The 141,953-nt window shown below is 39.3% G+C and overlaps 13 protein-coding genes, 2 long non-coding RNA genes and 1 other non-coding gene across 17 annotated transcripts in view; 6 read left to right on the forward strand and 10 right to left on the reverse strand.

Moving 5' to 3' along the window:
- Positions 1-5,761: 5,761 nt before the first annotated feature.
- LOC133983704 (zinc fingers and homeoboxes protein 1-like) lies at positions 5,762-10,546 on the reverse strand. Its single transcript, XM_062422874.1, has 7 exons — positions 10,339-10,546; positions 9,716-10,179; positions 9,223-9,426; positions 8,761-8,976; positions 8,111-8,275; positions 6,630-7,862; positions 5,762-6,108 (listed from the first exon to the last, which is right to left on the reverse strand). The coding sequence occupies exons 1-7, from the start codon at positions 10,544-10,546 to the stop codon at positions 5,824-5,826; spliced, it is 2,775 nt and encodes a 924-aa protein (XP_062278858.1). The 3' UTR covers positions 5,762-5,823.
- Positions 10,547-14,432: 3,886 nt separating this feature from the next.
- Positions 14,433-32,598, reverse strand: LOC133983543 (ATPase family AAA domain-containing protein 2-like). Its single transcript, XM_062422656.1, has 29 exons — positions 32,295-32,598; positions 30,789-30,943; positions 30,475-30,530; positions 30,142-30,331; positions 29,874-29,955; positions 29,662-29,743; positions 28,044-28,229; positions 27,362-27,482; positions 25,739-25,840; positions 25,090-25,198; positions 24,884-24,999; positions 24,538-24,712; positions 24,185-24,273; positions 23,432-23,591; positions 23,126-23,216; positions 21,023-21,200; positions 20,775-20,911; positions 20,437-20,560; positions 19,797-19,983; positions 18,973-19,158; positions 18,758-18,893; positions 17,899-18,095; positions 17,416-17,575; positions 17,097-17,219; positions 16,517-16,690; positions 15,620-16,429; positions 15,211-15,344; positions 14,946-15,074; positions 14,433-14,621 (listed from the first exon to the last, which is right to left on the reverse strand). Exons 1-29 carry the CDS (start codon positions 32,490-32,492, stop codon positions 14,589-14,591), a joined length of 4,620 nt encoding a protein of 1,539 aa, XP_062278640.1. The 5' UTR covers positions 32,493-32,598; the 3' UTR covers positions 14,433-14,588.
- Positions 19,497-19,631, reverse strand: LOC133984153 (small nucleolar RNA SNORA5). Its single transcript, XR_009925403.1, has one exon. It is a non-coding gene; the product is annotated as a small nucleolar RNA SNORA5 (small nucleolar RNA).
- Positions 25,135-27,483, forward strand: LOC133983544 (uncharacterized). Its single transcript, XR_009925376.1, has 3 exons — positions 25,135-25,253; positions 25,720-25,842; positions 27,349-27,483. It is a non-coding gene; the product is annotated as an uncharacterized LOC133983544 (long non-coding RNA).
- Positions 32,599-33,468: 870 nt separating the features above from the next.
- On the reverse strand, positions 33,469-38,527 carry psma2a (proteasome 20S subunit alpha 2a). Its single transcript, XM_062422651.1, has 8 exons — positions 38,469-38,527; positions 37,861-37,937; positions 37,060-37,192; positions 35,501-35,623; positions 35,335-35,416; positions 35,139-35,212; positions 34,583-34,640; positions 33,469-34,473 (listed from the first exon to the last, which is right to left on the reverse strand). Exons 1-8 carry the CDS (start codon positions 38,507-38,509, stop codon positions 34,357-34,359), a joined length of 705 nt encoding a protein of 234 aa, XP_062278635.1. The 5' UTR covers positions 38,510-38,527; the 3' UTR covers positions 33,469-34,356.
- A 1,006-nt stretch (positions 38,528-39,533) lies between these two features.
- On the forward strand, positions 39,534-42,343 carry mrpl32 (mitochondrial ribosomal protein L32). The gene is made up of 3 exons (XM_062422672.1): positions 39,534-39,698; positions 39,974-40,164; positions 41,618-42,343. Exons 1-3 carry the CDS (start codon positions 39,596-39,598, stop codon positions 41,867-41,869), a joined length of 546 nt encoding a protein of 181 aa, XP_062278656.1. The 5' UTR covers positions 39,534-39,595; the 3' UTR covers positions 41,870-42,343.
- A 2,423-nt stretch (positions 42,344-44,766) lies between these two features.
- zmp:0000000930 (telethonin) lies at positions 44,767-45,596 on the forward strand. Its single transcript, XM_062423331.1, has 2 exons — positions 44,767-44,900; positions 45,107-45,596. The coding sequence occupies exons 1-2, from the start codon at positions 44,767-44,769 to the stop codon at positions 45,474-45,476; spliced, it is 504 nt and encodes a 167-aa protein (XP_062279315.1). The 3' UTR covers positions 45,477-45,596.
- Positions 45,597-46,272: 676 nt separating this feature from the next.
- Positions 46,273-50,450, reverse strand: LOC133983496 (coiled-coil domain-containing protein 127-like). 2 transcript variants are annotated; one of them, XM_062422589.1, is made up of 4 exons: positions 50,349-50,450; positions 49,762-49,902; positions 47,907-48,151; positions 46,273-47,789 (listed from the first exon to the last, which is right to left on the reverse strand). In XM_062422589.1, the coding sequence occupies exons 2-4, from the start codon at positions 49,889-49,891 to the stop codon at positions 47,337-47,339; spliced, it is 828 nt and encodes a 275-aa protein (XP_062278573.1). In that variant the 5' UTR covers positions 49,892-49,902; positions 50,349-50,450; the 3' UTR covers positions 46,273-47,336. The 2 variants fall into 2 exon arrangements, with proteins under 2 accessions (XP_062278573.1, XP_062278574.1); XM_062422590.1 differs by having other exon boundaries at positions 49,762-49,899; positions 50,349-50,384.
- Positions 50,451-50,680: 230 nt separating this feature from the next.
- Positions 50,681-59,337, forward strand: sdha (succinate dehydrogenase complex, subunit A, flavoprotein (Fp)). The gene is made up of 15 exons (XM_062422519.1): positions 50,681-50,756; positions 51,606-51,686; positions 51,945-52,106; positions 52,282-52,425; positions 52,759-52,923; positions 53,056-53,204; positions 53,345-53,469; positions 55,016-55,184; positions 55,326-55,521; positions 55,639-55,810; positions 56,878-56,996; positions 57,126-57,237; positions 57,342-57,472; positions 57,727-57,840; positions 57,956-59,337. The coding sequence occupies exons 1-15, from the start codon at positions 50,694-50,696 to the stop codon at positions 58,040-58,042; spliced, it is 1,989 nt and encodes a 662-aa protein (XP_062278503.1). The 5' UTR covers positions 50,681-50,693; the 3' UTR covers positions 58,043-59,337.
- Positions 59,338-62,067: 2,730 nt separating this feature from the next.
- LOC133983202 (proline-rich transmembrane protein 1-like) lies at positions 62,068-79,297 on the reverse strand. The gene is made up of 3 exons (XM_062422195.1): positions 79,013-79,297; positions 77,897-78,124; positions 62,068-63,319 (listed from the first exon to the last, which is right to left on the reverse strand). The coding sequence occupies exons 1-3, from the start codon at positions 79,139-79,141 to the stop codon at positions 63,170-63,172; spliced, it is 507 nt and encodes a 168-aa protein (XP_062278179.1). The 5' UTR covers positions 79,142-79,297; the 3' UTR covers positions 62,068-63,169.
- Positions 79,298-83,688: 4,391 nt separating this feature from the next.
- On the reverse strand, positions 83,689-96,255 carry LOC133983503 (phospholemman-like). The gene is made up of 8 exons (XM_062422597.1): positions 96,119-96,255; positions 88,219-88,274; positions 87,313-87,345; positions 86,960-86,983; positions 86,724-86,798; positions 86,559-86,595; positions 86,343-86,386; positions 83,689-84,432 (listed from the first exon to the last, which is right to left on the reverse strand). Exons 2-8 carry the CDS (start codon positions 88,250-88,252, stop codon positions 84,413-84,415), a joined length of 267 nt encoding a protein of 88 aa, XP_062278581.1. The 5' UTR covers positions 88,253-88,274; positions 96,119-96,255; the 3' UTR covers positions 83,689-84,412.
- A 15,391-nt stretch (positions 96,256-111,646) lies between these two features.
- On the forward strand, positions 111,647-114,924 carry cd22 (cd22 molecule). Its single transcript, XM_062422683.1, has 7 exons — positions 111,647-111,765; positions 112,582-112,923; positions 113,029-113,250; positions 113,822-114,115; positions 114,496-114,577; positions 114,693-114,726; positions 114,810-114,924. The coding sequence occupies exons 1-7, from the start codon at positions 111,675-111,677 to the stop codon at positions 114,891-114,893; spliced, it is 1,149 nt and encodes a 382-aa protein (XP_062278667.1). The 5' UTR covers positions 111,647-111,674; the 3' UTR covers positions 114,894-114,924.
- A 2,264-nt stretch (positions 114,925-117,188) lies between these two features.
- Positions 117,189-122,138, reverse strand: LOC133983559 (sialoadhesin-like). The gene is made up of 8 exons (XM_062422681.1): positions 122,040-122,138; positions 121,388-121,530; positions 121,108-121,202; positions 120,786-120,991; positions 118,861-119,124; positions 118,348-118,656; positions 117,622-117,790; positions 117,189-117,297 (listed from the first exon to the last, which is right to left on the reverse strand). The coding sequence occupies exons 1-8, from the start codon at positions 122,098-122,100 to the stop codon at positions 117,234-117,236; spliced, it is 1,311 nt and encodes a 436-aa protein (XP_062278665.1). The 5' UTR covers positions 122,101-122,138; the 3' UTR covers positions 117,189-117,233.
- Positions 122,139-122,615: 477 nt separating this feature from the next.
- On the forward strand, positions 122,616-137,770 carry hpn (hepsin). Its single transcript, XM_062422921.1, has 13 exons — positions 122,616-123,031; positions 124,295-124,439; positions 131,545-131,652; positions 131,891-131,932; positions 132,344-132,473; positions 132,558-132,677; positions 132,871-132,911; positions 133,178-133,343; positions 133,635-133,825; positions 134,790-134,885; positions 135,117-135,259; positions 135,493-135,657; positions 135,831-137,770. Exons 2-13 carry the CDS (start codon positions 124,403-124,405, stop codon positions 135,873-135,875), a joined length of 1,284 nt encoding a protein of 427 aa, XP_062278905.1. The 5' UTR covers positions 122,616-123,031; positions 124,295-124,402; the 3' UTR covers positions 135,876-137,770.
- A 72-nt stretch (positions 137,771-137,842) lies between these two features.
- On the reverse strand, positions 137,843-141,482 carry LOC133983362 (carcinoembryonic antigen-related cell adhesion molecule 5-like). The gene is made up of 8 exons (XM_062422428.1): positions 141,470-141,482; positions 140,990-141,268; positions 139,972-140,280; positions 139,695-139,779; positions 139,149-139,179; positions 138,669-138,839; positions 138,459-138,568; positions 137,843-138,297 (listed from the first exon to the last, which is right to left on the reverse strand). Exons 1-8 carry the CDS (start codon positions 141,480-141,482, stop codon positions 138,237-138,239), a joined length of 1,059 nt encoding a protein of 352 aa, XP_062278412.1. The 3' UTR covers positions 137,843-138,236.
- Positions 141,483-141,525: 43 nt separating this feature from the next.
- The window catches only part of LOC133983747 (uncharacterized), a 1,293-nt gene continuing 865 nt past the window's right edge, over positions 141,526-141,953 (reverse strand). Inside the window, exon 3 of the long non-coding RNA XR_009925383.1 lies at positions 141,526-141,953. This exon is cut by the window's right edge and continues 506 nt beyond it. This is a non-coding gene — a long non-coding RNA (uncharacterized LOC133983747).

Here is a 141,953-nt window from a genome sequence, read left to right on the forward strand (position 1 = left end):
TATGAAAATACACTGATCCAAAGTGACGTCATCTCCCCTGGTTGCTGCACAAAGTCCAGCAGTTCTTTCAATAGATAAAGCACTTCTAGACTAATATTTGCATCAGTAAACATAGTCTATTGCAATATATTATGCCATGTATGTTTCAACTACAAAGATGAGCTATTTACCAGTGTATGAATATTACTGCACATGCAAATATATTTGAATTTCTGCAACATCTTCTTCATCAAGAGGAACTTGTGAGCAGGAAAATTTTGTTTCGTATCTTATTGTGTTGAATTCCACTCTGCATCTGCATTCAGTCCAGACTGGTCCAGACATCATTTATGTTTTTTAAAAAAACACTCGTCATGCTGCTCGCAAGTGCACATCTTGTGACCAAAATTTATTGGGTTTTGTCGTCAAACAAGTATAAAATATAAATCTTTTCTAAATCAAGCTAGAAATCAAGCCAGAGCCTCAACAACAGCTGGGATTTAAATTAACATTGCACAAATTGTCTGCCTCAAAGCTGGTAGCTACAAGCTGACGACTGCCGTTGCCACGAAAGGAATTCTTCCGTAGACACAGTATAACACCGATTTCAACTGTTTTGTTGTATTGTCTCCAGCTTACGAACAGTCCAACCTCTAGTAAGTCAGTTTCATTCACCAGGCGTACCAGCTGATAGTGGATTTTTACAGGGCTGAGATCACAGCTTATTTGAAAAAAACAAACAAACAAACAAACAAACAAACCTGGGACTAAGAGACAGAAACTGTCTTCCACAGAGGGCTGTAAAGGCAGACACCCAGAGTAAAACCACTCAGACAGTTCAGTTTGCAGGTTGAAAGTCAGGGATGACATTTTTACGATGACACAGTAAATATTTGTTGGAGTTTTGAAATGATCGTTTCATCCTTCTCAACTTCATATCTTCAACACTGAACCTCTTATTTAAGGTAGAGTCACAACTGGATTGTGTCAGTCTTACCACAGTGTCTACGTCTAGGGACCCAACTGTAATGTAATGCAAGAGCTGAGAGATCACTGTCGTCATTCATTGGAACATGTCTGGTAATGTCAATTGTATTAAAGCAGGAACACAGAGAAAGCTGTTCACTTTACAGTCAAAAGCAAAGCACGCCCATAAGAAGCAACAACCTTGGGTTAAAACTAAAAGGATTAGATCAGAAAAACTGGAAAGTGAAAAATTCCACTGTAAATAAAATCACATTGATATATTACAATTCTGACATGGTGTATTTTTTTGCCCAAAAAAGCTGGCTGCTGTATAGTGAAAACATTTGAATTTCTGACTGCTGTAAGAAACATTCAACCACTACCTGTCTAAATACAGAGAACAAGTGAGGACTATAGCAGAAGTATAGCGAAGGATACAGATATGACATACAGTATGTGTAATTATAGGACAGCAGGTAAACTACTCGGGTCACAATGTTAGCGCTTAGCTCTACTGCACAACATTAACTGGGATACATGAAGAGTGTTGGACATAAATTCACAACTCATGGAGCAGACATGGCACTTCAGTGGACCTGGGAAACTATTTACGTCAAGGATGATTATTTAAAACAGAATGGCATTTTTATTCTCTTCATTCACCTAATATGGAGCCAATATTAACTGAAAAGGTGGATACATTATCTCACATTGACCATAAAATCATTAAAGGGGGTGATCCAGCGATTTAGCATTACACTTCCATTAGGAACGTTAAAATGTGTGCTGCAGAGGTCGAGACATCCTGACTTTTGGTTTGTAGTGTGGGTCAAGCTCCAAAAACACTGGATCCTACATTTCCCATAATGCAACTGACTATTATCTTTCATTGGACTCCCCCTATCTTCTAAACATCCACATCACATCTTGTTTCTAATACAGACTCATGGTTACAAATCTGATTAAAAATTCTTAAAATTAATCTGAGATGACCCTGATGACATCATCAGGGGCCACAGAAGGCAATAAATAACTGTTTTCACAGGCTGAATCGTACTTCTCATGATGAATTAACTGAACTTTGTGTAGTATCCCTTTAAACAACTAAAACTGCTGCTCATAAGGTTTTAAATAATGTGTCAATGACATTTCATGTATTTTTCCAAAGCAAATTTGATGTTGAGCCTCAAATATAGACACATTATTAGCAAGGAAGAATATTTCTAAGGTTGTAGCAGGCATTTAATTTTTGCTTTACCTTCAATGAAGTGCACGTCTTTTCTATAGAGTCCTGATTTTATATATTTTACAACCACACACTGGCTGAATTCTAAAACTGATTCTATTTCAAAAACACTACTCTATAGTACATATTGTATGAGTCTGTGTTGTCAAGAAGCAATCCACTGATGTTTGGACACAGTTGTAAAGACACAGTTTTCATAGATAGAAACATATAAAACCATTCAAAACAGACTGACTATAGTAAAGAAAGAGCACACTGTAAAAGGCTGTGGGCTGGATACTTGGGGGCAGGATTAAGCCTAACCTGGGAACTAAAACAAGCTTATTAGGGACAGCCACTTTGTGGCATGTGCTGAAATAAACACATGAAACACCTCAAACCAAATGGTTACAAAGAGGTTCAAAGCAGCTGCCGCAGAATGAGTGCAGTTGGTAGTGATAATAAAGTTCAGAGTAAAGCACTCCGACTAAAATGTCACTCAAAATGGAACTAGCTAAGTTACCCTCTCCAGGGTAAAGGTGACAAAGCTTAAATAAATGAGTCCATGATTTGGACAAGTTTGAAAAACTTTAACATAACAATACAGGTCCATGGTTGCAGTCACCTTGGTTCTGACTACTGACTGGAACTATCAAAGCTACACCAAGAAAACTTGTTTAGCCCAGATTAGGAATCTTGTATACCAACCCACATATTGTATGTACAAAATGAGCAGTTGTTCGTCTTGGTTATTGCATGCAGTATTAGACAAAAGGTAGACCTTAATATCTTTGAATTTGTTATTTTTCATGGCCAGGCACATGTCACGTTACAACTAAATGTGTAAAGATTTCAGCTCTCCTTCAGTTGCTATAAACTAGCTTGCTTAGTTAGCTTACACCTAGCAGACAATATTACTTTTGAAGATGGTACAGAAACAGTTTTTTTGGGTATCTAAAGGTGCCGACATGTAATGTGACAAGTGCCTGGTGATAAAATGCAATAAAATTCAAAACACCAAGGTATTCATTTGAGGACTTAGAACAGAAGTTTGAAATGTCAGCTTCAGTAACTAGGTATCTTTTAGCATCAGCGGAAAGCAGAGCTTCAGTCATGCATCACAACTTGGTTTGAACAACCTTCTTTAAGAATCACCCAACAGTATGTGATTTCCAAAGTGTTCACATATACTCTCTCGTCTTAATCTGTCCAAAATTGGCGAAATTCAGTTTAAACAAGCATACAAGCCGTGGAGGCACATAGGTTTATCTGCAAAGCTTCATCAAAGTCTCTCCCCCATTATTGGGGAAATGTAGTTGAGACAGTTTTGTCCTTGCCATCTTAATGCAGTAAAGCGTTAAGAGAACAGTAAGAAAGAGGAACGTCATTTGGTAGACTTCCCACCACAGACGGAAAGCTGTGCTGTTTCTTCAGGCATCACAACAATTCCTTCAACGACAGAAAGCTAAACATCCCAAGACTGTCTGAACGCATGTAGTTTCAGGCTTTTGAAGATGTCCTTATAGCTCGGTCCGTTTTGAGACAGAGAAACCGACAGGACACAGAAGCATGTCTTGGGAAGTGCACATCATTAGTCTAGGCATTCATTTTACATCAGTGGACTGGAGGAAGGGGAAGGGTCAAACAGGGTCATGTAGAAGCAGAGAAGAAGATATGGGAGACAATTCCCACAATTTTAAGCAACAATACAAAACATAACGCATGCACATTTTCAAAAGGACCATAGATTAAAAAAAGGGGCTCAAATTGTGCAATTTAGCAAAAGAAAGCGGTGGGTGATTGTTCTGATTTTTTTTCAAGCCATATAAACTTCCAACTCTTGAACAAGACATTATTAGAAAAATGGATTAACTGGTAAGATTCCTCCTCTTGCAAACACACTAAGGACTTTAAAAAAAGGCAAAATACTGGTTCAGTTTGTAGTCATATAAAACAGATTTGGTCTCTCAGAGCCACTTCAGGGTATAATAAGAGATTAAGGTGCCTAATCAGGAGTTAGTCCACCATGTAGTGGACAAAGTGCATTTTTAAAAAAAAGTTTAGTTCAGGTGCTTCTAGATTTTTATCTTCAGTGCAGACTGGAGTTAAATCATTCAAATATTTGAAATACTGTTAAACAGTGTTTCTTAAAGTATGGGTCAGGACCCAAAATTATTCACAGGCCTCAGTTTTTACATGAACAGTTAGGTTCCACTGAGCCTGAAGGCAAGGTGTTGGTGATTTGGTAATGAACTTGTGAATTGATTTGCTCTAAATTGATATTGGAGCTGCAGCTGGTGCTTACAGTAGCATTTACATGGTTTGGGGAAAACTCTTAAGTTGCTTCCCCCATAAATAAATTCATCCATTCAACTCATCAGAGGCCAACCGAGAGCACATTCTAAGCGAAACACTGCAGCGAAATACTGTATTTCTTTCTGCTATTATTTCAGAGGACTGAGGTCTGCCTCACAGTGGCCATTGTTCAGTTTGCAAACGGTGCCTCTGCCTCAGATTGTAGCTCACTGCTCAGGAAACAACACATTCAACTTTGGCACAATAGTCTGAAACTGTCTAAACATACAAAACCTCCTTTAAAAGGGTTTTAATAGCACAGGATGTGTTCTATCAAAAAGATGTGAACTTGGTTTTATAAAACATTAATTTCAGTGCATATTTAACACTGTGGATTTTTTCCATCAGTTCTTTTTGTGGGCGTTTCATTTGTAGGCTATAAAGGGAAGACTTGAATAGACATCCTGTGTTGTTTAAAAGTATCACATTGGCATTCATTCTGCATTAAGGTACTTTGTCTTATATCACAGTTTATCTCAGAGATAAAAAAAAAAAAAAAAACAACTTTCAATGTCATTATGCATCCATGTCAGCTAGAAAAACCTATTAGGTGAATGTGGCTTTCAACCACTGTGATGATCTTCACAGGAGCTAGAAAAAGCAGTTCCACAATAGATGTATGCTAGATGTGGACAAAACCGTTGTTCAGCAGTGACATCTTTGCTGTGATCACTTTTTCAGTTTGGGAGTGGGGATGAATCTTTTGTAAGATTGAGGATCTGCATCGAATTTAGGCCTTTGCTCACAACGACATACATAACAAACACTTCAACAATGCAGCATCAGTCTGTGGGAAAAATGAGTGCAAATTTAACAGGAGGCTTATTGGACATGTAAACTCTCCAATTCCTCCAAAAGCACCCCCCCCCCCCCCCTAACAACAGTCAGCATCCATTCATTGCTTCTAAAGAAGGATGTATGCATATGTGTGGATGCGGATTGCACTTCATGGTATTCCATTTGAACTTTTTTATGTTTGATGTGTAATTTATGATTGGCAGGTTTTGCTAAATACTCCCTCTTTACCATGATTCTCTCTCAAATATTATCCCTTAAAACTGTCAGTTAGGTAAGTGTTTAGAAAGGGAGCTGAAGCTAATAAATCGTCTGTTATTCTCATTTAGGCATGATTTAGAAACATTACAAAATAAAGTGAATTAATGTTACGAATGACTACAAATGCAAATCAGTGGCAACGAAGACTCGGTTCAGCTAACTGTTACATCTCTTCCAGCATTAATCATGACAGTATTTCTCGTGTAACATTCTGTAACGACGCGCCGTGCTTTCCACATCTGCTAGTCTTCAGATACCGACAAGGACTTCCTGACGCTGCGTGACGGCTCCCAAACCTCACTGTCGTCCGTATCATCGCCCTCATTCTCCTCATCTTCTTCGTCATCTTCCTCATCTCCCATCCCAGTGCCGGTCTGCTCCTCGGTGGCCGTCGACGCCTCTCCCTGCGTCTCCACTCTCTCCTCCTCCCCTCCCTCCTCTGCATCCGTCCTTTCTATAGCCGGCTCCAGGAAGGGATCTGACCCCATCTCTAAGCGTCGCTGGACCTCGGCAAACCACTCCCTCACCTTATTCAAGAGAGGAGGGAGACACTTTAACTACGTGTCCACAACAGGGCTGCAGCTACACCAAGGTCATGTCTATTTTAATACTTCAGGGTTTTAACGGCATGAAGATGAGTTCACATTCTACAATTACACACACATATATGTTTAATGGCTTTAAAAGTTTTCTTCGCTGTTATTACATACCTGACAGTGTAGAGATGACCTTTACACAACATTTAGACTATAATGCAGGGAGATGAATGAATGGTTTAACGTGGAAAACTGTGTGGAAGTAAGCGTAAGAAAGCAATCTTAAGCATAAATTAAACTTAAAATCAAGCGTAACTTTTATGGGAGGCTTAGAGACATGAACTGCAATGTCTCTAGTTTGTATGTCTTCTATAGATTAACTGCACAAATCAAATGTTCCTGTGTGTGTGTTAGTTTAGTTTTATTTATACATCCAAGTCACTTCACAGAGAGCTTCAGTGGTCATGATTAGTATTAAACTTAAAAGTTAACAATGAAAATAACTCCATTACCTGTTCATAGCTCATGTTGGTCTTGGTGACGAGCTCATCCAGGTCCTGCTCATTTAGAAAACGGTGCTTCAGGTAGTACTCCTTCAGGATTTCCCTCCCAGTCTTGAATTTCTTCGACGGTGGAGATTTGTCTACATCTGCGGAGGAGGAGGCAGACCTTCTTGGCTGCTTCCGGGTTCGGGAGCGTCCCCAACCACGGTTGCGACCCCGTCTTTTTCGACCGCCGCCGCTTGCCATCTTATTGCCTCCTCCACCGTTTGGCCCCTCTACGTTACCGCTTTGGTACTGGAAGAACCATTTCAGGTTACCGTTTTTCCAAGAGTACCGAGAGTCCCCGAACCAGCTGACAATGTAGGACCGAGTGAGGCCGCTCTCCTCTGCCAGCTGGTCGTAGTCCTCTGGCGTGGGCCACTGGGTCCGCACGAAGGCACTTTTCAGAATATGAAGCTGCTCGGGAGACTTTTTACTCTTATCTTTCAAGTCTCTGTTTGTGCTGCTGGTGGTGGGCAGCTGCTTACTGCGGCCGCCGGGAGGAGTTTGACTGCCTTTGCGAGAAGAGGAAGCAGAAGGAGAAGGAGAGGCGACTCCTCCTTTCCCCCCACCTTCTCCTGCTTTTCCTCTGTCTGTCTCCATCTTTCCTCCTTCAGAAGAATCTGGGGAGGAGTTGCTGAAAGATGGCATTTTGCGTCTCTCTGTGAACCAGGCATCGATCTCCCTCCGCGTCAGTTTAGTCTCCGTCCTCAGGCGGCTAAGTTCTTCATCCGATGGGGTGCTGCTCTTCTCAAAACTCTGCTCCAGCACCACCAGCTGCTCTGGCGTCTTCTCCTTAAACTTCTGCAGAGTGAAGTCTGGGAATGGATTCCATGTTTTAGGCCGTGTCTCCTTCTCCTTCACGGGAGGCGTGCGGGGAGGATGGGGCGATGTGGGGGTCTCGTCGCTTGAGTCTATGACAATGGTGGTGGTAGCAGTGCTGCTACAGCTGCCGCTTCCTCTGCCCCCTCCGTCATGGAAAACGATGACATGGCTGTTTTTGGAGTTGCGCTGGTTGTACCTGGTGTCACTGAACCATTTCTTGATTTCTCCCTTTGTCAGGTTGGTGAGCTTCATCAAACGGGCGATCTCTGCATCACTGACAAAGTGGTTTTTAAGGTAGCTGGCTTTCAGCTCTGCCAGCTGCTCTTTGGACTTCTTAGGCCGCATACTGAATGTGTCAGCACTCAGGGCTGAGTTCTCCTTAAAGCGAGAAGGGCAGAGTTATACATTAAACATGCGTTTTTACAGTGCCAGTACCAAATACCTGTTAGGAAGAAGACAACATGGCTAGAGATGTGATGTGAGAAACTTTTCTGTTTGAATGTGCAGAGAGAGAGAGAAACACTGTATTCTACCTTTGTTCACTAACTGAACTCAAGATATCCTTATCCTGCTTCACAACATCAAACAGTACTCTGTCTGAAAGGCATCAATGAGTTTTTTCCCACCTGTGGGGAAAGGGAGGGAGGCTGGACAGTGGTAGCCCGTTTGAGCTCACTGTTTGTCGGGGTGGGCTGGCAGGAAACTCTGCTGGAGCTCTGGGACTGGCTGGGCAGCCCTGCCACTGTCAGGGTGATGGGACTGGTCACTGGAAGGTTCCCCCCTGGGCCAACCTAGAAACAATAGTGTAGATCAGACACATACCTAGCCAGAGTTATATCCTCCATATGAATAATCCCAGTCAAAAGTTTCGACACACTTTCCCATTCACTTAATTGAGAAAGTGTATGCAAACTTTGGACTGGTACTGTATGTATCTATTATGGCTTCACTGACATTAATGCCTCTTTAAACTGATTCAACACAGTTGAGGCAAGGTGGCAGACATAGTGCAAGCAGGAGAAGTCAAAATGATGTCAATGTCCAATCATTAAAAAGGTTAAATACAATCATAGTCAATCAAACTGTTTCAGTCAAATCAAGTGTATTAAATAAAAGTCAAATTCCATTCAAGCTGACTTCAGTTATTAATCAAACCAGGGCAGGCAATCCTACTTGATATAATGTTGAAGTCAACCAGTTTTACGTTGAATGGGTTCAAAAGGGAAAGTCAAAGCCAATCCTTGCCAAATATAACACATGTTCCTTCCTTACCTACCTGTGTGAACACCAGGCCGGGCTGGCCCACTATCTGGCAGGTCTGAAGAATGGACTGCAGGCCATTGGCAGCTGCTGACAGTTGGTGAGCAGGTATGACAGTGATGGTTTGAGGCACTGTGTGCACTGTGCCATTGAACTGTTTTCTCCTGGCCTCCTCCACCTCTTCTGGAGTCCAGCTGACGCCATGCTTCAGCCGCTGGGCAGAGAACCATACCTGGGCATAGACCACAAACATTTGTCGGTATCTTTTACACAATTGGCGAAAAGTCATTATTAAGTACACCTCAGACTTAGATTCTAAAATAAGATTGAAGACTTTTTACCCAATAGAATATACAGAGTAAGGAGCTTCTACTTGTAGCTTTTTGAGATATTTTATAACAAGCAGAGAGACAGAGGTGACACCACAACATCCTCTGTTATCTGTAATCGACAACTACTTCAGCCCACTTTCATCTACCTTGATCTGCTCCTCTGTAAACTGTGTCTGTGCTGCCAGGCTGCTGATCTCGGCCATTGACGGGTAGGGAAACTTCTTGTACATGCTGCCCAGCAGGGGGTTGGTGTCCATCGCTGCGCTGTAAGACGGGATGCTGCTGAGAGGAATGAGCAGCTGGGGCTGAGCTGCTGCAGCAGTCTGCTGGGCCTGGAATGCAGAGAGCACCTGGAATAAAGGAGGAGATGAAGAGAGATTAGAAAGATTGCTAATTCATACATTGTGGCAAAGACTCCATCTGGCAAACTGCTGTCCTGCTCAAGTGTCCCAGAACAAGACAGTGAATATCTATCAGCTGTGGGGCTGCTCTTGTGTGGCTCAATCTCTGATGAGGAAGTTTCACCTTACGGTCACCCATTGTTATAGCCTACTTTTTCACAAATAGGTAAATGTAATATTTTCACACCCAATGTCTTGCAAAGATTTTTTACTAAACTGTATGATCAAGCCTCTATACCTGTGCCAGGCCAGCAGGAAGAACTGTGGGGTTTAAAATGGACGACTTCCTCTGCTGCTCCAACTGCTGGCCGACCAGCAAGCCGCCTCCTCCGAGCTTCATGGAGTCGTGAAGCAGCATCTCCACAGGCGTCATCGGCCCCAGAGGGGCTTCAATGGGCTCCTGCTCTCCTCCCACCTCTCCCTCGCCACCTCCTCCAAAACCTTCTGCCGCCTCATCCGCTGATTTCAGGGACACAGCGATTCTCTTGGGCTCAGATTTGGTCTTCATCCTCATGATGGGGGTCTTGCTGAGTGAGATGGCGCCGACAGTTGAGGGGTCTGCTCCTCCCTCCTCGGGCGTATCACACTGCTGGTCCTGCGTCAACTGGTCACTACTCGGATCGTCAGGAGGGTTTGTAGCGCTGCGTTTCAGTGAGGGAGCGAGGACTTCACTGTCTTCTACAGTGGACACACTGGGCTCATCTATAATAATAATACAACATTCATTGTGACACATATTTCCAATTTCTTTCAGGTTAATTGACATTTACAGTAAAAATTTTTACAAGTTGATGTTTATTTCATGCTTGTCGGGTGTGATCGTCATCTACAAATGAGAGAATGATCCAGAAAGATTCTTACCCGTGTCTGGTGGGGTGGGGACAACCACCACCGCCTGATCCAGCTCTTCTGCAGTCGGGCCTTCCTCTGCTCCCTCCTTCACTTTCCCCTCCTCCCCCTCTGCCTCTTCCTCCTTTGTCCTCTCTATTTTCTCCTCCACCTCCTCCTGCTCCACCACGTCAGACGGCAGCACCATACAAGGTGTAGTTGACTTCCGGCGGCTCGACATCCTCACCCAAACGCTGGTAACTTCTACTCAAGGTAAAAGAAGATCTGTGACAGAAGTATCGAGGCTCACATGTCTTAGGTGGTTGTGCTTACATTACAGAGTCCTTGAATCAGGATTTTCTGGTGGAAGAAACAGAACAAAAAGAGTCAATTGTACAAAAATATTTTATTCTTAAATATACTTCTTTCATAGATATATACATTTAATGAAAATTAAAGTTAGTTGCAGTCCTGCTTATAACTGTGATATAGAACGACAACACTATACAGTGTGCATTCATCTAAATAACATATTGCATCTTGTATTTCACAATTTAACGTGTCATGTGTAAAGCCTGGCGTTCATATAGCTAAACAAACACACACTGCAGAGATAACACAAGACTGGATTACATGAAGTGCTCAGGGGGAGGATATATAATTACATACTTCAGTATGATGACTAACAGAATGAATCATGTAGGTCTCTAAACCGATTTAATAAACCGTACGAGATTTGTAATCATAACAAAAATCAGTGATAAATGTAATTTAACACTGTGCTGGGCAATATTACAAGATATATGACAAGGATTCTTCCCCCCAACTTGATTATGTTCAGCACATAATATGGCAAAGGAATGCAAAATGACATTAATATTAAAGGTCAAAGCAAGTAATCTGAAGTTGAAACCTTCGATTCTGGGAATTTGATAATTTTACCGACTAAATGGTTGGTCAGTCAATTAATCTATAAAAAAAAAACTGCTATTAGTTGCATCCCTAGATTTACAAAAGTTTTTAAAAATCATGAGAAAATGAAAATTCATATTAAGACTAAAATAACAAATATTGAATTGAAAACCTCCATTAATGCATGTCTTTAGAGATGTAATGATTAGTTGATTGACACAGCTAATTTAACAATTAAATAATCGTTAAAGTAGTAAGTTTAACATTAGCTGGTCAAGGATGTAAAATGTTGGTATGTGTTGCTTTTCTTGCTCTTGCATTACTGTAAATTACATTTTTGGGGGTTTGGAATGTTGGCTGGACAAAATAAGTCATTTAAGGACGTCACCAGGATGTTGTGATGGGTGTTCACCATTTTCTGATTTACTGACCAAATGTAAATTAATCATTGATAATGACAATAATTGTTTGTTGCAGCCTCACATGTCTTAATCCCCTCTTATCAACCATGCACTTGAGTGTATCAGAGGGTAACTCCACATGGAGACATTGGCAGGTCAGGCTGAATAACCAACTGTGCAAAGAAGCCAAAAGCCCCGGACACTCTGAGGTAGGCCCCAGGCTCACTGTGTGTTAACTGGTTTAAACTAATTAGATTGTGGGAATTTGGGAGGGTGCACTACTAAAATATCAACTGACATAATTAGGCCCTTGATGTCCATGCCCCTGTCTTGTTAAGGGGTCTTGTCTCAAAATCTAGTTTTCAGACATTCATTATCTTAGTTGATACTATGCATACATAATGCTTGTCCCTGAATATATCCCTGTTTAATCAAACAGCAGAGCTGAAGGCCCAGGTACAGTTCCAGCGCAGGAAAACTGCACATAATGAAAAAATGAATGAATGGGGAGGTTAGTAGAGGCCCAGCAGGTTCATCCAGCATTGTTAGTGTAATAGCACCAACATCATTTAATCATCATAATATAATTTGTTTTCTTTACACCTTGAGTGAACATATTAAATGTCTGCTAAAAGCAAATATTTGATTTTAATTTGCATTTGTGTCTTAATGATAATCAGTGACGGTCATTGTTTAACTTGATGGCTAACTGCTTTGTTTTACATTTACTGTGACATGGGTACTACAGCACAATGTGCAAAATATCCACTTGTATGACATTGTAATATGTGTAGGTTCAACTTGTCGTTACTGCTAGTTAAACCTGTTAACAATAACACAGACAGTTTACAGTAGTATGCTATGCTGCACTGCCATCATGAGATCATTAACAGTAAGCAACTCAATCACTTGGAGGCGTGAGCTAGCTACGGTGATTTAGTATTATTATAATTATTATTATCATTACCATCCAAGTATCGTTAAAGCCATAAATTAACACATTTAAGGACATCTAATAGAGCTCTACAGCGTCTAGCATGTGTATAAGCTGGGGCCAACTAGCCAGTGTTAGCCGGGCCGGTCATTACTATTGATCATGTCTGGCGGTAAACTTACTGGAAGTACAGAAATGTGACTGTGCTGCTACCAGGCTGTCGAGACGAGACGAGACGAGGCGAGGAGTAATTTCCTGCCTCTGGTAGTATCTGTCGAGGTCTCTCCTTCTCCCCCGGCTAAACCATTCAGCCCCAACCCGAGCAGCGTTTACGTTATTGGGGCTTACGGGTTTCCTAAAAGAGCCCCGCAGCGGAGGCAGACAGACGGACAGACCGGTCTAACGGCTCCGGCTCCCGGCTGCAGATGCTGAAAACACCGGACACCTCTCTCTCTCCTCTTCTGGAAACAGGTTATTTCATGCCCCGGTCACGTCTCTTAAAAAAGGCTACCTGAACAAAAGCAGAGCAGTCACATTGATAACCTGTCCGGTGCAGTTTTAGTTTGCTGACCTATTTCTCAGATATTTTTAACGGTTTTTTTTTTTTTTTTTTTTTTTAATAATAATGATCAAACAGCGTCATCATTCTATGTGATACGTCCTGACGTCATTCCTCGGCGACTCTTGCTGTGTGCGCTCTAAATATTTATTTTTTAGGAAATTGAAGCAAAAAAGTAGACTATTTTCCCAGAATATGTAACTATGGTTGTGATAGAAATGTTTTTACAGCATCTAGGAAGAAGTATGGGGTGTCATTTGACGCGAAGAAGGCCGTAGACTCAGCGTTTTCCCGAGCAGGCTGTGTGCCAAAGTGTCCTTACATGACCTGTGAGGGCAGCTTGAAGCTACTTGAGGACAACTTTGACTGTGAACTCTCCCCGCATCATTACACCCGCTGTTCGCGCTTTTCTGTTCATCATATCAACCATTTCTACGTTCTTTTGTTTAACCAGGCAACACTGCACTGCCGTATTATTCATCATAGCTGTGTTAAAATTAATTTTAGCAATTGGAGCCAGCCTAAAGATCCCCTTCAGACATGCTTCAAGATGTGTATAAAATACATTATATATATATTTTGTTGAAATCCCCCAAATTCTCTTTCTTTCTCACTATAAATTCAAAAATCTACAAAAATATTCAGAAATTCTCCTGCTGGATACAAGATGTCTTAGTGTTTGTGCAGTGGAGGCTTCCATTTTCCACATCACACCAAATTGAATATTGGACCAAGATCAGCTTCTGAACTACTTGTGATGTCTCAAATTTGCCCTTTAAAATCTGATTTTCAGTGAGCAGATACTAGTGAAAACTAGTAGTCAATCTCCACACATCATTCTGCACAGTGAAGCATTTTTGAGTAGAAGGGGACTTTAAATATTTTGTAAATGCTTGGCAATTTGACAGCAATTTGATCCAGTTACATCTGCTTCACAACTTCTAATACAGTAGATATATATCAGAATAACTTATTAACTGGGTGTAATCTACCAACATTTATTTCACATTGTACTATATGTAGAGGACAATCTGAAAATCATTCATAAGGCAGGGTCAAATGTTAATTTTTAGACTTTCATCAGTGAGGTTTTGTCTGCCCAGACTTCTGACAAGCAACGTTTCAATTATAGACACTTTTTTTTAAAGCCAAGCACAATATTGACAAAATACTGGAAGAGCAATAACACAAAGAAACAGTGGACAGGTGAGTCAGGATTGGCTAAAATTCATAGCAAAACTGTAGTGTAGTGTAGTCTAGTAGTGTTCATCTTGAGCACACAAAAAGGTACACTGAACCATTTCAGAGAGAAAAACATGTTTTATTTAAATATAGACAAAAGAGGTAATACAAAGAGTTCATGCACAAAAAGATGTGCCTGTGGATTTCTACCAAAATATAACTAATGTTTTTATATTTACACAGCTGTAAGGATGACGGGCACATTTATTTAATAAACGTTGTTCCTGTTGAAAAGTCAACAGAAATCTTCAATCTCTTGTTCCAATTCCTGATTAAATGAAAAGATGAAAAAAATGACAATAGATTAGGAACATTAAAGTACTTTAGGCCAAAAAAACCCTTCCATGTTATTAATATTAAATAGAAATGTAACCAATACTGAATACTGAACATTGTAAGAATAAAAAAGGGGAAAACTAGAATACTGCAAATATTTTTAAACATCACAGCAGAAAAAGCACAGGTGTAATTATGAACCATCATTCAGGTCATTAGTTATACCTGTGCTTTTCCTGCTATGAACAAGTCAAATGTCTGCATTGAAAAAGTTCCTCCAGTTCACATCCGCTCTACAAATCAGTACAATACTAACCTGTATTAGTGCAGTTTTGTTGTAGTCTCGTCTGTGTCTGTAGATGCTCTGGCAGAGCAGAGCGTAGAGTTTCTCCAGCTTGAAGACTTCATAGCCATCAGTCTTGGCCACAACTCTCTCCAACAGCTCCTAGAGAAGCAAGAAAAAAAAGACAAATATTAAAAGGAAGATTACAATGCTGTTAGCTGTCAATCTTTATACTACAATCTGAAGAAAAAAACCCCAAAAGTACAGGACGAAAGAAGAAGAGCATAAAATTCCACACCTTTAATTTGTTTCTGTCCACCACCAGAGGAGGAGGCTCCTGGTCCAGGATATGCAGAGCCTTCCCCACATCCATCATCTGCTGCTGCAGCACAGCGTTCTTTAGAGCCCGAGTCATTCGCCTCCCGCTGCGCTCTGAGACACAAAACACATATAAGCAGACATAAGATATTCATCCCACTATAATAAATTAGTAACAATAGGGATTTAATGATTGATGTATTTACTTGGATATTTTCTCTACATTTTTAGACAAATACAAGCCACCAGGACCCAAAATTAGCAGCAACCACCAGCCAAATGCTGTAAAATTAAACAAGTGGCTGGTGGGCAAAAAAGTTGATTTTGAAACTTGCAAGCCACTCATAAAATCCTATATCCCTGAGTGTAAGACAGTGTTAACATCCAACCTGAGGCTGTGCCACTGTCATCTCTGACAGCTGCAGAGGGGTCTGTGGTAGAAGTTACTGATGCGTCCAGCTCCATTGGTTCAGCCTCACTGTTGCGCTCGGCCTTTTCTACTATCGCCACATCACTCTTCTGCTCGGCCTTTTCTACTGTCGCCACATCACTCTTCTGCTCTGCCTTTTCTACTGTTGCAGCCTCGCAGTCCATGTCATCCTCCTGTATTACAGTTCGACGTTTTTCAGCCTCAGTTTCTGTCCGCTTCTCACTGTGAGTTTCATCACAGTCCTCTGTGCTGGACTGTCCATTGTTTCCTGCTTCAGTCTCAGTGCGGCTGTCCTCATTAGTGTTCACTGCAGTCATTTCACTGCTCTCGTCTCCCCCCTCTCTCTGCTTTTTGTTTTCTCCTGACTCATCTGTGACAGCTTTGTCCGCCTTTTCTTTTTCGTTCTGTCCCTGCTCGTCACCTTCTGGTTTTTCGTTTGCACACACAGTAACCTCATCTTCATTAACTCGACTCCTCTTCTCCTTACGCCCCTCCTGGCTGACCTGCTCCTTTGCAGAGGACCCAAAACTACCTTCTTGAGCTGCTGCAGGCACTGACTCTAGATCAACTACCTCCTCCCCTCCATTTCCCTCATCATACTCTGCCGCTCCTCCCTTCTCAACCTCCTCCTCATCATCATCCCCATCTTCCTCTTCCTCATCAGAGTCTAACTGTGCATCATCTCTGGATACGTGAGGAGAGGAGGAAGACTTCCTCTTTGCATAGATGCCAGAAGACCAGCGACTCTTCCGACGTTTCTTCTTCTGGGCTGGAGGGACAGAAAGATATAAACATTTGTTTGGTGTAATTGTTGAACCTTAATTATAAGTTTTTTGTTATCTACAGGACTTTTTACCTAAGGTTTTAGGTGTTGTAACAGTTGAGGCAGTTGTAATGGGAGTGAATGCAGTGCTGGCACCGGCTGGCTCGCTTTGTGGGGTCATGTCATTAAGCTTGACCTCTGCACGAGGATTGGGCTGTTTAGGAAGAACATGGTAGTAGGTGGGAGCAAATTGTGCAGTGGAGCAACCTGTGGTGGTGGAAAAAAAACACAAAGAAATGCTTTATGAAACAGCTTCATTCACCTAAACAAACCATGAATCTTCTGAAACTAGTGGCCTGATTTAAACAATAGATGCAATTGTGCAGTTTCTATATTAGTTTGAGTGACATACAAAAGGCAAATATGGTAGTATCAAATTAAAAACATGAGCTTGGTAAAGTATTTCAAAATAGTTTTCGAACTAAATAAGTCACTGAGTGAAGTCAGCCCTCACGAACTCAAATTATCTTACCTGGTTGATATTTGAAAACTGAACACAGAATGTCAGTGATAAAATGAATTATCCCAAAGGCAAGACCAAAGTTAATCATGTGACGTTTTCCTCTTAAGTAACACACATACACACACACACACACACACACACAGCATTCACCTCTCCCGCTGCGTGACACTTTGATCTCTTCACAAATCTTCTCAAAATTCTCATCCAGTTCTTCTGTAATGATGGCGTGGACAGTGTCCTTCAGTGAACATGCCCTGTGGCGGATCTGGCGGTCTAGAAGAAACACAAACACACACAAGCAAAATAAGCATTTCTTTCATCATTCTTTAATCAGACCAAATCTAATTAAAAATAAATAAATTGTTAAACAGTTAAACAATCTAATTAGTTATTGTATGTAATAAACTATATTCTCCATGAGCGTGGTGAGTGTGTGTGTGTGTGTGTGTGTGTGTGTGTGTGTGTGTACCTGATGGGTCCCTGTCTGGGTTGTATTCGAGGGCATTCTGCCAGATAAGATCCACATCTTGAAGGAACTCCTTGACTGTCCCGTACTTATGAAGGTCGATATTAGTGATAACTGTTGACAGGTCCATGGGCTTCTTGATCACCTCAGCGTAATCTGGAACCTAAAATATGTGACAAATAGGCTGCTGTGAGTACTGCTGTAAAGGGAAAATGACCAAACTGGATTTTAATGGATAAAATCAAGTCATTTATTAGACTTTTTTTTTGTTCTTAAATCTGTATTTGTAGGATTTTAAAATCTCTTGACCTTGGCGCCCCCCAGTGTGAGTTTAATAGAAGACACTGTGGCACACTTAAACAGAAACTTACTTGCTTGCTTGATGGAGGACAACAAACATTTTATTCTCTGCTTGGCTGACAGTGAGTTAGCTTTCTATGAGGCATTGCGAGATTAGGAGAGAACCGAATATAATAAAACAGCTACCTCCTCTAGATCCACAGGCTTTGTGAAAGCCTTGAAGCGTTTATCTTGGGACAGGCGGTTGGTGACATCACGCAAGAAGAGGCGGAGCTCCCTGAGGGTGTTCTCCTCCTGCTCCACCAATCGTTGGACCTCCTCTTCTGTTAGCTGACGTGGGGGAGGTGGAGGGGCGACGGGGAGCACCTCTAACGCATGGAGCACTGAGGAGAGAGAAGAGTTAACAGAAGCACTCGATCCTCACGCACATACTTTACACACACTACTTACTACATGTGTGTTTATTCAGTACATTTATAAGTGCACACACACATCTGATGACTTTATTAGACTATGAATCCAATTTAAGAACCACAGCATTCACCTCTACTGCTGCGTAAAGTCCATTTTGGTCATAAATGAGGATGTTCTCGCTGTCTACTCGCACTGAGAATTTGACATGATGCACTGAAAATAAAGTGCTAAGTCATTAAGGTTACATTGACTTTCATTGCGGAGACATCTTTCCCCCATTTTCTGTATTTAACCTCCAACATCCTGCACCTGAAACGTCCTGTATCATGCACTATTTAATTTTTTTGTTCTTCTACAAAAGTGTCTAAAAAACACATAATCTTACTTTTTTTGTTCAAGTAACCCCATCTTCATAATTTCCCTCTTCCCACAGCCAGTTTCAGGAACATTTTCCAGGCATTTTAATAACAGTCAGATTAACCACACCAAGTGCTGGCTGTGCTGTGGCTAATGGGTGTTATCACATGACGCATCACCACTACCCTCCTCTGTTGCCAAGCCATGCTGGTGTCATGTGACACACAAGATCATTTATCAACATTTATCAAGTATACACACACTTATTTCTCACCAGCTTTCTTTTTAGAGGCAGGGGCCTTGGTAGCCTGGTTAAGGATCAGGTCATCAAAAAAGTTTCTTCTTTCCCTGCTGGTGGGGACGGGGACGTGGAAAACCTCCCCATACTCCACCCGAAACAATTCCTGAACCTGTGGCGAGAAAAGGTGAGAGGTGAGGGAAGGGCGTTCTTGCAGATGAGTGTGTGACTCCACTTCTATATTTCCATACCTCCATACTGAGTTGGGCGTATTGTAGATTGCAGGTAGCCAGAAGCAGTATGGGAGCGAAGGCAGGGATGGAGCTGAGCAGGCTGAGGAAGGTCGCTCTTAAAGCTGGACCCACTGTTTCCCACCACTGTCCGATGTGAGGGATGTACAGGATACTGGGAGAGGTTCGCTTGGCTTCAACAAAAATCTGCAGAGCATGTGACATGGAAATATCACCTTATGATATCGGTATTTACAAATAATAAAGATATTTACATAAATCTACAGACAGTAGTAGAATAATACATTAATAAACATAAGATGGTACAGACTGAAAGACATCATGTAGATTTCAGGATCAGTTTAATTGTTGCAGTTCCATTTGCTGGCGACAGCTTCTTAAAATTGAGGATTTGTTTGCTTTTTTGTATTTCATCATCATCATGAATTAAATGCCTTAGGGTTGTTTAACTGCTGGTAAAAAAGAGCTCTGGTAACACTGATGCTCATTCACATCTGCTATTATCACAGCTTTTCCATAATAGCATGTGTCTGTAGTACATATTTATCCCCAGTACCCATGGCAGAGGGGCGTGGGGCCCATGAACTACATTCTCTGTAGCAGCCACTTGGGCCAGTGAGGTCCACTGAGAAGGACACACTGAATTTGACAAGGCTGCAAGAACCAAAAATCCAGCATTTTGAATCTAAATTAGTTGTAATTTTATGGATCTTGGGTGTACAAAATGTAAATACTGGTTTAGATTGCACCCCACTCAAATCTAATGAATTGCTCTATGTTACTACTATATCTTATTCTATTTAACGCAGAGATATTTTGTTTACCTGAGCACAGGTCTCTTCTGGTGCAGTTGCACTGGCTCCAAACAGCACGGCCATGTCCAGTGTGTACACAGTGAATTTCTCCAGAGCGTGGAGGACTGCAGGAGCCAGATGAGAGCTCTGACCTGAACCTGGTCGACCCTCTAAAAGCATCCTGGGACGGTAGGAAGTTGGCTGGCTCAACATGCTTCTACATATGAAGGGATGGCATAGAGGTGGGTGAGGTTGGTTGGGGAGTTCAGATTCATTTTCACTGAACTGAACTCGAGGGCTAATTAAGTTGCCCAAATGATCTTCAAAAGGATCTGGGTCACTGAGATAATTAACGCTTGCAGAACTTAAGATAAATGAAAAAAAGGAGGTGAAGTAAGAACAGTAAAAGGTCTAGAACTACACAGGTTTCCATATAAGACTAGTCTTTCCTCATGTAGCTCTGCCACTACCTTAAGATTTTTCAAATTAATTTAATATTTACTTCCTCTTAGCTGTTTCTTACATCTTACACATTTAAAAAATAGTAAGAAAACAGTAATGCAAAAAAGGACTTGATCTAGAAATTATGTATAATGATACTTAACAAAAACCTGAAAGAGTAAATAAACATATTATACAAAATGTCCTTCCTGTGTTATCTCTAACGCACCTGTTGAGGTTCAGGAGGCCTTTAGCAGAAGGTGTTTTGAGTTGAGAGTGAGACGTCTGTCCGCTGGAGCAGTCCTCGTCTTCACTGAACATCAGATCATCTTCAGACAAACCACAGGGTTGATCTGAAAATACACACACACACATCAGTGACTCCTGATGTCTAACTGAAGCACCAAAAAAGGTTGTCAAATGACCAATTTAAGGTGTGATATAGTTTGTAATTTATTATGGAGATAGCGGCCAATGAATTTGTTAAATTAAATGAAAGAGTGCATGAACATGAACACCAGATGAAGTCGAAACTGGAGAAAAAAAAAAGATGAAGCAGGACTGTACCTTGTTCTTTCTTCCTCTTTAAGCCCTGCTCAGCGTGCGGAAACACTCTGCTCACTGTGTCCAGGAGGTTCTGCAGGGCGGCGCTCAGCAAAGGACGGATGGCAGGTATCAGGGCCTTGGCTGGTGACACTACAGCCCTGTCAATCACAAGAATTGAATTTATTCAACAGCCACATGCAAGAAACTGGTCCTGGGAGTGTAAGAATAGCAACACTCAAAAAATAAATAATAAGTTATCTTGGACATACCTCTGGGCAGCGGGAACCATCTTGGACATGGCAGACATAAAGTCTTTGTTTGTGATGGCGATAGAGTTGACATCAAGCACAAGCTTCTGAGATGAGGAGTAGATTTGTGGGTAGCGCCGCCGTAATGCACACAGGGCTGCTTCTGAACACACTGCCTTAATGTCTGCTCCGCAATAACCTACCGAGTAAAGACAAACAGCCTGTTGGTAATGGCACTAAGGGCCTGATTTACTAAGATCCCAAATAGTGGGTACTAAATTGCGTGCACAGTGCAATAGATTGCGCGTCTCGTTCGCGTGCGTTTTGCGGGTGATCTACTAAGAATCACTACGTAAATGAAAACAGGTGCAACAGGGTGGAGACAGCAGTATTTAAATGAGGGTTTTGCGTGTCTTTATGGAGAGATTGGACGAGCAGAAAGAAATGTGATCAGGTTCTAGTGGAAGAGGTTAACAAATATATTGAGTTATAACAAAAACAAATATTACCAGATAAACCGACATATGGGAGAGTATTTGTGACAATGTCAATGCTGTTAGTAAAACCAAAAATATTCCAAATTATTAACACGGGTGGAAAAACTCCGTCCTGTGCGTATTCTGTCATTGTGCCTTCCGTCTCCTCCTCTCCACAGTGACTAAAGTCACCTGTGCTTCAAAAGGTTTTATTTATAGACGCAGTTTGGTTCAGAAAAAATACCTTTAAGTTTGGTAAATCACAATGCCTGTGCTAAATAACATATTTGCATTTTTCTCCTCCCTGTATTTTGCACACTGGGGTTGAAACGCCCCACATCACATATTCATTATGACAAACGTACTAAATGGACAGCGCATACTATCTTGCACAGTTGAAAGACGCAAACCTCAGTGCGCTGCGTTAGTACATCAGCTTGCACATTTTTTGCGGGTGGTGTCAAGTTTGCAAACGTTTTTACACACGCAAACCTTTAGTAAATCAGGCCCTTAGACTATTAGCAAACTTTAGTTTTAAGTGTACAAAGCTTTGTGCAGTGTTTCCTAAAGAATTTCACTGAGTGGAGCTGCAGAAGATCCTTTTGAGTAGGGTTACACATCATTTCTGGTAGAGGTTACTTCATGGTAACATGTGGTACGTTACTGCAAAATAAAAATGTCTTCCTTATGTGTTATTATACAATCCGGCTGTTAAGTCTGACGTCACGCATGACGAAAATTCTATTTCCGGGTCCAAAGGCATCGATTAGTAATCAACAACAATGGCAGAACCCGTGAACCTTTTTACGATCACCTCTTATTGTAGTGACATGTCTGTGAGAGTGAAAAAGGGACTGAATTCGTATAATTCCAATAGAGTACAGGGTGTAACTGTTCTTCCTGATGGTTTAATTAAGGGCACTGTCCAGGCATCAATGAAAAAGAAAGTGTACAAAGTTGAGGTGAGTTAGCGGTTAGTTTGCACGTTCAATCAATCAATCTTTATTTATATAGCGCCAAATCACAACAAAGTCATCTCAAGGCACTTAACATATAGAGTAGGTCTAGACCATACCATAGACTGTATATAAAAGGACCATACTCTTCAGGTTTAACTTTAACCGTTTAAAACACGCTGTTCTGCCAACAGGACAGGTCGGAAGTTGTGAGGTAGCGAAAGTTCTTCTGAATGTTTTAAACACCAACCCTTAAACATATATATTAATGCCATACATTGTTAGAAAGCTTATATTGCCCTGATTCATTCAAGACCACTCACGAATTATATGGTTGCTCACAGCCGTAATAGTATAAGCGGCTAGCCACTCAGCTAAAGTAAGAACAGATAGATAGATTGACAGCAGTTTGAGGATGGATTTTTTAAAGTGCAGATACGCGTTGAGAATCAGGCAGTCGCAAAAACGACAACTTGATGTCGTTTTTTGATTCAGATCTGTTGAGACAACACGGGACACAACACTGTGGCATACTGCACAAACGGAGCCGCTCTGGGGATTGGACCCGGAAATAGAATTTTCGTCATGCGTGACGTCGTGACTTAACAGCCGGATATAGACAACTGTAACCTAATGCAAGGAGAAGCTTAACAACAACCTCAGATGTGTATTTTGTGTATATGCAAACGTACCAACACATTTATCTGCCAGTTCCTCCAGAAAAGTGTCAGTAGGTGGAGGATCCCACTGTCTGGTGTGGATCTTCAGAATATCCTTCCTCGCCTGCCATAAAAAAAGGGAGATCCCAGCATTTCAATTTCAGGTTTAATACTTGACAGGGTAAAAAGAATATTAATAACAGTGATAATATAATAATGAAATATGTAACACTATAAAAAGTCCAGTAGAAAGGTGATATCACCAATATTAAAGTACATTTCACATGATTCAAGAGACAGAATAAATAAAAGCATGGCCATCCCTCTATAGTATCTCACCTCTCTATCAGGCAGGCCGAAGAGGAACTCTCTGTCGAAGCGTCCTGGTCGTCTGAGAGCTGGATCGATGGAGTCCAGTCTGTTCGTGGCTCCGATCACTACGACCTCTCCTCTGCTGTCTAATCCATCCATGAGAGCCAGGAGGGTCGACACAATGGAGCTAGAGACAGAAACCCCCTCTGATTTAAGTTTTGTCACTCACTGTAACTGCAACACACTGAGCAAAAAGTTCCATTCAGGGTGGAGTAGTGACTTTTAGGAATTTGTGAAGCTGCAGCTACATGCTTTGTTTTGTTTTTTTGTAGTTGTTTCAAATCCCTGCCGGTGCACAACATTAAGCATGACTTACATGTGCAGTTGTTCTATTCAGTAATTGTGGAGGTTATGTCATTTTGATGCATGCACTTAATTGGGATTGTTGCAATATGATGTATATGTAATATATATAATATGTATAATGTTAAATACTGACATAATGATCAAGATGCATTTCATTTTATTACAAATGGTTTTTTTTAAACGCAATTTTGAAACATAAATATCGTTCCGTTCAGTCATCTCCGCATAGCAGGCAGTACACACACACACACACACACACACACACACACACACACACACACACACACACACACACACACACACACACACACACACACACACACACACACACACACACACACACACACACACACACACACACACACACACACACACAGAGAGAGCGAGAGAGTTGAGAAGAGGAGTGCTGCTCACCTGTGGATCTGGTCCTGTCGGCTGGACCTGACTGGAGCCAAACCATCAATCTCATCAAAGAAGATGATGGATGGACGCATCTGGTATGCCTTTAAGGGAATTCAATTCAGATTCAATTAGTTACAATTTACATTATTTTCAGACCTCTTACAGAAAAAATATACAGGCAGTAACTTGATTTATTCTGTTAATAACATTAATGTGTCCAAATATAGCGTGTTGGTTTGAAAGTATCTGCTTTCTGAAAAAATCTCTAACTGGATTCAATTGAGAAGATCCAAATCACCACAAACTAGAGGGAGGGAAAAAGCATCCTTAAAAGCATGTTGTACACGGATGAGGACTTTGGTTACCTGGTCAAACAGTAGGCGCAGCTGTCTCTCAGATTCTCCCACCCACTTACTGAGGCAATCAGCTCCTTTCCTCATAAAGAACGACACCTTCCTTTCACCCTGGCTGCACTCGTTGGCCAGCGCTCTGGCTACCAGGGTTTTCCCCGTGCCTGGAGGACCGTAAAATAGACAGCCCCTAAAAACCGAGACAAATACAGATAAGATACAGATGTTAGCGCATATAAAAGTACACTTAAATTAAATATTGAGCCACAGAACTTAAAATAAATGGAAAACTATAACTGGTGCCATTTTTCATCTGCAAAGTATCAACGCTTGCTCTTGTTCACAAACACACATAGCTTACCTGGGTGGCTGTATCTTGAACCTCTCAAAGACTTCTGGGTAGAGCAAAGGGAAGACCACCATCTCCTTCAGCGATGAGATGTGTCTGCTCAAACCTCCAATGCTGTCAAAGCGCACCTGAGGTCACAAAGAGGGTTATTTCAGATTATTTTCTCATTATTTGATCTGTCCAGCTGATTCAACTTTGTCTGTGTCCCTGCAGCTTACTGTCTTGTCTATCTGCATGGGGTCCACATCTGCCAGGCTGGCTCCGATCTTCATCCTGTCCTTATGGATTCCCAGGAGGTCTTCTTTCACAAGGTTCATCGGCAGACATCTGCACGAGACACATGGAACACATGAGCATCGCTTCTCACATTCATTATATCGAGGTAATATATAGAGTAAATTGTATGAAACATTAAGATACTGATCCCATTGATCTATCTGTAGAAAATGTAGAAAACTGTTGATAAAATGAGATGATGGATAGTGGAAATATGTAAAATGTGATCACTGAGGAACTCAAGAGGTCACATCAGTAATTAGGTGTAATTTATTTGTTATTATATTATATTATTATCTTTAAGGTGTGTGTATATATATATATATATATATATATATATATATATATATATATATATATATATATATTTTAAAAGCTTCAAGTGTTTTATTCACCCACACCTACAATGCAGTAATTGAGATATAAACTAATAAAATGTAAAGCATTTTGGGTGAAAGTTTACTGTCACAACGATTCTTTTGATCTATTGGATTATTACGTAATATCTTCTATTTAATCATCTGTTGCCAACATTTGTGTTCAGAACGCAGCTTTACTTGTGTTTCTGACAGCTGCTGCAGATGTTCTCACCTGTTGACTGACCGGCTCCTGTTCTTACTTCTCCGCCTCTGGAATTTCTCATCGTCTGACGAGGAGGACGTGGAGTCGCTACTGTGGATGGCGTGTCTCCGTCTGTTATAGCGAAAGATGCAAAAGCAGCTGTTAACTCTGATCTGTTGGTGGTGAGTGTATCATGAACTGATGTCACTCTCTGCAACAAAACAGGAGTCAATGCTTGTAAGTGAAGACACACGCCATCATTACTCACTGATTAGAATGTGTCAGTTTTTCATGAATACAAACACATTCTTGAAACAACAGTAATGATGCATGGATTTAGAAGGAAGATGGTATTTGATTATGCGTTATATGCAACAATAACACATCCAACCACTTCAAACAACACCATCACCATTCATGACACTTGATTGACAGACGACCTGAACAACACAGGAAGTGTGCTTGATTTACAGAATTGACTTTAAATGTTCAGTTTGACAAGTTAATCTTTTTAAATGTGAGGGACGCTTCCAATTAGATTAGAGATGCACCGATCTGACTTTTTCAGTCCTGATAACAATACCTGGTCTTTGGGGTATTAACCAATATCAATTATTGATCCGATACCAGTGTTTAATTAATAAGCTGTATGTTTCACTATGTGGAATAGACTGGGATCATTCCTTTATGCGTAAGACCACATCAGGCCTGACTTTAACATTGCTTTCCTAACTTTGCAAAACTTACTGAATTGTTGTTTAATAAAATATATAAAATACCCAATCCAGCTGTTTGAGTCAGTATTGGGGACTGATGTCAGTATCGGTGCATCTCCCAATTAGATGCACGTTAAAAATAAATAAATAAAAACTCAAAAAGGAAGATATCAACTAACACAAAATGATGAGAAGATGGTGTCCAGTCAAAAATAGAAGTATGGGAATTCAGTGTTAGTGATATTTGCTGTATGATGATTCGAAGAAAATCAATAAATCACATCAAAATCAAGATTGTCCCCTTTTTTTACTTTTGAAAGGCTGCCAATTCCACATTGTCAGATTGCAATCATTTCAATCTTACCGTATGTACTAACTGAAAGCCTTCTCATTTAACCATTTAGACACATGTATATGTTGATTGTATAAAAAGTGACAAAGTTCCGATGTTGTCTCACCGTCTCAATACTTGAACCACAGTACCACTCCACCACAACCACGGTGTTAGCAGAGACAGACAGTATCCCAAAAAAACAAACAAACTACAGACTAATAAACAACAAAGATAAGTAGTTCAGGTTCTTACCTCTCAGAACTACTCCTGAGGGTGGGAGGAAGAGAATCAGAAAAAAAAGAGGGACAAAAGGGAGTTTTGGGATGGATTTAACATGCAATGATGATTCTAATGCCTATTAAAGACAGCACTATGACACCAGGACAGAACAAAGAAATAACAACTTTAATGTAATGCTTTTTTGGCCCCGTCTGTGTGAGTGTTTGATATATGAGTGAGTGTAAAAGCTGTCAGGTTTGACTGCTTAAATATTTTGTTTTCTTGCAGAATAAACTTTGATGAAATTAACTGTGCGAGTCGCACTTCAAGATAATCAGTACAATGTGTCCTATAAAAAGTTAGTGGCTGAGTTGTCATACTAACAGGCTGGTTCTTCTCCTGTTGTAGGGGCTCCTTGGGGCCGTGGAGCTGAATCTGAACCTGCGTCTGGTAGGAGATGAGTGGTCCTTGAAGTACATGCTGCGCTTCCTGGGCTCTCTGGGTTCTGACAAAAAGTTTGATGCAAAATGTCAAATTCAGTGGAAAGCTAGCAGATATTCAGGTGAATGTCTTGACGCTTATTAAGTATGTAACAGCTGCTAAATGCTCACATTGCAAAATATTCAACTCTATAATGTCTATAAGAGGAAAGAGGAAAAACTAAGTTGTAAATCTCTTTTTTGTATCTCTCATTTAAAAGATCTTTGCAGCAGGTACTATTGTTTGCTGATCTGGTCAGATGCTAACTGCCTACTGTGTGTAATGACAATAAAGTTGAATCTATCTACCTAATGATCAACAGGTCTTTTCACAGCAGGTTTAGTTATAGCAGGAAAAGCACAGCTGTTACTAATAACATTAATGATGGCTGACTTCTATTCCAGTGTTCCATGACAGCATGAACAATACCCGGACCAGAAATTCAGCCATCATTCATTTTATTATTCACACTTGTGTTCTTGCTACTGTAAGATGTCAAAAATGCCCCTCCCCCCTGTAAAAAAAAAAAAAAAAAAAAAAAAAAAAGTCTATTGTTTCACTGATGGAGCTGAACAAGAAGCAGTACCGTCCTGTGGGGCCTGGTAGCGAACCACAGTCTTTCGCTGTCTGAAGTCATAACGCCTCTGGTTTTCCTCTTCCTCATCCTCGCCATCTTCATCGTCATCATCTTCTTCCTCCTCTTCCTCCTCCTCCTCCTCCTCATCATCTTCTCTATCTTCCTCCTCCTCTTCATCGTGATCTTCATCCCCTGCTGTGAATAATAAAAACAAAAGATTCTTTTTTAAAAATAAGAAAGAGATATTAAGGTATGAACTACGTACAAAGATTAAGCTAAAAGTTTGTACACGTTGAGGTCTTGGCAGTTGTGTAGAGAAACTACCAACACTTACACCACTCAACACAGGATCATATCATTGCTATTAAATAAAAATGACAATTTTAAAATATTATTCATAATATCATGCTGCTTAGACTGCAATTTTTAAAACTAAATGAGAACAATTCTGCTTTTAATGATTTGATAGAAGTTAGGATGAATAACACAAACTTGGTGCCTTGAGAAGTATGAAGGTCAGCATGATTTCTCTCTAGCAGTGAATGGAGCTACACCAACATGCCTTAAAGGGACCCCCAGGGACCTCATTTTCTCATCTTTTTATGTCTAAGTGACTAATGGGAACAATAGTTTTTGAAACAGGTCCAGTATTGAGTGAGAGCAATTTAGTCACCAGCTGTGAAAGGGGGTTTCAGTGTAATCTTGTTTGAGTTACTGCGAAATATCAGCTAAATATTCAGCCATGACAGAGTTGGAGAGAGGAGTGCAGGAAGGAGTTTGTTTTGTTGGACTACAGAAAGCATAGTTTGGTTTTATCTAAAAGATAAAGAAGAAGTATATGCCTGTCCTTGAGTGAGAATTGGTTAGCCAAAACAATAAATAGACTGGATCAAGCAAAAGAAAGTAAAGAAAAACATTTGATTTCTCTGTATGGTCCTTTCCACAATGTTGTCAGACACATATAATAATCTGAGCCTGTCAGTGGCAAAAACAAACACCCCCAGTGTTTCCCATACATAGACCAATATGTGGCGTAGCGCCACAGAATCAACACTGAGCGCCACGAATTGATTCCGGCCAGAGTTTTTCTAAACGCAATTTTGAAACATAAATATCGTTCTGTTCATTCATCTCCGCATAGCACTCTTTCTCCCTGACACACACACACACACACACACACACACACACACACACACACACACACACACACACACACACACACACACACACACACACACACACACAGAGAGAGAGGCGCGCATACTTGCCAGTGGGGGTACACTTATAAAAGACCCGCACTCGCCCGACGTTTTCAACCAGCCTGTACGGCCCTGCACCACACATTGCTACCTGGTCTGTGGGAAACACTGACCCCTAAGTATTACATTGCAGCCTGTTTAGCAGCTGCTGGCTGAAATGCTATTGCTCAATACTTGATCAGTTTCAAATACTGTTGTCCCCATTAATCACACAAAATGCTGCGGAAATGGGGTCCAGAATAAAAAATACACAAGATTGCTTTCAATATTCCCCACAATAACCATCCCCATGGAGACAAATAAAGTATATTTTGATCTCGAACCCAAACTGTGTACCTGAAGTGTTCTTTAATTCTAAACTATCTCACCTTGGTTCTCCTCCTGTGTGTCTTTACTCTCCACGTTTGTCCTCAGAGACCTTTTCATTCTGCCTCTGGTGTACACTCCCAGCTGCTCACAGACAACAAGTTAAATTCTGATTAACATTATGATTACAGAGGTTCATAACATGTTGTGCAGTAAACAAAATCCCCTCCGTTGCATAATGCCATGTTTGAATGAAAAAAGTGTGGATTATTACCTCTTCTTCAGTGTCTCTGCTCCTCAGTCTGCGTCTCATCTTCTGCATGTCGTCCATCTTCTGGAGAACAGCTTCAGCAGTGCTAAGGGAGGAGGAAGACTTTATTGGATTTTTTATCAATGTTCATCACTGAGATCACTCATTAGCTTGGCGTATGTGAACTGGGTACTACTTTCAGTGATACATCATCTTAAAAAAAAAAAAAAAAAAAAACAGACAAAAGAAGGAAGGAGACAAAAGAAACTGGAGTGAATGTTACTGAACTCACTTGGTGATGAGGCGGTCGTAGAGCACGGACTGATTTCGGGAATCAAGTTTGTATCTGGTGATTCGGGAACTACGTCGCACAGAGCGATCCTCCTCCTCCTCTTCTTCTTCTTCTTCTTCCACTTCCCGGCTCTGCAGGTTAAAACGGCTCCTCTTTGGAGTGGAGGACCCCTCAACTTCATCTGGAACATCTTGAACACAGACAGAAACACTTTTTGTGAGCCTGTTAGTCTTACGGGCCCTACTGAATACTCACTTCTATTCAACTTGCTCCACGTGCTGTGTAATTTAAGAGTGCAAGTGCTCTATGGAAAGACACTGTAGAATACTGTACCTGCTTGCTTCTTGCTGCTGGATGCGTTCCCCTCTCTCTGTAGCCTGGATGATTTCCTGAAAAGAGAGAGGATGAATAAAATAAAAAAATTTGATGCAAGTAGCGACTTACAGAAAAAACATGTGTGCCTTTATTTGAGCACCTTCTTGTGTAACAGCCATTGATCCTTTTATGTGGTTGACCAGTTTTGTACTTGTAATACCTAACCTGAAAAGCTCACTACTACTAAAAAACACTCCTACCATGACCTTTTGGAGAGTGGTTGTTAAACATATAGCTAATAATCAAACAGTTATTAACTGTGTCCATATTACCTGGTGCAGCAGCCTCCAGCCTTGTCTTCATTCGAAGGGCTGCTGGTCTTCGGATCCATGTCCGCAAAGGAGACCTCCAGTTTAACTCTTTGTCCTCTGGTCCTCGGGGTGTGATGGAGACCACTTCCCTCCTCCTGCTTCATATCAGCATGTCCCTGGCATGGTCACATTATGAGTTTATCATTTACAGTATAAAGAGCAGGAGTTCAATAGTGTCTACTATAATGAATAAATATAAATACGTGGATTACACATTTAAAATACATCAATGTCTTTTCGTATCGGTGACAAACTGGTGAGACAGGTCTGCTGGGTAGCAGTCACTGTCCCATGACTGGAGTGACTGGAAGCTAAAGGGCCTCTCCTCACTGCGGCAAATGTGCTAATATCTGACTTTTGAATCACTAACACACTATCTGCCCCATGGGTGCTGCTGCTGCTGATCACTGCCTCTGCACTCGATCTGATAAAGGTTCTTGTTATCTGTGTCTGAGGGAGTGTGTTGTTTTTAGAATAAGAATAATGTCCTAAAACTTGGGCAATTAGTTTATTCTCAGTACATCATGCAACTATTAGTTCATGACCCATAAAACTGAATATTAATTTCAAGCGTGCACATACTCATATTAGATAAAGCAGATGTGTATAGAACAGTCAGAGGTTTGTACAGTTTAGAAAAATAGTGACTGTAAAACATTAGGTTACAGTCTATTAAGCCCATTTTTTTTCCAAGCTGAATGACTTAATCAAAGAATGCATTCATGAATGAAATCATTTCCCTCCCTCCAATAAAATCCCCACAATTTACAGCAGTGGTTCTCAAACTTTTTCAAATCAAGGACCTCTAAACTGACAAATTAGAATACAGAAGACCCCAATTTGATAAGATTTTCCCACATCTGATAAGATGTGTGTGTTTTATTACAGAAAGTGAACGAAACCCATGACCAGAATAGTCACACATCCTGTCATTGTGATACTTATGGATGAAATTATACTGAAAACAAATGATTCCCCTATTTTTTGCTGGAGACCCTATGAAACCCCCTCGAGGACCTCCAGGAGTCCCCGGACCTCACTTTGAGAACCACTGACTTACAAGCACACCAAAACACACCACCTTAGACATTTATAATCATTTAAGTTAGAATAAGGCCATTTTTAATGAACTCGATCTAGTACTAACGTTATTATAATAGGACCATAACACACAACAAAACTGAACAAAACAATAATATTAAGAGGATTTGTTTATTTTAAGCTGGCGAGGTCAGAAGTGGGCGTTATATATGACAAGAAAAAAAAATATGTCAAAGAAAGACACGAGTTAAGTGAAATGTTATGGGACTTTGAGTGATGATTACTAATCTGTCAGTCAGTGACAAGCTGACAGGGTAGCTAGGGTAGTTAGCTTAGCACGCTAGCAAAAATATGACAGAAAAGTTTGCGTTTATCCACCAAAACAAGTGGAGATAGAAGACCGGCTGTCTGTATGTGCACGCTTACATTCATCGCATTGTTTTCCGGGCTGCTGAAGCTTTCATCCAGCGGCCGGGAGGAACGGGTCACCCGGGCGGACTTTTTCTGTGAGGCGGGAAGCAGCGACAGAAACTCCGAGCTTGTGTCCAACTCCATCGACCTCCGCTTCGGAGTTGTAGCCACCGACTCGGCTCCGACACCGCCACTGTTGCGTAGCATCACCATTTTGACTCCAAACCGAACTTATACAACCATGAACGACGGATAATAAGCCGATATCCCGCCTTTAAAAAGTGTCCCAGCGTTCACAGTGACGCCAACATAGCACAGATAACGGCGAATGTCCTCCAGCCTACAAACACAGCCTCCTCTAAACTGATTTCTGGCGCCACAAACGTCATCACAGGTCGTGACGTATCTATCGAGGTGCTGCCGCGCAAGAAAATAGACCCGGCGATATCCTTGTTTAACTTTGTTTTATCCAACTAATGATCATTTTCAGACTTCCAAGAGAAAAATTGTTAGGCGTTCAGTGAAACACTGTCCACAAAGAAAATAACGATGGATGAAATCGCCACGATTTATAGCTGATCATATTTATTCACTTTGGAAACATGTTTTTGGGTTAATTTAATATAACAGAAATTTGTGTTTATAGCTCTATTTGATTTATCTTTCTTACTATTTTGACCAATTATTGTTACAAATCCAATTTCTTAAGCAAAAAGCCCAAATTATCAGAGATGACTGTCCATATCAGACAACAATACACTTCTTCAATGTCTGAATGTACACACAAAAAAGCTCTTTAAAAATGACCACTGTAAACTTTACAACTAATTTAACTTTTTTTTTTTATTGCACCCTTTAGTCCTCCTGATGTAATGTATTGAAGTTATAGTTACATACACATGGTGCTGTAAACTTGTTTTTAAATACGCCTGTTTAAAATATAGATCCACCTGCAATATTATAAATGTTTCTAAACCATAATAGTAATATAGTCAGATGTAGATGGCCAGTGTTGAGTATTCACTTAATACGTTTGTCATTAGTCGTAACATGGGCGTAGGGATACATGTAAATGTTGGAAAGGTGTTCCGGTTGATGTACACAGACCATGACGTAGCAGCTGACAGCATGTTGACATTTTACATGTTTGTACATCAACTTTGAGAATCACTCACACACACACAACATGAACTCAGCATCTTTTTTTATTTGAATAACTGACAGATACCAGAAGAGAAAGTACAAACTCTAGAATTGTTTCTAGTCTGAAAAAAAAAGTACATTTTGAAAAACTGCTGTACAAGCAACCAGATTCTATGAGTAAAATCTCAAGCTTTCTATTGGATCCTCTTTTTTCTGCCCTCTTTTTCTTTATACTCCTTTCTAGTGTGTTTGCGGAGTGCCGGTGACGTGCAGTCAGGAGCTTTGAGGGGAAACAAGTTTGGGGATGAACACCCACACAAGGATGTCTGGCCTGTAACTACAGTTATTTATTTTGGCTTCTTTGTGTAACCACAGGCCATTCGTCACACTTAGCAATAGCTACAAGTGATCCAAGTTTAATGCACAAAGCACTGGTGCTCGATTTGAAGAACTGCATTGCCACTGGAACAGCAATGAGAAATAAGAAAACTGAAGGATTCAACAAAAGAATTGAGATTTCACTCATCAGAGCCCACATTTACTTTTCATATGCACAGTAGCCAACTGCCACATTTCACAGTACAGACATGTTTTTAACAACAAAGCCAATTAGTTGCTACTTCCTGATGGGAGTCAAGTGAATGCATTTGTGAGTGGCAGCCACATTAGTTGCACACACACAAAGGCCTTCAGTGAATATGCACACATGTCTAAGCATGTTAGCTCACATGAATAATTGTGGTTCTAAGTGAAGTTATGGGTGTACTCTCATGTTCTCAGGGCAGAAACTCTGCAGCCATAACACAATATGGTCATGGAATGATTTTGTGGTATATAAAAAGATGTGTCATGTAACTGTTGGCTACTGCACTGTCACGTTTCCGTTCTGAAAAGTGGCCAAAGAGCCCTCCCCACATCACCACGCAGGGTGTGTTCACGCAATGGCTGCCAGATAGTCTTTCACCTCGGCCGGGGTGAGTCTTTTGAAGCCAGCCTCATTGCAGATCCCCACCTCAATGTTCTCCTCTGTCATCTGACCCTCGAAACTCTCCTGAAACACAAAGATGGGGGAGTGTGAATGACTGATAAAAATGAGAGATGCTGCAACACTGAACAAAGACTCTAATGCTTCAGGGTTTTTTTAATAACAAACAATATACCTTCAGTGTCAAGATGGCTGTGTGGATGGCATCCTCCAATTCTAGATCGTTGTTATACCTGGAGAATGAAAACAAAGAGGGCAGATACCAATTTTAAAAAGCTTAAAAAGCACACTCTTAAAGTTTATTTGTAGATCAAACTGAAGCTTGAATTGTATCTGAACCGACATCACATTAGTTTATGGTTTTCTTTTGTTGTTATCAGTAATATAAACTATTTGTATTCTTTCAGATTTTTCTCAAAAAGGCCTGACAATGCTAAAAATGCCTCAAACTGAACCACAAGTATGAATCTATTATATCTCTAAATTATACCACAGCAAACTGTCTTTTCACACCTGTATTTATCACCTTTGATCATTGAGATAGCCACAGTAAACATGCAGAGCCTTTGCTCTCTTAGATTAATGTAACTGAACTGTAATATATACAATAACATACAGCAAGTACAAAGCTCAGCCCATTGATAAACATTCACATATAAACATCACATTTGCTGCACGTACCATTTTATCTATACATTACAATTAAAATATCTTTTGCTTTAAGCTTGTACCTTTTTTCAAGGAATGTTTTTCCATTTACGTAGTTCTTTCCCATGGCTGTTGCTTTCCACGCAAAATATGCACCCTGTCAATCAGCAACAGAAGAGAAAAAGTAAGCAACAAGTTACACTTCTGTCATACACACTATTATAAATAATGGAATATGTGTCAAATGAAATCAGATATAATATGAACATCAGAACATACAGAAGGGTCTGACTGGAACAAGTAGGGGTGGTCTTCATCCCATCCAGCTATCAGCAATGACACCCCGAATGGACGCACTCCACTGGAGGAGAAACAACACAGCTGAATAAATCTGGCGATATGACTATGAGCAGTGTGCGTTTTATTGTCTGTTTTTTATACTCACCCGGACTGTGTGTACTCCTGCATTACAGAGGCCACTCTCTGGACGAGCTGGCCTGTGGGGATCGGCTCCTGGTAAACCAGAAAGTACTGCTGAGCCAACTTCCTGGCTCGTCGGACCAGAACCCTGCGAGGACATGACTCATTAATTTTCTGTGTATGTGAGAATCAGTGGTCATACAAACTGTGTGGACTTTACACAACATGGGATACAACTAGGCATGGGCTGGTTACCGGTTTCAAGGTATACCACGGTATGAAAAAGTCACGGTTTCAAAACCACTAAAATTTTCCGTCATACCGCTCCTGCGGTATGAGCAGGGTTTTTTTTTAATGTGACGTCTCATCAGAGAGAAAGTGGAGGTCCCTCAGGTCGTGTGCAGCTGCAGCGTAAAGTACCCCTCCCCCAGCCCACCTCCGGTTGCTGTTACAAGCAGGTAGCTCTGCAGGCTGTATGATGGCTGAAGGAGGCGAGCCCCACGAACTTCCCCCCCATCTAAACGGACCAAGTCGGCTGTATGGGAATACTTCGGCTACCGTAAAAAGACAGAAGACCACGGCTTGGAGGAAGAAGGTTGTTTTATTTCACTAAAAAGAATTCATTTATGTTGTGACTTGAGTTGCAGGTTCAGCCTCAGTTAAAGGACTGCACTTATTTTTTTTATTTAGAAAGAATTTTTTTTTTTTTAAATTTAAATACATATTTACTCATGTTCCATCATGTTCTATATATTGTTTAAAAATAAAAGACTGTTCAATGGAAAAGTTTTCTTTTTTTGTTTTTAAATACAGACATTTCAAAATAACACATTTTAGAGCTGTAATCATAATACCGTTAAACTGTGATATTTTGGCATACGGTTATCATACCGTCAGAATCTCATACCGGCCCATGCCTAGATACAACTCATTAATACAGAGTGTGCACAAGAGAGGAGGCCAGAACGTAACTGCAACACTTGTAGATACAAATACCACCTGAGGAAAACACTTTCCACCAAAGTATGTGTTTTCAATATTAATATTGAGGGGGGGGGGGGTTTCAGCAGGTGAAATTTTAAACTTTGGAGCACCAGAAGCCATTGACTGAAAGGCAGGTAATTAATCTAAAAACTTTATTATACTTTATATACACTTTGGAAAATGGTTGACAGTAACTTAAAATTTGTGCTGGGCAATATATATCGATATCATATCAATATTGTGATATGAGACTAGATGAAAGAATTTGGATATTATAATAATGTGAGACAGCATAAATGTTGTGTTTCCTGGTTCTAAAGGTTGCATTAGAGTAAAATGATGTCATTTTCTGAATTTAGCAGATTGTTGTAGCTGTTCTATTATTTGCCTTTACCCACTTATTCTTTATATCCACAATACTGATGATTATTTATCACAAATCTCATTGTGTAAATATTTTGTGAGCGCACCAATAGTCATCCCAGTACAGCTGTGCAAATGAGGCTTGGAATATCTTGTATCAAGTGGCCGCAGATACAGACTACAGTCCATCGTCACCTGCTGCTTCTGACACTTCTTTCAAACACAAGGAAAACCCACCTGTAGTCCGGCCCCATGCCGCTGTACACCATGCCTATGTGTTTAGTGATGGGCTCCACTTTGTGAACGCTCTGCTCATCATACAGAATGGACTTCTGTTTCTTCTCTGTCGCCAGGACAACGCCATTTGAAGCTGAAAATTAAAAGAGAGCGTCACTGTTAGTGATTTCACAAATTCTAACTCATTTTCATTCATTTTCTCAAATCAGCTTCACCTCCGCTTTGTCAACCACAGCATTTACAGATGCTGGAGAGTGCTTTGATTGCTACATCAGGGTCTGTTAGCTCAACCCATTTATTTTACATTTCTGCAGATGGAGAGGTAAATCTTGAATTACTTTTTTACGCTTTATCACATTTACCTAACCAATTCTAGTTCTCTTTTTGTTAAGATTAAACTCTCCTAGTGTGGCACTCCTGCCTCATGCTTGGTCAACCATGGTATCTACAGATGCTGGTGAGTGCTTAGATTAATGTGCTACCATCTATTACCTCAACTCACTGATTTTATTTTATTTTATTCTACCTTTCTGCACACAACAAACTTTTAAACAAATTTAGTTCACCACTTTCGCTCTCCTTTTGTTAAGGTTAGAACCTGTCAACTGTGCACCAATTTAACCTACAGTCTAATGCCCTCTGCATTGCACACTCAGGAGAGATTACTTTGGAGAATGGAGGTAATACACTAGAAACAGTTCTACTTCCAATGTGATTTGACTTTTCTCGAAAATGGTGCAATAACCCTAAAAGAAACGCTCACAGCTCACTTTTGGTCCTAATATGAATTTGACTCCTTACCTTTGATGCCGACTGAAGGAGCTCCAGCCGCTACAGCTGCCAGGGCATATTCAATCTGGACCAGTTTACCTGAGGGGCTACAGAGACAAATACATGATGTTGCATTATTATAATGCTGCCATACTGGGGATAAATACACCATCACATTATGCACATATAATAATTACTGGAGTTGCAAGACCAAATTGATCGTGTAATAACAATGAAAAAAGACGAAACTGAAAGCAAAAGCTAAAACAACTGACTCATCTGAGCTAGCTAACTTTACGTCTCGAGATATTTAGCGAGTAAAACTGACCAGTTTCGGTCTGTTCAACAAAAGGCTCATAACTTCGATCATTACTGAAGTTTTCTTTATCAGTGATAACAACAGCATTGAATTACTGCATGGTTTCATTTAAAACATGTTAGCCAGCGTGCTAACCGTTTAGCCGATTCATTATCCGGCAATGACAGTGCATCGACTACAACGGCTCCAAAAACCTTACTTTTAAGAGTAAATAGAAAATCGTTCATTCGCTTTATCAAGCTGCTGTTCAAAAATAACCACTATAGCCAGCAAGCATGGATGCCTGTTTCAATTTTATAGCTTTTATGACAAAATTTACCTAAATGTGGTGAGGGAGAAACTGTAGCCTCGTTCCGCCATCTTGTTCTTCTTCTTCGACTGTGTGTTGATTGGCGGCTCGAGAATCTATTTGAAAGTGAACACCGCCACCTGGAAACCTGCGAGGGAACTACACCCTGCTGTCATTAATACATCCATGGTGTGAAGTAGCCTACTGAAACCGACAGACAGAGACTGAAATAAACCAATAAAAGGTTAAACATTTATCTGATTTATCTTTTCTGTGTCTTAAAACAACATCACGCATATTTCAAGGTAAACTTGCTTTATGAAATAATTATAATTTGGATTAAGGAAAGACTCTATTAATAATTATTATTCAGCATCATCAATACATTAGTATGCCAGACTTTAGTAATGTTGTGATACGATGAAAGAGAAAAAGGGAGATATCATAAATTGTTGCTCTCTTTTTATATATTTAATATCATTTTTAAAATGAAAAAATCTAAGTGATTTGTTTGACATTTGTTCTTTCTCTACTAACAGTCTTTTTTTTTTTAAAGAACATCCTTAAGCATAATTTAAGATGATTAAAATTGGAAATGATTATGTTCCAGTTGAATTTGACAAGCACAGTCAAGCAAGATCACATATGGTGATAATAAAGAACCAATAAAAGATGATAACTGGAGGCAAAGGCTATAGTTTCTATAGTTATACATAATTTCTATACTTTATAGATAACTCCCATAGTTAGACATAGTTTCTATAGCTATATATAGTATAGATTGAAATCGAGATAGATAGTTACAGATTTCTATAGAACTATAGAAACTATTCATAACTTTATAGATAGTTTACTTTATATATATGTCTACAATTTAGAGCCAGTCTATATACACAAAATAACTTGTCTTGGTTTGGAGAGCTGACTTCAAAAGTACCAGTGGGTTTTGGTTGAATCACGGAGTATAAAGGCACTGAGGTGCAGTTATACAGATTGACCAGTAGATGGAAATAAAATGCTGAAATCTGTCTTGTCCTGAGACAATTAACAGACGAAGAAGTATAGCTTATTGTCGGTGTTTGATGACGTATACTGTATCTCGATGACCGTGAGCTGTTTGACATGTTAGAAGGAGTGAAAACGTGCTGACAACAGACATGATGAATTTATCTGCGTTAGTGCACAGCCTCAGATGTTCTTTGCTACACATTGAGAGCAGACTTCTGCAGGCGGCTGGACTGACGCTGGACAGACAGCTGGGTGAGTGGACTGCTGGACATCAGGACGCTAGTTAGCTAATGCTAACCATGCTATCAGGACACACACACACACACACACACACACACACACACACACACACACACACACACACACACACACACACATTTCCATTAAATTCAACCAAAGTGTTACCTCTTATTACCTGTTATCAGCAGCTTTATCTTCTCTTAGTTGTCCTTCTATACCTGCCTCCCATGTTCTGCTCACCCCGAACTTGCTGAGTTGTTTTTCACCTGTTTGTCTGCTATGTGCAGCTCCAGCTCTGGCAGTGAACGGCCCCAGTCTGCTGCCTCAGATCCAGCCTGAGGTGGAGGAGGAGGATATGGAGGAGCAGCCTCCTGGCATCCTGGACAGCATCCTGTGGATGGCAGCACCAAAGAAGAGACGCACCATAGAGATTAACAGGACCAGGAGGAGAGCTGACGCCAAACTCCTTAAAGTCAAGGTAAGTGAAATGGAGACATTCATGGATCATCTTAATGGGGATTTCACATCAGAACACAGCTGTAACAATTATTGTCTCCATTAGACTCATGAGACTCTGTCTGTACTGATAGATTAGAAGCAATTAGCAAATGTTTTGAGATGTCAGCTTTTACTTAATTCTCTTCACAGACATTATTTTATTTCATGTGTATTTGTATAGAGACAAGTATACAGTATGAACTAATGCCACATACCATAGTATTTATACCCTAAGCTACTTTGCAGTGCCCATGTCTAGATGGAGACTCTACAGTAAAATGCCTGTGCAGTTTAATTCAATCCAATACAACAGCTCTTTTTTCAAGTTTATACATTATCAGTTTTGCTGACATTGTCAAAAAGGTGATGGTGGCGTACTAGGATGAATTATATTGAATGATGTTCCTAATATTTTGCCCCCTTCATGTATGTTAATGGAGTTGACAAAATATTAGGAACACCGTCCAATACAGTGCACCCTAATACATCACCATCACCCACTATGACATCAATAATAAACATAAAGTAGAATTCCTTCTTGACAATGTTTACACCAACTATAAATGTATAAACTTGACAAATATAGAATGTATAGCAGAGTTGTTGTATTGGATTGAATTAGATTGCACAGGTGAACCAAATAAAGAGGCCAGTGAGTGCATATACATTAACACAAGCACAAAACACAACATTACATATGCATTTATTAAAGCACAAATCTCAGTAACAAAGTACACACAAAACACAAACAACAATACCACAAAAGTTTCATAAAACAACAAGCACCAGTTTACTTGTGACTACATGACCCATCCCTCCCTTGTTGTGTATACTGTATGTATATCTCAGCACTCAATAATTGTTAACAACAGTCCTCTATTGCCAATGATAATCATGTGAAATTCAGTATAATCAATGATTAAAGTGATCTGTACTAAACCAATCACTATGTTACTTGCTGACTCATGTAGAAATGTGTGTTTATCATGAGGTGCAAGATGTGTAAATGTTCATATCTCTAGTAGAGGGTTTCTGATATTAGTTAGTTCATTTATTTATTCGAACATGTTAAAATAGTGAAACAAAATAAACAGGCTGTGTTTTATAACAAAATAGAAATCACACCAATTTTTTGAAGACAGACAACAGAACAATAATCATCCAATGTTCGAAAGGGTGTTGGATGAAATAAATAACTACACCTTTTTTGACAAGCCAAAAAAAGTAAATAGTAAATAGAAGTAAATAAAGAAACAATACAAAATTAATTAATTAAAACAGCACAAGCTCATCATGTATATGTGAATAGTTGTTTAGATATTGGCCAATAACAAGATATGTTTGAGGTGATACAGCAAGATATTATATATTATATTATTATGTCTCCAAGATATTATATGACCCACAGTCTGCACTCTCTGTCTCTCTCTCAGAATAACATCGAGCCGTGTCCAGAGTGTGGCCACCTGAAGCAGAAACATATCCTGTGCGGCTTTTGTTACGCTAAGGTGTGCAGGGAGACTGCACTGATTCGCCATCAGATTAATGCAATGGAAGGCGGCCCGCTGAGGGCGCCGGCTACGGAGACCGTCGTCCTGTATGAGGGTGAGACGCCAAGCCAGCAAGACAAAGACAAGAGGACAGTGGAGAGAGCCAGGAAGCGGCCTGCCTGGTTCAGCCAATGATGCAGCTGTACGTAGATTCATACCTTCAGTTTGACGCAGGTCTGGTCAGATACACACAGATTCTCTATGAGATATAGTCAACAGCATATTTATCCTGATCTGTTGGTCAGTAAATGTGAGATGCTGATTGATGAGTTTTTTCCCTATAAACAATATCAATATTCAATATTCAATATCAATTATGTGTTTTTTCATGTTACATCAGCACTGACACCAGGAGTCTTGATAAATGAACATCAGACATAAATACATAGAAAGCAACACTGCTGCAGGTTAGGATAGGTTGACTCATCTCTGTGAGAATCCTAAACTGCATAATTAATGTGTTGGTTAAAAAAAAAACAGCAACATGTTATTTTTTTATCATTTTGTTTCCGCTGATTCGTACTGAATGCAAAGACTGTCCGCTTTTCGACTAAGAGAAATGTACTGTATGTTATTTTATGTTTGACAATAAATCTATTATTTGAAAATGAAAAATCACCTATCCATTTTGTTCATCTTTTTCAAAGATCCTGTTAAATAATTCTGTTTTATACACAACTCTTAAGGTGGACTGCTCCCTATACTTTATAATACAGTTTTTTTTTTTTTTTAAAGGTTGCTTTTCTATCACCGGAACTTAATGACCTGCATGGTACAACACTAGTGGAACTTGGTTGGTTCTGTGTTGCTTTTCCTTTGTATTTTACAAACTGGGAAGAATTGGATGCCTGAGCCAGACTTTGTAAATTGAAACGACAATCAGTTCAATTGAAAGACAAATAGAAGGGACAATAACTGTAAATAAAATAATACATTCAAATTAGGTAAAAGACGATTAAGGTTAAAAAGTTTTTTTTAAATTCATGCTGTTCTTGTCTTGAGGAAATTTTCAAGAATTTAGTAAATTATGAAAAATCATGAAGGAAAATAGGGGGGAAAAGGTAATCTTTCCAACATCAGTGAAATCAAACTGTTCCCATTATAACCATTACATTTACAATAACATCAGTCTTAGGGTCTTTGCATTTAAAATATATTATAACATTTTTAATATGAAGTTTAAATGTATGTAATTTAGCTTTATTTTACAGTTGAATTTAAGTGTTTGATGGGCCACTAATTTTCTTCTCTTCAAAAGTATGTTTAATTTCAAAACCAGCAAACCATGAGACAAAAACCTAATAAAAGCAAATTTACTAAATGTGAAGTCTAATAAAAAAAAAACCAAATGTAATGTTTTTATGAGGTGATGTGCAGTCGTCATGGCATCTCACCAGCCATTTAATACTTTTATTAACTGTCCAAGTCCCGTGAAGTACAATAAACTTATTTAATGTGGCTGAAAGACAGCATATGCTTTTAAAAGCTTATGGAAGGATTAAGATATATTTTTTTAGCGTCTTCAAAATCACAAAAGTATTGGTGTATATGTTAAAATATTAATGTGAATATTAGTATTAATATACATCAATATAAGAATAGATGGAAAATTAATTGCCACTCCATTAAACACGATTAGATGCTTGTTGAGAACGTATTGTACGTCAGTGTTGCCACGACAACATTTATCAAACGGTATTCAGGGTCAAGTTGAAGTGATATAATATTGGCTCTTATGTCGCTGGAACAGGCCGTTTTTGCTGGGATGAGTCCAGAATTCCTCAGTCACAGCCTCATAAAACCTCTGATTCAGTTTCAACCTCCGTTTGACGAAACTGGGTGTTGCCAATGTTCCTTTGACACTTCAGGGTAATCGGGGTGATACTACTTTTCTTTTTTCCTCTTATAATATAATCTTCCTGCATGATGCTGCAGCTGTCATCTTGGATATGGTCAGTGTAGTACAGCAAAGTTTTTTACCTCTATCCATCGTAACTTCAATTGAAACATAGTGGAAATGCATGTTTTGAACTGAACACTGGCTGATAGTTAGCTGTGACTGCCCATCTCTTTGTTCTTCTACATCATCGATCATTCTACGAGAAGTGTGCCATTAGAAAAACTACACATACAGTTTTAAGCAGTGGTGAAGATGTCAGAGAATTTTTCTTAATATCAGTATATAATCCATTATGTGAACTAAACTAAAAATAATTCACATTGTCACCAAGAAATATGATTTTTTGAGCATCTGGGGGGCAAGTTTTTAAGTAAAAAACGCTGTCTTAAATGTAGGAGCTGATGTGGCTTTAAATTAATTGTTGCGTTAGTGCTGTCAGTCAGTGATCTAATTACCTTCAGCTGTTTCCTTCCTGTGACATGTGCACTATGTGAGAGACATCTGAGGAGCGGGAGAGTATTTTCTCTGACCTGATGGGATGAACCTCTCATTTAATCGGATTAGTCATTTCATATTTCTGTCAACACATACATGATTCTATAATCTGAATGTAAAGTGTGCTACATTCACACAAATCAATATACAGAAAATATAAAAAGGACTCTGGGGTGGTTACAGTTGTAATAATGAATTTCCCTTTAATACCCAACCTCATGTTACAACCCAGAGGAGTTCAATAGATGAAATCAGCGAGGGTTCAAATTAAGCTTCATCTGGTTGGCTCGTCTCATGGAAAGAAGCCTGTGATGTTTTCAAATGAAAACCAACCTCCAGGATGCCTAATGTGGGGACATTCAGTGCATTCACCACAACATGATGCAGAAGATTAAAAATAGAAACAAGGCCGGGTATTTAAGAAGCTTCCCAACACACAGATCTTAGGCTGCTTGGTTAACACATTCAAAGACACAATATGCTCTAATAGGTTGTTGTTAACAATATCTGTCCCTTGAGTTTGATGCATTAGTCGTATATAGGACATCGGGGAGAAAAGTTTGTCTCAGCATCCGAACACACACTCAACGTAATCCTTTTCTCGTTCCTCACACACGCACACACACAAAGACACACCATGCACTGTGTGAGTCGAGGAGGCTGCTACCTTGTGAACTCCTACTGTGATCTTCAGGAGGAAAACGAGAGGAAGAAAGAGAGCTACCAAGCATGTTGGCTGAACCTGGTGCTTGAAACAAGACCACAATACAAGTATGTTGCACTCATTGAAATCTGTTGTATTCTCTACTGTAAATACATGGCACAGACATATTATAGTCTGACTTAGGGTTGAAACTTTCAGGTCTGATTCTCATAATAATAATAATAAGTTATTTGAAGAATTTTATAAGCGATAACTTTAGTGTTAAAGAGACTGGATCAAAAATCATTTATCTGCCGTATGTTATGTGTTCCAGGCTGGTACTATCAGAGAAAGACAACATTCGTAAAGAGAGTTACAAGCAGGAACAGGTGGTCCACTTCATGGTTGAGAGGAGTCCCAGCCAGATACTGAGGCTGGGCAGCTACAGCAGAGCCATGACAGAGCACTGCTTACCCTTCAACCTCAGCAGGGACCCACATGTCAAAAACAGCTGGGAGAGATTGCTACAACAAGAAAAGAGCCCTGTCATACTCAGAAAGGAGAATAATGGAGCGTATGTGGATAAAGAGAAAGTGACTGGCATAACTCAGACCTTTACCAAGCCGGTCAGAGTGAACTTTAGACCTTCGAGGTTGATGTCATCACCGAGGGAAACCTCTCATCGGATGCAGAGGAGAGAATAAGGCGAGGAACTTGAGGTGTTTTAAGACTGAAGTTTGGGAAGTGTAATGACAGCTTTTGTTCTTGTGGTTTACATATTATTACATTACAGTGTCCTTATTAAGTCACTTACTTTTAAGACAAAAATGAGTCCCGACAATCTTCTGGATATCTTACCTACAGAAGGACTTGGTATGTATAGACCGAAGAGACTTTGAAAGAAAAAGGTCTGTTAAAGTTCGTCTGAGGAGTGCTGATAATTGTTAGATTTCTTAACAATTAAACTATGTTATTAGGTTACCAAATTATTTAATAATGTAAAAAAAAAGACTTAAAACGCAAATTACTGTAAGTCAAGTAACTGTAATATGTCTAAAGTGTATCACATGAACATACTCTAATACTGATTCTTTAACATTGTTGTAAACTGTGTTCCAGGAGGAAATTATTTTATCATTGTCAATCGAACAATGTATCATCTGATTATTTTCATAGTTTTACATGGCAGTTAAATTAAATTATGGAATTGTCCTGTTTAGGGAGAATACAACAAATAACTTGCACATGCGCTATGTTACAGTTGGGACTATAGACAAGTGTTATGTGTCTGTTATTTGAATGTTATCCTTCTGCATCCTGTTGTATTGAATGACAATTTTTCAATAGAGACCTCCAGTGGCAGCACCCTCTGGTGGCAAGACAACAACATTGTAAAGGGATCATTACTGACTTGATACACTGATGCTAAGTTAAAATAAATATCACCTATAGCTGTATGTTTGAGACTGTAGAGGAAAAAGCACCAACAACCCAGAAAATGACCTTCTTGAACCAAAATTTATTAGGAGGATTGAGTGGATTAGAGTGTGATTAGGGCATCATATCCAGCAGGTATTCACCAAGTTTTAGTCACAACAAAAACATAACAGAGCAGAGAGGCTCGACAGCTTTGTAAAATGCTACGGATTTAGTAAATCCTTTCATGTGAACTTCTTGCAGTAATGTGGTGAGATATTGCAGCTGTGAGCTTTTCCCTTATTTACATTCACATGCAGCAGATTCCCGTTTCCCTGAAAGTTACAAAGACAAGATATGTAAAACCCATGATGAGAGACAGATAACACATTAGACTGTAAAGAGAGACGTCACAGATGCAGGAAACACCAAACTGTGGGTAGAGGTGTGAATCAGTTCCATTGTTATAATAATAAGCATCCCCAGCAATAATCCATAAACATATGAATGCCAACTACATTCCACAGAAATCAAAGACTTCAATGACTTTTCCATCAAAACTGTGTGAAAAATGTTCTTGATAATGTTTAAGAGTATTAGTTGTTTTTTAATTTCTTTCATTTTTCATTTAATTGTGGTAAATGATAGAATTTGAGTTATTTTAAACGCAGTGATAGTTGTGTATTAACATAGAGAAGACAGTTACTGTGACCCTTAAATTCATATCTGAGATAAAATGAGCACAAATCCAGACATACAGTCACCTGGCATTAATTCATGGCACAAAAGGGTTTACGTGGAAAAAATAGACATGTTATTTATTAAACATCAATTGTGTATCCAATATGGATATCACCTGAGTGATGGTAGTGCATTTTTACATCATAATTCATTTAAAGCTAATGAGTCTTATTTGGGGCTAAACCTGACAAAATCTTCCCTCTTTCCAAAACTCTGAGATCAGGGATAGAACTTATAGATTGTGAACGTTGTCTTGTTCAGATGACCTCTTCTGTGTTTACGTAACATCCCTATCATGTGGCATATAAAGATAATTCATAGACTGAATAAAAAAGCATGCATTTTTCCATTTCTGATCCACACAGTTTCAGCATTCTTCAAAGTCAAAGAAAAACACCAGCTTCTCTTCATCTTTTGTCATTTTGTGGGAGATTTATCCCTCCTAGAATGACGTCCTCGGCTCTCTTGTGTTTCTGCACGGTGACCTGCAGTTGCCAGTACTTGAGATACACCCACATGAGACTTCCATTCTTCCTCTTGTCCATGTTCAGCAGGTCCGCACAGTGCTTATCTCTCTTAAAAATGTCCTTTAGATCCGACTCTAGATCCAGTTCTGCTCCGATTGGTTCTTTGACGACCTTAAGCAGTATGTTCTTCTCCATCTCTAGCCGCTGTTCTCGAGGTTGGATTAGGGAGCAGAAGGAGTTCTGTCGTTCCACAAGCTGATGTTCTAGTTCCCTCAGAGTGGCGGTGGCTCGCTGGTACCAGTTGTTCTCTCGTTGCAGGGCTTGATGCAGCACAGCCCCCGCAGCTCCGGACTTGACCAGCCTTTGCTTCTCTTCCTCCAAAGTGTCACGCTCCTTGAAAGAGAAAAAACTGTTTTAATTTATGAAGGAGAGGCAACAGACTAGAAGGGGAACCTGGACATTAGCAAACAATGTAGGGCCAAGGAGCAAGGGAGCAAGACGAGACTTTACCTGCTGTAACTGTTTCCGTTCTTCCATCAGCTGCTGGCTCTGTGAGATCAGGGCCTGCTTGTAGCCTTTCACCCTCTGTCTCTCTTTCTCCAGCTCCAGCTCCAGTTTAGCAGCTGCCCTGTGCCTCTCTGTCAGAGTCTCCCGGTACCGTGCCTCCATCTCACTCTTTATTGTGGACACATCCTTTTCGTACTGGGATTTGACCTTCTGGATCTCTCTCTGAGACTCCCTGGTCCAAATCCAACCTGAAGGGGCAATGAAGATAAGACGCAGAAGACAGGAAATACTTAATTTATATTATCATGGTTGAAGCATCTCATCTCATCTCTCATCTTCTTGCCGCTTTATCCGGGGTTGGGTCGCGGGGGCAGCAGCCTAAGCAGGGAAGCCCAGACTTCCCTCTCCCCAGCCACTTCATCCCGGGGGATCCCGAGGCGTTCCCAGGCAAGCCGAGAGACATAGTCTCTCCAGCGTGTTCTGGGTCTTCCCCGGGGTCTCCTACCGGTAGGACGTGCCCTGAACACCTCACCAGGGAGGCGTCCGGGAGGCATCCTTACTAGATGCCCGAGCCACCTCATCTGGCTCCTCTCAACGTGGAGGAGCAGCGGGTCTACTCCGAGCTCCTCCCGGATGGCCAAGCTTCTCACCCTATCTCTAAGGGAGAGCCCAGCCACCCTACAGAGGAAGCTCATTTCGGCCGCTTGTACCCGCGATCTCGTTCTTTCAGTCACTACCCAAAGCTCATGACCATAGGTGAGGGTAGGAACGAAGATCGACTGGTAAATCGAGAGCTTCGCCTTTCGGCTCAGCTCCCTCTTCACCACGACGGATCTGTGCAGAGTCCGCATTACTGTGGACGCTGCACCGATCCGCCTGTCGATCTCTCGCTCCATCCGTCCCTCACTCGTGAACAAGATCCCGAGGTACTTAAACTACTCCACTTGGGCAGGATCTCATCCCCGACCTGGAGACTCCACCCTTTTCCGGCTGAGGACCATGGACTCGGATTTGGAGGTGCTGATTCTCATCCCGGCCGCTTCACACTCGGCGGCGAACCGATCCAGTGAGAATGGTTGAAGCATATTTTTCTCAAAATGAATCTCCTGACTTAAATACATTTATATAGCAATGGCAGTGCCTAAGAACAAAAATGAGTTTGAATGCTTTTGAAATAGAGTCTTATCTGTTTGCTCTGGTCCTAGTCAGTGGATGAGATTGTAAACTTGTTGTATTTTCCCCTTTTCTTTTCAAAATTCAAGTGAACCAAAATGTATCAATAAAAGCCACGTGAGAGCATTCACTAATTGGTTACGTGTGTGGTGTGGAAGTCAGGTCCTGATAAGATCCGTTTTTAAAGGATTATTCATTGGAATTTTTTTCCTTTATTTGAAAGTTCGAAAGTGTAGAGACAGAACACTTGATTGTCAAATCATACAATTAAGCTAAGAGAGTGCATAGTTATATAGTTATTTAAGTATCTTTAAAAAACCCCCGAAAAAAACAAAAACAAAACATGTTTAGTCATGTTGCATCCTATGTGTTATTTAATCCTTTGTTATCAAAAGTGTGTTGATGGGATGTTGGAACATTTCTACCCATCTCGTTTTGCATTCTCATGATAAAATAGACAAACCTTGGGGAGGTGCATTGTATGGTTATGTAAGACTGCTGATTCCACAGAGAAAAAGGTTCTAATATGACAAATTGAAATTAAAACACCAGTAAAGAATGTTCTGCATATAATAACTATTCACTAACTGTACATTTATTAACCAAATGTTAAAATTGTAACTCCCCTCTGTATGTTATGTCATCCTCAAACACATTTCCAGACACGCCTCCTTGTGTAACTTACGAAATGCAGCCAGTCCCAGCATAGGGACCAGCAGGGCATAGTTCCACTGGTTCCCATCGGCGCCCCCCGCGCCTCTTCCTCTGGGGTCAGGTTGAATGTTCCACCTGGGGGGGTCATTCAAGTTGTTCATGGAGGCTGCTGCTGTCACACACACACACACACACACACACACACACACACACACACACACACACACACACACACACACACACACACACACACACACAGAAGACCAAAAACATTAGTGACAACTGACTCCTTTAAATGCATAACTGTCACATTGCTGATGTAGCAGGTGTTTATTTTATCCCACACATACCGGTGTTTACCGTATGTGTGGGATTTAGACAGCTCGTTGACAATTTTATCTTATTAGCATTTATCAAAACAATGACTTGGAGGTTTGACAACCCTGCTAACCACAAACAGAGCTACCTATGAGCTAACAAGCTAGCTGTCATTTGAGCTTGCTGGTTAGTGCTCACTAGAGTATTTCACATAAACATAACACGGGGTACAACAGCTTCGTGAGTCCAACTACAAGTAAGCGTGTGTGTGTCTGTAAGATATATGGTGCTGTATCTCACCTTGAATGAAAAGTCTAGGTCACTTATACATTTGTTCCTGCACACCACAGATTATACAATTTTACGTGTCGGCAGAACGTCTTCACCGAGCGAGGGTGTTTCATGAAAACTCACTTACACAGTAGACTCCTTGGTGCTAGATCTAGCATCTGTACGTGTATATTTGATTTTAATGTGAATACATAAGTAGACTACTCCATTAAGAACACGTTATTAAATGTCATCAAAGCTCTGCCGTTGCGTGTAAGATACGTGACACCCCCATTTTTGGAGGGTGGTACGGTCCAGTGCAACAGCATATCTGACCCTCCACCGTGTCTCAGAATCGGTCCTTCATCTGACAACATGGCGAGTGTTCAGGCTGCCTCCCGACTCCTCTCCAAAAGGATATTGACCAGTACGAAAGCAGTAAGTATGAACAATTGAATCTAATGTCTTCTGTAGATGTCTATATTCTGGATTCATGTGTGCATATTGTCTGTATAACACAGAAAAAATACTTTCTTTTGCTGCACTCTCTGCTGCACTCTCAGCTTTCGTAACCGTCACTTTCTGACTTGCGTAACGTAACCTATGTTATGTAGCTTCAATGTGACACCGTGAAGAAATGGTCCTTTTTGAATACAATAAAGCATCGTATGTAGCTATACCGTCTCTATTTGTTTCACATTATACACAGATACTAATGTTCCCAGTGAATTGCCACCAGTAATGGCATATTTATCAGCGTGTACATAACAGTTATTTCAGTTGTCCTTGTGGGAAATGTTAGCTGCTTTGTGTTAGCAGGGTGTTATCTGAAAGGATGGATTGTAAATGTATTTATATTCAGCTATAGGCTTAAGTACTTTTAACTAGTTAATTAAAACCGACTATTAAACACTAAGTTGACCCTAAAATAATTAGTTATGGAAATTAATGCTTTATTATGTATTGTTATGAAAGTGCATTAAAGTATACTAAATCTGCCTTTAGTATGTAAATAAACACAGCAGTACTTAATGCTCATATAGTATGTTTCCTTTAAGCAGCCAACAACATTTTGTATATCATAATGACTATTATTATACTATTAACATATATTTATATATGCTGCTTATTAAATTTCTGCCAATACTAAGTTCATTGTGCTAACATGCTATAACAATAAAGTGTCTATCTATCTACACATGTTATGTCAAACCTTTCAATAATGGTGCAGCTTTTTTTGAATTTCTCTTTTGATTAAAAAAAATAAATGTTTTCTGTTTTTGCCAGGTCCCTGCTGCTGCAGTCCAGGGTTCGAGGAACTTTCACTTCTCCATCTATGGCAAGAAGAATGCCAAAGTATCAGATGATGTGAGTTAGATTTACAGTTTGACTTAGATCAGTGTTAAATAGGGCAATGATTATGTACGCAGGTAGAAATGTGATCCTATGTGTTTTTTGTTTCACTGAAACATCTGGTGTCAATATCGTACTTACTGACTTTAATAAGAGACAATTATGGGCTCAAAATGTTTCTTGACTACAGTGAGTGATTAAAAGTTCCCACTATGTTCAAACTGCTTGTTATCAGAAGTTTTCACAGTAGCTTGTTTTCCTCGCTCTCTTCAGATCTCTACTCAGTACCCAGTAGTGGATCATGAGTTTGATGCTGTGGTGGTCGGAGCTGGAGGAGCTGGACTCAGGGCAGCTTTTGGCCTGTCAGAGGCCGGCTTCAACACTGCCTGTGTCACTAAGCTATTCCCCACCAGGTCTCACACTGTCGCTGCACAGGTATGACAACACATTTTATATGTTCCTTGTTATTTTGTACATTTTTCTGCAGATTTTCATTAGCCTCTCGATAGAGATGTGTTATGTAAATCAAAGCCCATAAGTAAACATACATTGTAGCAATGCTGTTTCTTTTCAGTTTTATTGAATTAATGAATATGAACCTGGCTCATAGGGTGGGATCAATGCAGCTCTGGGGAACATGGAGGACGACGACTGGAGGTGGCATTTCTATGACACAGTGAAGGGATCTGATTGGTTGGGAGACCAGGATGCTATCCACTACATGACAGAACAGGCTCCCGCAGCTGTAGTGGAGGTAACAGGCAGGAGCTTACACACATGGAAATGACAAGCTTTTTCTCACTAAAGAAAATCCAGAGAACATAAGACATGTCTGAAAAAAAATACAATTATCAAAAAGTATAAAGACTACTATTTCAATTGGCATAAATCAACAAAAAAGGAGATGCTATGTAATAATAAACAAGAGAGAGGTGGTGACGTTTGTTTTTAGGGACCGAGCTGAAAGGTTGATTTTTCTCAAAATGTCCTTTCTTTTTGAGTCACACTGTTAAAAAAGCCTGTATCATAATATTACAAAACACAAAAAAGAACAGATCATATATCTATTCCTGTGTCCCTTTGCCAGCTGGAGAACTTCGGCATGCCATTCAGCCGCACTGAGGATGGGAAGATTTACCAGAGGGCCTTTGGAGGTCAGAGTCTTAAGTATGGAAAAGGAGGCCAGGCTCACCGCTGTTGCTGTGTAGCAGACAGGACTGGACACTCACTACTACATACACTTTATGGACGGGTAAGTTCAAAAACCTCTCTCCCTTCTGTCTGCATTAAGAAAGTTGTCTTTCTGTGGAGTACAATTGAACTGCAGCTTTGAAGCTATAATGTGTGTTTCATGTGTCAACATGCCCTTCCCTTTTCTCTTCAGTCACTGCGTTATGACACCAGTTACTTTGTGGAGTACTTTGCCCTGGATCTGCTCATGGAAGATGGCGAGTGTAAAGGAGTGATTGCTCTCTGCATGGAGGACGGATCTATTCACCGCTTCAGAGCCCAGAACACTGTCATTGCCACTGGGTAGGCAACAGTCACTGTTTGTAAAAACAGAAAACATAGACACTGTCTTACTTTATTTATCTACCATAGCTTGTCTGTTCATATGAGGCACAAACTGTCTTCAGCTGTGCATTTGTAACCAAAAATGTCTTTGTTCACAGGGGTTACGGACGAGCCTACTTCAGTTGCACGTCTGCTCACACTAGTACCGGAGACGGAAATGCAATGGTGACCAGAGCTGGCCTGCCCTGCCAGGATTTGGAGTTTGTACAGTTCCATCCCACTGGTGAGAATATTTACTTATTAAACCAGTTGTCCATCCCACTGGTGAGAATATTTACTTATTAAACCAGTCATAAAATAGTTATACTACTGAAGCATAAAAGTGTTGATAGCTCGACAGCAGTTACATACATGCAGGAAAGACATCTGCATTACTTATTGTAGTCTATTAATTTATTGCTTCGACATAATTGGTGTGATAAGACACTGTTTAACTTGTGCAATCTCTCCTTCATTCTCAGTCTGTTTGTTCCTTATGTCTGATTTTTAATGGAAATATCTCCTTTGCATTTTAAATTTATCACAGAAAATTTAAGGGTTACGATTTTGAGATGTAAGCACTTATTATCAATAGTGTAAGACATAGTGAGAATTTGCTGCTATATTGACTGAAAATATCATGATTTGTGACACTGAAAGAGAGATAATGAAAATAGATTGTTTTACAACATTTAGATAATTTCCTTTTGTCCCATCTGCTGTAGGGTACAATAACAAATCTGCTTTATTTACACTCAAAGGATTTAAGTTTTAAAAATGTTGCTGGACAGTGAGTATGCATGTTCTTTACATTGTGCTCCAATAATAGACCTCACTTACATAAAGTCAAGTGGTCATCTTTATTTTTGTTCCTGCTGGATATTCGACACCAAACTCTTTGGTTAGGCATGAAGGGGCTTAGTGATGTGGCCTGTGACAGTTCATCTAATGTCATTCATTCTGAGGTTGTTGAGTTAATAATACAGAATATTTTCTCCCTTTTTTTATATGATGCATCAACTTGGCAATTGAAGTGTCTGCTTACATAAATGCAGAACATCTTGATATAAACTATGAAACTATTTCAGCTACCCATGAAGCCTTTCAGTGTGAAGACTAGATGAATAATTATAGACTGTTTTGTGTGAGCTCACAACACTGAAACTGAAACACTGATCTTCAAAGAGTAATAACACCACCATATTAAATTAATATGCGCACTAAAATAATGCTCATTTAGAATAATTTCTAGAATTGAAGGTAAAGAGTAAAACATTATTCTGGTTCTATAGAGAGTTTTTGGAGTGAAATTACAGTGTAAATGCCAAAGTAAATAGACTTATTGCTGCTCGGTCAATAAAGCACCTTATCTTTTTTTTTATTGATGCAGTATTGTGTCAGAACATCAAAGCTCTTCAGATTTTATGTTCAAGACATTGACTTTATGCTTAATTGATAGATTATCATTCTTGGACATACAGGAATCCTATAAATTTCTGTCATTGCAATAACTGCTAATTAATCATTTACTACTAGTTTACTTGTACCAGAGCAGTTTAGATGTCAAGTGTAGGTTACCATAGTAACCCAGAGGAGGGGTGTACCCTACTTAAAATGGCTTTATTACTGCAAGAATTAAGTTCAGTTATCTTACTAAAACAAAAGTGTTCACATCTATTTGGTGTCACTGTGTGCTATATATGCGTTGATAAATAATTGAACTGTATTTCGTACAGTCAACTAAATGTGAGTAGTACAAACTTACCTTGTTAACTCGTGAATCCTTACAGGGATCTACGGAGCTGGCTGCCTGATCACAGAGGGTTGCCGTGGTGAGGGAGGGATCCTGATCAACAGTGAGGGAGAGCGATTCATGGAGCGCTACGCACCCAATGCTAAGGACTTGGCCTCCAGAGACGTGGTGTCCCGCTCCATGACCATAGAAATCAGAGAGGGCAGGTATGAACAGAGTGTGTGTGTTGTGTGAGGTGAAATGTAATTATTCTCAAACACTTATATTATCACTCTCTTTTTTATGTTTTTTGGGCTGTAAGGCACTGCTGTTACTTATAGTTATTCTTTCTGTCTTTATTCCTTCAGGGGTGTTGGTCCAGACAAGGACCACGTGTACCTGCAGCTCCACCACCTCCCACCTCAGCAGCTGGCCACAAGGCTGCCCGGTATCTCAGAGACAGCCATGATCTTTGCTGGTGTCGACGTCACTAAAGAGCCCATCCCTGTCCTGCCCACCGTCCACTACAACATGGGTGGAGTACCCACAAACTTCAAGGGGCAGGTAGGTCACTTGTGCACACACACATTCCCTCCTCACTACCTAGTACTTAATTGTGAACATTACCCCAGCAAAAAATGACATGTGCTTAATCAACACACCTTTCATTATTCCCATCAGGTGATCACTCGCACTGATGGAAAGGACAAGGTGGTTCCTGGTCTGTACGCCTGTGGTGAGGCGGCCAGTGCCAGCGTTCACGGCGCTAACCGGCTTGGCGCCAACTCTCTGCTGGACCTGGTTGTCTTCGGCAGAGCTTGCGCCCTCACCATCGCCGAGGAGCACAAACCTGGTAAGGACCTCAGCGCATGAGTTCTATAAGAAAGTTGACTGCACTTGGAAATGAATAATAAGCACTCATCAAGTTAATGGGGCATAGCCTCCATTGATTCATAAATAATTAAATTTAATAAATCAGTCTTATATCAGAAAATCTTGAATTCTGAATACATTTACCTACTTCTTTTGAGGAAATACATTATAATAAATGATTTGGCTGAATAAATGAATGTATGACTGAATGTTATCAAAAACACAATGATTCAGGACAATAACTACAGCCAATTTACATTTAATTGTTATTTAATACGAAACAAATCTATGAAATAATAGTGTATGTGACTTACTTAAAGCTGTTCCCAAAACTGTCACGAGGTTCTGTGAGGTACTATGAAAAATGAACAGATGTTGGAACAATTAAATTTCAGCATAATATCAACACAATAAAAATGATCACTGATTAGACAAGACCAGATCAATTTGTACACATTGAGTTACATTTTATGACCTTATTGTGCATTTTAAAAGAGTGGAGGAAAGGGAGTGCCTCAAAGGAATGTAGCTTCTCCTAAAATGTATGACTTAAGAGATGCTGAGTTAGCAGAAGAAGGGGAGGATGGCTCATAAAGTCATTTTTTCCAACGGTCCTATTTCCTCCCATAGCCGGTAAAGGAAGGTGCAGACTGTTTTTTTTAATTATTGTTTGTTTGTTCTCTCCAGGAATTTGTATGCCCTGAGGTCAGAGGTGTGTGTGTGTGTGTGTGTGTGTGTGTAGACAGACTGTTAGGCCAAAAGACACCATGTTTCTGAAATTCTTTTTTTTCGTTTTAAATTTGGCACCAGAGCATTGAGCATTGCATCAAGTTAAAACGGATAAATAAAAGACATATCTGTCAAGATAGATTTGAAACATGGTGTGGTATTTGCTCTGCTCTTGTTAATGTAGAGGAAAAAAATGACAGCTACTTTGTCAGATCCTTCATACTCTTAAGGTTTCCCCAAAAATCTTCTGGCGTCAGTTTTCCATTATACGTTACCTGTATGGCCTCATGTGACACTGGTATTATGACTTCTCTTCAGGAGAGAAACTGTCCCCTCTGAAGTCCAGTGCAGGAGAGGAGTCTGTGGCCAACCTGGATAAGCTGAGGTTTGCCAACGGAAGCCTGCGAACCTCTGAGATCAGGCTTAACATGCAGAAGGTAAAAAAAAATATATATATTTATTGTACAAAGTAAAATCTATTGATAGTAACAGTGAGGTTCCTTCAGTAAGCCCTTCAGAAACATATGTAAACTAACACATTGTATATCACCCGTCTCTCCATCCAGAACATGCAGTCCCACGCTGCAGTGTTCCGTACTGGCCCAGTTCTGAAGGAGGGATGCGAGAAGATGGATGAAATTTACCAGACATTGAATGACATCAAGACCTTCGACAGAGGTACAGCACCATTCTGCAAGCCAGGTTCTCTCTGTTTCCACTTATGCCACCTGCTGAAATCTCCAAATTTTTTAAAATTTTCTCTCCTTTCTTTCCTCCTTCAGGCATTGTGTGGAACACAGACCTGGTGGAAACATTGGAGCTGCAGAATCTGATGCTGAACGCCGTCCAGACCATCAACTCAGCTGAGCAGAGAAAGGAGAGCAGGGGAGCTCACGCCAGAGAGGACTTCAAGGTCTGAGTTACACATTTCATCAGTGTTAACTAGTGCACTATTCCCCCCCCCCCCCCTATTTTTCAATCTTTCTATCTATGCTTTCAGTGCTTTTTTCCCGTTTTTTCTGCACCTAACTTATAACTCCTATTTTCTTTTCCAAACCTACTTGGTACTTTTTTTTTTTTTTTTAATCTGTGGACGATGAAGCAAGTAAATTTTTCACTCTTGACTTCAGCCAGCCTCTCCTCTTACATGATATAATTATATTCCAGGACCGTATTGATGAGTACGACTACTCCAAGCCCACTCCGGGTCAGGAGAAGAAGCCCTTCGAACAGCACTGGAGGAAGCACACTTTGTCCTACGTTGACCCCAAGACTGGAAAGGTATACTCCCCTTTCAGTTTTTCATGATTTATCACATCGTGTGAACGATGTTAGCTTTAAATGCCCATGTTGTCTGTCGTATCTGACGTATTTTTTTGCTTTTGTCCAATCACAGGTGACTTTGGAGTACCGTCCTGTTATCGACACCTCTCTGGATGAGCAGGACTGCGCCCACGTCCCTCCTGCCATCCGCTCCTACTAAGAAGACCCTTTCCTTCTCCTCCTTTCTTCTCCCCTCCTCTTCCACACCTACCCTGCCCATTAGTAAATGCTCCTGTATTAGAGCTGACATTTTCGGGCAAATTATGCTGTTGGTCGCACATTTGTAATCATTTTAGCATAGTTTAAATACACAACTGTCTTCAACCTCAAACCCTTTGTGTCATCTTCCTGTTGCTCTCCTTCATGTGTGTTTTGCCTTGATTTAAATCTGTTTCGCAGCAGATGATTCTTGAGTTCTTGAGTTGATTTTTGTATATTTATCATAAGTCACTCAAGATGCATGGGTGACTGAGGAATTTGAAGTATCAAAACTGAAGATGGAAGGGAGAAAAAAAGGAATATCCTCCAGTAACATATGTTGCACCACTTGAGCTTAGCTTTTTCGTGATGAGACCGTGCTCTCATTTACTAGTTTTGCATTGCTTTGAATGCGTCTTTAACTTCCCTCCTTTGGCTTTCTGAAGGGAAGAGATTGTAATGATGAAATGCACACGTCACTAACAAGCCAAGGAGGGAAGTTTTCGTAATGTAAATATTGCATAAATGTACAATAAACATGGTTAATTATACTGTATGTACTTGTTAAAGTATAACGTAGTTTTTTGTTTTTTTTCTTACTCACTATGGCCTTGGATAGTATATACTACTTGTGATTTGTGTGGTCCAAAGCTATTATAAAGACTTCATTAAGCTTAAGCTCTATACTTCACTCTGTAATTCTTAACAAAATGATGCAGCTTGAAATCTATTCAGCCATGTAAAGCTGCTTCAGTGCTTGAAACAATGGCTTCTTCATAAAAATCTAGGTGTTGCTGTCGCTTTAACTGAACACTGGGATGAATTCCAGCAAGGGTCAGTGAAGCACTCAAAGCTGTTTGATTTATTGGGGCTTTTTTAGGTTGCTGATAAAAGTCTTTTCCAGAAACGATGAATTATTCTAAGCACCAACATCAGTGCTGCGCTCTAAGTGCTTCAAGAGCAGCTGCGATACGAGTGGTTTCCATTAAAACAAAGCTGCGTGTGATGTGGAATTGACGGAGAAATGGCCACAGGCTGGAGTTCACCACGTGTTTGGCAACTCCGGAAATGACAATGGATGACTAACAAAATGCTTAGGCCCACTGGGTGTTGTCATCTGAAGTATTTCACATATTCAAATGCCATGCTTCTTGTACTGTATCAATCAAAGGGTTAATTTATTTGCCTGAGACGGTTCACTTTTGGTTTTGCCATTTGTACTTTCATATGTTTAATAAATTGTAGACTATGCATATAAACAAAGGCTGTGTGTTTCTCTTTGTTTAACCCCTGCAGTGTAGGCACAATGAAGACTAAACATGAAAATGCAGTGAAAGTGCCACTTTTTTTTTGTGCCACAGAGTTTAGCAGTATTAACTTTCATTGATTCCAAGCCTAATTATTGGCCACCAGGTGGCGGCAGAAGCACAATAATGATCCAAAGGCCCCACAGCAGTGTAAAGATTTTGTGTACAGTACATGTTACTGTACAGCTCATCAATTGTGCTGTCTATTAACCATCCTGCTGAAGCCATTTTACTGTTTTGCATATTTCTGGTAAAGGGCAGTAATGTGGGGAGAAGTGCAGTTCCCTTATTAACCAACAGCCATGCTCTGAAGTGAATTACTGTATTGGAAATTCTGCAAAGGAAGTCAATAATCACTAAACAAACACTGAAGTAACCTGAGCCTGTTTCATATCCTGAACAGATGTACAAGCCAAATCCCAGAAAGGTCAGAGCTAGCAGGGATGGCGGCAGTTGGCACCGGCACCCTCGCTTTCAGCACTAATGAAAAGGACTGTTGGAGTGGAAAATAAAGAAAAAACAATACTCAGCTCACCTTTATGCCACTCCCTTGTTGAATCAGCTGTTAGCTACCTGCATCAGGTAGTTTCTGTAACATGCTCAGCATTTTTTATTTTTTATTTTAAATGTATGATCTCCAAGAGGAAAACTTGACCGAGAATTTTTATGTTCAGCTTTCACCTGGTTAGACCGGTTGGGCGAGGCTGATATAATAGATAATGTTTCTACCGTAATGTGATTGAGTAACATCCAAGAAACTCATTCAAATACATAACTACACAGTCAGAAACTACAAAATGTCATGACATGACATAGTATTCACTGTGTGACATTACCCACTGAGTTTTTAAGCATTGTTGAGTATGCATTTTGTATTATTTTATTTATTTTTGTTTTTATTTTTACCATTTGTATTCTTCACCTCTCTAACTTACACTCTACAGTGTTAACATGTTATTGCACTGACATTTTTTTTCAGACCTGTATTTGTGAAGAGCACAATGTGGGGGTTGAGAAGGCCCACCACAATGTGGTTCTTGCAGATTTGCTTGTCTCGAAGTTGAGACATGAAGCATCCACAAAGACATGGTATCACGACTACCCACTCAACAAAGGCGAGTTTCAACACCTTAAAAACGTTTCAGCCCAGTGCTACCACAGCAGTTTATTGCAAAGCAGTTCCCACATGCAAAATGAGATGGTGAATTATATGATGCAGGGCCTTCTCTGAAACATTTAAGGTAAAAAATAATATTTTTTAATTAAAAGAACTTGATATCGGCTGTTATTAATGACACCAGGGCAAACCACTGCAGCGCGTTATTTTCACTAAATCATTGAGCGAGAGAAAAGTGAATTAAAATCATGGCCTAAGTTAATTTGTTATGCTTGTTGGCTTTACAATAAATAGTCTAATGAAAACACATACATTATATGAACACAATCTGAATAGAAATCACAAAAATACATTTAATATTAAACTAGATATAATCCAAAGGAAAGCCACCTGATTACCCATGAATACACCAAATTATGTTTCATAAACTGCCATTAAAATCAACAACGAACACATAAAACCAACAGTTGATGAGGGGATAGTGTGTGACAGGGATCAATGAGGCATCAGTTTGGGACATGGTTCAAGTTAGTATTACAGTAGGTGACTGTGGCAACGGATGATGTGACTTCAGGGAAGCATACAGAGAATGGATAGGAAATACTCTTGACTGGGACAGTGTTATATACAAGAAAAAAAGAGTAAGGATTCCAGTTTTTTTCTTCCAAAATCAAGCAAACAATTGTGCCCCAAACAAAGAAGACCTGCGCAGTATGAGAGACAGATACAATGAACATGGATGGTATGACAGGCAGAGGTGCAGCTTTGAAACAACCAAATAATAAGGAGGAAAAAAGATGCCCAAGATTAAGAAGAGAAAAGAGGATGTCAGAGAGAAGGGGAAGGAATAGAGGGGCGGCGCGAAGGGGAAGTGAGGGTGGGGCCGGGAGAGCTGGAAAGCGAGACAAAACATTTACCGAAACAGACTTGGAACATTTACAGTAACTCCTAATGACTTGTGAACGGTCTCTGTTTCTGTTACAATGTCAGTATGGTTTTACTTAACAAGAAAGGTGCATGCACATGATTAATAACTGTTTAAAATACATTGTTTATACACTGTTCATGTATAGAATTTAAAGGCAACATGTGACTGACTGTGCAGGAGCTGCGGAACCCTTTTTCATCGACACACTGCTGCTTGACGTGGACGTTGAAACATTTGCAGTGAAGATACAGCACTTGTTAAAAAAGTGAAGTGAAATCCTGATACACCTGCAGGTCCTCTGGTTTTCTTCAGAATACTGCAAATCAAAGATAGTCAGTTGTCTCACTTCCTTTTTAACTTTGTGGGAAAACTAGTTTAGGCTAACTTATTTCAGCTTTAGGGATTTATATGTCATTACATGTACAGGCAGATGTGCGGGGAAAGTAAAGGATAGAATGAATATATATATGATGTATGTGCAGAAAAATAACATTTTAAATTCCCCTATATGTGCATATGCTGACTACTCTGCTTGTGACCAACCTTTGTTCTCATGTAGTGGGACAAACCCTGTTAAGCTCCAGGATAGCACTAGTCTGATAAAACTGTGTAAAACATAGAAGAAAGCACAAGTGTTTTTTTGTTTCATATACTTTGAATTTATTTATAAAGAAATATGGTATGCAGTAAAATCTTCCTTTTTCAGCTTTGGTTAAGAAAAGAACATACAGACATTGCATGACAAACAACACTCAGGCCAGTGATACATGACACGCTACAGCTTTCAAAATTCCTGAGCTGGAGCCACTGATTGAGCAACTGGCTGCCATATTGGCTCCACTACTGATTTTATGAGAAGCTGTGCATTCCTGTTTAGCTGGAATAAAGCAGGAGGACTTTGGTACTCAGCTAGAATACAGAGATGATAGTATGCACTCTCAGATATGATACTCTTTGATGACAATCAAGCTCACATTGTGTTTTTTTTTAAAAATAACTTGTTCAACACAAGCTTCACAAAGCCACATCTCTCCTTCTGCTAGTATCCTCCAAATACTATGTTTTTTAAAATGTAATTTAATGTTAGCATACTTCTAACAGGGATAGGAAGTGTTAGTGCACATTTACAACCAAACATTCAGTTGAAAGGGCAGCAGTATTTCGCCCATCGTACAATCAGGTAAATCTCTTTTGGTTACACGCCAGAATAAAACATTGTATGGACTATAATTTTCTTTTTAACAAGTCGTGGAATACTTGAAATCTGCGTGAATGGTAGAGCAAGAATGAACAGAGGCTGAACAGCGGATAACTTTTAAGGCATCAAAGTTGAAATTATTCGTAAAAAATCATATACATTTCTGATATGTGGTAACATATAAAGCAAACAAACATTTTTTTTAAATGCAGATGATGAATCTTTGAGTAACTTTCTACCATGTTGAAGTCATTGGATTACATGTAAAGAGCTTCTTCAGCCACTTTAAAATAAATCCCGCCACATGTACTGTATATGATAGTTGCCGATAGATCAATACTTCAACATTACTGAATTTAGGTCAACAGCTAAAAATGTTTACCTGATGAAATATCAGTAACTTTTTAAAGGTGTTTTAGACAATCAGGAGACTTCAGGGTTAACAATTTCAAATAAAACATATTCTTGTCATGTTCCTTTTGGTCTAATACCTGGTATAGAATGAAAAATAAGAATATAGGAAACTTGCTGAAACAGATTTAGTGTGCCATTGCCACAACCACATAATAGATGATGAGGAGGACGGTGAACCCGATGCCAAGTCCCAGGCCCACGTGATTCAGTGTTCTGGCCATCCTGCTGCTCCGCTCTGCCCCCATCTGGTCCCCGACGTGGTTGGCTTCACGTGCCTGAAGATGAAAAAAAAAACACATTTGGACTCATGGCGGAGTGAAGATTAAAAAAACAACAACTGCTAAATCACATTTTTTTTAATTAAATTCCAACTAATTCTCTTTGAATTGACATTTTTTGATGTAAGGTTAGAATGCAATCAGTGATAACCTAAAATGTGCATCACATGATCAAAATCCTGTATGTACAGTATGTATGAGTATGTATGAGCCTGGTGTCACAGTCTATATCATTTAGGTAGTAAGAGTAGCATTCATTTGGACTTGTGTCTCTGACCCTCTGGCTAATGATTCAACATTTACTCTGAGTTTACGTCTTGTTTTGGTTGTCCTGAGGGGCGCAGGGTTTCTTTTTTTTTTTTTAGAGACAATGTTTCAATGCGAACAGCTGCCACCAAAAACAATGAAAGGCTACGAGAGCAATGAGAATGAAACAAAAGCTGTAATGTTGTGGGCTGAAAATCAAAACAATGAGCTGAAAGATGCTATCAGCACCACCAGCCAACCTGTCTACATACAAGTAGTCATGTGATCCATTGTTAATATAGAAAATGTAGATTACAGTAGCTTTAAATATAATAAGATGGTTTCTTTAACATTCAGGTTTTGTTGCAACTTTTGAGTAGGAGAGTTCATCACAAGTATATTAGTGTTGGCAAATGTATGACAGAGAAATACTTTTACCGACATTATGTTGCAACAGTGACTTGATTTTCCAGTCTTACTATAGTTTCCCAGATATGATGGTTTTTACTTTTCACCTATGATCTCATCACTATTTCATGCTTGTGCAGCTCTCTGCCAAACAGAAACAGAAAGAAATGTGAATGAGATCACCTGGATCACCTGTACAGGAGAAATACCGGCTTACAGAGAGTGAGCGGTACAACCAGTGTCTGTTTGATGCAATTTTGTTGTTAACAACCACTGAAGAGGAACTAAGTAATCGACACTGGTTAGATGTTCCTTTTTTTTAGGAAATCTGTCAGTTTTACAAAGCAAGTTTTAATTCCCATTATTTAAAGAACCTGTGTGAATGGTGTAAAAGAAAGATTAAATACAGATGTTTGTGAGATAAACTGAAAGCTGTTGCGACGAAGAGGGCGCACTTCAATACTGAGAGAGGAAAATGATAAGAGTGGTTACTCTCGTCATGATCATTTATTCGAAACATAATATGCTGTCTGAGTTGAGCAAGAGGCCCCGTGATCTATTCTGAGAGAATATCTGGAGCCCTGCGCCTTTAACAAGAGCGCAGCCCTCAGACTTAATCAAATCAAACTCCCACACCCTATTCTCTGTGTGTATCTGACTGTGTATGAGTGTGCGCATACGACTGTGTGTGTGTGTGTGTGTGTGTTGTACGTGTCGTGAGAAGGCTCCGTCTGCTGTAGTGAAGCTGGTCATGATTACCAGCAGCTGTTTGGCTCGTGTTCAGCAACGGTTGTGTGCTGCTCCAAACACTGCAGCGCTGTCGTCGTGGCCATGCATGATTTATACAGTACAAGGCAAATATGAATAGTAAAAATTTGACTGCATGTGTTTTGACCTGCGATATCGCATATCAAAACTGTTACCAACTGATGTACAAACAAGACTCACAAACACAATGGCTATTCGTTTGTCACGTCAGAAGCGTACATGTACGTTAACGACCAGAGGACTGGAACATGTCAAAAGCCGATGACATCTTCACAACATGAGCTGGATCATGAAACTGTCACGTTCGCTATGTTCTCATCGTCTTAATTACCCGGTTGCTTTCAGCAAATCAAAAATCTTGACATGATCGGTGAGATTTGACAGCTCAATCATCTCAATGTGTGTAAAGGAGTCACTTGTTCAATTTGTTGTGTTTAATTCATACTTTTTTCCCCCTGCGCCTTTGTGAAAATATATTCTATGAGGTTTTGAATGACTAATAATAGGTGACTGGAGCTTGTTTAGAATTAGGTTGATTACTGTAACATCACGTTATCTAATAAATAATGAAAAATATGTTTTATATATTCTGTGGTCAATGCCTTGATTCTGTTCTGGTAAATCACTTCTAATAGCTTTAATTATAGATAACAACAACAACCACATTCATAATCCTATTCATTAAAGCTACCCTTACCTTTGTTACATTTTTACAAATTTTTTTGTTTAGGTTTAAATGCTATTAATAAGGTAATGGCACTCTAAAATGTTAAAGAGATCCACCAGGCATAGAAACTCATCATTATTCCATTCTCATAATATTCTGTGAAAACTCTGACCAATTCGGACCGAATGATATGATTGGCTGAGCGACCTGCCTGTTTTCCCCTTCCGCATTACGTAATCGTGCGCACCCCCACCCGGAAGAGAGTCTGTTGCGGCATTATGATACATCCATGATCCACGGAGATAGCCGTAAACAGCCAGTAGCAACTGACAATGACCTCCAGCCGCTCCCACGGGGAAAAAGAAAACTATATATATACATGTATAGTGCGCGTTCGCGGAGGGGAAGGGAGTGCGGGGGTGGGACATAGGAGGGAGGAGGGGTTGTTGTTGTTCAAGTTTTTTCAAAGTGCACAGAAATGCAAGAAAGTTAAGAGTAGCTTTAACACCCACCTCTTATTTTTTCTCCTTGTCTTTAACATTGTTTCAGTCTCATAATATTTAGTCAGTGATGGAGATTTACAGTAATGGTATAACAGCTGTAAACAATGCCTTTAATGCTGTTAAAATGGAAAGTTGAAAATGTGATTTTAAAAGTTATCAATAGGATTAGGATCATGTTAAAAAATTGATGCAGAAACACATATCCACAATTAAAAGTGGCAGAGACACCTTCATCAGTGGACTCTGACCCCTCCCCCAGTGCTCCCCCAGAGGTTGGCTGTTGCCCGGCAGCTGGAGCTGGTATTCCTTATTAAACCTTATTAAAGGTCTTTTCAACAAGCCCAGTACTCAAGTGACAGACAGATCATCATGTGTGTTGTGCATCACTGCTGCATAGAGAATGAATTTACAGCATTCAAGCGAGGTTGTGGAAATCCCCTAAACTGCTCTTATAAGGTGACTACACTCAGAAACTTGTATTAGTTTCACATTCCTGCATTTCCCAATGAATGTATGACTACAATTACACACACACTTTTTCACTTGCAACTATAATTTAACCTAGAGTGATAAAAAAAACAACATGTGAAACAATCTCCGGTGAGTGTCTTTGGTCACTTCCAAATTATAATTATTTCATAGTTGAATTTCAGATGGTAATAATAACTTAAATATCTTAAACATATGGTATAAATAGTAGTTGAGTTTGGTGATCTGTGTCTTTGAGTTTTCTAAATGGTTCTAACATTAACAGTGTATTTAAAACTTAAAGTTGTTATCAATGTGCTTTTTATGTGTAGATAAAACAACTTATTGAGCCAAACTTGAAGAAATATATTCATATAACATTTTAAATTCCTGCTGGAAGTCTGAAAAGGATTTTTTTTGTAATTGGCTTTATCAAGAACAGGCCTCTTTAAAAGGATCTACAAATATTACGCCTATCATGTAATAGAGGAAACAAAACTTTCAAGGGCACACAACCAAGTGAAATTTAGTGAACAACTGCTGTGAATCCTGTAAGCAGTGCACACTCTCTTCAATCAGAGGCTCTTTTCAGGAAGTGAAAGTTAATTTACAACCACTGTTAAACCCAGCTGTAATCAGTTCTGCTAAGCGACTTCTCCAATATAACAAACCAGGTGATATCTGATATCAGTCAATGAACAATGTCTGTAGGTATTTCAGTCCTTTTTTAAAATTCATATAGTCCAAAGTCACTTTTGTAAAAATAGTGCATTTTCTGACATGACTTAATGTAAAAGCTTTAAATAACAGCATCTAGGAATGAAGTAGTGCTGTATTATACAAAAATCTTGGCTCTGGTCAATGTTAAGTGCTTCTTCGGAATTGCTGCTTTAATGTATCCTCATATCCTCCTGGCCAATATGTCTTTAAATTAGATTACACTGCCTCATACACCACTGCTTCCAATTTATTAGAAGCTTTCTCCATTTGGCTCAGCTCCCTGCTGTTACCCAATTGGCTGCCTGTCTTGTTTGTCCTCTGCAGTATTATCTGCCTGCTCTGGCTTTGCGCCTGACTGGTCGGTGGGCCTCTCTGTGTTGTGGTGAACGATGGGGAGGAGAAAGCAGGGGCTGATATGTGTGAGAAAATACCAGGGGGTAGAACTGAATACAGCTGACGAAAGAGAGGAAAAAACAGATTTCAAAAGCCTGACTCACACACTCTTGATGCTAGTTAAGAGTAACATGTTTGTTTTTGAGTGCATCTGTCACTCCCCCACTGTCATTCCACCCTGACTTTAAGCATCACTTTGAACCTCTGGTGGAACATTTCTTGACACCTCAACCGCACAACCCCACCTCAACTTTCCCTCCCACAGTTTGACCCTGAATCTGTATTGAGACTTTGTCTTATTGGCTGAGAGTGAGATCAACAGGCGAAGTGCTGATCTCACTCTCTGCACCGCTGGTTAACACCTATGTTGCTGCTTGCACACTAAGCCCAACAACAGACAGATGCAGAAACACAGGTTCTGAGTCCTGCAGCTACTTTTTTAGGTGACCAGAGCTCACATGTTTACCGATGTTTCTACAGATTAAACAGGCTATATCAGGGATGCCCGCCCTCTCAAGCCACAGGCTATTTCAGAGACGCCTGCCTCCTCAAAATGAGCTCTGTGTGATTTGCAGCTTCAAAGGTCCACTGGGTACGTCTTTAAATAAAAACCCACCCATCTGGAATTCATTATAGTCTGGCTTTCTGGTTTGAGATCCACAAGAAGGCACAAGCCTTTGGTTGGTGCTTATCCCGAAAAAACAAAACCTACATGTTGTTATCAGCATTTATGAGACACTATCTAAACAGTGGCGCCATGAGAGGCCAGGCAGCAGTGATTCGTTAACTCTTATCTGGAAGCTTCACTAATCAATAATGTTGTAGTGTCAATGCATTAAATGATGACAAGTCGCCTGCAGTGACAAATCCTCAGAGAATTATGATCAGACTGGGCAGTTTCACTTCTCCTCTGTGGACATTTTTAACTCCTCGGTTCATTGTTTTGGTTTTGATGCCCGCGTTGTGTTTAATAAATAAGAATGAAAAGGGCTGGTAAATTCTGCCAATTATAAACCTGGCATGCCAAAACATATCTTTTTATCAACTCTAAGGAATCAGAACCTCATTTAACATAAGCTGATGATTTTCAGTTGTTGAATGTGGTTTATTCAGGCTATAAAACTTGACAATAAAAAGAAATCAAGAGTTGTTCTTGAAACAGTGACATCTCAACACAGCCAGTAACTGAAAGTTAAAGACTCCCAGTTAAGAGCTATGATTACAGCTTTTACCGTGAAGCTTTTACAGTAAGTCATCTGATAGTGACTGGCAGCAGTTCAGATGACGTCAGTCTGAAGCTACATTTGGAAATTACAGTTTGCAGGAGAGCTTTTCCCAAGTGAAACGCTCACATGTAAAGCTGCAGGTGCTTATTTCTTAAATCTCAAACACACATAATGAAGGTAATGAAACCAGTTGACCTTATACCGAGCCGGGGAAAACCCTATTAAATAAACATTTACATTTACTGTCCTCACAGCTACGTGTTCATTGCACATGTCACAATGCTTTCCACTGTTGCCAGTAAAATATGTTTATATATGAAATAAATACTGGATGAACGGTAAATATGATCTGTCAAGGTGACTGGAGACTTTGTTGTAGCTGACGTTTTACCTTCAGCTTGCCGTGTTGTTGTATTGTATTTCAGTTGACATCACTCACAGCACTCCGTGACCCACACGGCCATCTTGACTGGCAAGCAGCAGGTGTTCTGCCTTCTTGGCTCAGTGGTTTTAACACATGAACCTTCAGTTGGACTTTGATCCCTAAAACTGGCAGCTTCCTAGCATGCAAACTGCACGCACTGCTTACATGCGGTGTCAACATCAGCTGTTGCAAATAAGTGTTGCTTGCAAAATGACTCCGATCTGACTTCTCACATGTTTATTGGTGAGTCACGAGAACACCATTTGTTGTGAGCGGTGTGTTAAGGGGAAAGAAGAGGAAATGATCACAGTGTGCTTGTTGCAAATATGATAAATGACCACCACATTAAGTGCATTTATAGTTGCCCTCTGGAATGTTATATGGGGTTTATCTAATCATTTCCAGAGTCTGAATGTACTTTGATTCATACTTTATCCGACATTTTAAATCTGTCAATGATCCCCGGGCCTGTAAACAGTGAGCATATTTTAAATGGAAGGAATGTTCACTTTCAAATCAGAGGGCGAGGGGCTCTTCAGAAGGACGGGAAGTATTAAACATGGCTTCACACTGTAAGGATCCCTCTCAGTTGTCCTCAGTAAGAGCTAAGCTGTGAGGAATAGCTGCTGTTGTGGGGAACAAAGGACTGTTTGATGGTGCTGTCACGCAGGGCGCTGCTGTCTCATCCTGACAAAAGCCTCACTTGTTTGGACAGCCCAGCGAAATTCCAACTCTCTAAGTCTCATCCTTGGTCCAAAAGAAAATGAATCTCATTTCCTTAACATTATCAACATCGCTGATGATTGGAACAGATTAGTCAGTGATTCATTCTTCCAAAATGTAGCTTTTCCCGAACATGATATAAACATCGGACGAGTCCCAAATAGATTTGTTGGAGTGTTAGCTTTGCTCTCTTGGCCATTGTGCTTGAAATGTCAGATAGAGAATTTTAAGTGAGACAGTTCCCAGCAGCTAGGTCCAAATCTCTCCACTGCTCCTCCACGACTATTTTCACTCTATCTGGTTTCCGTCTCTGCCTTCTGTTCCGTTTGCCCTTCAAACTACACTGTCAAGATGATGCAACAGCACATCCGAAAGGTTTACTCCCTCTACCCTCTTGTCTTTCTGTCCACTCGACATGTCCACTCTTTTTTCATTTCTCTTTCAATTCTTCCCTTCTCATCTTAATCCTCTATCTCATCCCGGTTCATCCAGCTCTCTCATTAAGTAACCCCACAGGAGGATAATGGATGCACATTGGGCCTCATGCATGGATGTTTTCTCATTTTTCTCCTACTAGTCCCTTTTGAAACGAGCCCATTTGGATCAATACCTATAGAGAACAGTGCCTATACCCTAATTGCCTCTCATGCAGACTATTGGTAGATGCTAATATTTACAGATGCTCCATAAACGCCTCACATGCAGAATATCTGGAGGCTACATCCATTACTATATCTTGATCATACATACAAAGGTCCCGCGCGTGAGGAACAGGAATACACTTTTTCAATTCATTCTCTGTGGTAGTTCTCATCACTACAGATGTAATCCCATCTTTGACCACAATGAGGATTGGCAGAGTGGCGTTGTCTGTATTTCTGCTCATTGACTCCACAGGCAGGAGTAGAAGAAGCAAATTGTTTATGAGGTATATTTCTATATTTCTGGGGAACTGCTCACCCAAACAAGCAATCCACATGTCAGGTAAGAAGTAGATCGAATGACAGCTCCTTGAGATACGCAAAGGACATACATACAAATATAAAGACATTCCTTTCTTAAATAGAGATATTTGCTCTTGCCTAAGGCTATAAGAAGAAATTAGGGATTCAACAAACTCGTTTAACTGCCTGAACTTGTTGTAAATTGCTCCTGATAAATAACAACTGTTCTGTCCGTTTGTGGGTGAGTTTTAACACATAAAAGCTCACAAAGAGTAAAAACACAGCGTCACCTCAAGTCCTGCTTGAGTTGACAATTTGATAATATGACATCAGTCATCAGAGCAGCTCTGCACTGGTGCAGAAATAAAGAAGAAAGGATTTTGACCTGACCTGATCTTTCTAAAACAAAAGTTAGTGATGAGAGACGGTCATGTGACTGAGATGAATGATCCACGCCCACCAATCTATACAACATAACTCTGTAGAAGATAAGGGAAATCGAGAGAGGTTTTTCCATACCGGCAGACTAATTAAACACTCATGACCATGTGATCACTGTTGAGACATTTTGCTGAAATTGTTCAGCAAGACAGAAAAGTCAGTGTCTGTTCCAAGAGCTGCAGTGAATACAGGAATATGAATGTTTTCCCAAGTAATAACAAACCCAGGAAAAAAATATTTTTTGCCATTGCCATACACTGTTAATACTATACTGGAAAGAAGGAAGCAGATTAGTGAGTATCTGATAAGAGAACAAACTGAGGAAGTCAGTCTCATCCTTCCTGCTGGTTTGTTGCGTCCGTTATAGACAATTTTCAGATCATTTGTTTTTCTGTACTTCTCGTGTGGTTCATGTGGTCATGTGCAATGGTAACTTTTGCAATATTATAAGAACAGCATGAACCTCAGTGACGTGAATTCCTAAAGCACCAGATTCAGATTATCAGACTTAATCCTGTGTTGCTGTTTCTTGCAGGGAACTTGCAGCAGGTAGGTGTCTTTTCCTCTTTGCAGTGTTCCATTTCACTTCTTGGCTTAGCCTTTATTTGTGTGTGTGTGTGTGTGGGAGTCAGAGTGGGCTCATTAATGTTAGAGAATGTGGGTGGGTGACTTGTCTGCGTGCCAGATAATTTACTGAGAGAGAGATTGCGGCAGAGAGGGAGACTGAGATCTGCAGAGGGGACCGAAAAAGCAAGAGAGAGAGTTCAACAGGAAACACAACAGGGACATGAACATTTATAATTAATGCAGGGAGACAAACTGTCTGCAAACTGATTCTTCCTTTTCCCAGGAAAAAAAAAAGGAAAAATTCCCAGGTATGTGTGAATCTTAGCATGTAGCACACACTGAAGACTATTGCATATATATCATTAACTCTACCACGCAATTGTTGCAGTTAAATCCTTAAGTTTCACCTTGAAATACTGTTATTATTGTCATAAGCCGGGATCAACTTTTCAACTGCAGCTTACACTTTACCTGTGTGGCAAAATGTCTTCTAGAAAAATTATGAATGAAGCAAAGTATAAAATGTGTAAAAGAAAACTACGCAGATGGTACAATATGACTTATTCAACACGTAGGCCTCCATCCAACATCCAGAATCAAGAACAAATCTAAGTACTCTTTTAATTTTTAGTCTACTGCCACATAATCTAAACTAATATGAAAGAATAACGTTAAAATAGAACAAATATTCTACTCTGTTTACTTCATTTTCATACAGTTTAGTTTTAAAATCATGGTAAAAGCTTAAATCCTAACAATGTGGTGGCTGAATTGCTAAGGTGATCAATGTTTTTATACCATTGTTATGCCCTTTTAATTGTACGCCATACAGCATGTGTCTCCATGGCAACTGCGATTGTAACAGAAAGCTGCATTGACTCCCCACCAGTCTCACGGTCACCCACCAGCTGCTATCGACTCAGCGCTGAGATAAATGCAATTTTACACTGTTAGTCTTATCTAGTGAAAGCTGCTCAATGGAGTGTTAACACATCATGGAAAGTGCAATCTGTTGCAGCTGTGTACATATCAGCTAAGTTACAATATGTACACAGCATTGACTTTTTATTGTTCTCTTCATGTCCCATACTGCCCACTGCAAATCTAATTTAGTTATCTGCGTGACGTCTGCGCTGTACATCGAATGAGTGGAAACATATGAAAGCAATGTGATACAAATGGACTGCCAACATACTTATGGTCATCTTGTTAGCGCTGTGTTCAGACATACATCTGTTCTTCAGCTTCAAAGCGACGCGAGTGAAGGAGGAAGCGATTCTCACCGTCCTTTTTCAGCTCAGAGAAGGTGACTCCAGGTCACATTTGAAAGTTTTATGCTTCTCAATCATGCAGCCGAAGAGATGACATCATCCTTTTAAGTAATTAGATCTGGCAAACGCTTCCATGTGCTTTAGTCTGCCGTTCCAGCAAGGCAATGCGATGGTGGACCCTGCAACAATCTTTGTCCTTTCATCATTTTTAACATTGAGGTCATCTCAAATGCATGTAACTCTGTTAAAATCAACCGCTGAGGGGACATTTTTACCGTTCGTAGAAACCACTTGATAAGGCCACACTAACCATTTCCACCACATCCGCTTACGTAGAAACACACAGGCCACCATATCACGAGCTAGATTATACAGAAGAAGAATTGCAGCGTGCAAAAAACCCCCAAAAGAACAAAAATGTGTGTGATGTGCCTACGTGCAGTGTGTGGACGGTGCAAAGTGAAGATCTACAGTGTGTGTGTGCATGCTGTATCTTTCTTGTTGAAAGAGTGGGCCTTTATGTCTGTTGCTGCATATACCAAGAGCTTATCTGTGAATTTTCCAGACGCATTCCCTCATCATCTCCCTGCAGTTTTCATGCATGACTTCAGCCTTCTTGACTGTGGAGTTGCCTTGGCACCTTCGACGTCGTTTGCTGTCCGTTGACGTTGCGATAAGTAGTGAGAACGGACATCGAAAATATTGTGTTTAGTTGAGGCTCCTTTCGACTCAATGTAAATATTATCATATCTCACAACCCTGCGTATCAGCAGTTATTTTTAAGGCGGCACAGATAACATTAGCACTACTGTAAACATGTATGATGGGTGAAGAGATAAAGAGTGCTGTAGAGAAACTGTGTTTGTGTGGGTATGAGACAGAGAGCACTTTCTTTATTCCCAGTAGCACATTTTTACATAAAATGTGTTTTTAATGTTTACGTAATGTTCTTCTACAATAATTAAATCATTTAAATGTCTTCATTAAATGTTTATTGATGAATTCTGAAATGTATTTGACCTTTTCAATAGCCTTAAGCAGTTGTAAAACAAATACACCCTATAAATGAATTTATTAAGTGACTGCTTAAATAAATGACATCTTTATGATAGCTGATGCTGTTGCAGTTATTGTAACTAAACACTAGGTCTAGTGTCATGTGTTATCATAACATCTGAAGCAGGGATAGAATTGATCAAATTGACTATTTAGGTTCAGTTCCTGAAGAGAGAGCAAAGAAGTCTTTTTTTTAGAAGACGTTTCTCTTGGTAAGTTATCGCACAGAGAAATGTAGTTGCGTATAATATCTGTGACATTATAACTGCTACATTTAGAAGGAGGAACCATTTAGGAAGAAATGAAACTAGCGAGATTGGGAAAGGTAGGGAAGGGTATCCAGATGAGTAAATGCAGCAGCAAAGTCAGTTATACTGGGGTTTTCCATGAGGCTTAACTGAAAGCTGGATGTACACCAACAATTATGACACGTTTGATCTTGCAGTGTCTGCTCAACAGTCACAAAGGCTTTGTTTTTTATGCCCCGAAGGGTTAAACATTAAACAATATTTTCCCAAAGTCCCAAACTGAGCTGCAGAGATATACGTTTGTGGGGAGAGTGAAAAAACATGTTTTAATGCAGCACAGATGAGCTGTTTTCATTTGTGATGAAGGAAAGAGAAGAAAACAATTACCAACACCCCCGCGTTTTACCAAAGCCGTTAACAACTGTGCCTGTGTTCAATACATTTTTAATGTAATCAAATGATCATCAAAATCCCCTTTTTTCAATCAAGTGTAAAATATTGTCTAAACACAAGAACTTTGCTGAAATCAAAGTCTAAAATGGTCAGAAACACTCACAGGAAGTGCTGATTAAAGAATGTGTTAATACTGGAGTCAGCAACCTTTATTTTAGAAGGATTTCAGATATCTGTCTCTCAGTTTTCTGCCTCCACCCCAACACAAAGGAGGTGGATGGAAAATACTATATAGTCCCAGTCTCTGCTCTTTTTTGGATAATCCATGGAAAATTGTTTCATAGATTAGCCCTAAATTAGGCCTTTCCACTCACACAGTACTATATACTGTGTACAATGGCCGAAAGGGAAGTTTGATTAAGGAGTCACGTACAGGTTAGCACGTCATCACTATTATATAGAAGCGCTGTCAGGATATGATTCACTGAAACATCCTCCTCTTATAAGTCATTTTACCCTTTGCACCATAATTGACAAATTCGCATTTCTCCTTCTCAAAATGCGAACCAGTAAGGACAGAGTTAATACACATATTAGTTCAAATCAACTAGATCTTTCCAGTAATCATAGTATCTCCTCTTTCCATTGAAGACTAATGTCCAAAAATGTGTTGAAAAATGTGTTTACGCTTTATAATACCAAAATTCAGACTTTTTCTCTGGGGTCTCTTATCATAATCCAGGGACTGTTATCTGTACATCCATGGCGACAGACAGTGCAAACAGGAAGTAACTTTCCACTCATTTCCATGGCCTTGGATTGACACCCAAACAAAACAACTGGATTCTGGTTTATCGCAGATGTTTTCAGTCAGTAAGAATGTAAAAAAATAAAAATAGAAATGCTGGGATAGTTTGTATCACTTAAAAACTGACCGAGCAGTATAAACACACAGAGTGCAGTTTGTTGACGCCATCTTAAGCAACTGTCCACATGCTGAAGTTCATGTGTTTTAGTTACTCGTTGATAAAGTTGCTCAATGTTAGTATAAGTAGCTATGTACAATGTCAGTCTATGCAAAATGATGCACAAATCATCTGGAATTGTATTGGTGCTGTAGTACTGCCGTTAAAAATGGGTGCATTTTTCATCTAAAAGTGTCTCTCTCAGTCCTGCAGCGCTGTCCTGATCAGTTCATTACTATAAAAGTCCTGGAAGCAGAGGTCAAATAAGGCTGCAGATTTGGTGACTGCTCCCAGCTCTACAGATGCACAGAGGCACCAGTCAGACGATCCACTGGTCATGAATTAAGAATAAATGTCTTCTAGTTGAGTGTGCTGTGTGCATATTGGTCAAAGTCTGTTCATTAAAGGTCTGAGGGGACTGTGGTCTAATGTGCTGTAGTAAATGATCATAAAACAATGGCTTCATGAACAGTACTGACTGGGACTGTGTTTTCTGCGTGTCACTTTCATGAGGCAAAGCTAAATACTGGATGCTAAATGTGTACTGAGCCTGAAATAGAGTTTAACATCTGTTGCTATAGAAGGTATGCCACACTACGCTCTTTGTTAGCAGCACAGCCTCTGAAAACACACACACACACACACACACACACAGACCAAACACAGCGCATATGTTTGTGCAGTATATAAACATACAGGCTGAACTGTCATTGATATTTAAATATTCATCACCCAACACGTCTGGAAACATGTCTAACCACATGAGAAAATTACCATATCAAAGCAACTTCCCCTGTAAATGTTGGTGGTGCTCGAAAGCTGAGAGGCCAAATAAATTTTAGATTTGGGCTTTAACTAGTTGAAGAAATGTGCAGGAAGCCACGAAACACTTTTTTTTCCACTGTGAGGATTAAAGCCAACAGTATGGAAACGATCAACCGCATTCTCCTCGAAAGGAAGTGGACGCTTTCCTAACATCATGCCGCTGCAATGACTCACAGGTTAAAAACAAACTCATTAACCCTCCCAATGAGCTCACAGGCCTAAAAACACATGACTACATATTAATTAACCAATCAATAAAAGTGAGGTAATGTATAACTTTTAAACTACCTTGTCACTTTTTTTGAGGGGGGGTGTTGATAACTGATTTCCCCACAACACTTACTAGAATACTAATGTACTGATTATAACTATTCCTACTAATAGAACTACAATACAAAACAGCATAAAAGCACAAACATATATATAAATGAATCAATGCAAAGCTTATTTAAAAAGTGATGGAAATGAAGAGTTTGCTGCTTCATCTCTGGATGTTCTAATTTAATATCTAGGTCCACATCTCAGAAAAAGAAGAAAAGGAAAATGATGTCTGAAGGTCTGGCGGTATGTGTGCGTAGGGAGGGCGTAACCCACATAAAAGGTCAGATACGTAAAAGGTAAAGTACCTCTGAGCTGGCACAACATTCAGGAACACAGAACCTGTTTTTTTTCCTGCCAACCTTTTCTTCCCCGGTCACACACTCTCACTCTCACTCTCTCTCTCTCTCTCCCCCGACTTTCCTAACAGACCTCCGCCCCTTCCAGCAAAACTCAATCACTTCCCCAAACTCGGCTCTTGCACAACACATCACATCTGCAACACCACAATTTACACTGTACATATTTACTTACGGCCAGATCCTGAATCTTTAACGCGTGTTATTGCAAGAGGAAGAGGTTTCATTTACCTCATGATCTGGTGTGCAGCTGTGACGCACTAGACACGGGATGGCAGAGGATTCATCATCCGCTTATTCTATATCAATCCACTGTCTTTATTCACTTATGTCTATACTAACTTTCATTTTAGTGGCAGTACATTATTTTTTCCCACGTCTTTTAATTTGAAAAGTGACCTGACTTCTTGGATTGATGCTTATTTTTTATTTATAAGAGCTATTTATGTTATGTTTTCTTCTTTTTTTTTCCTAAAAGAAAAACAATAGAACAATTGTGATGCAGTCTATTTAGTTCATAGGGATTGTGATCTGGAAATATAACACTGAGACTGGCACATATTCAAGATGTTCTGTGTATACACGGCTGTGCACCAGGCCGTGAAAAGAATACACTGTAAATACTCATTAATCTGACTCACGGAGATGGAGTATATGAGGGCAGCTATTCCCAGTGGCAGGCAGCAGCACAGCATGGTGAAGATGGAGTAGCACAGGTAGTCATTGACAGGGTGAGTCAGCGGGGCTCGAGCCAAGTACACTGTGGGCTGCACAGTGACCATTTCTGGCTGTCCTGGGTACTGCTGACCCATGGGGTACTGTGGTTGGCCGTATCCTTGACCTGCATATTGTGGTGGGGATCCATAGACCTGTTGGCAACACACACACACACACACACACACACACACACACACACATGCAATACTTATCATTTACAGGTAAACAAAACTTGGGCCACAAGCTCTGATGATGAAATCATCCGATATGGCAGCTGTGAAACTGAACTGAACATATTTTGAGTGTTCAGTTATGAATGTTACAGTACTAATGTAGCTGTATTTTACCACTATTGGCAAACAGTTTGTTGAGTTGCTGTGACTATGTTTTTGCTTGTATGGTGGAGGTCTGGGTAGTCTCATCATCAGAATGACAAACAGGCCTCAATTTCACCATTACTGCAATTGATGTGTTTTTTTTACACAAACAGTGAAAGACTATAAAGACAAACAAACGAGTTGTATCCTTTGATAGGAAGTTCATGGCTAACAGATTAATAATTAACAGCTTGTTCATTTATTCACCAAGATACTAAAGGTACATTTCAATAACCTTACAAAACTCACATATTACTGTGCCTTAACAGTAAATATCATGATAATAGACTAAATATCATAGGACAGAGGAGAAAAACACGCTGCTTAAAATGTTCTACAAAAATACTAATGTTATTTGTATTCTGTTCAAATTGTTTAGATCAGTGGTTCTCAATCCTTTTCACATGGAGCCTTAAACTGATACAAATTAGATCAGGGACCTCCATCCGATAAGATGTTTGCTTTTAGATGTTTTATTATAGAAAGTGCATGAAACCCATGACCAAAATATTATTTATCACACACAAAAAAGAATTAATAGAACTAATTTAAAATGTACTTAAAGGGGCGGTGGCTTTAATTAGGTACATATTTAACTCTGTTCAATTGATTAAAAAACAGCAACATTAAAGCTGTGCAGCATAACTGGAGTTTCATGCTTACTTGAGGTTGAGGTGGGTACCCCGGGCCGGGCGTGTAGTCCTGGTAGGGCGGAGGGGGCGCGTGAGCCATGGACGCCTTCTCGTCAGTCCATCCCGCCGGTGGAGCGCTCCCAGACTTGTTAGGGTCCATCCTGCAACAGTTTGCTCTCTGTCTGCGTTGTCACAGCAAAGAAAACTGCCCTTTTAAAAAATATTTATTTCCTTTACAATTTTTGTCAGGTAAATTTCCACCACCGTCCCCTGTGTATTCTGTGTTGGTCTCCTGCTGGTCAGAGAGGAACTCTCACAATGCAGAGAGAGGCTACAACTTTTTTTTCTTATTGGCGCTGAATCAAGAGTTGCAGATTTAACGATACACTTCCGGTCGGGCGTTTCAAATGAAAAGCACTGTGGACCATGATCCTGAGTTTCTGATTGGACTGCTTAGCATAGTAGCCTACTGATTGTATTGGGGGAAATTAAATGTATGTGTAAATGCAATTACCACCATTACTACAGTTTAATAATTATATCAAATATTTTAAACGCACAATGTTCTCTCATTGGCTGCCTGTTCATTGATTTTAAGATCTTACTTTTTATTTTGACGCACTTCATGGCCCCGATTACATCTACTAGTACTACTTATGTACATGCAGGCCGTCTGGGGTAAAAGGATACAGAAGAGCCTTTTTTTTGTCTTTGCACCACTATTATAAAGCGAGAATGTCAGACTTGCAAATTGAGTATCTTTTAAATTGCTTTTGAAAACTCACTTTTATCATAGGGCTTAATTTCTTATACTTTCTATTGTATTGATTTATTATATAACTTAATTTGTTTTGTATTTGTTTTAATAAAATATTATATGTGGGAATGTGTGTGTATCTGGCATTGGGTTGATTTACGTCGGCGTTGTTCTAAGAATATTCCTGTACATAGTCCCACTGTATGGGAATATACTGTATATGGAAACATGCTGTAGGTGTGACATCAGATTTACTGCAGGATATAACTCTTGAGATTAATTAAATTTCAAGATGCTTCATGAAACACACCAGCAGACACTGGAAGATGTAGGAAAAAAAAGAAGAGTAAACCTGACTATTAAACATTTTAGGCTTTTATCTTTAATTTCAATACATTTAACTTCCGGTGCTGCTCTGGCTATTGAAGGCTAGCTTGACTGTCATTCCCTTAGTTTTTCCCATATAGCCAATCAATGAAGAGGGAGGGGCCGTGGGAGGCAAGGGTGGGCCTCCCGAGAAAATGGGCTGACCATTTCCCGCAAAACATAACTTAAACATAACAGCTAAATCCTCTTCGTGTATGTTTAAAGTGACTCTTACATTCAAGATTCATTTACAATTTTACATTTCACACGTCTCTGCACACATCATGCATTGCTGCCTCTCTCTTCTATACAGTTTGTATGGAGGCCGTGAATGACTACTGCAGATGCTTTCAAACGGGAAGAGGAGGAAAAGTGTGAAGATGATGTGAATCCTGGCAGCACTTTCTATTATCGTCATCACCGTTATGATAATAAAGACACAGATACATAAGTGCCCACTAGACGGAGCCAAAGACTTTCTAAGAGATGACTAAACAAAAACAAGGACGTTAAAGCTGAAACTAAAATCCCCCACAAGGTCATCCCCACAGGTGATTTCACTCATTTTGGCTGAATAGATCTCCTCTTTCAGCGCTGTACCTGTTTAACTGATGGAATGTGTGGCAAATAAACAAAACACCACCAATAAAAGCAGGTAAGTAGCTCAAACAGACTAAGTTATGTCATGGTTGATTTTGAATTGCAAATATATTGTGTGCACTCTGCAAACATTTGAAATAGAGAGAGGTTTAACATGTTTATAAGGTGTTATAACAGCATCTTCATATGCCAGCAGGGTCAATGGAGTTTGGTGACATGATATAATCCCCACCACAGCTGTGCCAGGTATTAGTTTATGATTAACAACACCTGTGTTGGTGTGCTGGGACTTTAAAGGTGCTCTGTGGCGTTTTCTCAAAATCAAACAAATGTTCTGTTTACACTTAGCGTTACTCACGAACACTTATTGTTGGTATCCACGACTACATTACCTTCCTCATGAATAATTTGCAACCGCTGATTTTAAAAGCTCAAGGCGGAAACCATTGTAAAGGCTGTTTCCATTGTGGTCCTTTTAAAGAAACCACACTGGAACTAAGCGTTTAGCTTCATCGTTTATTTTATCTTTCACTATTTCATTGTGTGTCAGTACTGTGTTTTAGCTGGTTGACAGAAGAGAGATGAAATGAAATGAAGGGAAAGAGACAGGACTTGAACTGGATTTGTTGCAGTTTATATCGGACTCAGACCTCCATGATTTTGCTCTTTTATGGTTTTGATATTATACACTTAGCACTCTGTTCATGATTTCTTTTTTTTCTTTTTTCTTTTTTCTACATATTTCAAAAGATATAAAAAGATTTATTTGAAGTTGTCTATGTTTCCTCACCTCTGCTTTTACCACAAAGCAGCAGACATATGGCTGTCAGGAGTCATGAGATCTGCAGGAATCAAACCTTAACACGTCAGTCAGTAGGTCATGATGTGAAACTTACCAACATACAAATAACCATAATAGGCTTTTTCAACCCAACATGAACTGAATAACGATCAGTGACACCTCAATTCAATGAGCACGTTGCCTGTACAATGAAAAATACACATGCATGTAAAACAATAGAATTCCTAAAACATGTCATTTTTTTGGTCTTATGAGTAAATCTTATTCTTGAATCTTAAACCAGTAAAAATGTGGACATTCATAAGTTTTATTTGACATGAACCATTTTCTCTTTGCCTAACATGGCTCATTTGTTGCCTTTACTGTCTATTTATTCAGAGACAGCTTAATAATATAATGGTTAACTAGAAATTACATGTACAGAAAACATGAGATTATTCAGAAAGTGTTGCTATAACACAGTTTGTCCACCAGAGAGCACAATGGTTCAGCTATAAAATATAAAATGATGTCTACATCTTTGTCACAATTCACAAACACATTTAACTGATGCTTATCAAAAGTGTCCATCTATAGAAGAATTGATATATCATCAATACAGTATCAGACAGGGTCCTGTGTATATTTACCAGAAAAATTATTGCTTTGAAATCTGATTTTTGATACTTCTCATTTAGACATTTAGATAAATAACAAATTCCTCCTTTAAAAAGAGCACACTGTGAATCTAGTTTACACCTCCTGTTTTTTGATGTCTTCATTCTACGTTGCATTCATTTACAATAAATGAAACTGACTGCAATATTTATTTTGAGCAACATGAACAACAGGACAATAAAATTGAAGTATAGTTTCAGTTTGCGTCCTTCAGTCAGCAGCAGAGTGGTTTTCTGAATCAGTTAAGAAACGGTCTGATTTCACCCTTCTTCTTTTTGGCCTGACTGGCAGAGTCTGGTTTGCTTTGTGAGGTGCTGGCTGCTCAGCTGGAATGTAAAATCCAGTCAGTCAAGACTTTACAGAAGCACTTCTAGGATTGAAGTTTCCTTTCTCGAAAGCACTGAGAATACTGAGCACTGAACAGCCCTCTAAGATCTGAACTCATGGACAACAGTGTACTTGTGATTTTCTCTAAATATGTTTGACTGTGCTCCCTTTTTAAAGGTAATTTTGTGGTTATGCACCTATTTGGGCTGCCTGTTGTTTGTTATAAAATCCTGTTCCCCTTGATCATCATAAAATATCTTGTCAATAAGATATTTTATGATATCAAGAAAAGAAAGAAGAGGTAGGGCCTTAAAAGAGGCCCTACCTCTCTTTCTTTTTTTCTATTTATGTCTTTCTGTATATCCATATTTGCATGCAGTGGTGTAGTTTACTCAAATACTGTATTTAAGCACAATTTTGCAGTACTTGTACTGTAGTATTTCCATGTGATGCTACTTTCTACATTGCAGAAGGAAATATTATACTTTCTACTTCACTACATTTATTTACTTTTCAGATGAAGATATGACACAATAGATAATATAACAAGCTTTTAAAATGAAATTCATTGTTAAAGATGAAACCCGTGGTTTCCAACCTTTTGTCTTTTGACATCTTAGAAAAAGCAGTGTGTAGTCTGGCTCACATTTCAGATGTCTATGAGTTAACAGCTCCAACAAATAGTGATTTTTCCCTCTAAACTTCTCACATGATTTCATTTCAATAAATGTTCAAATGATCCAATATTTCTCCTCAAATTCATCATCTTACAACCCCTCAGATTTAACTGGTGATCCGACCTCTAGGTTGGGAATATAAAGTAGTGTAAACTAACTCCAGCTCCAGCAGCTACAACAGTAACATGCTGCTCTAACACTGATGCTTCACTATTAATAATCTAATGTCATATATAATAATATATCAGTCAGAGGGACCAAACCACTACTTTTACTGTAATACTGCATACTACATCAAGCTCATAATACTGCAGTACTTTTACTTAAGTAAGATTTTTCATGGAGGACTTACTTACTTACGTAATGGAGTATTTTGATATTTAGGAATTACTTAAGGAGCTAAATACTTCTTCCTACACTGTTTGCTTGTATTGTTGACACGCACGCATGTATGCACGCACACACACACACACACACACATGCACACACACACACTTTTAAAGAAAGGCTCATCACTCACGTTGTTTCAATAGTTCTTTTATAGAAACGTGACAGACTCATTCTGTATCTCTGAACAGTGCAGTCCACTACCTTCCTCCATAAAGCTAAATATCATGAATTATCAACACCACTCTAAATAAATGACTATTTGTACTTGATGTATCTGACATGAAAGCAAGGACAGCGGATTAGGCTGTCAACAGTAAAAGCCACTAATATCTACATCTATGTTTATCTTACACTTACAATACAGACAACATAAGTAGTGTGAGACATTGACACAACCTACAGTATATGGACACTTAAGGAATTTTTTGGTAATAGGTTTGTGCTACTGTTGTTTGAAGTCGCCTTCAGTTCAATCAAAAACTATTTAACGCAAATGAAATTGTTGAATTGCATTACAGGAGGGTTTCTCAAAAAGTTTGACACTTTCTTCATGTCAAAACTATTTCAACTTCTAAATAACAAAAACCTTCAATTGATTGAAATGAAAGTAACAGAAAATGTGTGTATAAGTGTGTACGTGTGTGTGGAGGGGCAGGCCGCAGATCAGTAGCTTTTTTATCAGGCAGAAAGCATCATGACTCACAACAGGTACACAGCACACTATTTCCTGTTGCTTTCAAAACAAAACAAAAGCCCCTCGTTGGATGTCACAAATGGTGTCCGTGCGACCGCCCTCCTCTGCCCCTGTGATCTGTCGGTTGCAGGTTCGGGAAGTCATTGTAGTCGGGGTGACATCTAGCAATCGCAGGAACGACCTACAGACAAACACACAGAGGGTGAGTTTCTAAATACAAATGGCTAATTTTCGGAGGATCAGTCACATAAAACCATACAAACAGGCACATGTGACAAACTGGAGATGAGGGATGCCTCTGTTGAAGTATTTATTACATTTTTTTTACTGGTCTTTCATTGATATAATTGATCATCTAACTTCCATAACCCTAATACATTTCTGTGTGTATGAATCAATGCATGAATAAGATTCTGTGACAATGAACGATGGAAAGACAGTCAGTGAGTTTGTTCAGCAAGTCCCTGCTGAGTTGCTTATATAATGTAAACACACGCACGCACGCACGCGCGCGCACGCACGCACACACACACACACACACACACACACACACACACACACACACACACACACACACACACACACACACACACACACACACACACATTGTTTTTCCATATGGGCCACCTGGGTTTTATCTACATCAAGGCTGCTAAACTAGCTTGTCTTTCCAGTACCATCATCAGTGTCATCAGGGGTTTCATTACAGAAAGTCACTGGGGTTATGGGTGTCTGGGCTCATCCATGTTTACTGTTTTACTGTAGTAGATACAGTATCTATAGTACAGTGTAGGTACATTGTGCATCTACAAGATCCTGCAGCAAATACAATACAGCCCTCTAGTGGCAAACTTTAGTTTTTTTTTCTGAAGTCTGCACTGTTTTAATCCTTTGAACCTAAAAAAACCCCCAACACTGTACAGTGTATCACATCACATACATATTCTGTCTCCTTGTTTCAGTATGAAAGCAGCTGTGTCACACTTATTTTGTGTAATTATCATTAAGCGTCTGTATGGTTGCCTCACACCACCCTTCCTCTCCCTCCATCATCTTTCTCTGCAAGCCAGACACCCTGAGCGCCACCACCTGTTGAACAGCAAGGTCTGTGGCATTTCAGTCCAGCACTGTGTGTGCTGTCCATACTGTGACAGTGTGTGTGTGTGTGTGTGTGAGAGTGTGAATGACATGAGGCCGTTTACAATGAAACAGATGGACAGAGTAAATATAACTTTAGACCTCGGCAGGACGTCAAGCGGGTGATGAAATCTTAAATGTTTCAGAGGGAAAGAAGCAGCACACTAGTCTGTATATATGTCTGCATACATGTTGGCTACAGTTTGATGCAGAAGAAATGAAAATCTCTGGTCAAGTCTGTGTTGTCTTACGAGAAAGCTTTTATTCTGAGCCCAGAAAGCAGAGATCATTTTGTTCTTCATAGTCAGTTAACATTGATTATGTGTCTAAGAATACCAGTATTGAGTGGTTTTATCAGCAGGTAGTGTTTCTTCGTGCTAGTATCTGAGAGATAACATCAGTGTAACCAGATGAGTGAAAGATTACAGTTACACAAGGGGTTGGATGTCTGTGTAAGTAGTGAATATTCAATGTGAACGCTTATTATTCAGCGCGTTCCATTCGAGCGTACACTCTGCTTCATGGGTGTGCTTGTAAGACAATGCCAAGTACATTTACAGTATTTGGTTTTAAATTACAATTAAAGTGGAAATATTAGTTGTTGGGTTTTTTTGGAATAACGAGCATGTGTGAATCTGAAAGATAAATATTCACCGCACTGGTTTTGGCTGTTGGCCTTGTTACTTTTGACATGTATCTGTGGTTACAGGTGCTCTCGTCTTATCAGTTGACATTTACAGAAAACCCCCATCTACAAACACAGTTTCTTTTGTGGGTAAATAAACACTTTGGTTTGACTTAGTTACAGTCAACTGCAGTGAAACCGATGAGTAACTCAGATTCATTCAGCTGCTCTCGTCATCAGAAGGTGGATTTAAATATTTTGATCAGGTCTCACACCCACCACAGTTAATAGGGGAGAGAGGAGTTTGCTGGCAGGTGAATATACACTACCTTGGTCGTTGAGCATCTGCTGAGCATTGCTTCCTGTCCTCCTTCTGCAAAGAGAAGAGACGAGAGGGTAAGAGATAAGAAGAGAAGAGGAGAGCAGTAGAATAGCTGTCTTGATGCATTTTATGTTTATATATATTAATATTAATTATAATATTAAATATATTATCCTCTACAATCACACAGATGTGTTACATGTTAGACAGTATGGAAGATCACCTCTTGTCCTGGTTGAACTTGCACCTGCAGTGGCCACCTGGAGCAAGAGAAAAAGAATCATGAACTCTTTGTATGACATCTGAGTGTATTTGAACATTGTTTGAGAGGTTTTATGGCAGGATTATTGATGCACTGATGCGAGTGTGTGCATAATTTGCATCTTACTGAACAGGATGGTGATGCCAATGAGACAGAGGACAGCGGCTAGAATCAGGCCTCCAACACGCAGTCTGTGGTAGTCTGCACAAACAGATCATGGTTATCAAAAAATGAGTTAAATATGAATAAGTCATGTCAATGTCACCACAGTCTAGAAACATAGAAGCAAATTACCCAGTAACAACCAATAATTCATATGTAATAATGATAATAATGAGGTAAAATGAATGACAATGACTTACCAAAGGTAAATGGGTCCTCTTCAGCTATAGAAACAGAAATGAAATGGGTTAAAAGCTGGTCTCAACATCAGATAAATAAGGAGCAACATCCACATCTCAAACAATGACATAATAAAGTCAACAGTGCAAAGTGAGAGGAGCACATGCAATGGCCTAGTTTGATTTTTCTCACTAATGATTGACATGCCTGAACATCAGGTCGATACGTTTCAACTTACAACAAGCATTACTCTCAATTATATGATACAAAATTGTGGATACAATCTAATCTTAATCTTACAACTCAAATATTTACAGTAGGTGAAGAAGCGGATTGAAAGGAATTTGTAAAAGTGAGAAGCTGGTGTACTTACAGCTCTGTTCTTCCGCGAACACCAGGGACACAACTGCAGGAGTTCAGAGAGAGAGACACACACATTACTACAGTGAAACACAGCTGGATGTGTCCAATTTAGATTTTTAGACTTCATGAAGGTTGGATAGACAATAAAAGTACAGAAAATGTACAAATAGTATAGATTCACATGGTCTGAACAGTCAAAAAAAAAAAAAAAAAAAAAAATTCCAATTGTTTTCATTAACTTCATACTATAGTAGCTTCTTATACTTTTATCTTACTGGTACTTTTGAGGAAAGACAGGTGCTGTGTCTAGTATGAGGAACTGCCATGAACTGTCAGTGTCTGTGAATAAAGTAATCCTTAAAAACCTTCAGTCTTTGATGTGTTCATTGGAAAACCAGATCTGTTTAAAAAAAGTTACATATACCTCTGTCTGGTTCATCTTTCTTTCCTCTCTTTTTTCCTTTACAGCACCCGAAGCTAGCTGTAGATGTTACTTTCACCTTTTCAACACTGTCACTGTGTAGAGACACTTTACCTACAGGGGAATGGGGAATTTGCTTTCCTGACAACAGTATATCGCTATGGGACACTTCTGCCATCTCTCTCCCTTCCAACGTGTTACTTAGTGTCACAAAAATGTAAATAGTTGAGCAATGTGCTGATGGAAAACAAACAGATTCATGCATTATTTCCTCTGTAAATGGGAAGTGGAACGAACAGGTCACGAGAACTTAGCCATGTGACATCATTACAGTGTCTGAGTAATGAAAAACTGAATGAATAAGTGGCTCACTGGTTGAACAATAGTCAATACATATGCAACCCAGTAGCTTCATGGCTTTTAAGAAGATGAACTAACTTAATACAGACTTGTGACAAACTTTCATAAAAATCAGTTTTAGAGAGTTTTACTCACGTGTCATCAACACCAAAGCACAGATCTTTGACATCTTCAAGCTTGAGGCTGTTTACCTGTGGAGATAACAGTGGTCAGTGATATCAACTACTAAGAAGGCAGTTATACTGATGTGCAGCAATTATTCTTCACTGCATACTTAGTTGCCATAGCCACAATACTAAACATTTAGGACTTGTATAACCTTAAAATCTGCAGTATTATGTTTGACTAATGCGCGCATGCAGAATGAAAACATTAACTAAATGTGGTGGGTTGGCTGGCCATTTGAAGAAGGCTCTAGTTGTGTTAACATGGGGCAAATGACATTATCTCCAGTCCCAATGGCACAAATAATCAAATTTTAAATTTGTGCGCATGTTAGAAAGTTGATTACGGTTCTCCAAACTGGCTCATATAGAGACAATAGAGACCTGAAGCAACATTTATACTTTCTGTGTTTTCTGAAGGGCACTAAAGGGACTTCAGGCACACAAAGACGTACTTATCACTACTACAGAGCACACATCCGCTCTCTCTGAAGCGCACACAAAGGAAGAAATCAGATTGAACTCAGATAGGCACAAAGTGGTCTCTCTTGCTGTCCTTCACACCCAGACACACAGAAACTTGATCTGATGTTGGTGGGTACAAAGTGCTCTAATGGGGCTTTAACAGAAGAAGTGAATCTCTCTGAGTGATGCATTACACTGCTGCCATGTAAAATCCTTATAATGTGTACTGCAGGCTTATTACATTAAACATCATTTATGTTTGTCCCCATACACATGTAGTCACCAGTAGGACCATCTGGATCAATTTATTTCATTTTATTTCACTTGCAACACAAAACAAAACAAAAAAAATCCATCAAAACATTATTAACATGTGCTCACCCTTCTGAAGCTATTCTTGCCTGTAATGTCATTTTAATCTTATTTCTAGAGTACATTAGTGTATAGAGGGTAAGGCTATCCCTTGTTGGAGATATTTTTATTTTTCAATGTCTGCTCATTATTTAAAAAAAAAAAAGAAGCTCTACTATCTTAAAGATCTGTCCTTTTCCTGAGAGCAGATTTACAATAATCACACTTATATCATCCTTAATGAACAGGTACATTTCCTGACAGCCACAATGAAATCCCACGCTTTGTTCTGAGCTGCGTCCACATTGTGTTGGCTGCCATTTGGGAGCAGCAACAGCAGCAGCAGCAGAGGCGATATGTATGTGCTGGGAAGTGACACACCTTCCCTTACATAGCAGGGATTTTCCACTTATTGCACTTTTCTGTTCAGAGCTCTCCACAGTGAAAAGGAAACACGCCCATGCCAATTTCAAACTGGCATTTACACACAATCACGTGTGAGTAAAAAACTCTCACAAACAGACATGCATGCATCAAAATGCACCATGCTGGGTTGACTGACTGACTGTTTATGTATGAGGTGATCTGAACCGTCCTGTCCTGGCCACCTGCAGTATGGGAGTATCTAAGCAAATTAGCTTGTCTACTGCACTGGTCTGAATTCTTCCTGAAGCTACAGCTTAGTCTTTGCAGCAGTATGATCTGTCTGTCCACCTTTTTGGGAAAACATTTTCTTCTCTTTTATCTCAACATTTTTCCTATTTGAGAATAAGGGCAGTAGTCATTTAAGGCCACACAGGTGAAAATACTGCTGCAGATTAAACTGTAAAAATGTGATGATGTAATGCTGTAATGAGGAAAAATACCACAGTAAAAATTGAGCTTCTAGAGTAAAGTACCAGCTAGCATTTGTGTGTGAAAGGAATCTGACGGCAACCTTTGAAACTAAGGGGTTCACAATGATGAGATTGTACGAAAATGTGCCTCCTCTGCTGCTGGTATTTGGAGTTTGGCAGAAAGAGTGAAAGAGAAGAGTAGGACGAGTGCTTCTCTCCTGGTAGCGCTCCACAGCAACCCAAGGCGAGGACGGGGGAATGTAGAGGATGGGAAACATGCCAACAACCACTACAGGAACGTTTACCTCAGGCGCGCAAAGAGTAGAGAGGACAGAGAAGAGGAAGAGGATAGAAATAAGAGAGAGGCTAGGGACGGAGATGAAGACAAAGACGGTAAAATGGGGGTTAGACTATTGGAAAGGTTGAGCACAGGAGAGAAAGAGAAGGGGGGGTAAGGAACAGAGAGAAGGAGGGTGTGAAAGAGGTGGCGCCCCCCCGCTTGTATCTGAAGATCAGTTTCTAAAGCAAATGTTAGTCTAAGGTGGAACCAAGAGGTGAGTGCTAGAGGTGTGTATTCAAATCATTGTAAAAAGGACAAAGGCTCAACACTGTTGGATAAGTACAGTAAAGTGTAAAGCTGAGTGCTCATTCATACCAGATGGTAAAATACGTTCCTCATTACAGAAAAGGGGCAATTTCACACTGGAGCTCCACAACACAACAATGCTGATGTAATTTTCAAGCTAAAATGGCAAAAACTAAGCTAACTCCAGTTTCTCATATATGTAAGAATTCAATTCAATAAAAAGAAGGAATTTGAAGATGTCACTTTGTGTGTGTTTGTGTGTGATTGGCATCGGACATTTTGTAGACTCATAGAACAATTATTTCAAAAAACAAACAAGCAATCAAATTGATCCATAATCTAAGAACGATTCGCTGCAGCTCTACAACACAATATTCAGTTCACATCTGATTTTCTTTTCACAGCTTTTGCAAAACAAACACAAATCACTTTCAGCTGTACCAAACAGTTTGATAGAGGCTGATACCAAAGAAGGCTCTGTTATAAATGTAGCCAGATTTTATTGAGGGCATTTTCTCAACCTCCGGGTACAAACTCCCTGTAGAGACACTTCTCCAGCTCCGCCTGGTCCAGAGATAAAGACTTTTCTGTTCTGGCTCTGTCACGCTACTCGGCCTGTCTCCGACTGTCCCTTGTTTTCTTTTGCTACATCACTCTTTTTCTTCCTGTCTTTCAGGCTGTTTTTCCACATTCTTGATCTCTTGCTCTGTGTGTCTTTACACCCTCTGCTTCCCCCATTTCTGAGTCTGAGACTCTTTCTGTGTCTGATACTCCCCTCCACTTATCTGAAAAGCTTGAAGAATCGCCTGTTTGTTTGAACCCGCTGTTTCACACTACTCTTCTGCTTTTGTCAGGCTTGTCTCCTCTCCAGCTTCTTCTTCTCCCTGCCACAGCTTCCCTTTTCTACCACACTTCTGCAGGTCCTCGCTCCTTCACCCGTCCCTTCTCCTCTCCTTTTGTTTTAGCTTTTTCCACTCATTTATCCCTTCCTTTGTACGTTCCCTGCAGCACAGTTCTAGGCTCTCTGCCCATCTCACGCTCATACACTATCGTCTCCCTCCTCTATACTCCCAATAGTGAGGTTATACATAAGCTGTGGAGCTGTCAGAACTGTCACAACTCTTAAAAGGACGGGTATTTCTTTCTTTTTCTTAAAATAAGGATTTAATAACATTCTGTATTTTGCCCGTAGCTCCATAACTTTATGAAAACATTTTCCATGTGACCTGACGTAGGTTTCTGTTCAAATGGAAACACCCACTCAGTCATTAGTCCTCTTGGGTGTTTGTGTGTGTGTGTGTTAGTGTGTGTGTGTTCGTGTGCGTGCTGTAACTTGCATCATTGCGTTTTGCTAAAGACTGAATGGGCGTTTCCATTTTAACAACCCGGAAAAAAACACAAATGGAAGGACCCAACAACTTCTCCTATTACAAACAAACAAACAAACGCATTGTCCAGTTTCCTGTGTGACCTGAATTGACCTGATTACTCGTGTGCATGCAAACATACTGAAACATTAGGCAAAATACCCCCTAACTCTCATTTCTTGGCTAGATACCATCAGAGAAAAACTTGTGGTGTATCCAGTGAGAAGGGATCTTATATTTTCATGTATAAGTGAACTTTTCTTCATGTTGGCTGTACTGGAAGTCACAAAATCATCAAATCTATTCAAATATATCCATTGGTGTCTACGAAGTTCAACAGCAAATGTCATCAGACAATCTCAAAAAAAGTTACACTACTCTGGACCACAGTGTAGGAGGAACCAACAAACCAACCAATATCACAATTCTTATTTACATTCTTTCCACTAGCAGGGCATATAATGACACTACTGCGTGTTAGTGGACAAAAAATGTCTAAACTGATCTGCAGTCCTGAATGAGAAACTGCTTCTCTCAGTCACTTCAACCAACAAACACGCAACAAACCCACACAAACCCCCAACCCCACCCCCACACACATATATACAGGGCCACAAAAAGAGTCCAGACATACCGAGAAAGACTACCAGCTGGCTTTAAATGTGAGACTAGTGTTTACTGCCATGTGACTAAGTTAGTACTAACATTTGTCAGTCTAAGTTGTTGCAGTAGGAAGCAAAATGTCTGGGTGTCTCATCCATCTATTTGTTCTTTAAATCCTGTTTAGTGTCATATGAATATGTAATATTAGGTATACGTGTATATTAACAACATGCACTATTCATCAAGTACTGTGCATCAAGTCAACATATTTTACATTGTGTATGATCTTAATGCTACTTTATCATCAAAACCTACCAAAAACTAGATTCCTGCCTTCTCTGTTTTGTGTGTACATGACAATGTGTGTTATGGGATGTGGTGTTCACAGTGTATATTTGTCACTTGCTCTGTTCCTATTTTTCCAACACACCCACCCACTTGAAAGCCGGTCTGTGTGTGTGTGCGTGTGCGTGTGTGTGTGTTCCTGTACTGCACTACAAAGACAGCTGCCTATTCTCAGTGGCATGTTTTATTCCTAAATTAGCAGCACTGGATTCCAGCGTTCGCCACATCCTTTATGAGACACACATGCGCACACACAGGAAAGTCTGGGTGAAGACGAGGTTTGCTTTTTTACCTCAGCTGAGCCTGAGACACAGTTGAACTTATAACTTGTTCCTCCCTTCACTTTACCAGTCCCCTCACTAAATGTGTCATCTTACAACTAATGTGCGTGATGTCTCTGAAAAGGTGATGAGTAAAGCGCGTGACTGCAGATGTGTTCCTGAATTATTAAAACCGAGACTTCTTTGCCTCTGTGGCAGCCGAATAGCAAGGAGACAAAAGAGTTAATCCTGATGATCATGATCCATTAATATATTAAAGCAAAAATAAGGAAGGGAGACAGGAAGGAAGAAGCGTGAGGCGGGTTGTGAGTGGGGGCAGGTCAGGGATGAAGAAAGAGAAAGAGAAAGAGATAGGAAAGCACAAACAAGATATCAAGTTTGGGAATGAGAGCGAGTAAGAGAAGCAGGAGGAAGAATTCAAGCCAGAGGGAATGAAAGAGGGAGGCAGGAGGAGGAGGAGGAGGAGGAGGAGGGAGAGAACGGTTGGGAAAGAGAGGGAATGAGGAGGGACAGAGAGAGACAGAAGGAGGGTAAGAGGGAGTGGAGCATACTAGAGCCATGAGTCACACATGGTAACCACAAGGCTAGCAATGAGCAGCTAGCAACAGCCTTCATGTTCTTCACTCTGCAGTCACACAGGAATCAACTGAGTGAAAGATGGAGTAGATTTATCTCACCATCCTGTTCAAGTTGCACTAATGGACAAGTAACAGAGCTAAAGATATGTTATTACAGTTGTAACATTGCTGTGAGCTGTTAGTAAATAACATACAACACATTTGGACTGGTTAACAAGTTACAAATGATTATCTGTGTCTCTGCCGAGCTGTAAACAAAAGCTTCATGGTTACACAGTGAATGCACTGAAGGTGAAGGACACAGTCACATCTCCGGTATACAATATCGTTGTTTTCTTGTAGAGGTTTCTAAATCTGTGTCAGTGAGCCACCAAAATGCTGCGAGGAAAGGTGAGGAGAATGTGCGCCTATCACTTTCTCCTTTCCATCTCTCTCCACTGTGTTTCCCTTCTCTCACATCTCTGCTTTTCTTTTTTTTTTCCAGATCTGTGGTCATGTGAGGAGAGGTGAGAACAGAGAGCTAAGTCTGTCTCACCTGAGAAAGGAAAGACAACTCTGTCTGTCGCCACCGTCGCCACCTTCGTTCACCCTCTCTCTGTCTTTCACCCTGTAACCAGCCTCTCTTTTCTCTCTCTGAAAAAGACTGTGCTCACATGAGAAGAGCGTAGATTTATTTAAGTCAAAAGCAAAATAGATAGTTCACATCTGGACAGGTGTGAGTTGGATGTGTCACTGTATCGTTCTTTCTCTTCAATGATGCTTTGCAGATGCATCAGAGGAACCATCTCCTTACTGCTATGACATGTGGCCCTTTAAAAATGACTAAAATGAAGAAATATCTCACCCAGGAGTCAGTTCACAATGTCTTTGCTGAAACAAATTCCTAGTATGTTAGAACACTACAATATCCAAAAGTACATTTGTCAGTTTGAGGATAACCTCTGACCTCATGATTTTACTCAAGAAGTCAAATCTGGTCGTCACCAAGGAATCATATTCATTCTTTATCGGTGGGTTTAGGCAGAAGTCCTTATTTCTATATTTGTGCAAACAAACTTCCAAATGTACATCCAGCACCTGGTGAGGTTCCTGTATTATACACCATTAACAGATTGATCATGGGAATAAAGCCCACAGCTGTTTGAAAAGTTTAACCATGTCTATCCTTTTCTGATCAGTCATTTGCTGAAGGCATTTTGCCAAATGTGATGTGTTAAAGTGCTTGAATAAGTGTAAGAGAAGTCATGTAGAAATATCACTTCCAATAGTGCTAAAACAATTAAATTGATCCAAAATTGATGGATAACAATGTGATAATGTTTGATTCAGTCATTCATCCAAGTAAATACCTTATAAAGTCCTGCAACTCCTCAGTTCTGCTTATTTCCAACTATTGTCAATCCAATACATATCCAATATATATTTGGGAATTTTGATTGTTGAAATCAAAATATTGAGAGCATTTTATAGTGTAAATAACTAAATCATTAATCCAACTAATACAGAATATTTCACAGTCGTCACTTCCATACAGTTCTCCATTATACAGCAGTATTCCAAAGCGCCAGTATCTGTCCTTGTCTGAATCTGTCCTTGGACCACAGAGTAGCAAACTGTTACCACCATTGCCCTTATCAGCTGGCCTTTTCACACACGCACACACACACACACACACACACACACACACACACACACACACACACACACACACACACACACACACACACACACAGACAAACGGCATGTCATCATTAAAGCCTCACAGCAGGAGGTCTTCACGGGTTGAAATAAACCGGGTGAGATAAAGTTAATTGGTGAGTTTGAATATTTCTACCCGTCGTCATGCCTCGGTTATCTAATTAAAAACTGTATTTAAAAACATTCATTTAAAACAAATGGTCTGATATGAAATATAAATACGCACAGGCAACGTCACGGATTTATTGAGTCAGTTTCTCTCTTATCTGAATTAAAGGTACAAACAGGCAGAGTGAAACCTTAAAGTCAATCAGTGTACTTTAAGCTTAAAGCCTGCTGTGTACTTTTTAAAAAAATCACTAGAAATGAACAGTGTGACCACAAAGCGCGTGGCCCGTGGGCGCGAGGAGAAATGTTAGCAGAAAACATTATAAGCTTTTCATATGAATTACATTGTACTTTTTTAAATGACAATATATTTTTATGTAGGAAAAAGTAAAGTTTATATGCTTAATTTGCTCCTTTAACCGGATAATACAAAATGAATAAAATATTTCACAACAGTTTTCCTTCATACTTATCCAAAAAGCACGAGCCTAAATGATCTCTTAACGTCAGCTGAACTGTGCTTCATGACTAAAAAGATGCCAATTTGTAAAAACTTGAACCTCATAACAAAATGTCTAAACTGAAGAAAAAACACGTATTGGGGGGAACCAGTCTTCTGTGAAATAGGAGTCATCTCTTTGTTCAACACTCACCTCTCTCACGTTGTATTTCAGCAGCGATAGAAATGAGGAACTTTCTCCCAGACAGCCAACACCCTTCACTGCAGCTACTCTCAACAGGTTGGCTTGGTTTTGGAAAAGGGGGTTGAGTTTAAAATGCTGGACTTTTAGTCGGTGAGTACAGTCTATGGTCCTGACCCGGGGTCGGTTTGTGCTGCTGCTGAAGAGCTGATGACTGGAGGGAGAAGAGAGTGAAGGCTGATCCAGGAACAGGACTGAGATCCAAGGGGAGGAGAGCTGGTTTAATCTTTGCTTGTCGAGAACGAATACGAGGGAGTTTGTTCAATTGAGCTGATTTACTTCCACACTGGGATATAAATTACAGGCTGTTACAGATGGAAAGCAGACTATACTATAATATAGCCAAATAATACAATAATATAGTAACACAGCATATATTCACTGTTAAATGGTAACTGAACATACAATTGGGTCCTTTAGTCAATGAGATGAATGTCATTAAAGGTAATAGAGTGAAAAAATGAGGACAGTTTTGAATAATGACATTTATTTTTAATTGGATGTGCACACCACAAGTTTCTAACATTGTTTTTGTTTATTTTTTACCTCCTAATTCTTCTTCTAAATATTGAAATGGTTGACCACAGGTATAATCTAATTCTACAGTTTATTCTGAAGCATAACATGCAATAAACAGCAGGCAATAATGACAAAGCATCACATCATGTTCCTGATAAAGAAGCACCATTTGAGTGGATAATATGCAATATTATGGTTATGACTAAACTAAGCAGCGGATGTTAGACAGACTGAATAATTCCACATGAGTGTACAGGGATGAACATCTTTGTGAAGATAAATCACGGACCTTGGCAAAATGGAAACATAATAGGGGCTCTCTCATGACATGTCCACCTGTGGAGCTGCGTCAGCATCTTGGAGAACTTCAGCAGCATTTAAGTTGTTTTTTTTAATGGTGTTTCTTTGCACAGGTCTGTTCAGGTATAATCTTCTAATCATCTCACGCCTGTCTGCTCATCTCCCTGGCTGAAACCGGTTTGGCAGCAAAGCTATCAGATTTCACTGCTGTCATCTTCCTCTTTTCTACAAAGGAAGGTAGGAGAGGAGGGCAGGGTGACAGTTAGCATGGCATTGTGGGAAGGAAGAAAGCGAGAAAGTATTTACATAGTCTGGATTGTGAGGAGGTAGAAAAGAAAATCTTACTTATCACTCCTGGAGCACTTGTTATCTGTAAAGGAAAACCAGGATGTGTTACACACTTTAATGCACAGCCACGTTCTCATTACTTCTCTGATTATTATAATGACATACAGTAGCTCCATGATTTTCATTTTTAGAGGATTTAAAAAGATTTTATTCACACAAAAATGTTTACTCATAAACATGTGGTCAACAGAGTCCATGGTATTTTAATGTGTAGTTGTAGCACTCACAGAGTATGACACTGATTCCTCCCGCCACCAGCAAGCAGGCACAGATGAGACCTCCGATTCGTAGCCGTTCATAGTCTGTTAGACAATAATAGCAGAGGTTGAAGGGAACCTGGTGTACTCGACAAAGCAAACATATCCCAGAGTGAAATGGAATATCAACAAATATTTGATTCATGCTTCATCTAAAAGAATTGCACAACAGATAGCTTTGATTCTTTTTGCAATTTTCATATCACAAATCAGATTAAATACATGATACTCTGCATAATCTCACTATAATCCGTAAAATGACTGAGGTGATAGAATGTTATCATTGTATCTACTGGTGATAATAACTAGGAGATAAAAGTGTCTGTACTTACTGTAAACGAATGGGTCTGCAGACAGAACACAAGAGCAAAAGGAGAAATTGAAAAGGGGAAAAGAAAAATTACTGACAAGCTCCTAAAAATCTCAACAAGGTGGCACATTCAACACGTTGGCACATGTTTCTGGGATACATTTGGTCTGTTTAAAGCCTCTATTTTGGGATGGGACAAACAAACACGAGACACTGAGAGGTTTGCAGTCCCTGCGTCGTATAAGGCAATCTATTGTTTACGACAGTGGATTTATCAGGCCTTTGTTACGAGGAAACAAAGCAGTTAATGTGTCAAGTTTCAAACCAGTTCCCCAACAATACAATCTCAGCACAAGATCAGGTGAAAGCAGTTTTGCCCTTACTTGCTTCAGTTTCCACGAAAAGGGTGAACAGGACTGAAAGAAAGTCAGAAGATTGAAATGTTAATTTTGTTAAGTGGGAGTCGTCTCAAATACACAGTCAGTTCTTGCTAGACTACAGCATGTGTCAGTATGTGATAAGTTACAAGACACTGATGATGAAATGGCTTATGTATCTCTCTTGTTTACCTGCAATCACAGTCACAAGGGTGAGATGTCTCATCTTGAACACAGCTGAGAGACGCAAACACAGAGACAAATATCAAGAAAGAAAACATGAGTGTGAGAAAGAATAGAAAGAGTAAAATAGATTATTTTTCCCCCAGTGACTTTTCCCTTGTTTCACATTCACACACGCTACACTTCTCCCTCTCCTTAGGAGGAATGTCCTTGTGGTGTGAGAGGTCAGTGTCTCGTCAGCAGGGATGCATTCAGTGTGTTTGGAGAGTAAACAGCGGATCATTTTTTGTCCAGGGGCGAAACTCAGCAGGTCACCCGACAACTTTCCTTCAGTCTCCTCTCAAACCCCCTTTATCACATTGAGACAAACACTGTCATGTGCTTTACAGTATCTACAGATATTTTCTACGCCTGTGGTTTTTTTTCTCCTTCAATTATTGGTTGAATTTATGAATTTGAGCTCATATGGAACATCTATATGAAAAGAAAACAGTCATATAAAGTATTTATAAAATAGTATTTTTTAGGATATTGGGCTGGACTGGTCATAAAATGTTATTGCTACAATAACAAATGTACCAAAGCCTTCTACCAATCTCCTTGTGCATTATAGTATTTAGTTGACTTATTGTACTGTTCTCCACATGCACAGTAACAACTAGCTTTGTGAGAAAAAGGGCTTTTCAGTAACCTCCCTGTCACCTCTAACTGACTTTGGATATCCTTGGGCCTGACATGTAGTGGAGCATTTACAGCATTTTGTAAATATAGTGCCTGCCCTTGAACTATTAGCCTTCCTATTATTTAAATCATACACAGCAGACACATTACCAATATTTCTGTGCATGTTTGATAAGTCTGAGAATCAGATTAAATGCTGACTTGGATGATTCAGTATGCACCAGCTTTTTTAAGAAAGAGACAATATACACATACAATATACTTTTTTTTAAACGTATCTTCTGTCATGACCTCTGTCGGAGGGTTTTTGCAGCTATCAGTTAGTGTGACATTATTCAAGGTCAAACAGGCCCATGTCTTAAAATGCCTCCCATTGCTCACATGGCAGCAAGAACAAGAACAGCAACAGACAGAATAGACGCTGCCTTTTTATATAAAAAAAAAGTGGTTTACACTTAACAGATCACCACCATGCTTGACTTCTAAAATGTTTTAAATTGTCATACAGTAAAAAGTTTAATGAAAAGATAGCAAGGCAATGCATTTATTTAGAAATAACAACATTGCACCATTATTGGGTCTGTCTTACATGAACCAAACGCTACTAATTATAAACAGAAGTCCAATATGCCCTACAAAAATGGAGGTAAAAATTCCTTTATCATCTGTTAGTATTCAACCTTGATTAATCATCGAAAGCACATTTTCTATTCAGTTCGTCTCTCCACATCTGCAAAGCTTTTCAAAAGCACATCTTTAAATTCCTCAAATGACCACACACACTTTTTACTTTGTCCTTTATCAAATATTCTGTCCTCACAGTGAACCCTTCCACATTATTAATCCACATTATTAAAAATGAAACAAGAATCACAACGCCTGGCATCCAATTTATGTCACAAAACATGTGACCTTGACCCTGACTCCCATCCTGCCTGTTCTTACCTGAGCTGTCGGGTTCAGGAGCCGAGGAGAGTGTGTGTGTGTGTGTGAATCTTTGGAGACACTGTCTTTTCTATTTTACCTGAATAAGTAGCGCCTGCTCCTCCTCTTTGTTTGGGGTATAAACTTTTGTGTGTGTGTGTGTACGTATCCAGTGTGAATGTGTCATGGTTGTAGGGGTGACTCTACATGGTGGCCGTGTTATTCCATAAACATCAGCGTGTGTGTGTGTGTGCATCAGTATATGGCTGTGAGGAAGCCACATTGTACGAACTACACACTTAATCTCACACTCAAATGTTCATGTTCATCCTTTAAAATATTCAATCTGTTCTCCTCTGAGCAGCAATTAAAAACTACAATAGCTTTGATTCAACAGTGATAGTCAATGAAGGCTTCATGCTGTGTCTAAGCAGTATATTAAAGGAGCAAAATCTGAGCCTTGTATTGTCTCTGTTGCTCTGTGGCTGTCTCTGCAAGGTCAGAGTGGATATCAGTCATTTAAAACATACAGCAAAGACAAACTATGAGATGATAAGATGAAAATGCCTGCATTTTTGAAGGTTAAAAGTCTTGAAGTGGCCAAAACTGCACAGATACAAGACTATGTATTCCCTCTTTTGTTTTTTCAAGTGTTTTTTTAGTGTTTCAAAGAGGGAGGAGAGGGAGTGAGAGAAAGTGTGTACTGCATGGTTGATTCTTTTCTTTCTTTCTATCTCTTTTTTTCTCTCTCACTCGCCACTGATTTCATTGCTATCTGTTAGCTCTCTGGGGCTCTGTTAGGTATCCAGGTGTTCCCCAATGCTCCTGTCTCCCTGGAGTGGATTGCGCTGTGTTGGTTTGATGGTTGACAGGTATTTTCCTTTTACTACACAAGGGCAGGAGGGTGACTTTTTTAAATTTTTATTGACGCTTGCTTATCATTATGAGAGGGGCAGTTTTAGAATTGCATTGATGCTCATGTTGACTAAATTCCCTTTAATGGACATGCAGCTTTGTTTGCAGACTGTAAAATTTGTAAAAGCAAGGTCCCATATGTCCTGTATGAATGTGTGTAGATTTGTTGGTCAGCAATGCATTGCAATGTGCAGGAATATGAGTGCATGTGTGTGTCACAGGGGTGATCTGCGACTATTTATACATTTTCCTGTCAAACTCTGACAAAGCTGAGGCACATATCAGCCTCTCGACATACTGTGAGGCCAGAAGAGATAGAGAATGGCAGAGACAAAGAGACATGGTTCAAGGCATGTGTGGTGGTGGTGGTGGTGAGTGTGGTAGTGATAATACAACAATTTGACAGAGAGTAACTGGTGATGAATGTTTAGAGCTTGTCTCTTGTATTAAAACCTACATGCATGAATACCTTAAAATGATTTTGACTCCAGAGCCAAAGGAATTGTTTTTTTTAATGACATGTCACCAATATTATTTTGTAAAACAACAGACATCATCTAATCCTTACTGCTGATCAATCATGTCCATGAAAACCTTATTAGAAACAGTCCATCATGCATGTCATGTTTATGAAATAAACCATTGTATTTATATTACATTTATATTCAGGGTTTGTATTGTTCATTTTTGTGACAACTTTTAGATAAAGAGTCCCTTCAAACAAGCTTTAAGATCAGTCTAAACCTGATTTGTACTACTTTAAACTGTCAAATTAATCAAATTAAAATGAAAGCTGTCCAAATTCAAGCTTTAATAAATAGAATCAAAGATTACATTTTTGCAACAAGGTGACAAATTGATGCCTTTAATGTGTTTTTGGGATTCCTCGGGACTATTTAGGTAAAGGGGGAACAAAATGAGCACAATAGCAACCCTGTCATTTACATGTGCTGAAAAATCATTTGTAAATGTATTTAAAGTCCAGATGAAATGAAACATGCCTATTTAAGCCTATAATCATATCCCTGGTCATATTGTGCGTCTTTTTCAACAATATATGCCATATATAAAAATCCTAGGTCTACCCATTTGCCAAACTCGATATTTGTCAAATCTAGTTATACTTTAACTTTAATTCCAATAGTTAACCTCTGTTTCCTCACGTATTGATAGCTGTCGCAAGTTTAACTGATCCTTTGTCAGTTAAAGGTCATCTTGAGAACACACGCTGAACAAAGTAGGTTATCAGTGGATACACACACACACACACACACACGCACGCACACACACACACACACACACACACACACACACACACACACACACACACACACACACACACACACACACACACACACACACACACACACACACACACACAAGGTTGATGTTCATACTGGAAACAGTCCCAAAAAGGTAACAAAAATGCATGTGCACACACCACCACACACTTATCAGACCATGGTCACTTTTGGGGACATTTCTTTGAGACTTACCCTAAACTAACCATCACTGCTACCTAACCCTAACTTTAACCACTTACCCCAAAATGATCTTTTTCCCATTTGGGACAGGGCATTTGTCCCCAATTGGACAAGCGATCCCCAGTTAACAAGTCTGAAATGAAATGTGTCCCTAAAAGTAGCCTATGATAGACCACACACGCAAGCGCGTGCACACACACACACACACACACACACACACACACACACACACACACACACACACACACACACACACACACACACACACACACACACACACACACACACACACACACACCACTCACACACACACACACAGTGGTTATGGTGATATTCAGGATGTTTGTCCCTAAACAGTTAAGCTTACAATGTGGGTGAAATCCAGTGAGGCAGCCGATAAGAGAGCTTCTACAAGATCTGGAAATATCTTACAGAAGAATGTGAAACATGTAAGAGATGGTAACAGTAATATTTTACTTCTTTTTTTTTTTACTGCTATATCTGCCCAGTTGCAAGGTCATTTCTGAGCTACAAAATGAAGGATCAAAGGAGAGAAGATGGGAGCTGGCCAATTACTAAAACCACATTCTCATTTCATCTCTAGTCATTCTATCCCAACATATGCCTGTCAGTGTTTTTAATCAGTTGTGGAGAATCTGAAGAAAACAGACACTAAAATATGACAGAAACCTATCATGGAGTGAACCGAGGTGTAGCTTAGCAGCTGAGTCAACACGTTGCTCAATACTACCTCTGTTGTATCAACTAATGGACGAAGCAGAATTCTCTCCTGCTGATTGGACTTGTGTGTGTGTGTGTGTGTGTGTGTGTGTGTGTGTGTGTGTGTGTGTGTGTGTGTGTGTGTGTGTGTGTGTGTGTGTGTGTGTGTGTCTGTGTATGTGTGTGTGTGTGTGTGTGTGTGTGTGCATCTCTGGCTGTCCGTGCTGCTCACAACAGGTGTCACAGCACACATTTAGGCATTTAGGGAAATGAAGACCACAGTAGATGGAAGTCAAATACCAGTTGTCATATTGCATTGTTTAGTGCTTAATTAATTGAATTATATCTCTGTCTGTTTCTTTAAAATGTGGTAACACAATAACATTAAGTGGATGGCATAGTGAAATATAAACAAATTAGCAAAGATTTTGATCAGAAATTGTACTTGTCCAGCAATGGCTGGAGTACTTAAAGTTGCTAATAACTCAATAACTCCTTATAAAGTTACTTTTTGTCATTTACCACAAGTAACACAACATAAACACAGAAGGATGAAGGAGAGAAACATCCTTAGCCCTGACACAAGCTGACATTTAAAGTGCTCACCACCAGAGGGAAGCAAGAGACAAAGTTTTGATCATGTGATCAAAAGCGCAACACAGCTCCGTGTGTGTGTTTACTCTGGTGGCCACTCTCTGCTTTTCACATTACACACAAACACATTATAGTAATTGCAGCCAGTTTACATACCAAGTCACAATAGAAAATAACTTTTTGTGACTCTGTCCAGAAACAGCATCAGTGCAAATATGCAGCAGTTTAATGTTGATAATAATGCAGAGGACTTGCATAAAGATGAGGAGGACTCAGAAATAAACATCCAATGAATTAGAGTACATTGATGTTTATATTTGAAATGCTAACTGCCAGATAACAGCAGCTAAAGAGGAAGGGCAGCTGCTGTGTTTCTGATTCTGTGTAAAATCATTTCCTATTTAACCAGCCCTTTGATGAGGGAACTGCAAAATCTATATTGTGTGCATTATGTGTGGACAATTCTGCATTTGCCTACATGTTGATACTATATCTGTCAGTGCAGGTATACTCTACAATGAAGGGAATATTGGGATTGTAGAACTTTCTGGTGTACCTTGCTGAGTTTTCATGGCCCCTAAACTTAACAAAAACATACAAAACATTGTAAATAGTTTCTGTTACTGTATCTTTATGATGATGGTATTACATTGCACCTTCCCCTTTGCTGTAAAGTCCAATCATCCAGTAATCCAAACAACAAACCCAAAGTGAGATTTAGGCACATGACAGAAGTGACTGAATCATTCCTCTTAAGGATTTTAAGGGCACTCGGCTCATCTATTCACATCATTTAACTTTTATTTGATCATAGGCCACACAATGACAGCAAGCTCAGTACGTGAGTGTACTTCACGTACTGGATGGCGTTAATAACAACAAAGTGACAACAAACAAGAGCATATTTCAATCATGCAATCATAAAATACCTATAAAAAAATAAAAAAGCAGTGCATGAAGTGCATGAAAAATAAACATCAACAACCGCAGAAAAAAACAAACATACCCATGAGATTACTGGTAGGGGAGATTCTAGGATCAGACTTTTAGAGGGGCTCAGCTCCTAATGAGAATATGACATACAATGCCCTGCAAGTGTTCAAAATTACAAAATTACACATTTCACTGGATAACATACATTACAACAAGAAATATTAATATAGTAGAGTGGTCTATTATAGTGCATGATAATAGTGGTCCAGAATAAACAATCACAGATTTCTACAGAGAGGATCCTGAGATAGTTAATAGTTAAAGATTATATATTAATGACAGAACTATCCAAAGTACATTAAAGCTGTTAAAATTAAACCATTTGAACCTGTAGCATGAGTGTTTGTCCCATCTCTAATAAACAGGCTCGCAAAATAATTACATTTGTATAAAATCATTTTTAGGAAAAAAAACAAATATATATTTATTTTTAGGGGTGCTGAGATCAAATTTAGGTGTGCTTTAGTACCCATAAAAAGGGTCTATAATCGCCACTGGTTACTGGTATTATGTATTCACTTTATTAACTTTGTTACTTGTTATTGTTATCTACCTATCTAACTACTTTAATAAGCCTTCATCCAAATACAGTGACTGAGTAACCACAGATGCAATGGGACAATTTTCTTTACATTACAAATATATAGCATAAAAACACTAATGAGAACATTATCACATCTAACTTACTTCTTTGACTAAATCCAAAATAAAGGAATAGCGATTTTTTGACTGTAGTTTGAGTTGACAGGGACATGCAACATGTTCTAATGGAAATAGAGATTGTTTGTGTGTTTGTTATTTACTTTTCTAAAGAGAATTGAACAGTGTGTTATCAGTAGAGTAGGTGCTTCCCTCAAGTGGAGAAACTGTGAAACTGCAGCTGACAGTTTTATCTAAGAAATACTTGCTTTTCAAAATGAAATAAAGTATGACTACTGCTTCTTACACACATTTTAAAAAGTTTTTAGTCATCACAAGGGGAGACATCTCCATGATTTAAATATGGACAGCCAGTGAACCTTACAGAAATCATATTTTGTACATTGAAGTGCTCAGTACTATATGATTCACTGTTAGGATGTGAATAATCCATGCAGGGTCCACATTATTGAGTCCAGAACATGAACTGAAGATATTAGTGGTCAGACAGGATCCGGCCACAAGATATTTCTGACATCATCGCCAGATGTGTTCAATCCAGCTTTCATTTCACTGAGAGGATTGGTCAGATAATTTAAAAATAGAAACAGTGAATTCCTTTTTCTATCTTCTGTTGTTCTGAAAGGCTAATGGAGGTTCCACTTATGTAACAAAACAACGTCTTCATTATCTTTTCCTTAGCTTCATGTTTCCTTTTAGTCCTTTGTTACTATTATGGTCATATCATCTTCTGTTTCTTTTCCCCCTGTAGGAACAAAACCATCATATTTTACTTGATTTCCAATCTCCAGTCAGTCTGTTTATCTGGATTTACATTTTTATACCAGAATAAGTGTGTTTCTATGATTATGAAGATGTCACATGGAGAAAACAAATGCAAAAGGTGTTGCAGAGCAGTTCTACAGCATGGTTCTTGAAAGTTAATTCCCAGGGTACATCAGAGTGTCAAGGTATTTGAATTTGAGCCACAACTTACTGAAACACCTCTGGAGGGTATCAGATCTCTGCAGCATGGTGTACGATAAACCAAACACCAACAAGATGCCAAAAAAGCCTCCAATGGTGCAGCCAATGAGAGTGGCATAACTGGCTCCGTTATCTAAAAGTTAAGAAAACATGACGCAGGTTAGAAAGTATGCATTGGCTAAAAGCAGCAGAAAATCCAAGATGATGTGATAGGGAAATAACAAGACAAACTGGAAATGGAAGATGGAAAAAGAAGATGAGTGAAGTGCAACGGGGAATGAGGACAAGCTGTTATGCATTTGCTGTCTCCCACAGTGAATGATATTTCCAGGTTCAATGTCTTACCACAATGGATGATTTCAACCATTCGAGTTTTTACCAAATCTAAATCACGTCAGGCACTACAACTTCCTCTCTGAGACAGCTGCTGTTTGTCAGCCTGTGGGCTATGGGGTTTTCCTCAATTAGTCAGTAGTGTCTGCATGACTGAAAGCCTCAAGTCTGACGATCAACAAGTTCAGAATTAAAGGAATGCAAATCATTTTTTAAAAGAGTTTTTCCTGTAATCAACATGCTCAGTAACTTGTACCCTTTTGCTTCTTTGAAAGAATTAAACTGGATGTATTAGAAAGAATGTGGTGGGATGTGGTGTTTCTATTATCATGATCTATAATCATGTTTTTCAGTATTCTGGGTTCATTCAAATCCAACAAAGACATCAACTAATATTATTTTAGTATTCACCATAAACATGTAGAACGGCATCAGGTGCATCAGGATTGTTCGACTGCTGACATACAACTTTTGTGCCATTGTCAGAAAAAGAGGTTCCCTTGAGGGTCCACACAGCCAATGACTGTCCTTTCTTCATATCACAACTGCCATAGAGACCCTGAGGAGAGAGACAGAGAAGGAGATGAAGAAAGGAAGAAAAGAGGACAGGAAAAAAGAAAAAGAAATCAACAAGAAAAGAGAAATGGGTAATGGAAGAATGAACAGTGTTTCACAGGAATACATTATATGTGATTAAATGAAGGTTGGAGTGTTGCTGCAGCAGCTGCAGAATTAATAGTGGTCAACATGCCACTAAAGGCATTAACATCCATTTCAACAACAGGTTCACCATGTACGAATGTATGATAACAATCTTAATACTTTATACTTAACTAAATTCTAATTTAACTTCAAGTTATAATCCTTTAGATTTCAGTTGTGGCTGTGGGGCCGCAAACATACTGAACTTATGGTCCAGTGTTGTCTTCTGCATTTGGTGAAATGCAAATTTACAGTCTTCTTGTCTTCTATATTAAGTTAAATATATTTAAGTAATTAAATATACTGTAGTTGTTGTTGGCTCTTGTATGATAAGATTCAGGACAGTCCAATATTTGACTCTGAGCTCTGTGTCTGTGTGTGTGACAACATGATAGAGTTACTCAGCAAGACAGGCGGATTATGTACTAATAAATACAGGCAGACGATCTCCTCCTCACCTGGGGGATGTCCTCCATGTGGCCCTGAGGGCAGGTGAGGCTGTAGTTGCCATGACTCCCGAAGAAGGTGAATGTGAGGTTTGGAGATGCTTTGGGCACTCCACAGCGAAACACGGCAGGCTCTCCCACAGCCACAGTGAGGCCAGATGGCCGTATGCTGTAACTGAGAGCTGCAGGGTTTGCTGCTGAAATGGTGGTGGTGGCACTGACGGGGGGGATAGCAGTGGTGGCAGTTTGGGCTGGAGGAGGGATTCAGTGTGATTTAGTGTTTCAACACTCAACATATTTACAGATAATTAAAAGCATAATTATTAGTGTAAAGGATACATCACTTGGTTATGGTTAAAGCTTCATCAAGTCAGATTCATAATCCTTAATATACACACATAATAACATTTTACAGTGTCTACCCACAGTTATTATATGCAAAAACAAATATCCACCCATCCTTATTGTGTGTTGTAAATCAGAAACTAAATGTCACCATGACTTTAATATCTAATATGTGACCTCAAGCAAAGTCCCTCATTAACTTTTAAATGTGCTAATGACTTAAAAATCATGTTTACTTGGCACATTGCCTTGGGAAGGAGGAGGGATTTACACCTGGAATGAGGAAGTGTGACACAAATTTTATCCATTGACTAAAGTTGCACTGAAAGTCTTTCAAAGTGAAAAACATTGTTCATGGCCAGATTGAAAGCTTCCTGTATGCTGCACTATTCAATTTTGGATCCTAATCATTTCCTACTATGACTTTATTCATTCATAACCCACGACAGATATTTTCATTTTGGAGATGTATTGTTTTTAATGTGAGCATGCTCTGCAAAGTTTAAACCCAACATATAGAAATCTTATATTATTAAATAATGGATGAGGTTAGTTACCTGAGGAGGGTGTGGTGATTTGGAGAAGAGCCAACAGTAACAAGCAGATATGAGAAACCATCTTCCTCATCTTTTCTTTCCTCCTCTTCTCCTTTTTTTCCTCTCTTATTTCATATATTTGACTTATTATCTGTTAAAGTTTGGATAAAATAATGATACTTTTCATACAACAATATAGGATTAGAATACATATAGGCTATAGGTAAGTTGGTGTCGATACCTGATGAGCAACTACTGTATAAACCAAACATAGAGTTGTCTAGGCAGCATTCACACTAACATGTTTTTTAGGGTGTTAAGAGTGTCAGTATGTTAAAAAACACTCCCTAACTTTACAGAAAACCCTATATTAGGTCAAATTAGTCAACCAGAGTTCTGCTCTGTGTGCAAATCTGACAGGGTGTTTGTGAATGCAAGAAATGAAGAAAAATAAGAATAAATGGTAAAAAGAAAAGACACTCACTGTACAAGGAACTGGAATTCCCCTAACAGGTCTGCAGTCAGCTTCCTTATTGGTGATGATGGTGCTCCTCTAAAAATTAGTTTTTTAGTAGTCTAAATAAACTGTCAATAAACAGTGACAAGGCCATCAGCCTCTCCAAACACAGTTCTGGGTCTCTCTTTAGCTCTCGATCTGCCTCACTCCATCCTCCCTCTCTTTCTAGGGGGAAAGAAGAACAAAAAGGCACCTGAGTGTGGACGTCTTCCTGATTTATAAATGAAAAACAAACAGGTTGAGCAGGCCCGGCCAGCCAGAACCAATAATAGCTGCGTAGGGGAATGTCAGCTAATCATGCAACATTTTTCTGCTGGCCATTTACTTTTAAACACAAACACACACACACGATTACACACACACACACATACACACACACACACACACACACACACACACACACACGCACGCACACACGCACGCACACACACACGTTATTCCTCCCTCACTTATTCCTACTTCAGTCTCTTTTTGATTTTCCCTCACATAGTTTAAAAGGAGATTTACAGTTTTTTCTGATTGCTTAGGCACTATCTTTAAAACTGTAGCAAGTTTTGCGAAAATCCCCCACCCTTCCCAAAGTGGCACAGCAATATGATAAATTAAAAACTCTCGACATTACAGAAAAAAATGCAACAAAAACAATAAATAAATCCTCTTCATTGTCTCTTAGCTCAATGAATAAAGTTTGGATTTGAGACACATTAAAGGTCAAACATGCATTGTGGTTTAACCCTCCTGTTGTGGTTTTGGTTTATAAAGTATAAATTATCATATATACCTATATATATACCTATATATATACCTATATATATATACATATATATGTACCTACCTTTAAAGGTCTTACACAGAATTTAATTTAAGCCAACTTCATTCTGACTAATTACCACAGGTTTCACACATAGTTTTGGAAATTATGGTCAATAGTCCTCATTTAAATTAAACTATATATCATTTTTGAGTTAATGCCTGTTGTCATCCTAAGTCAAAAATTACCTGAGGACAACAGGGGGGTTAAGTATTTCAAATTCATCATGAGCCAACCCATAGTATGAATTCTTCCTGTTTCCTTCAAAACAGGAAAGGCTTACTTTTCAACTATATATTCACTTTTCATATTCGCTACAGTTTTATTTCACAATATTATGAGAGCCTTTCAGTGTGTACTGAGATACTGGTGTGAAGTGCTGCCTGCTTCTGGTTCCGGTGGTAGATGTATGCCAAGTGTCAATGCGCATGCGCATGCACACAGTCCCATGACTTGAGTCAAGTATTACAGTCAGAAAAGTCAAGTTCACATTATTAAATAAAACAAGTAAGCCAGTAAAAAGTACAGAAAACTCAATGTAAGCAAGTAAAAGTAAAATACTGCCATAAATTAAGGTCAATGTTTGCATTTACAGTGTACCAACACCTGTGACAAATAAGGATATTTTCCAAAAAGTCAAACTGTTCCTTTAAATCAATCCATCAATCCATCAAACTATATTTATATAGCACCTTTGATACAGGCTAGTGTAGTTCAAAGTGCTTTACAATTAATTGATTAGACAGAGCAAGTGACACCATAAAGAGAAGGAATAAAAAACAAAAAAATTAAAAGACAAAAATGTAAAGCTACTGTGAGTGCCTGGTTGACTGACTCAGTCAAGACTTTCTCATGAATCTGCAGACTGTTGAACATTGTCTCTTTAGCCTTCATGTTGATAGAGGAAATGAAACTGGATTATCATAAATGTAGATTATTAAGAGAGGAAGCAACAAAGCTGAGTGCAGTGATGATGAACACATTAAGTGCTAACCTCACATTCTTGGTTTGACAACAGTTTGTGTTTCTTTTTATAGCAAAAACACACATTTATTTTCAAAAATCCTAATGATTCTGTGTATCTGAGTTTCTTATCCTTGATATGCTTAATATGTCAATTTATATTGTTTCCCCCACCTATAAAGCACATAAAGCCTGTAGTCATACATAAATATATCCAATCAAATGTGATCGGTGGAGAGCAGCAGACTTGATATAGAAAAACTGAACATTTTATAGCTTAGTGTCAGATCAATTTGGATATCACTTCTAACAAATGTTCTTTTCATTTAAAGAAGTACATGGTTGTGATTTAATTTATTCATTTTGCCGTTACCCTCTGTCTTCTGCTCCAAATAACTTTACATGGCAACTGTCTGAGTGATTGCTGCAGACAGGAAGCAGGGAAGTAAAAAAAAAAACACCCACTTCTGTTTTTCAGTCAACAGAAAAAACCTCCTAGAATTTACCAAGGGATAAGTTCACTTGCTTTAGTCAGTGAGTATTATCACAGTAACTTTTAGAAGCAACGTGTCTTTTGTTTTATTTTGTGACATTAATCTCAGTGTTATACCGTCTGCAGACGGAATGAGTAATGAGTATGTTCTGTGTCATCATGTTAGATTGATTTTAATAATGATGGAAAGCTGGATTTGGATTATTCTGGTTGTAATGCCAGGTAAGGAAACACATTTTTCTTAATAATGTTACTTTACCCTATACCTACAGTACCAGTCAAAAGTTTGGATACTTTCTCATTGATGTGAATGGGAAATTGTGTCCAAACTTTTGACTGGTACTGTTTTATATGCTTTATGCACAGATGAATATTCAGGGTGGTTTGGTTAGCTGGCAAGCTGCCCCGGATATACTGTAGAGTTTCAGTATAGTATAGTATAGTATAGTTTCTGTGCTTACTTTAGTTCAGACTCAGAAACAAACTTTTGAAGCATTTCATGTAAAAATATTGTTTATTTGAAAAGATGTTGGAGGCTCAGCAGCTTGAAGTTTGTCGATTGTGTGCAATTAATATATTTTGGGAAACTTGCTGAATCTATACAGACCCAGGGAGAGCAAGATTAGCATGACACAGAACACATAGAGCCGCAGGTGCCACATTTATAGGAAATACATCTGGTTGAAATCAATTGAAAAAAAATGATCTAACTGACAAAAAGTAGCTATAACCAATATTTGTAATAACCAATGGATCACATGACTACTTGTATGAGATGGTGAGGAATTCTCCACTCTAAGGAGCATTTTAGCATATTTCAGCTCATTGTTTTAGCTTTACAGATTGGAGTTTGATCGAGTCTGTTTACTTTTAATGCTCTCATAACAGCATAACAATATTTGACCTCTAATTGTTTCAAATCACATCCTAAAGTTAAAAAGTATTATTGTTTATTTCATTTTCCCAGAAGAATTCAGCTTTTAAAATGACATTAAATTAATAACTAATAAAACACATCATATGTTTCATGATCTGCAGGAACTTTAAGTGCCTATTCAGTGACTTTTGAAACCCCAAATGTGTGTGCTGTGAGAGGATCATCGGTGGAGTTCAGGTGCTCGTACAACTACACAGCTGCGGAAACTGTTCTGAAGACTGAATGGTCCAAGGGTGAATTAAAAGATGGAAAGTGGACACGGATTGAGCTCTCAAAACTGATTTTGTATGAAAATCGTACTCAATATATTGGAGACCAGTTGCACGACTGTAGCCTGGCAATTCATGACCTGCAGGATAATGACACTGGATATTACTACTTCAGGTTTGATACAGAGAGATATGGATGGCGAAGTAAGAAATCAGTGTATCTGTATTTCACAGGTAAAATTCTCCTGCATTGATTGTTCTCTGCTCAGTTCAAATTTGGGTATTTTTCAGCTTTTCTGATCATCATGCTCTTTGTTTCTTGAATTGATTGATGCCCAGACCTGAAAGCCAGAGTGAACCCAAACCCTGTGAGACGAGGAGACAATGTGATTCTTGAATGTGGGACATCCTGCCAACTTTCCACCGCAGTGTGGTTCAAAGATGGACATCCAGTAGCAAAACCAGAGTTCCAGGCCCAGACAGAGGATGCTGGGAAATATTCATGTGCTGTCAAAGGACAGGAGTCTGTGCAGTCAGACCCTGTGGCGCTGGATGTTCAGAGTAAGTAGAGTAAGTTGACTAGGAATGACTTACAGGCTGTTCTTAAACATCATACTTTTATGGTTGCATTTGGAGTTTGAAAACATATTTTTTTTCTGACTTAAAAAAATAGATGAAACAATATATTTTTGATTTGCTTTGGCTGAAATGGTTGGATTATTTATGGATACTTTCAGTTAGCTTGAAAGTAAGTATGAAATTGTAGAATCCTACCTATCGTTTTACACCATTTCACTGATCCTCAGACGGCTCTAATGTGCAGAGAAACACAGCAATGCACCAGATAAACACAGAGAAGTGAACAATGCAGGATTTTAAGGAAGGAAATTAATTCAGCACATGTGTTAGATCACAGATAAAGAGATAATGAGTTATGTTGAGTAACAGTGAATAAAAACTTATGTCTGGTTACAAAACATTACACAGCACCTTTAATAGTCTACTGCAGGGCCCTGTGACATCACATTGGGTGTTGAAACAAATTTCAACCAAAAAGGGGTCGTCAAACTAGTTACTTGTGCGAAAAATGCAGACTATAGGTGACCGTACTGGTGTTTTGTTTTTTACCCAGGTCCTCCATTGAATGTTTCTGTTGAGCTGAGTCAATCTGGACAGCTGTCAGAGGGCAGCAGTGTGAATCTAACATGCAGCAGTGTAGCTAACCCTGCAGCTGATAACTACACCTGGTACAAGAGCACAGGTTCTCCCAGCTCCAGCTCCCAGCTGCTGCAGGTGGGCTCAGGACAGGTGCTGTCTATTCCCTCTGTGGAGGCGTCCCACACCGGACTCTACCTCTGCCAGGCCAGGAACCGTCTGGGGGAGAACAACTCAACCAAGGTGCTGCTGACAGTGGACTCATCAGACAGTGAGTATAGATTACACAGAGCAGTTAGGATCTACTTAGATATTGATTATTTATAAGTAACCCAGCATAAGATCATAATTAATCTAATATAACCATTTATTTTTTTAAAGTCCATACAATACTTGACCCTCATTGGTTGATTATACCTTCTCAGATAAAGTAAAATTGCTAAGCAGAACTTCAAATGCTGAAAACTAACTAGATTGGAAGGATGTTACAATGTCAAATTTGTTGAAATTGACGGATTCTAAAAAATAGGACAAATTGTTTATGATGTCTTCAGTATTTCTAATCTTATGTTTGTTAGAAGAGAAAAAAATGAAGTTCTGTTGTAGATTTGAAGTTTATATTCTCACAGTTTTTTCTCTCTTTACTAATAGTTCAGCGTGTCATCCTCCTTGTTGGTATTGGAGTCAAAGTTGTTATAATACTGTTACTTCCACTGGTGATTGTATGGATTTGGTAAGTTGATTTTACACAACAGTTTTACTTTGCATCAGTTGGTCATGGGTAATTTTATTATGAGTCATGAATGTTGATGAGTTCAGTGAAAAGTTTTGTCTTTTTTCACATAAAGGAGGCGTTGCCTAAAGTCTGCTGTGGACGAAGAGGTGAGGAGGACAACCTAGGTGTGTTAAAATGAATCCATTACAGTTTCTCACATAATGTCTCATGTTGTCCCTTCGCTTTTCAGGAGCACAGCCACGATTACGAAAATATCAGCACCCAGCCAGCGGGCCAAAAAAACAGGGTTACACAGAGGGAAATGCCTGCTTAAAGGAATCAGAGACGGATGATGACATTTTATTACACTATGACTTGGCACACTGGCACAAGAATGTGCTGGAGTTACAGTAGAGTAACAAGTTTGCCTGCTTGAAAAATGCAGCTACACTTCTCGGTCATTCCCACAGTGTAAATGCACAGTCATTCTCATGGCTCTCTACTGACCATAATGTTAGCAAGAGAACCGTTATGCTGTTTTTTAATTTCATGAGTCAAATACAATATTTCAAGTGTTACTGAGTATAGACTCACATCTTATGGCTGCAGCAGTGCTCATAGCAGTCACAGTGTTATTATTATAGTGAATATGCTTTGTATATTTAAGTAAAGATGTTTTTTTCATGCATTTTTTTAAGCCAGTATTTCATTTTTATGTCTATATGACATACTGCTGTCACCAGCACCACTGTGGTCAGACCAGGATATGGTGCCCCCTTGAGTTTGAAATACAGATGTACATTTTGTTTGGTAAACTTGTAATGTTGCATCAGTCTACCAACTTAGTAGCTTTATAGACCTCAACGTTACCCTTGTTTTTTAAGTTATATTTTTGCTATTATTTACTGAACAATATTTTAACAGTAGCTGAGAAAACAGCAGAGTTTATGGTTTTCACTTCACACAGGAATCTGATGAAAAAAGATCATGTGCCTCATACAGATAGACATGCAGAATTTAGCATCATGTAACAGTTAATGATAAGCCAGTGATCCCTATTTATTAATAGTATTGTGAACCAGTAAACACCTGGCTGCTGTAATGTATCTATACATTATGTTTTGTAAAACATGTTATCATGATTTCTTGATTATCATCATGTTATGATTATTGTTTTGTGTCATTATCATGTTTAGCTGTGAAATAAGCACTCTAATTTGTTTCAAAGCAAAAATACCTTTTTACATGTATGCACAAAAAGCTTTTAATTCAATCTGAGATCTTACACATTTTGTAATATACAGTAATATACTGTACAGAACATTTGAAGCATTGTACATAAGATGGAAGCTCAAATATGGGGCATTACAAAATGTGCAGCATTGCATTCATTAAAAACACAAACACGCTAAACACATACAGCTAAATGTAAATACAGCTGATTACAGGAGCTTAAACAGATGTACACAGATTTAAACTACTGGGAAATGAAGCATTGTACTTCCTGGGTTATTACATTATTTAAAAATAGATCATGTTTGCACCACTTTCCACAGTTATTCACACTTTAATCAATCAGACAAAGTCAACATTTCAGAAATAAACTCTCAAGATGAAGATATCCAAGTACATTTTGTAAATGCGTATCCTGTTGTTAAAGAGTCACTGTCCTCCTGGTTTTCATCCTCCTCCAGTTCTCCTCAGGCTCTGGTCAATATCTGTTGGTGTCTTATCATGCTGAAGAGTTTACTGAAAACCACACAAATATGACCCAGTCCTAACTGCTAACAGCATTTTAATTGGATCATTATGACTGAATTTTCCGTCATCTTCATGCTCATCATCATCAGCACCACCAACAGGCTTACAGTTACAGATTCTTCAGTGTTCTGGATGTTGCTTACACAGTACTTGGTGCACTCTGTGCTGCGGTATGTTAATAAAATCAGTAAAGTGAAAGTATCAGTCATAACAATAACTGTGGATGGCACCTACGATCTGCAGACTTGATGAAGTGTGGAGACTGTATTCAAAGTCACATATGTTCCTGCAACCAACTAAATCATAAAAATGGGCATAACTAGTAACAAAAAGAAGGGTCTATTTTCTTAGTTATAATAAATACGTTTTTTTTAAATGAAAATTGCTTTGTTAATTCCTGGCAGCAGCATTTAGTTTATCTTGCAGCACAATTGCACTCTAAGAAATAATCAGTTCTGCACCGACAGGGCAAAAATGTTCCAACAGTCTTTCTTTCACTTCAGTTCTGTTGATTTCATAAGTCAGGTGAGTTCATCGCTGTTCACGGCCTTAATATACAGGAAATAAACAGGAAACCAGTGTTGCATGCATGAACAAATGTGTGAATATGTGTTGATAATGATTCTCGGACGTTTGTGCTCTCTGTACATAATGTCTTCATTTGCATAAGCACCTGCAAATGTACTACATCAAATTGTATGAGGCGAAACTGGTTTTAAGGTGTCTGCTTTCTTGGTCACTGGAGGGGTGAATGTAATCACATGAGAGTGACAGAAGTTATTGATAGGAAAGCTCAAAGTTACCAAGTCAACCCATGTAGAGTTACTCAAATATACAGTAGTAAAAAGTGTGCTTTTGGTGGCTGTAAGGTGTTGTGGATATAACTTGATGCAGAATAGGTCCTGCTGGATCTTTAAGGTCCAGTATTATTTGTCTCAGTGAGGACATATGACTGGTGCGTGGACGACTTCTGTTTTCTGAAAGGAACAAAAAATACTGAATGAAACCTACTGACATTTAGATAATTATGTTTGTTCGTTTATAAGAATTTGAAACATAATTCAGAAATGATTTCATTATTTGATCATGTGTCACATGATCCTGTTTACTACACACTTGTGATGCATATTACATGTACTGAAGCAAAGGCTTTTACTATAGGTCACATACTCGATTGTCTTATTAGTTAGTTTATTTCATTTTTCCACTAATCTGACAAACCCTTAGGATTTCTAATAAATATAACTGGTGATAAAGAATATTATAATACAGTCTGGTTATAAGAGAAGCAAAGAACTCACCTTGTCATGATTAAGGCTACCATAGCTATAATAATAAGTAGGATGATGGTGATGGTCACTCCAATTAGAACAGTGATGACTCCTGATTGGGTTGTTGGGGCTGAGGGGGTTGTTGGGGCCGATGTGGTTCTTGGGGCTGATGGGGTTCTTGGGGCTGATGGGGTTGTTGCTGGAATGAACAGACCAGTGGTGAGATCCAGAACTTACTACAGGTCAAACAGTCTGAAACTGTTTTTTCCCAATACAATATGAATAGACTTTGGACAAAACACATCCCGGGGCTCAGTATGTACCTTATGAGTATTTATCAATGTTTGACTGGACTTCATGATAATGCAGCTTGTAGTTGGTGATCTGCTTCATATGAAGAAAAATGTAATGTGACAAAGAGGGAGTTGATCTATGCTTTCTTACATGTCTTATACAACATTTAGCCTATTTTGTCTTCCCTCCAAATAACAACTAACCATCATAGTCAAAGGGGAGTGTGTGCAATAATCCCACCTACATCAATATTTTTAGTATTAATCTGTCCCTGCTGTTATGTAAGCACCACCTTTTTTAGCTGGAGTCATTGAAGTCATTCTTATTTTAGATGAGTTTCTATGTTGTTTAATATCTACAAATGTAATAAGAAACCTGTGCACACTCAGAATCATTGGTAGAGTTTGAGATCATTTGAATGCAGGATTGTGGAGCAGATTATATGAATCTTTATAAACCTACCACTGGAACCTCCGAGGCTTACAACAGAAGTCTGTGATCCGTGTTTGTTGAGTGCCACACAGCAGTGCTGCCCGTCTCTGTCGGCGGTGATGTTTACACTGCTGAATGTCTGGTCTCTTACTGTGTCAACCCGGGATCTTCTTCCCTGATAAAAGCTTTTATCTGCTGTAGGGAGGCACGCTGCACCCTGGTACCATGTATATGTGCGGACAGGAGGGTTAGCATCACTGCTGCAGGTCAGAGTCACAGGAAGATCATCTCCCAGCTTTCCAGAAGACAGGATGGAGACAGCTGTGTTTCGAGGAGAGTCTAGAGGAGAAGGAAGTCAAGTCATATTTGACTCGGATAAACTGACTTCTTTTAAACCTATTTTCAAACTGTATGGGGAAGTTGCTTCATCATGCCAAACAATTCTTAATAAATTCTCTGTAGCATTAGAAAATAAAGTTGTTGTAATCTAGAAGATGATTTCATATGTTTTGGAGACTTAAATCAGGCTGAATCATCACTTACATTGTACATCGACTGCCACCATATTTGACTTTTCTTCTTTATCTCCAGCATGTATCTGGCAGTAGTAGCTGCCGGAGTCAGCAGATGTAACTGCAGTCATGTTCCACACCTGTTCAGTATATCTTGGGTTAGAGTCTGTGTTTTTGTACCATTTGAAATGGGCGTCTGGACTGGTCATAGGGCTGCAGCAGCCTAGACGTAAGACTGCCCCCTCAGTGATGTCACGGGAGGGACTCACTAACGCTGCGACTGCGCTGGTGGACTCTGGAAAAAACAAGGAGTAGGGAAGATGAGAAATAGAGTGAGTTGATAGCAGATGCACAGGTAATTGTGTATGACGGTCTATTGATTGTTTTGAACAGTATTTTCTACCCCACAAGGTATAAATTGGGAAAAGTGGGGAAAATGGTTAGATACATAACTATTAATTTCTATGTTTCTCTTGTATATTTTTTAAATAGCCAAATTTAAGGACAATGGGCATACAAATATTGCTACCTACCTTTTAAAAACCCACTATGTGTAACTTACTAAAGCAAAAATGCTCTTCAGGTCTCCATATTCTTAGAAAACAATACTGAGGACATGAGTCCTGTGTCTTCACTGCTGCCTGTAGCCCTGTCTCATGTTTCTGAAAATGTTGCAGAGTCCAATCTAGCCTCTGCATGGCAGCACTAAACCTGTGATACCAATGATAACAAGATGTTTAGTTGGCCATAAAATAGTACGTTAGCTCCCGATTAATCACAAGTCTCCTATTTCGTGCAGTTTTCAAGAGTATGTTTCAATTTAGCTTAGCCCTCTAATAACCGACTTTTTGAGCATTCAGCAGGTCTAAATAGCTAACTAACTAAACTCTTCATTGCCTAACCACAATATCAAACTTAAACCACAGCCTCCTTAAATGTATTGCTCAATGAAAATTCAAGAAATATCCTCAGTGCTACAAGTTTAACTGGATGAATGCACTCAACCTGTGCAATTGTCATGAAGAGTGTGTGTCATGAATATTTGTGGACAACTGCAGCTTGAATACATTTCTACATATACGTAATACAAATATACAGCTGTGTGATAGTTAATTCAAATGATATTGTATTTTACTGTTTTGGTTGTTTTGTTAATCCTACATCTTACCAGCATAGCAACCGTGTGAAAAACAAGAGACAACAAAATGTGACTTTACGTTTCTCAATAATTACTTAAGAATAAACCATCAACTTCCCAGTGCCAACCACTTCACTCTTCACACCCAAATGTGTCATCCAGATTCTTCAACAATGTCTAAAAGCATAAATTGACTTAAATCCTCTTTTTCTCAGTTCAGCAGAGACAAGATTCAGTTTGTCCTAACGTGTTTGCTTGTGGGTGATTTGGATACGAACACCAATTTAGGACTTGCTTTGAAAAATTCAAACTTGTTCTTGACAGATTATTATGTCAAGCTGAGTTTATACACTATTTCTTTGCAGTCAGTGGTCAGTTTCACTTCTACTTCTCATAAATAGCACACATATCAAACAGAGAGTTGCCTAGAGGAAGTAGTTAATCCAAAGGTGTTAAAGCATTAACACTTATGTTGTGTTATGAGTGTTGATACTATAAGTGAGCAAAGTACAATTATTCTTAGTTTTGTTCTTAGTTTTTACTTTTAGTTTGTTTCATGAACAGTCACTACAAAACAGCTAGTGCGGTGAAGCAGACTTACAGACAGGCTGACCAACAGACAAGCATGTGACAAAAGACAGTAAGACGGTGTGCTAATGAATGATACACACGACACAACATGCTTTTATTTAAGACATTAAGATGATTATGAAGTACTTGGTAGAAGACTCCATCTTCTTCTTTTCTATGTTATTAGATTTGTGGTCTGTTACACATTCACTTATATTATGATATAATTTAAATAAATGTTCCCCTACTTGCCACAAGGAGCTGTATGCCGCTCTGTGCTGGCATCTTCTGTGTCGGATGGCTGGTGATGAGATAAAACACGTAGGTTCCGCTGTCCGACTCTCTCAGATCAGAAATCCTCAGAGTACAGTTCTTTGTTCCTGGTTGTCCCAGGTACTGCACCCTATTCTGGTAGGCTGGATCTGGGGCGATGCCGGCACTGTGGAATACATATCTGACATGGACAGACAGACACACACAGATATGTTTATGTTTGTCTCAACTCTGTGCTGAGAGTTCTTTGCTATAATCAGAGGGTGAGCAGGTCTGGTCTTGTGTTTTAATCAGTACCTCGGTGTGATACAGCGGCTCTGTTCAAGACACCACATCGCAGACAAAACGTTGTACTGTTGTCCTTCAGCTCCTTCAGTCTCGAGCCTTTTGGCCTAATACAGGAAATAAAGTACTGTAAAATAGCAGATATTTGTTGTATGTTTATGACCCATATAGCTGCATACTTCCATTCATTCTAATGAGGGATTTCAGACTTTGCAGAGCAAGTCTGCTGGTTACAGACAAGCTGCAGGAAGATATACTTTGAGCGCTAACAATGCCTTCTTTATTGAATTACCTCAGTTGAGAGCTGTCCCTCTCCTTTGGTCCCACTAGAGGTCTGGGGGTAGTCATAGGAACAAGGGAGAACCACAGATGAGCCAGTCACAGCACAGATAGGTCCAGAAGGGAGATTGACTGACCAATCACCTGCAAGGATACCTGAAGGCACAGAATGTGTTTATGAAGGAAATTACTACATTCATAATTTAACAACAAAACAATAATTTAAATAATATGATTCTGTGACATTACAGTTAAGAATTGTTTTCTATGTGTTACAGCTTATTTTGACATTACACAGTTTTTTCTCTTAGGAATGATTAATCTGACTGTTCAGAATGACAGCAGTATTTGTTACATCTCAGTGGATGTTTTCATAATGAACAGGTACTTCTGGTGCAAAGCAAACACACAAACAACGAGTTTCATAGTAACTAAAAAGGTCTAATATTAAAATATTTGATGTGGCAGTGTTTACATCTGCCACTGAAGTGATCCTTCAAACCATTTCTATGTGACCGCACATCAGACCTCTGATTCTTATGGACTCTTTCAGTGCTGAATATACTCCACATATGTATGATTCAGAATACTGGATGTTTGCCTGTGCAGTATGAATATTGTCATGAAGGCAACAGGTACCTACTGTACCTTCATCAGGATCTTACCTTTCAGGCAGAGTGTGAACAGCAGCCAGCAGCTCCGTGTCATATCCACAGCCATCTTCATCTCCTGACCTTCCTCTCTCACCTCCTGCTCACCTTTGACTTCCCCTGGTCTCTCCTCACCCTGGATGCTCCTGTCTACACCAGAGCTGCCTTCAGTTAATGGTGTGATTCTCTTTCATCAGAACTAAGACTTATGTCAAATGGTCCAACTTCCCTTTTATTTTTTTCTGCCAACAAGGAACTGAAGGTGATGACTAAGCTTTAATGTCAGCAGGGGGAACTTACTTCACATACACATATGTGTGTGCTTATATGCGTATGTGTGGTACAGTATGTGTGTGCTGACTAAAATGTGATGCATCAGTCTCAACGCACGGAGCATGCTGTCAGCACCAAAACATTTACTGACGTCATTAAACCACTTTCATTTCCCATCAGGACCCTGTTGCACACCTGCGGGACAGTGTGTTCACCTGTGGCAGGTGTGCAGGGTCAGACAGTCCTGTGAGTGCTCTCGTGTCCCGTTTGACCAATCAGAGACAACTCGACGTCAGCCGTACCCCTCTGTTCTGCGCAGCTGGCCGCTCACAGGGCGACCACACACATACACACTCTCACATACACACACATACAGCGAGAAACTTGGGATAAACTTTTACAAACTTTGTCCCACTTTTGTCCACTCTTCCAAATGTTTCTCTCTTTTTTTATTAGAAGCGGGCGCCGGAGGTTTTGGTTGAAAGGAAAGACTGAAAAAAACTGTCGCTGAAAACTTGGCTACCTTTTTTCCACTTCTTCCTCGGGGTCAGTAACCTGTGAAAGGAACAAAACAAGGATTTACTGAAAAAAACTGGGATTTATCTGTGCCGTCGTCTCATCAGTATTGTCGTCTAACATCAACATAGAAGTTTTTTCTTCTGTTATTAACAGTGGACTAAAAAAAGAAGACATTTTCCCTGAAGGAAGGCCACGACTCCACCTGCTGCAGACAGGTGAGTCACTTTATTAAACATCTACTTTAGCTGTTTAGTTTTATGGAATGTCTGAAAAGTTATCGGTAGCTTGGCTTTGTTGTCATGTTTCCATTGTTATTTACTATACATAGAATAGGCTGCAGAGCTGCAGGGAATTAAAACTAAGTTTCTGCTTGAAATGAAACATTTTATTAAAAAAGAGGCAATGGAATTATTCCAGCCTAGATTATCGTGCTGAAGCTTTTAATGTCCTTTGGTCCGTTGAACTTGATTAATCATCTCTGTCTCAAGACCTTTGGAGTGTAAAGGGTTTATAAGCTGCAAATATCACCGCAACAATGAAACTTTAGTATCCCTATATTATAATGTATATTGATATAATACTACAGAAGACAAAACTTTTCTAAAATGACAGAAGGCTTTACAGTGGTGTCATATGACTTCATGTCTGCTGTTTACAGAGCAGTGAATACTGGTTTAACCTCTGCTGATGATTAATTAAACCAGCAGTCAGACTTCTCTGGTGTAATCAAGAACTTGTTTATATAGAATTAAGACGCAATTGTAGCTCAATTAGTATAGTTAATTCTCATGGAGACTTAATACATTTGTATTTTTAAGTATCAGTTTTCCATCTCAGACATAATTAGTTAGAGTGACAATTTAAGAGTAGACCAGACTTTAGGGTGGACCCTTCATTGGGTGGGTCTTGTGTTTGTTTGCTGCTCTGAAACAAACACCTGATCACAGCTGCAACTAACAGTTATTTTCAATATCGATTAATCTGTCAGTTATTTTATTGAATAATCGAGTCTTTGTTTAATCCATTAAGTATCAGAAAACTGAAAAATGCCCATCACAATGTTCTAGAGGCATCATTAAATGTCTTTTGTCCAATAAACAGCACAAAATAAATATGTTAGACCAAGGAAAGCACACATTTTCATATTTAAAAAACATAAAATCTCTAAAATTTACCTAAATGAGAAATCAATTGTCAATTGTTTTGACCAACTTTTGATCAACTAATTGATTAATTGACTAATCCCTGTAGCTCTACATCTGATGGAACCTTTAGGGCACATCAAGTAAAAATATTCATAATATTATCCAAAGAAAGTAATATTACTTAGTAACTGTGTATTTATAAGTATAGTGAGTATCTATAGTAATACTTCGTATTGTCTTTCATTTGTCTTTCTGTGTATATGTCTTGGAAAAAAGTACTGAAAAAAGGAGTTCATGTATCTCCCAGTATGACACACAGTATTATTTTAACAGGCAAAAGGGATTGGTGAGGGCTTAGACCACCTGCCCGAGGAATCAAAGAGAGAAGAAAGGAGGAGGACCTATTGTCTATGGTCAACCTCTTCCTCCTACTCTACACAGATGTATGCTGAGAAAGTTCTGACAGAGGGGAAGATGGGTGAGTGCTCATATCACATACCACCCCCCACCTCCTCCCACACACACACACACACCAAATGCTGTGCTGGTCAGACTGCCTGTTTTCTGTATTTGGGACCAGACATCAGTCCACTTGACAGTTAACCATTAACTAGTGTGCTCAAAACTGGCTGGTTGTGCCTCTGATGTTCTCTTGATTTATTTTTGAGGTTTGTCTTTCAGCCTGAAAGTACACACATTTATAGTTTATTTACATGTACTTATATTTCTGAGTTGTAACCAAAGTAGGAATGTGAAAGTGATTTTCATACATCATCTCTCTGCCTTCTGATTTGTTAAAGCTTACATGGCAGCAGGTAATGTGCTGTTTTCAGACACATTTTTTTTGCCACATCTATACATTTTGTGGTAAGAGAGGAGATAGTACTATTCACCATCATACTGCTGTAACTTACACTGCATTGCAACACTACATTAAATGTACTTTCCTATACTATATACAGCATCAAAAACAAATAGTCAATTTAAAGTTCTCTTACTGTACCTTATTCCATCAGCATCAGTGGGACTGTACATTTAAAAGGAAACCAGACAATCCATGTCTGCCTCCCTGATACTTGGCATCAGCTGTAATGAGGTGTTGTTGTGATAAGTAATGGGCCAAAGTTTCACAGCTTTATGGCTCCCAATGAGCAAATTATACAGTGCTGTCATGGAATTACAGATAAGAGTATCACACTGCTGCTAGAGAGCACTTATGTCAGTGTGTACTGTGAAACATATGAAGATGCTGAAAAACTCCTGTAGTGAGTGAAGAGCCTGTGCCTACCTTTGGAATAATGTTACAACTTTTTTCTCCAGAATAACATCTTTAAAATTCTAACTCTAACTTAACTAATTCTAACTTATCCTTAATTTGTTTTTATCACCTAAACCCACCAGATAACAGTACAGAGACTACCTACCTTGTATCAGGGACAAGTTGAATGCTGGCACAACGAAGAAGCCAGTAGTCTCTCATAAATTGAAATTATCCTCAGATTCAAATTGACATCATCCCCATATCTTCTGTCATTTTTGTCAGTAGGTCCTCTTGGTCTTTGGGCCCTGTTGCTTCTGTGTCTGAACATGGTCTGCTAGATGTTTGGTTATGTAGTTCCTGTTGCTCGGCTGAAGGGAGTCCACCCAGATGCAGTAAAGCACTCTGTGTCTTTAGTGTGTATAATTACAAGAGAATCAGAAACATTCAGAGTCCAGCCAGGAGTGACTCATACGGTGTGGCTTATGTTGTGCACCTAATGTATGCTCTAAGATTGGGTGTGACATCATCTATTTTCAGAAACAAGCCGTTTACCTTAATCATGACATGCTTATACATCATACATGTCCGAACAAGCAGGGAAACACTAATACACATGATCACACACAAACGCTCCTGTTACACACATCTGTTTAATCCAGCTAGTACATCTGTTTATTTTTACTTTTCAGCTATGACAACCACTACAAGTATGAGTCACGGCTTCTGCTGGGTCTTCAACTGTGTGTGTGAGGTCTCCTTGTTTTTCTGCACTTTTATCTTTGCTTTATCCCCCTCTTACTGCACCTGTGTTCAATTCAGTCCACTCAGGAATAACAGTCTTCAGTATACATTCTCAAACCCCCTTTTTCCTATTTAAAATTGGAATGAACATATATATATATATTGGTTTAAAGCCCATCACTGTTTTCAGTTGACCAGTATATAGTAATGTGTTTCCTAAAGTCCAAATGTCTGTCTTTCTAAGAGGACAAAGGATAATATATGCTGACTCTGCATAGAGATGTGAGGTGAATCAGGGGACCTTATAAACATTAGCCTAACATAAAAAAAGTAGTAAGTGAACTTTTTCTGGGGTGAAACCCATATTTCCACTGTCAGGAATTACATTTCATGTCTAACTTTAACCTAATATGGATAATAAGTCCTAAAAGCACTGTTGATGAAATTCTAACAGCTACTGAGCTCACACATCAAACCTCATGACAACAAAGCAAACTTTATCCGCTGATGAAAACTGTGCGATATGATTGGAAGCTCTGGAAAGCTAGAAAGCAAACCTTGAGTATAAATTATTTTACCAGATCAACCCATACGAACACTGGTGTGATAAAGAATAGTTTCAGAGGATTCTCCACAGAGGAACAGAGACTACCTCACAGAAATGACCTATGAGTCACTGTTTCTATTTATAAGTCTGTGGAAAAGTTTTTTTCATGAAGTTACAGTTTATCAGAACACTTTGAGAAACCTTTTTGGCAGTTATGTAGATCTGTTACATCAAATATTAGCCTATTAGTTTAGTCTAGAAATATCCTGCTGACAAAAGAAAAATACATTTCTAAAAATATATTATGTTGTGCGTATTTAATGTCAGATTAATTATAATCTAGTTGAAATTTTGGCAGATGTGGATGGCCAAAAGGAACTGTTTTCTAAATACAGGCTGTGTTGACGAGCTTGGTTTGGCGCTTGCGTGTCTCATCTGGTATACAGCTGCTTCTCTTCGCCCACCAGTGAGGTGCTTCTGTGGAAAGGCGTAATGCGTGCAAAGTTAAGTGTATCCCACAACATCCCTGAGAATGAGTCATGACAGAGTAACCCTTTTTCCACTTTGCTGGTCACTTTACTCATGGAGAAAGAGGATAGAAATAACCCAAAAATAAAATGTGTACACTATGATCAGGTGAATGGTTCAAAGTAGTCATAAAACTGATGATTCATTCTTATGTCTGATGCCAGTCATGCTATGACCATAGCAGCAAACTACCAGGTCAATCATGTGGTCTGTATTGTAACATATTTCAACAATACAACAACAATGGCTTTATGATTATCTGTTGAAAATAAATATTTTAGTTAAACATAATATATAGATCATAGTAGTTTTGATCTAGTAATCTGTTCAAATTGCAATAATCATGTAATGGATTTCAAAGAGAAGATTATGACTGAAGCAAAAGCTGAAATGTGTTGGACTTGTCTTACAGAAATCATGTGTGCTGATCTTACTATCATGTCACCCCTACATTGTGACTCAATGCTTGAATGTATGATGCTTGTTAGTTTTCTTCTATTGTAGGTGAATTAACAGTATCTGTTTTCAAACCTTTCTATAATATAATTGGTGTTATATCTGCACTAACATCTCAGATACCTCACATACCACCAACTGCAACCTAAACCACACCATGAAATACTTGTGATTGTAGAAGAACCATACCTCATAATAGAGTCACACACGGGAGGGGAAGGTGGTCTCAGGTAGAAGTGGACACAATAAAGCGCTTGTTCTGTTCTGCAGTGTGATTGGGGCATTTCCTGGAAACCACAATCAGTAAGAATGAACACAAGCCTGGAATGTCCCTCTGATAGTATGTCTGATCTTATTTCACAGTTTTACTTCTTTCTGTCTGCATTTGCTTTGTCTTTTTTTCATATTTTGGGTCCGGTTGGTAATCACAATTTTACAATCCAAGGAACAATAATACCATTATCGTGTTGATTGGAAGTTTGAAGCCTAAGGGAAGGAGGAGAAAGAGAGGACAGGTACGGAAGAAGAAGAGGAATGAGGCACAAAGAAGGAAAGAGACAGAAAGGAAGAGAAATATTAACCAGGGAGAGCCATGTAAAAGGTAAATGCAGTCAGTGAGAGGTTTTGGTGCAGAGGGAGGGAGCAGATGTGAAGAGATAGAGAAGAAGGTCACTGGATCAGCAGGTCTACACAGCTATCAAGTTTCTTTGATTACTAAGTAGAAATGCAGCAACTGTTGGACAGAGCAGCGCTCTGAACAACACTGTGTCCTTGTCAGTCCTGAGCCGTTTACTTCCTCTGATCAGTAGACAGGACTCAGAAATATTCATCTGAGTGGGCTAAACTGACTATGTGTAACTGTGTAGGATTGTTGTGGTTCTGCATCCAGACATCCAGCTTTCAAGCAGATCTAAATATGCCCCCTCAATAACTGGTGTTGTATGTATGTGTGGAAGAGAGGGCAACAGTCACCTCATGTCCATTTTCATTTTTATTGGCCTCACGTAGTCACAGATCTATGAAAGTATGGTTGCAAATAACAATTATTTTCATTATTGATTTCATTTTAATGATGGTAACAAAAAAACAGCTGAATATTTCCATTAATTTTCTAAATTTGATTTGTCAATAATGATGCAACTAGTTGTTTCAGTTCTACACAAAAAAAACATGTTACTTACCTATTAACAAAAAGTGTTATTGTCTACATTAACTACTTTTAAATCTAAAATAAATGTATTTTAGTTTAGTTTTAATTAATTCTTCAGAGTTCTTGCGTCAGTCAGTAAGAAAGGTGGAAGTGTAAGAGAGCAGGGAACATGTGGGAGGGAAACAGAGCCAGGAAGGAAACAGGGCATTCAGAGTGTTTTGACCAACTTGGTAGCGGACGCTTACAGACTTACAGTATCTCCAGTTGTTTCCTGGCACGCTGTTGGGTGGTAGCACTGTTGCAGTCCTGATTATCTAATGCATTGCAAGGAACAGAAAATCCACTGACAGAACAGAACATGCTGTTCTTTTAATCACCACTAACTACAGAAACAAACGCCTCTTATTTGGAATAAACAAAAAACATATAATCATTTTCAAATGTATTAGGAAGGAAAGACAGCTCAGTCTAACATGTGGCCACAAAAAAGTCTTGAACGGCCTAGGTTCAACTCGTTACCCCAACAGGTGTTTGACATGTCATAGCTGGAAAGACACAGGTGTGATTAATAACATTAACGATGCTGCTTTCAATGTAGGTGTTACAGTTCCAGGGTCCTGCTATTGTGCATAGTCAATGTTATTACTAACACCTGTGATTTATACCTGTCACCCACACAGAAGTTTTAGCTTATTTTGCCTGAATATGTCTTTTATAAGGACCGTGTGAGTGTGTGTACAGTTTGTCGTGGTTGACATCTCTTACACAGGTCTTTTTCACAGAAGATATTTTGACAGGAACAACATAGGAGTGAAGAATGAAATGAATAATGGCTGAATTGCATATATCTGCTTCATATTCATGCATGCTGTCACACTGTCACATGACTTACTCGCACTTAGAATAGACCAGAGCCATTGTTAATGATATCAGTAACACCTGATTGATGTGGTTTTCCTGCAAAGTATCTGCTAATTCGTCTAATAGTTGTGTTGCATTTGTTAGGGTGAGACAACTAACACCTTCATTTATCTTATGTTGTGACGTCTTTCATGACCTCCCACAATTCCCATCATACTGCAGCTTCATCCAACCTCAACTTGGTCAGAAGTCTTCTGCCATAATAACTGAAAACACCTGTGTGGGTGTGCAGAACCTTGAAATGGATATATTCAGCAATATAATCACTTTTGCATGTGTGTGACATGACATATAGCCTTGCAAAATGAAAAAAATGACCCTCTCCCATTAAAATAAACAGATATCATGATGTAACTTTTCATGTTACCTGACCCAATCGGTCTGTGTCAAAAGTTGGAACACTAGCTTCCTGCTTTTGTGTGCACTGTTGCTCTAACATTGATAGTGATGATAATGATGGTGTAAAGTGGTTGGTGATGGGAAATGAAATAAACTAAGCTGTGTTCAATGATAAGGGTCGGGATCTGCTTGGCAGGCTGACAGTTCACATACAAAGATAATTTTTGTTTGCTCAGTAGCGTTTGCGTTTTTTTTTCTTCTCTCCTCATCTCATCTCATAACTAACAAGACTAAATACAGTTTTGTTCTATCATAACCATCATAAAACTCCAAACCATGTGAGTAAGCCAGTATGCACAACACCAGGCCCCTGAAGCTGGCACACCAAAAGAGAATTAAACCATTGTTAATGTTATTAGTTGCACCTGTGCTATTCCAGTTATATGTCAAATTGTCTGCAGTGCAAAATGTTTATTAACTTTTTGAGTTTTGGGTCAAGTTGACAAACTCTGCTCAGAACAGATGATACACAGGACAGCCATGGCACTATATCCTAGTTTAAGAGTTTGTTCTGGCTTTGGGGAGAAATGTTAGACTTCAGACTATTGATCTAATCAGTGCCATTTGTACTTTTCAGTCTGTGCCAGGACATGTGATGTTATGCCCCTCACATTGGGACAGTGTGGTGACAGCGGTCATGGTGCTGATGTTTGTTGTAGGCTGGCTTAAGAGTCCAAAAAAAAGCAAAAATGAAACACTAGCTGTCTGAATGTTTACCATGCATAATTTTGTCAAACATCCATGGGAATGTATGAATGTGAGGAAGAACACAGTTTACTTCAGTAATATTTACTCTTTTGATTTCATCATCTAAGCAGCCTCCTCTGTTGTTATGTAACTAGCGCAGAACCTGTTACAAACATGCTTGCTCAGAACTGCTGAATTGCTTATTATTTATCAAAAACCCATATATGTATACATTGACAAAGATACTAGTTAAAATGGGGGTATTGATCAGTTAAATGGACAGACAGAAACTTCATTAGTGAGACTAAACTGAGGTTGAACTGTAGAAGCAGTTAATAGCCCTCAATTTGTTGATTCTGCTGACAATCAAAAGTGTCTGCACACCTATTGGCCTGTTTTACTGCCAATAGGTGTGCAGACAACTCTCATTCTTATTTTTTGGGGAATTTAACAGATTTGGGTGTGGGTATTTGTCACACTCAGCCAGACTGTAGGAGCCCTGCCCTGCTGTAAAATAAACATATTCATATTATATTATAAATATTAATGTGTTGCACATTCAAACTGCAACAACCTTTGACACTGCACGTTCTTGGCTCCACAGCAGTACACCTGCCAAGTGTACAGCCAATTGGATGAACAGTTCTCCAGATATGCAAAGGACCCACATACATACATATGTACAGACAGACATATTCATTCATAGTTACATTTTAAAAGCCAGTCTATGTGCCCTTGCATGTATGCATGTTTTAATGTGTATGTTTGTGTCTCTGTCTGTGTGTACATAGAGTCAAATGTGTGTAAATACATTTGTGTGTGTGTGTGTGTGTGTGTGTGTGTGTGTGTGTGTGTGTGTGTGTGTGTGTGTGTGTGTGTGTGTGTGTGTGCAGGGAGCAGGGGAATCTCGCTGACCTGTGTGTTGACCCCGTGCCGTGTGATTGGAGTGTGCGTGATGCTGATGACCCTGGGAGCCATTGGAGCAGCAGCCTGGGCCGTAGGTCAGACCACATGTCAGACTACACACACGTACATTTTTGTCATATTTTTGTCAAACGTATGTTATGACTAAAATGAGTTGTTTCTGATATTTAAATACGTTTTTAATGTTTTCAGTTGTCACAATCTAAAATTTGAAAAATTTCAATATTTCATATTTCTAAATCTTTGATAATTTGCATTCAAACATTGCATTATTCTCAATAAGTGGCTGCTGTTTTTCTTATTCCCCTTCTGCAGTTACATATTGCACAATGGAAGAAGACACAGGACTTTATGATGGTGAGTAACAGTGGACAGGGTAATAGTGTAGAGTGTAATAAATGCCATATATCACGAGGATAATTCATTCACAGCATGAAATGTATAAAGTGGTAATATAACAAGAAAAATGCTGCCTAATTGTGAATTACATATTTTACCTCCAATACAAAAAGTTAGGATTTTGGTTCCATTAGTTTAGTGGTAAGCAGAATAATATTAGTTTTGTTCAGAACTTTGTTCATAAAAAAAGATTTCTTCACATTAGACGGAAATTTTAAGGATTTTCATAATTTTCTTTATTAAATGCTGCGCTTACTTGAATGATAGAAATATGCAGAAATGATGCAAATTGAGGTCCAGATGCAGATGAGAAATTATCAATGTAAAGTAACATTAAAAGGACTAAAATCTTGATATTACCCTTTGCAGTCCAGGTAAATTCTCCTGACCAGCGTCTCAGAGTCTTTGACTCCGCCCAGAGGCGGTGGCGTCAGGTGTGTTCCTCGTCAGCCAATGAGCTGCTAGCTAGCATCAGTTGTGAGGAAGTGGGCTTTGTCAGGTGAGATAGTTTTAAAATCCTGTCACAGTGTTTTCAGGCAGCGCAGTATGATACAGAACTTAACTGTGTGTGTGTTTGTTTCAGTGTTGTTAATTTCTCAGTCATATCAGTGCCAGAGGCCAGTGGAGACGGTGGCGAGTTCTTCTGCGTCAGACAGGAAGAGCTCAGCTACGGCAAGAAAATCAAAGACTCATTGTTCCCATGGTAACAAACACCTGTCCGTTTGATCCTTGAAGCAGTATAACCTTTCACTACACTGTCTTCTCTGTTGCTCCTCTTAGTTGTCTTTCACTCATCTACTCGGTTAACAAAGAGAAAGTCAAACAGTGACTTAAACTCAGATTGGATGTTTTCTTTTCTCTGTCAGGCTGTTGCTAACTCTCTTTCTTTGTTTCAGTGACTGTGAGAGCAGGGCGGTTCTCAAACTGTTGTGCCAAGGTAAGACATGAGCCCAGATCCACACTCACTCTGTCTGACACACTGGCACACTTTAAACTTCACCACCTTACACCCACCTCTCATCTCTCTCCACATTCAGGGCTTGTAATGCTCCTAAACTTCCGTGCTGAGTGTTTTCACAAGCCTGAAGTCTGTTACCTTTAGTTCCCCTTACTTCTGTGATTTTCTCCTCTGACTCTCCCCCTCTTACTTTATCTGCCTTGGCTTTATCTGCCTATCTCTGTTCAACCTCTCTACCTTGACAGATTGTGGCAGGCGTAGTTTTGCGGCAGACCGTATAGTTGGTGGTGTGGATGCCAGGCAGGGCAGCTGGCCCTGGCAGGTCAGCTTGCAGTATGATGGAGTTCATCAGTGTGGAGGATCCATCATCTCCAACCGCTGGATTGTCTCTGCAGCTCACTGCTTCCCCGAGTAAGTGACTGATCTGGATTTTATACGTAAGCTAAAGTTGACTTTTAAGAACATAATGGACAAATTTGAGGATTTCATAACATCTTACATTTGTTGTTAATGTTAATTACTGTATTTATATCATCATTGTCTGTGCTACACATACTGTTTGTCATCATCAGGAACTGTCATTATCAGATTGCTCTCGTCTAAATATGACCATCTGTGTTTAGGATGGTGCATGTGTGCAAAAGCTGAAAAAGCCTTTAAAACTTGTAGAATATCACTGTGTATTGCCTCTTTCTATATTAGACGGTATCGGTTTGTTAATCGCTGGCGTGTGCTGCTGGGCTCCATCTACAATAAACCAGTCAATGCCAACGTGGCGGAGGTGAAAACCATCGTTTACCACAGCAGCTACCTTCCCTTTGTAGATGCTAACATTGATGACAACAGCAGGGACATTGCTGTACTGGCCCTCACCCAACCACTCACCTTCAATGGTAAGACCCAGTGGCACAGACATGCACATATATTCATTGTCCACACACACACACACAGGGTAATTGATCACATGATGACTTTGATAACAGATGAGGAAGCAAAGAAAAGGAGAGTCAGTCATCAAGGTATTTTGCATGCTTTTGGTTTCCTGTTTCTTAGATTAGAGTCAACAGGACAAAAGTCCTTTTTATCCAACATTAATACATCAGGACTGACAGGATATAACCACAGGTTCCCCTTGTCTCTCATGCTCTCTGTCTGTCCTCTCAGGCCCCCCTTCGTAAATGATCCTCACTCTAATGATGAGAGCAATACAGTAATTCCTGTAAAGGTCATCTGTCATCCACTGTAATCTTACTGTAATCTGTTAATGCAAGGGAAAAGATGAGGGGAATTACAAAGTGTGATCTACACCAGCGTTTAAGATTAGATTTTTCCAGCATTTTGCTCCACAGATATGTTCTTTAGTCAGGGGCAGAGAGAGTTTCATAGATATCTACATTAGACATTTCTAAATGAGTTATAGGCACATATTTAGAGAAAGTTGTTTTACTGTCACCTTTGAAAATGTGGTGATACTTTATAATGTAGTTAGTGTTTATGCATTGTTAATTAGTGCTGATTAAATGCTGATTGATTAACATATAAAGTTTGCCAATGCAATACACTGTATACTGTAGTCGTGTCTGACCTCTAGTGGTTGGCATTCATAACTACAAGCACAGAATGACTTTTATTGGAGAAAAACAGTGATATAGAGTCAAAGGTTGAATGGGTGGTTGAGTGTTAGTCATATTTGTTGCTGCAGGTACACAAACACACAACCTGGAGCTGCTTTATCTGTCTGTATCTCACTCTGTTCTTTGCTTTCTGTGGCACAAACAAACAGACACACATTGAATTGCAAGTGGTGGTGTTTATAGACATGTGTGTGCTTCATGCAAATGTATGTGTGCTGTGTAGAATACATCCAGCCTATTTGCCTGCCAGCATATGGTCAAAGAGTGATAGATGGACAGATGGGAACGGTAACCGGCTGGGGAAACGTAGGATACTATGGTGAGTCTATGTATCATTACAGCTTTACTGTAACACACTGCAGATAATGACCTGTGGATTACTCTTTGACTTCTTTGATATGAGCTGTAGTTGTATTTTGTTCTTAATGAAGTCGGTGTTCTGCTCATTACAACAAACCACAACAGCTCATACTGTAGTTTAACATGAAATTGTGCTTGTACCTCAGTGCAGGTCGTTGTTTTTAACTGCTTTGATGTTCTTGACTCTCAGGTCATCTAGCTGATGTTCTCCAGGAAGCGAATGTCCCTATCATCAGTGATGCTGTCTGTAACGCTCCTGATTACTATGACAACCAGATCACCACCAGTATGTTCTGTGCTGGTTATGAAAAAGGAGGAACTGATGCTTGCCAGGTAAGTGTGTGCAGTGTGTGTGTGTATGGGTTTATAAATGAGATGCTGTAACATCTTGACATTTTCTTGTGTGAGACTGTCCTCTTAAATTAATCTGATGCCTACAGTACGTGTGTCCAGTGCATTTACCTACATGTCATTACACCCCTGTTCATTTTAATTCTGAGAATGCTCACATAAAGTGGATGGTTAATGATAATTTGTTATCCACTAATAATCCTGTGTTGTTTCAGGGAGACAGCGGTGGCCCTTTTGTGTCAGACGACTGCTTGTCTAAGGCCACTCGATATCGTCTGCTGGGGGTGGTGAGTTGGGGAACAGGCTGCGCCATGGCAAAGAAGCCTGGTGTGTACACCAGAGTATCAAGATTTCTGCCCTGGATATCTACAGCTATGAGGGTGAGATACCTGATGCTCTTTATTTGACTGTTTCTTTACAGTATGTTGTTGTTTTCCTGATTTTCTTGTATGTTATGTGTAAACCCTCACGAGACATTTCTAAGACACATTCAAATATATATTTTCTATACTTTTCTTCTTGTGACTTTTTTTCTCTCATCTCTCTCCTGCAGAACTACAACAATTCACTTGGGGTTCACAAAATGGCTCGGACATGAGATTCCTACAGCCGCGTTTCTATTTTTTCCACTCTTGGATGACAATAAGGACAAACCCTGTAGATGTCATCAGGGGGTGCAACAATAGGGGGATGAAAGCCTGTGATGCCCCCCTCTTATCATGGTTCTAGATTCGTCTACTTACCTAAAACTGAGGATTTAACTTTCTTGTACCATTGTTAAATGTGTACCAATATCTTACTCCTTAAATGGATAACCTTGCAATATATGACATTTAGCCCCACTAGATGTCAGCAAACATCTATTTTCTATATAAAGATATAAAGGAGTAATGGCCACACTCCCTCTGTGTGTGTTGTAATTACAGCTTATCTGTTCTGTGTTATGATAGCTGCTCCGGCCGCGTGTGCATATTAGGACGTGAGTCCTTCCATGTTCTCTGCACCCATGTCCAGCATGGTGGCCATGTCACAAGCCTGCTTAAAACAGTACACTAAATATGTTTGTGAAAACATTTAAGACAGAAATAGGCAATGCACTAACAGTTAATCCAGTGGATCCATATTTGATGAGAACTGCCTAGTTTCACAGTTTGTTCAGAGTTTCGTGAGCTGTGTGTTCAGGGGCTTTTTCTCCCTAACTTTATTGATCAAACGACTCACACATTTGTTTTGGTCACAGATGCTGGTGCTAGTACGACATCTACTGGGGCTGACTGTCATATATTGCACCTTTAAGAGAAGTCATGAGCACAGAGTTGAACAGTATGAAGTTAAATATTGATTTAAAAAAAAAAAAAGAGTTGTGCAGTCGTGGTACTATTTATATCCATAGAATTCACAAAGATCAAATAACTGTCATTATAAATTATGAGCTACATATTGTTAATGTAAGAGAATCAAACTCATCATGAAGATATTTGTCAGGATTAAGTTCCACATGAGTCAGTTACTTTAGTGTCAGACCTCCTGATACCAGAGCACAGAACGAGACACTGTGAGAGCAGACTGCTCTTTTGATTTATAATAAACATCACAATCATGTGGAGCCTCAGCAGTTTTCAGACAATTATGAAAATATCGCTACTTTATGTATTATTATATGACAAATCCTGACAAGTTTTCTTATTGAAAGATTACAACACATTACACACAATTAATTTTTTCACAGAGTAGGTATCTCATTTTATAATTAAAGTCTTACTTGTGTGATACATGTCATGTTTTTTATATGCAATAGCTTGACTGTGATGAATAATTATCCGTACAAGTTGTATCTTTATCAAATCCTCGCATGTTTAAGATGAACTGGTGAAGATGACGTTCATATTCAGAATCAGTATTTTGTTGTTTGTAAATATAAGTCAATGTCTTCTTTATGTAGGATGTTTTTATGTTAGCTATGTCATAGATGTCGAGATGATCTGAAAATCTTAATGCCGACAGTGCAATAAAAACCCAAATCACGCTCTCAGAAAAGACCCTTACCTGGAATTACTCACCCATGAGTATAGTATTATATAGCCTATTAGAAGTGCTGTCCCCCCTCATATTTAACATGAACCACAAAAATCATTTCAGCAATGTGTTAAGCTTCGGATCGTTGCTTACTTGTATGGTTGTGATGAAAGAGGCGTATATACTCCTGTTCATTTGTTTTACAAGACGGTGACTTAAAAGTGAATTTAAAGTATTTTTTATTGGATCCACACAAGAGAAATTGAGTCCATTCTGACCAAGCAGACTCAAAAAATACTCCCAATAGTCCCATACTGTTCAGTAACAGTGAAATAATATGAATGTATGTACATTTACAACAATGTGTACTAGATAAATAAACATTTCACAGACTGTAGTGCTATATGTAAAATGTAAATTTGTACTTTAGTATTGTATTGAAATAAAGCCTCAATTAAAAAATAACTTCCAAAGTGATTGTTTGCAGACACCACATTTATTTTATACATTTCTAATATTTTCTGTACAGACAGCAGTACACAATAATTATATTGTAGTATACAGTAACCAAGACACATTGAAAAGAAATAAAGACCGAAACTTTTATATAATTGCTGAAAACAATACATTAAAACAGGATTTTACCTTTTGTGTATCAAAAATATTTTAGGTAAAATCTAATATTTACATTGATGTTCAGTAAGTATTACTGTACAAACTACTACAAAAACTTGCAAAACAGTAATAAATAGCATAAATAAACAAATAAACCCTTTGATGCTTGTGGAGGCAAAGTTGTTTCAAGATTATTGCACATTCACCAAGTTTGCAATGTAAACCCCATAAAAAAACTCATCTTTGAACTTGCATTACTGTCTTAAGAGAAAGAAGCCACATGACAGAATACAGCACCATAGTTCTCTTGTTGATAATGAACTCAGACTCAGCTGGATTTATTGATGGTAGCGTAGATTACAGAGTTGTCGTTCTCTCCTGCTGCCGACCTGAGGAGAAAATGAAAGTACTAATGAATATTAATCAAACTGCAGCCGGGCAGTGCCAACGTCTTCTGAGGACCCTGCTACATGAGTCATTCCTAATGATGACAAGAGGATATTCAGATCATAATTTTATCAATATGTCAGCATTTGAACAGTAAACCCACCTGGAGTCCTGTGGTGCATTGCTGTTTTTCCTGTGACGTGGAGGACCGGGGTTTCTGGGTTTGATGGTCACTGTTGAGTAGGTGACCTCGGCTTCATGAGAAGTGTTGGCCTGAGAGGAGATGAGTCAATTCATTGAAAATGTGCAGACATTTGATTGTTGTGAATGAAATGATGTAGTTTAAGTATTCATGTTTGTGCTCCACATTTACATCAAGCTCTTTGTTTGAGTTACTGTGTGAAGAAGGAGTGAAGTCCGGAGCAGCTGGAGCAGGTGAAGGAGATGACGGGAACCTGTGGATGTTGACATAAACACTGTTTGATGGATCTTCACTGGATGAAAAAGTGGAGCCTCTTCCACTAAACGACGAGTCAAATGGAGTCTGGAGGTAACACAACAGAAGTCAACAGGTTTTCTTTTACATGTGCTTATAATTCAACTAGAATCTCAGTGTCAGTATCGTATCACTGTGCAAAATAGATTGAAATTAAGGTTAGTATGAAAAATTAACGATACAGAAATAACCACAGATCAAAAATAATACTTCATATTGAAAAAGATACATCATATTTCTTTATAACAGATCTAAAAATGTAAAATGTCATTTATATGCCCCATTTAAAGGTTTTTGTCAGTGCTGCACTATTCCTAAATGAAGGGTTAAAAAAATTCATGAGTTGGATGTACTCACTTTCTTCTCTGCACAAGTCTTTTGCTTCATCCTATCAAGATGACAAAAATAGATTAATAAAAATATAAGAGAAACAGGAGTTTCCTACATGTTGCTCAATCTTGCAGAGTCACATTTTACAGAAGTTACCACACGCTGTATTTTCACTAACCACAGTTCTTTGTCAGCACAAAATGATTAGTACATGGAAAAAAACTAAAAGAAGAACAATACATTTGATTGTAAGCAATTTTAAATGCCTGCATACTAATACTTACTGATGAATCTAAAAGTTAATATTATTCATATTTGTTCCTCACAGTATAGGTTAAAATAAATGAAGCAACTTCTTTCAACATATAACAGCTTTGTCACACCTAATCATGGAGTAAGTGGATAAAAGTAGCATCATGAATTAAGTATGTAGCTATGACACCACTAGGCATGACAGATCAACAAAGTTACACCACATCTGGAAGAATGTTAAAGAAGGTACATTAGGTCAGTGGCTAACATAATGATATGAATCAGTCAGTCAGTCACACTCGCTCTGTGTCATCGACTTACCAGAAGGAAAGGAGAAGGAGAAGGAGAAAAAAAGTCATAAAAAGGGCAACTCCAATGCCAGACAGGACTTGGACAGACAGGCTGACTGTGAAGAAACACATAAAAAGTTAGATTACTGTTGGAAGGTTGGAAATATGTGATATAAATAAGCATGTCTGCCTCGTTCAACTTCAAATAAAGTTGAAACTGCTAAGATATAGCAGTAGTTGATAAAGATGAGATGCGATTACAATTAACAATCTACCAATTATACTTTTGATAGAGAAGTGACACAAACCATTGTCCTTTCCCACTGTCAGCAGCACCTCTGTGGCGTTGTTCTCCCCCTGACGGTTCCTGGCCTGGCAGAGGTAGAGTCCGGTGTGGGACGCCTCCACAGAGGGAATAGACAGCACCTGTCCTGAGCCCACCTGCAGCAGCTCTGAGCTGGAGCTGGGAGAAGAGCTGGAGCTGGAAGAATCTGTTATCTTGTACCAGGTGTAGCTATCAGCTGCAGGGTTAGCTACACTGCTGCACGTCAGATTCACACTGCTGCCCTCCATAACATTTGCTGGATCCATTGAAACTGTCATGTTCATTGGATGGTCTGAAAAAAAGTGCAAGTTTTATTTCAGAATAATCTAAAGTTATTCTTGTAATACTATCAATAAGGGCCCCCTGGTTGAGAAGTAAAGGTGAATCTGAGGGGTCACATGAAAACTTGAGGAATAAAATAGATGATTGAAAAGGTAAAAGAGGAAAAAAACACAAAAGTATATACATTTCCAGACTTCTCTTAGATATTTTGTTTTTGCTTGTGAAATACTGCCTGAGACATGGAAATCACTATTTGGTTACACTGCTCACAACTAAATGCCACAACCTGTGAATAAAGATCACAATTTGACATTCCTTCATTTTAAGGCCTCACAAGGAGCCACTTGAAGTTTAGAGCACTCATTAGCCTGCAATGTTTCAACTGTGCTCTGAAAATATACCATCACTTCCTTCCCCTGAAGCTTTCACAATCTGTCATGGGTGAAAATTTTGACACATGATCACAGACAGAAAGACAGTCAGTTAAAAGTCTACTGAAGCCACAGTTATATCATATAGTTGGGTGTTCAGAGTTAACAAAAAACATCAGTGTATTTTTCCTTCAGTCTTGATAAATTTATGACATCTTATGACATCAATTTTGAACACAGAATGAAAACTGAATCTTTTGTCTGAGCTGGTATTCACAGCAAAATCTGAGAAACAAGTCAACACACACACATACAAGACTGCTCAGTGCAACATCTCAGCACACTCACACTGGACATCAAGGTTAACCACGTCAGAGTTTATCCATTTGGCGCCCCCCCGGCTGATATTATTCCAGGCCTGACAGTAGTAGCGTCCGCTGTGGTTGGGCTGGATGATAGCGATGGTGTGACTTTGTCCTTTACTGACAAACTGTCCGTCCCTGAACAGGCTGTATCCACTCTGTGCCACTGGTGGGTTGGCATCACTGCTGCAGCTGAAAGTCACTGAGCTTCCTTTGACGACCCGTCTTGATGGACTCACTGACAATCTTACATTATTGGGGGCATCTGATGGAGAGAAGAGAAGCACGTTTAAGCACAAAATTAGCAAATTAACTTTGATGAGCAATGTGATGATGAAAATTGGAGTTTGGTAGAAAAAGAAAAACAAGCTGTGATTTGAGAATGTTCCAGCGTGAATACAAATACAAAATTGTATTGTAACTTATTTGTTGATTTCATTGTTATTATTATTAATATTTATCTTACAATAGTATGACATCTCTACGACACAGGCCGGAAATAAATGCGTTCTTAGTAACACTTAATAAATTGACTATATTCAAAAAAAGGAGATGTGAACACAAGGGAGGAAACAAGTTTCAAATCTGCATCCTCTAATACAGCAATAGAACTTTTTCACTGAAGACATTCTGACGTGTCGCCATAGGAAAAGCACAGGTGTAAATATTCAAATTAAAAAGTCAGGGTCTTGATATTGTGCATACTGCCTTACTGTCACACTGTCATTTGGCTGTTTGAGTATAACAAAGGAACGTCTGCTGGGAAAAAAGGTCAAAAAGTTGGGTGTTTATTATTTGTATTAGTAGTGTACTCACATTGAACATTCAGAACCACAGAGGCAGATCTGACCGTCTCCTGTCCTCGTAAAGCGCAGTGGTACCGCCCAGCATCCTCTCTGCTGGCCAGGAAGACTGGATTTGTTACTGGTTGTCCATCTCTGAACCAGACA

Source organism: Scomber scombrus, chromosome 7 (assembly GCF_963691925.1).
Source record: "Scomber scombrus chromosome 7, fScoSco1.1, whole genome shotgun sequence".
Classification (NCBI taxonomy): Eukaryota; Metazoa; Chordata; class Actinopteri; order Scombriformes; family Scombridae; genus Scomber; species Scomber scombrus.

Coding starts and splice junctions, on each gene's coding strand:
- LOC133983704 (XM_062422874.1), bottom strand. CDS start 10,546: ATGTCGAGCCGCCGGAAGTCAACTACACCTTGTATGGTGCTGCCGTCT. Junction 9,427..9,715: donor TTCCTGCTGGCCTGGCACAG/GTATAGAGGCTT, acceptor CCTTTATTCCAG/GTGCTCTCTGCATTCCAGGC. Junction 7,863..8,110: donor CTCCCTCCCTTTCCCCACAG/GTGGGAAAAAAC, acceptor TCTCGCTTTAAG/GAGAACTCAGCCCTGAGTGC.
- LOC133983543 (XM_062422656.1), bottom strand. CDS start 32,492: ATGGTGATGCTACGCAACAGTGGCGGTGTCGGAGCCGAGTCGGTGGCT. Junction 28,230..29,661: donor CACACAGGAGGAGAACCAAG/GTGAGATAGTTT, acceptor TATTATTCACAG/CAGGGGATGAAGATCACGAT. Junction 17,220..17,415: donor CCCAGACAGGGACCCATCAG/GTACACACACAC, acceptor TGTTTCTTCTAG/ACCGCCAGATCCGCCACAGG.
- psma2a (XM_062422651.1), bottom strand. CDS start 38,509: ATGGCGGAACGAGGCTACAGTTTCTCCCTCACCACATTTAG. Junction 35,417..35,500: donor CAGGAGTACACACAGTCCGG/GTGAGTATAAAA, acceptor TTTCTCCTCCAG/TGGAGTGCGTCCATTCGGGG. Junction 34,474..34,582: donor CAGCCATCTTGACACTGAAG/GTATATTGTTTG, acceptor TTTGTGTTTCAG/GAGAGTTTCGAGGGTCAGAT.
- mrpl32 (XM_062422672.1), top strand. CDS start 39,596: ATGATGAATTTATCTGCGTTAGTGCACAGCCTCAGATGTTCTTTGCTA. Junction 39,699..39,973: donor GACGCTGGACAGACAGCTGG/GTGAGTGGACTG, acceptor TGCTATGTGCAG/CTCCAGCTCTGGCAGTGAAC. Junction 40,165..41,617: donor CCAAACTCCTTAAAGTCAAG/GTAAGTGAAATG, acceptor TCTCTCTCTCAG/AATAACATCGAGCCGTGTCC.
- zmp:0000000930 (XM_062423331.1), top strand. CDS start 44,767: ATGCACTGTGTGAGTCGAGGAGGCTGCTACCTTGTGAACTCCTACTGT. Junction 44,901..45,106: donor GAAACAAGACCACAATACAA/GTATGTTGCACT, acceptor TATGTGTTCCAG/GCTGGTACTATCAGAGAAAG.
- LOC133983496 (XM_062422589.1), bottom strand. CDS start 49,891: ATGAACAACTTGAATGACCCCCCCAGGTGGAACATTCAACCTGACCCC. Junction 48,152..49,761: donor GCTGGGACTGGCTGCATTTC/GTAAGTTACACA, acceptor TTGCCCCTTCAG/GTTGGATTTGGACCAGGGAG. Junction 47,790..47,906: donor AACGGAAACAGTTACAGCAG/GTAAAGTCTCGT, acceptor TTCTCTTTCAAG/GAGCGTGACACTTTGGAGGA.
- sdha (XM_062422519.1), top strand. CDS start 50,694: ATGGCGAGTGTTCAGGCTGCCTCCCGACTCCTCTCCAAAAGGATATTG. Junction 53,205..53,344: donor AACACTGTCATTGCCACTGG/GTAGGCAACAGT, acceptor CTTTGTTCACAG/GGGTTACGGACGAGCCTACT. Junction 53,470..55,015: donor TGTACAGTTCCATCCCACTG/GTGAGAATATTT, acceptor GAATCCTTACAG/GGATCTACGGAGCTGGCTGC.
- LOC133983202 (XM_062422195.1), bottom strand. CDS start 79,141: ATGGACCCTAACAAGTCTGGGAGCGCTCCACCGGCGGGATGGACTGAC. Junction 78,125..79,012: donor GGTACCCACCTCAACCTCAA/GTAAGCATGAAA, acceptor TGTTGCCAACAG/GTCTATGGATCCCCACCACA. Junction 63,320..77,896: donor CCCTCATATACTCCATCTCC/GTGAGTCAGATT, acceptor TTTCATCTTCAG/GCACGTGAAGCCAACCACGT.
- LOC133983503 (XM_062422597.1), bottom strand. CDS start 88,252: ATGTCAAAGATCTGTGCTTTGGTGTTGATGACAC. Junction 86,596..86,723: donor TGGCATCACCATCCTGTTCA/GTAAGATGCAAA, acceptor CTCTTGCTCCAG/GTGGCCACTGCAGGTGCAAG. Junction 86,387..86,558: donor AAGTTCAACCAGGACAAGAG/GTGATCTTCCAT, acceptor TTCTCTTTGCAG/AAGGAGGACAGGAAGCAATG.
- cd22 (XM_062422683.1), top strand. CDS start 111,675: ATGAGTAATGAGTATGTTCTGTGTCATCATGTTAGATTGATTTTAATA. Junction 114,116..114,495: donor GACAGTGGACTCATCAGACA/GTGAGTATAGAT, acceptor CTTTACTAATAG/TTCAGCGTGTCATCCTCCTT. Junction 114,727..114,809: donor AGTCTGCTGTGGACGAAGAG/GTGAGGAGGACA, acceptor TTCGCTTTTCAG/GAGCACAGCCACGATTACGA.
- LOC133983559 (XM_062422681.1), bottom strand. CDS start 122,100: ATGAAGATGGCTGTGGATATGACACGGAGCTGCTGGCTGCTGTTCACA. Junction 117,791..118,347: donor AAGCCTCGGAGGTTCCAGTG/GTAGGTTTATAA, acceptor TGTTCATTCCAG/CAACAACCCCATCAGCCCCA. Junction 117,298..117,621: donor GTAGCCTTAATCATGACAAG/GTGAGTTCTTTG, acceptor TGTTCCTTTCAG/AAAACAGAAGTCGTCCACGC.
- hpn (XM_062422921.1), top strand. CDS start 124,403: ATGTATGCTGAGAAAGTTCTGACAGAGGGGAAGATGG. Junction 131,653..131,890: donor AGCAGCAGCCTGGGCCGTAG/GTCAGACCACAT, acceptor CCCCTTCTGCAG/TTACATATTGCACAATGGAA. Junction 132,912..133,177: donor TCTCAAACTGTTGTGCCAAG/GTAAGACATGAG, acceptor CTACCTTGACAG/ATTGTGGCAGGCGTAGTTTT.
- LOC133983362 (XM_062422428.1), bottom strand. Junction 139,780..139,971: donor GACAGTGGGAAAGGACAATG/GTTTGTGTCACT, acceptor GTTTCTTCACAG/TCAGCCTGTCTGTCCAAGTC. Junction 138,840..139,148: donor AGACTTGTGCAGAGAAGAAA/GTGAGTACATCC, acceptor TGTTACCTCCAG/ACTCCATTTGACTCGTCGTT.